Source organism: Scyliorhinus torazame, chromosome 19 (genome assembly GCF_047496885.1).
Source record: "Scyliorhinus torazame isolate Kashiwa2021f chromosome 19, sScyTor2.1, whole genome shotgun sequence".
NCBI classification, from domain to species: Eukaryota; Metazoa; Chordata; class Chondrichthyes; order Carcharhiniformes; family Scyliorhinidae; genus Scyliorhinus; species Scyliorhinus torazame.
The window spans coordinates 125,793,981-125,938,159 of record NC_092725.1 but is presented as its reverse complement, the minus strand read 5'-3'; the positions used below and the strand labels follow the sequence as shown (position 1 = coordinate 125,938,159).

General features: G+C 46.1%; 1 protein-coding gene across 1 annotated transcript; it reads right to left on the bottom strand.

Annotated features, from left to right (window-relative positions):
- Nucleotides 1–46,211: 46,211 nt before the first annotated feature.
- lemd3 (LEM domain containing 3) lies at nucleotides 46,212–116,435 on the bottom strand. The gene is made up of 13 exons (XM_072485176.1): nucleotides 115,097–116,435; nucleotides 87,737–87,768; nucleotides 86,234–86,300; nucleotides 80,351–80,427; nucleotides 77,334–77,413; nucleotides 77,074–77,219; nucleotides 59,283–59,384; nucleotides 59,078–59,180; nucleotides 58,797–58,975; nucleotides 51,517–51,598; nucleotides 48,881–48,986; nucleotides 48,639–48,717; nucleotides 46,212–47,938 (listed from the first exon to the last, which is right to left on the bottom strand). Exons 1-13 carry the CDS (start codon nucleotides 116,394–116,396, stop codon nucleotides 47,775–47,777), a joined length of 2,517 nt encoding a protein of 838 aa, XP_072341277.1. The 5' UTR covers nucleotides 116,397–116,435; the 3' UTR covers nucleotides 46,212–47,774.
- Nucleotides 116,436–144,179: the final 27,744 nt, after the last annotated feature.

Here is a 144,179-nt window from a genome sequence, read left to right as displayed (position 1 = left end):
AAAAGCTCATTTCCCTTCAAATGAAGCTGTATTTATGACTGTGGATCACCCTTTTGCAGGATGGCTTTTTTGAAGCAGGACTAGCAGCAACAATCACCAGCTCTCTTGAGCGCTAGTGTAATAGAAAATCACCCAACCATCTTCAGAGCCACCGTGAACAAGTCCCCCCACCAACGGACTGGAATTTTTCTCCCCTCTGTCAATGCAATTGCTCTATCCAATACTTAATAAAATAATTCCTCCTCCTCATCTCACACATCAGTCTATAAACCAAAATTTGTTTTCCTTGTTCAGCTACGCTAAAAATACTGACATGCAATAATTATAGAGTTTCAACAACACTTTGCTGTTAAAGATAAGCGTCTCCGTTGTAGCCATCTGGGATGGCCACTTCCAGTATATAAAATGGACACTTGCAGAGCATACAGGGAAAAATGGACAATGCAAAGTAACAAGCAGGCACAGAGCCTGAATGTGTATTTAAAAGACGGACTGCAGACAGAACCGAAACTCTGGGTCGATTTACATATTGATGGCCCATCTCCGAGGAACAATGGACTAATGCTCAGGTAGCCGGTACCATCCCAGACATTCCGGCGCCACTACCCCAGCAAGAAGAAACAAACAAAGCAAGGCCAACGGCCACTTAGGACACGCCCAGCCATCAAGGCACCCGCCCCTTTATTGGCTCAGACCGATGGCAGTGATCGAGAAGCTGCCCAATTAATTGGGACCAAGTTTAAGGCCCGCCTAAAAGCGTGCGAAGCCCCCCGAGTATAAGAAGGAAACCCCGCCATATGTTCAGCCTCTTGGAATTGGCTCTGAAGCGGAGAGACCCTTCCACCTGCACCACCAGAAGCAGGTAAGTTCAAGTTCAACGCTCGCTACCAGACGGACGACCTTAGCTGTATTCCTGTTACCTCTTCGAACCCAACAGCCTCAGATCCGAACAACGGCCATTGTTCCTCTGACCTAAGTGGGCACCCGAAGTTAAGTAGAGGTATTAGTGATAGACATAGTTTAGCCTGTAGTGTTATTGTGCATGAGTAAATCATACTGTGTGTAAGTAAAGTATCATTGACTTTGAACTAACTAACTGGTGTATTGGCTCTTTGATCGGTATTCGGTTTAACCTTGTGGCGGTATCAAGAGATACCTGGCGACTCTGAAAACATATTCATAATTAAGATTAAGAAAGGCGACCTTATTAACCGCCATATTTAGAGCCACAAAAGAGAGCAACACCATGACCATTTATTGTTTACCGCCAGTGCACTTTCCTCTTCATGCATTTCTGATGTGGAGAGGATTGGGCACAACACCAAACTTCCTGAGGATAGCCAATGCCTGGGCCTGACCATGAAAATGATCAGAAGCTTTTCTGGCACCATTGGAAGTTTACCCCAGTATGTCCCTTTTTGAAATAAAATCACATAATAATTAGACTAAATTTCTTGCCAGGGCTTAGTGGAATTGCACTCATAGAATCATAGAATCCCTACAATGCAGAAGGAGGCCATTCAGTCCATTGAGTCTGCGCTGACCCTTCGAAAGATTATCCTAGGCTCACTCTCCCACCCGATCCCTGTAACTCCACCTCATCTTTGGACACATTAAGGGTCAATTTATTATGGCCAATATGCCAAACCTGCACATCTTTGGACACTAAAACATTTAAAGTTATTAAAGTAATGTGTAGATTTTTAGAGATCCATAAATGTGCACCATCTCCAAGATGCACTGCAGCAACTCACCAAATCTCATTCCAAGCACCCAACCGTTACCACCTGGAAGGGCAAGGGCAGCAGATGTATGGGAATACCACTGAATGAAAGTTCCCCTCCAAGCTGCACACCATCTTGGCTGGGAAACATATCACCCTTTCTTCACTGTTGCTGTGTCAAAACCCTGGAACTTTCTCCCCAACAGCAGTGTGGGTGCACCTATGGCACATGGACTGCAGCAGCTCAAGAAGGTGGCTCACAGGGATGGCCCAGATCCAATGATAGAAAAAAAATAATAAATGAATGGGATGCACAGAAAGGTCAAAGCATGGGAATTGTAAAAAGAAATTAGGGGCAGGATTTCCCCTACAGATGTATGAATCCTGCCATCAGGCTGAAATGTGAATCAGAAGACTGCGTCATGTGAGAAATAGTCACTTGTTGTGGTTTTCCCGTTTTCCGGCCATTTTGGAAGATATTAATGTTACTTCCTAGGTACAATTGGTAGCAAAACATTTAAACTATTAAGAAGCTTAGTTCAGCCTGAGAAACCAGGGTTAAGAATTGGTTAAAACAGGGCAACACAGTGGCGCAGTGGTTAGCACTGCTGTCTCACGGCGCTGAGGTTCCAGGTTCGATCCCGGCTCTGGGTCACTGTCCATGTGGAGTTTGCACATTCTCCCCGTGTTTGCGTGTGTTTCACCCCCACAACCCAAAGATGCGCAGGGTAGGTGGATTGGCCATGCTAAATTGCCCCTTAATTGGAAAAAATGAATTGGGTACTCTAAATTTATAAATTTTTAAAAAAGAATTGGTTAAAACATTAGAAGACCATTATGCATCAAAGCCATTAATTATTGTGGTGAGGTTTCATTTTCAGCAAAGGAATCAATTAGAAGGGGAAAATATTCTGCAGTTCGTTGCAACCCTCAAGAGACTTGCAGAGTTTTGCAAATTTGGAGACTCATTAGACGACACAATTAGAGATCGTTTAGTGTGGGGTTTGAAAATGAGACTATTGAAAAAAGATCATTAATGGAAGTAAATCTAAGTCTGAAGACTGCATTAGATATTGCCATTTCAATGGAGCTCGCAGCTAAGGAGGCTTCTCAGCTCAAGACAAGTACAAGGATCCACATATTTGTTGCTGCCCAGAAGAAATCCACCCAGCAACACGTGTTTCATCCATCACTATGCAAACACAGACCATTCACAGGTTGATTGCTGGAGCAAGGACAGCCAATGTAAAAATTGTGGCAGAACTGGCCACACAGCAAGAGCTTGCTGAAGTAAAGTAACTTCTCCAGTGAAAAATGTTCCAAGGAAGACACAGAACTTAATCAAAGAGGGAAGCAAAATTAATTCAACTAAGAAAGTTCACAATGCGGAAGAAAAGAACAACAACCAGAATGAAACCAAAGCGATTCATTCTGACGAAGAATAGAAGTTGAACGTGCTCTCAGTCCAGGGTGATTCTCATTGTTTTTGGATAGGGCCTAAGCTGAATTGGCACCCTATAAAAATGGAGTTACCCTGGGGTGACTTGCCATCGACCATCGACGAACGGAAACGTAATCATCTGTTTTTGAAATCAGCAGATGTGATCTTGAAGACCTACATTGAAGAGACAGTGCCACTGAGAGGTTACATCACAGTCAAGATCGAGCTAAGTGGTCAAACCATAAAGTTACCACATCATATAGTGTGAGGAAACTTTCCAGCTCTCTTTGGCAGCTCTTGGCCGGAAAAGTTAAAACTGAATTGGAGCACTGTAAACAGCATAGTTGATTAAAATTTGGACTTACAGACTGTAATGAAAACACACGGCAGTGTTTTTGAAGATACACTGTGGTCCATGAAAGGTGTACAGGTGTCTTTGAAGATTAAAGAAAATAGCCAGCCGGAATATCTCAAGGTGAGAGCTGTAACCAATGCTATGCGTCCTAATGTCGAGGTAGAATTACTGAGACTTGTGGAAACAGGAGTCTTAGAACCCGTCACTACTAGTAGTGACTGGTCAACCCCTGTTGTACCTGTCATGAAGTAGGATGATACAATTCGGATCTGCAGAGATTTTAAGACAACAATCAATACCCGCTACCATTGATTGAAGATTTGTTTGCAGGACTAGCAGGAGCACAGAAGTTCAGCAAAAATTGACCTATCACAGGTGTACCGCAAATGAATGTAGCGGCTGAATCTCAACACCTGCTCACTATCATCATTCATAAAGACCTATTCCGCTACAAGAGATTGTCTTTTGGAATAAAACTGGCACCAGCCATATTTCAACGATCAATGGACCAGATCCTTAGCAGCAACCAAGGGGTACATGACATATTGATAACCTGCACGAATGAACTAGAACATTTACGACACTTAGAAGTCGCACTGAAATGTCTTCGGATGCATGGGCTTTGTGCCAGGTCCTAGATCTGGTCCTGTGTAATGAGACAGGATTGATTCATGATCTCACAGTTAGGGATCCTCTCGGAAGGAGCAATCACAATATGGTGGAATTTAAAATACAGATGGAGGGTGAGAAGGTAAAATCAAACACTAGTGTTTTGTGCTTAAACAAAGGAGATTACAATGGGATGAGAGAAGAACTAGCTAAGGTCGACTGGGAGCAAAGACTTTATGGTGAAACAGTTGAGGAACAGTGGAGAACCATCCAAGCGATTTTTCACAGTGCTCAGCAAAGGTTTATACCAACAAAAAGGAAGGACGGTAGAAAGAGGGAAAATCGACGGTGGATATCTAAGGAAATAAGGGAGAGTATCAAATTGAAGGAAAAAGCATACAAAGTGGCAAAGATTAGTGGGAGACTAGAGGACAGGGAAATCTTTAGGGGGCAACAGAAAGCTACTAAAAAAGCTATAAAGAAGAGTAAGATAGATTATGAGAGTAAACTTGCTCAGAATATAAAAACAGATAATAAAAGTTTCTACAAATATATAAAACAAAAAAGAGTGGCTACGGTAAATACTGGTCCTTTAGAGGATGAGAAGGGAGATTTAATAATGGGAGATGAGGAAATGGCTGAGGAACTGAACAGGTTTTTTGGGTCGGTCTTCACAGTGGAAGACACAAATAACATGCCAGTGACTGATAGAAATGAGGCTATGACAGGTGAGGACCTTGAGAGGATTGTTATCTCTGAGGAGGTAGTGATGGGCAAGCTAATGGGGCTAAAGGTAGACAAGTCTCCTGGCCCTGATGGAATGCATCCCAGAGTGCTAAAAGAGATGGCTAGGGAAATTGCAAATGCACTAGTGATAATTTACCAAAATTCACTGGACTCTGGGGTGGTCCCGGTGGATTGGAAATTAGCAAACGTGACACCACTGTTTAGAAAAGGAGGTAGGCAGAAAGCGGGTAACTATAGGCCAGTGAGCTTAACTTCGGTAGTAGGGAAGATGCTGGAATCTATCATCAAGGAAGAAATAGCGAGGCATCTGGATGGAAATTGTCCCATTGGGCAGACGCAGCATGGGTTCATAAAGGGCAGGTCGTGCCTAACTAACTTAGTCGAATTTTTTGAGGACATTACCAGTGCGGTAGATAACAGGGAGCCGATGGATGTGGTATATCTGGATTTCAAAAAAGCCTTTAATAAGGTGCCACATAATAGGTTGCTGCATAAGATAAAGATACATGGCATTAAGGGGAAAGTAGTAGCATGGATAGAGGATTGGTTAATTAATAGAAAGCAAAGAGTGGGGATTAATGGGTGTTTCTCTGGTTGGCAATCAGTAGCTAGTGGTGTCCCTCAGGGATCAGTATTGGGCCCATAATTGTTCACAATTTACAGAGATGATTTGGAGTTGGGGACCAAGGGCAATGTGTCCAAGTTTGCAGACGACACTAAGATGAGTGGTAAAGCAAAAAGTGCAGAGGATACTGGAAGTCTGCAGAGGGATTTGGATAGGCTAAGTGAATGGGCTAGGGTCTGGCAGATGGAATACAATGTTGATAAATGTGAGGTTATGCATTTTGGTAGGAATAACAGCAAAGGGGATTATTATTTAAATGATAAAATATTAAAACATGCTGCTGTGCAGAGAGACCTGGGTGTGCTAGTGCATGAGTCGCAAAAAGTTGGTTTACAGGTGCAACAGGTGATTAAGAAGGCGAATGGAATTTTGTCCTTCATTGCTAAAGGGATGGAGTTTAAGACTAGGGAGGTTATGCTGCAATTGTATAAGGTGTTAGTGAGGCCACACCTGGAGTATTGTGTTCAGTTTTGGTCTCCTTACTTGAGAAAGGACGTACTGGCACTGGAGGGTTATGGTGTTCGGGCCGGAAAGTGGAGCTGAATCCACAAAAGATCAGCCATGATCTCATTGAATGGTGGAGCAGGCTCGAGGGGCCAGATGGCCTACTCCTGCTCCTAGTTCTTATGTTCTTATGAAAGAGAAATGTGATTTCTTTCAGACATCCATACAATATCTAGGACAAGTAATTGACAGTAAGAGTTGACTCAAAGCACCTAAAAAGATGGAAACTATTATGGAGGCTCCACGACAAACGAATGTCACTCAACTTTGGCCATTCTTAGAGTTAATCAACTACTATGGAAAATTGCTCCAGAATCTGGTGGCTCTATTGGACCTGTTGCCAAAGCAGGCATGGCAGTGCACATCTGAATGCAAAAAAGCATTTCAATCAGCAAAAGAAGCACCGAAGAAGCCAGAGTTGTTGGTCCAAAGTTACCATTACAACTTGCCTGTAATGCATCGCAGTATGGTGTTTGACATATAATCTCCGGGGGAAGAAAGGCCAATAGCTTTCCAATATCGTCTGCTAACAAGTGCAGAGTCTAACTATGCTCAGTTGGGGAAGGAGGCACTGAGTATTATATTTGGCAAATGGAAGTTTCACCAATACCTGTATCGTCGTCACTTCACATTGCTGACGGGCCACAGGCCTTTAACAACTATTTTTGGGCCAAACAAAGATATCCCTTCATTGGCTGCAAGTTGTCTCCAACGATCATCGTTAATACTATCTGCACATTCCTATGAGATCAAATGCCACCAATCAGAAGTATTATCACACTTACCTTTACCAGCTGGTCAAATACAACCGAGTCATGATAATATGTTTTACAGTTCACAGATCGAGAATATTCCAAAGACATAGCAGAAATGATCCTGTGATCGGGAACATACTGGAAATGTATTAGAGAGGATAACAAGAAAACACCCTGAATTAAAAGTGTACATTTCCAGAAGACTTGAATTAACAGCACAGGGCGGATGTCTGTTGTGGGGGATGAGAGTAATATTTCCACCAAATTTATGATTAATAGTTTTGGAGCAGTTACACAAATTAAATTAATTAAAAATTAAAATCGCTTATCTTCTTTTTAGGAAGACTTGTCACATTCAGGCACTTAACTGGACAGCAATGGGCATTCCCTGGGACCAAGCGCCCTGGAATAAGACCCACTTGCTGAGAGCTGCTGGTCAATCAGAGACTAGCAGCTCTATTCGACAGCAGCGCCATCAGGATGATGATGGCTGTTGCTGGTACTACGCCCACACGAGGATTGCAGCTGGATCTCAGGCCACAGGTGAATGATGGTGGGAGGGGGGTTGTGGGGAAGGCAGGTTGGCAAAAGGGCAAAGGGTTGGCTCTCAGTGAGCACACCTTCGTAGTTGGGCACCTCAAGTGAGGGACCACCAATGCAAGAACATGTAACAATAATAATAATCTTTATTAGAGTCACTAATAGGCTTACATTAACGCTGCAATGAAGTTACTGTGAAAACACACCAGTCGTCACATTCCGGCGCCTGTTCGGGTACACTGAGTGAGAATTCAGCATGCCCAATTCAACTAACAGCACGTCTTTAGGGATTTGTGGAAGGAAACCGGAGCACCCGGAGGAACTCCATGCAGACACTGGGAGAACGTGGAGACAGTGACCTAAGCAGGGGATCGAACCCAGGTCCCTAGCACTGTGAAGCAACAGTGCTAACCACTGTGCTACAAACCGCATCTGGATTTGCTTGTCATGTTCCCCAATGGTGAGTCCCCCCCCCCCCTATCTCCATTGCATTAATATGAGCTGCAATGGGATGAGGCTTTAAATGGGCATTGATGACTCACTTCAATTGGCTTCAATTGGCGGTGGGGCAGATAGGCATTCCAAAGGCCTTCCCATCGCAAAGTTAACCAAGGTGCAGGCTAGAAGGTGGCAGGATCCACCACCCCCCTACCTGATTAAATGCTCGCCTGTCACTAAACCCATCATCGGAGAGGACATAAAATTCTGCCCCTGCTCTCCAGCCTGAAGCATGAAGAATGTACCATCAATTGTAGCCAACCATAAACCATTGCCTGCTGTCTTGATTTTTTTTTCACATGTTTGTTTCCAGGACCATGAAAGGTCGCACTCCAGTCATTGTTTGAACACTGAGAGGAATAATAGCTGCTGCCCTGTGGGAGAGAAGTGCTTACTACAGTGGATGCACAAAGCCATCATCAAAAACAAGGATTTTGCTTACATTTCAGCACAGTCGGCAACAATGTTCATGTCGACTGTCTGGCGAGCAGGACAGGACACTGAAGAGACAATGACTATTGAGACATTTGAGCACACAGCTGAAAAAGCGAGGTGGCAGGCAAGCAAAATGGTTCAATGATGTCAACAATGGTGGGCAATGAACTGCAGCCTGAAACATCCGCCGTCATTCAGGTTGAACCTGACCGAATACATTAATCACCGTCCTTATTATCTGATGAAACTTTTAGATGCGACGAGTATCTGAAATATGAATATCAATTGTTGGATTGAATAAATAAATGGTCAGTACAAGCAGCATTGGAGTCAAATAGCACTTTTAAAGAAAAATGGATGTTTTTCCCCAAAATCATTGGGTCAAACACATTCACAGAAATCACCAGCTGTATCTAGAAATTGAATCCTGTCTTGAATACAGACGCGGAGGGAGTGTGGCGTCCACTGTGTACTTTATCCTGAGTCAGGCATACAGTCAGCACTACCCATTCTATCCCTTGGCTGCACACTGGTAAGAGGGAGAGTCTGAATATCTGGCACCCCTCAGGCCACTTGAACTTCTTATCGGGAAGAGGATTCTGGCTACAGACTGTAATGAAACAGTTCTGTCTGAAAATGTGGCGCAGGAGAGGGTAGAGTGAGAGGGCAGCAGGTTTTTCTGATAAAGCATCAACTCAGGAGACCATGGGAAGAAGTTACTGACAATGCCAAAGTCAAGGCATTGCACTTTGGATGTTGTTGCAAGAAATGTAACCATCTAACTGGAGTTGTTAAAGTAAAAAGACTGCTCTCTCTTACTCTCTGCTCATAGCCGCACCACGTACAACCACGTCAAGTCTCCTCATTGGTTTCCATTTCACAAGCAGTAGTCACTGGAGAAAGGTCTTTTAGGAACACCATACAAAGAACAATACAGCACAGGAACAGGCCCTTCTGTCCTCCAAGCCTATACTGGTCATGATACCACCCTTGGCCAAAACCCTCAGCAGTTCCTTGTGCCGTATCCCTCTCTACCCATCCTATCCATGTGTTTGTTCAGATGCCTTTTGAACCATAATTGGGAAAAAGGAACTAAGGGCTGGAACCCTGGTGTAAACTGTAGGAAATAGGGCAAAACCCGTATGTTTTGGATGCAGAAGGCAATCAGATGATGCTTGTAAGGGTTGTGGCAATGATGGTGTATTGGAGAATGGTGGTGGAGTCTCTCTGAGTGCTCTGACAGGCAAGGGTGCTGGTGGTCATTCCAACTCCTTCTCCTTCTTTACTGTTGCATTCTGCAATTGGCAACAAATCTGGATACCTGCATCGGGGTGGAAAGTTCCTCTGGAATGGTCCAAACTGTGGAAACGTTGCTTGACTATGTCGATCATTTCCTCGGTTAGGTTTTGTGTCACATCTTGACTGTCATATAGGCTTACACTGCACGGTTCCTGACAGGGAAAATGAGTGGTGTGCAAGGAGGTTCGCCCTTGGCGCCCCAGTGGCAACCTGTAATGTGGCTGGAATAAAGGTGACACAAACTGTAACAGGATAACAGAGTCGGGATTGCTGACAGGATAGGGGATACAGCTCAGCTTGATGCGCAGCCTGTAGTCACAAAGCACCTGCATGTTGAGGGAATTTAATTCCTTTCAGTTGATAAAAATGCAGGTTGGTGATCGACAGTACACAAGGTACAAGCTCTGCTACCTGGCAATCATATGATGATGGTTCTCATTTGGGTTCGAGAAGGTGATGGATGTGCAGACTCATCAATGATGAACGCGGAGATGGTTATGTAGTTCCAGTCTGGACGCAGAGTTGGAAACAGTTGGGCCATTGGAACTCATATGTTCTTGCATGGACAGATGCTGCACTATGGCATTGCTTGCAAGCAGCGGAAGATGTTGACGTCTATTTTGTCAAAGATGACGGAACCGCTACAGATCAAGGTTCTCCAACAAATTCCTTCTCACATTGATTCTTCCAGCCCATTTGACCTAATGCCACCACCTCTTCAGATTCCCCTTAAGCATGTTTCTATCGGCCTGGGGTTCTTTTTGCCAAACATTAGCTCTCCGTGAAGGATTTGCCTCAGAACACAATGGTCTTCCATTCTAACTACATGTCCTACCCAGTGCAGTTGGTTTCTCTGGAACATTGCCTCAGAGGTTGTTGTCTGGGTTCTGTCTTAGGCTTTGAGGTTTGTGATCCGGTCTTGCCAGGAGATGCCGAGGATGGAGCAAAGAGTTTGTGGTATAAAATGTCAGACTCTCTTCCTGAGATTGATGTTTGTGTTTCAGTCTCTCCCAATCTTTATCCACAAGGCATATTTTAGGAAAATGAACGCGGCGATCTCGGGTTTCATATGGGCTGGGAAAGGTACTTCTTGACCATGGGTGCACAGAGGGAGGCTTGGCCCTCCCGAACTTTATTAATTACTACTGGGCAGCTAATATTTCAATGGTTAGGAAGTGGGTAGTGGGTGAAGGGTCGGTGTGGGAGCGGCATCTTGTAAGGGCACGAGTCTGGAGGCTCTGCCATTCTCGCCGGCTCGGTACTCCACAAGCCCAGTGGTAGTGGCAGCCCTGAGAGTGTGGGGGCAATGGAGCCAGCATATGAGACTGGAGTGGTCAGTGTGGTCACCGATCTGTGACAATCACTGGTTCGCTCCGGGAAGGGGGGGAGGGGGCTGGATGGGGGCTTTAGGAGAGCGTGCAGGGATTGAGAGATTTGGGGATCTCTTCATTGAGGAGGGTTTCCCGATCCTGGAGGAGCTAGAGGAGGAGTTTGAGTTGCCGGATGGGAACGGATTCCGGTACCTGCAGGTACACGACTTTCTCCGGAGGCAAGTTCCAAGCTTTCCTTGACTCCCTCTGAGAGGACTACAGGGTAAGGTGACGTCTAAAACAGGGATTGGGGAGGGTTGGGTCTCGGAAATATATAAAGAATTGATGGAGTGGGAAGGGGTCTCAATCGGGGAGGTGAAGAGGAAGTGGGAAGACGATTTGGGGGGGGGGGGGGGGGGAGTTGGAAGCTGGGCTATGGGAGAAGGCCCTGAAAAGAGTCAATGCATCCTCATCGTGTGCCAGGCTTAGCCTGATCCAGTTCGAGCTGGTCCACAGGGCTCATTTGACTGTGGCCCGGATGAGTAGGTTTTTTGAGGAAGTGGAGGACAGGTGTGGGAGGTGCGGGGGAAGTCCGGCGAATCATGTACATATGCTTTGGGCGTCCGAAGCTGACGGGATTTTGGCAGGGATTCGCAGATGTCATGTCAGAGGTCCCGGAAGGGAGGGTGACTCCGAGTCCAGAGGTGGCAATATTTGGAGTGTCGGAAGATCTGGGAGCCCAGGGGGGGAGAAAGGCTTACGTTTTGGCCTTTGCCTCCCTGGTGACCCAGAGACGGATTTTGCTGGGATGGAGGGACTCGGAGCCTCCAAAGTCGGGGGGTTTGGGTCAGTGACATGGCAGGGTTACTCAGGCTAGAGAAGATTAAGTTCGCCTTAAGCGGTTCAATACAGAGGTTCACTCAGAGGTAGCAGCCGTTCATCGACTTCTTTAAGGAAAACTGACCGTCAGCAGAAAGAAGGGCGGGGGGATGGTGGTGGTGGTGGTCGGGGACAGGGGGGGGCGGGGGGACCATTGAAGTGACGAATATGGGCAGCGAATCTAATATATGGGAAGCTAGGAGTTAGGGCGGGGAGAAGTTGGGTATGTTACTGGGCGGGTTTTGCGTGTGTCGGACTGCTCTGTTATTTAGAATGTTAATGTGTTAAAATGTTAAAATTATAAATGCCTCAATAAAATGTTTATTAAAAATAATGTCAGACGCATGGCAATAGGGGAGGGAAGTGAAAGGGTTAAAGGTCGGTTGTAATTTATACAAGCTAAGAGTCACACAAGCTGTTAAATTCTCAAAGACAAAAAAACAGTGAAGATAGACTGGGGCGGGATTCTCCGACCCCCCGCCGGGTCGGAGAATCGCTGGGGGCTGGCGTGAATCCCGCCCACGCTGGTTGCCGAATTCTCCGGCACCGGAGATTCGGCGGGGGCAGGAATCGCGCCATGCACGTTGGCGGGCCCCCCCCCCGGCGATTCTACGGCCCGAATGGGCCGAAGTCCCGCTGCTGGAATCCCTGTCCCGCCGGCGTGGATTAAACCACCTCTCTTACCGGCGGGACAAGGCGGCGCGGGCAGGCTCCAGGGTCCTGGGGGGGCGCGGGGCGATCTGGCCCCGGGGGCTGCCCCCACGATGGCCTGGCCCGCGATCGGGGCCCACCAATCCGCGGGCGGGCCTGTGCCCTGGGGGCACTCTTTTCCTTCCGCCTTCGCCACGGTCTCCACCATGGCGGAGACGGAAGAGACCCCTCCACTGCGCATGTGCGGGGATGCCGTGAGCGGCCGCTGATGCTCCCGCGCATGCACCGCCCGGGGATGTCATTTCCGCGCCAGCTGGCGGGGCACCAAAGGCCTTTCCCACCAGCTGGTGGGGCGGAAATCAGTCCGGCGCGGGCCTAGCCCCTCAATGTAAGGACTCGGCCCCTCAAGATGAGGAGGATTCCGCACCTTTGGGGCGGCGCGATGCCGGACTGATTTGCGCCGTTTTTGGCGCCGGTCGGCGGACATCGCGCTGATTACGGAGAATTCCGCCCCAGTTGTTTCAAACTGTCTACAGATACCATTAAAGGACCATTGCTGTATTAAATAGAGGGAGACTTGTCACATAATTCGCACACAAAAATTCAATCGATCAATATGCAGCTGCAGGTCATGTGTGTCCACTATAGGGCAGCAAGGTGGCGCAGTGGTTAGCATTGCTGCCTCACGGCGCCGAGGTCCCAGGTTCGATCCCGGCTCTGGGACACTGCCCGTGTGGAGTTTGCACATTCTCCCCGTGATTGCGTGGGTTTCGCCCCCACAACCCAAAGATGTGCAGGGTAGGTGGATTGGCCACGCTAAATTGCCCCTTAATTGGAAGAAAATAATTGGGCACTCTAAATTTAAAAAAAATAATAATGTGTGTCCACTCTACACAAGTTACAATGGGAAGGGAGTATGGTACATCACTGGTCAGGCATATTTTTATCTTAATTATATCTAGCAGCTATTAGATAAGTAGAGATAATACATGCTTGGTGATATTATAATTAAGTATACGTGGCCAGAATATGATATACATTATGTACTCCTAATTATTCGTTGTGAATGGACATAGATAATTTTGAAGCAAATGTACAGCTTTGATTGTTATATGCTAAATTATTGTAACCAAACCCAAAAGGTAAATTGTCTGTGTAATCCTTGGATCATGCCTGTAGTTGTAGTACTGGAACCATGGCTATAGCTAGTAATAAATAACTTGACAGAAATCTTTGGATCCTCGCTGTCTTCAGGGGATGTCCCGGAGGACTGGAGAATAGCCAATGTTGTTCCTCTGTTTAAGAAGGGTGGCAGGGATAATCCCGGGAACTACAGGCCGGTGAGCCTTACTTCAGTGGTAGGGAAATTACTGGAGAGAATTCTTCGAGACAGGATCTACTCCCATTTGGAAGCAAATGGACGTATTAGTGAGAGGCAGCACGGTTTTGTGAAGGGGAGGTCGTGTCTCACTAACTTGATAGAGTTTTTCGAGGAGGTCACTAAGATGATTGATGCAGGTAGGGCAGTAGATGTTGTCTATATGGACTTCAGTAAGGCCTTTGACAAGGTCCCTCATGGTAGACTGGTACAAAAGGTGAAGTCACACGGGATCAGGGGTGAACTGGCAAGGTGGATACAGAACTGGCTAGGCCATAGAAGGCAGAGGGTAGCAATGGAGGGATGCTTTTCTAATTGGAGGGCTGTGACCAGTGGTGTTCCACAGGGATCAGTGCTGGGACCTTTGCTCTTTGTAGTATATATAAATGATTTGGAGGAAAATGTAACTGGTCTGATTAGTAAGTTTGCAGACGACACAAAGGTTGGTGGAATTGCGGATAGCGATGAGGACTGTCTGAGGATACAGCAGGATTTAGATTGTCTGGAGACTTGGGCGGAGAGATGGCAGATGGAGTTTAACCTGGACAAATGTGAGGTAATGCATTTTGGAAGGGCTAATGCAGGTAGGGAATATACAGTGAATGGTAGAACCCTCAAGAGTATTGAAAGTCAAAGAGATCTAGGAGTACAGGTCCACAGATCACTGAAAGGGGCTACACAGGTGGAGAAGGTAGTCAAGAAGGCATACGGCATGCTTGCCTTCATTGGCCGGGGCATTGAGTATAAGAATTGGCAAGTCATGTTGCAGCTGTATAGAACCTTAGTTAGGCCACACTTGGAGTATAGTGTTCAATTCTGGTCGCCACACTACCAGAAGGATGTGGAGGCTTTAGAGAGGGTGCAGAAGAGATTTACCAGAATGTTGCCTGGTATGGAGGGCATAAGCTATGAGGAGCGATTGAATAAACTCGGTTTGTTCTCACTGGAACGAAGGAGGTTGAGGGGCGACCTGATAGAGGTATACAAAATTATGAGGGGCATAGACAGAGTGGATAGTCAGAGGCTTTTCCCCAGGGTAGAGGGGTCAATTACTAGGGGGCATAGGTTTAAGGTGAGAGGGGCAAAGTTTAGAGTAGATGTACGAGGCAAGTTTTTTACGCAGAGGGTAGTGGGTGCCTGGAACTCACTACCGGAGGAGGTAGTGGAGGCAGGGACGATAGGGACATTTAAGGGGCATCTTGACAAATATATGAATAGGATGGGAATAGAAGGATACGGACCCAGGAAGTGTAGAAGATTGTAGTTTAGTCGGGCAGTATGGTCGGCACGGGCTTGGAGGGCCGAAGGGCCTGTTCCTGTGCTGTACATTTCTTTGTTCTTTGTTTTGTTCTTTGTTTTAAAACTCCAAGAATCTCTGTCTGGTTTCTCGAGAGTGAGAGGTGTAGAGTTGAGGAACCACAAAGGCAAAAAAAACATAATGGGCGTTATGTACAGGCCCCCTAGCAGTGGTCAGGACCAGGGGCACAAAATGCACCACAAAATAAAAAGTGCATGTCAGAAAGGCAAGGTCACAGTGATCATGGGGGACTTCAATATGCAGGTGGACTGGGTAAATAATGTTGCCAGTTGACCCAAAGAAAGGGAATTCATTGAATGTTTACAGCAGGACTTTTTGGAACAGCTTGTGATGGAGCACAAGGGAACAGGCCATTCTGGACTTAGTGTTATGTAATGAGCCAGACTTGATAAAAGATCTTAAAGTAAGGGAACACTTAGGAGGCAGTGATCATAATATGGTAGAATTCAGTCTGCAATTTGAAAGAAAGAAGGTAGAATCAGATGTAACGGTGTTACATAGAATTTACAGTGCAGAAGGAGGCCATTCGGCCCATCGAGTCTGCACCGGCTCTTGGAAAGAGCACCCTACCCAAGGTCAACACCTCCACCCTATCCCCATAACCCAGTAACCCCATCCAACACTAAGGGCAATTTTGGACACTAAGGGTAATTTAGCACGGCCAATCCACCTAACCTGCACATCTTTGGACTGTGGGAGGAAACCGGAGCACCCGGAGGAAACCCACGCACACACGGGGAGGATGTGCAGACTCCGCACAGACAGTGACCCAAGCCGGGAATCGAACCTGGGACCCTGGAGCGTGAAGCAATTGTGCTAACCTCAATGCTACCGTGCTGCCCCTGCAGTTACAGTTAAATAATGGTAACTACAGGGGCATGAGGGAGGAACTGATTAAAATCGACTGGGAGCAGAGCCTAGTGGGAAAGACAGTAGAACAGCAATGGCAGGAGTTTCTGGGAGTAATTGAGGACACAGTACAGAGGTTCTTCCCAAAGAAAAGAAAGGTTATCAGAGGGAGGATTAGGCAGCCATGGCTGACAAAGGAAGTCAGGGAATGCATCAAAGCAGTAAAGAAAGCCTATAATGTGGCAAAGAGTAGTGGAAAGTCAGAAGATTGGGAAGGTTACAAAAACAAACAGAGGATAACAAAGAGAGAAATAAGGAAAGAGAGGATCAAATATGAAGGTAGCCTAGCCAGTATCATTATGAATGATAGTAAAATTTTCTTGAAATACATTAAAAACAAACGGGAGGCAAAAGTAGACATTGGGCCGCTCCAAAATGACGCTGGTAATCTAGTGATGGGAGACAAGGAAATAGCTGAGGAACTAAATAAGTTCTTTGCATCAGTCTTCACAGTAGAAGACATGAGTAATATCCCAACAATTCAGGAGAGTCAGGGGGCAGAGTTGAATATGGTAGCCATCACAAAGGAGAAAATGCTAGAGAAACTAAGAGGTCTAAAAATTGATAAATCTCCAGGCCCAGATGGGCTACATCCTAGATTTCTAAAGGAGATAGCTGAAGAAATAGCGGAGGCGTTAGTTATGATCTTTCAAAAGTGACTGGAGTCAGGGAAAGTCCCAGAGGATTGGAAAATCGCTGTTGTAACCCCCCTGTTCAAGAAGGGAACAAGGAAAATGATGGAAAATTATAGGCCAATTAGCCTAACCTCGGTTGTTGGCAAGATTCTAGAATCCATTGTTAAGGATGAGATTTCTAAATTCTTGGAAGTGCAGGGTCGGATTAGGACAAGTCAGCATGGATTTAGTAAGGGGAGGTCGTGCCTGACAAACCTGTTAGAGTTCTTTGAAGAGATAACAAATAGGTTAGACCAAGGAGAGCCAATGGATGTTATCTATCTTGACTTCCAAAAGGCCTTTGATAAGGTGCCTCACGGGAGACTGCTGAGTAAAATAAGGGCCCATGGTATTCGAGGCAAGGTACTAACATGGATTGACGACTGGCTGTCAGGCAGAAGGCAGAGAGTTGGGATAAAAGGTTCTTTTTCGGAATGGCAACCGGTGACGAGTGGTGTCCCGCAGGGTTCAGTGTTGGGGCCACAGCTGTTCTCTTTATATATTAATGATCTAGATGACGGGACTGGGGGCATTCTGGCTAAGTTTGCCGATGATACAAAGATAGGTGGAGGGGCAGGTAGTATTGAGGAGGTGGGGAGGCTGCAGAAAGATTTAGAGAGTTTAGGAGAGTGGTCCAAGAAATGGCTGATGAAATTCAACGTGGGCAAGTGCGAGGTCTTGCACTTTGGAAAAAAGAATAGAGGCATGGACTATTTTCTAAACGGTGACAAAATTCATAATGCTGAAGTGCAAAGGGACTTGGGAGTCCTAGTCCAGGATTCTCTAAAGGTAAACTTGCAGGTTGAGTCCGTAATTAAGAAAGCAAATGCAATGTTGTCATTTATCTCAAGAGGCTTGGAATATCATAGATTATCATAGAATTTACAGTGCAGAAGGAGGCCATTCGGCCCATCGAGTCTGCACCGGCTCTTGGAAAGAGCACCCTACCCAAGGTCAACACTGCCACCCTATCCCCATAACCCAGTAACCCCACCCAACACTAAGGGCAATTTTGGACACTAAGGGCAATTTATCATGGCCAATCCACCTAACCTGCACATCTTTGGACTGTGGGAGGAAACTGGAGCACCCGGAGGAAACCCACGCACACACGGGGAGGGTGTGCAGACTCCGCACAGACGGTGACCCAAGCCGGAATTGAACCTGGGACCCTGGAGCTGTGAAGCAATTGTGCTATCCACAAGGCTACCGTGCTGCCCCAATATAAAAGCAGGGATGTACTTCTGAAGCTTTATAAAGCATTAGTTAGGCCCCATTTAGAATACTGTGAGCAATTTTGGGCCCCACACCTCAGGAAGGACATACTGGCACTGGAGCGGGTCCAGCGGAGATTCACACGGATGATCCCAGGAATGGTAGGCCTAACATACGATGAACGTCTGTGGATCCTGGGATTATATTCATTGGAGCTTAGGAGGTTGAGGGGAGATCTAATAGAAACTTACAAGATAATGAATGGCTTAGATAGGGTGGATGTAGGGAAGTTGTTTCCATTAGCAGGGGAGACTAGGACCCGGGGGCACAGCCTTAGAATAAAAGGGAGTCACTTTAGAACAGAGATGAGGAGAAATTTCTTCAGCCAGAGAGTGGTGGGTCTGTGGAATTCATTGCCACAGAGGGCGGTGGAGAACGGGATGTTGAGTGTCTTTAAGACAGAAGTTGATAAATTCTTGATTTCTCGAGGAATTAAGGGCTATGGAGAGAGAGCGGGTAAATGGAGTTGAAATCAGCCATGATTGAATGGTGGAGTGGACTCGATGGGCTGAATGGCCTTACTTCCGCTCCTATGTCTTATGGTCTTATGGAGAGAGTGAAGTACACTATAGCCAAATAGCTGTATCCTCTCCTGAAGTAATGACAAGATCATTGTACATCTTGATCTTGATGAACAATCGAATGGCTTACTACTCTGGTACAAAGCATTCTGAGCACCTGGCTTGCCTCGCTAATCCTATCTGAAACATTGTTTGATGTAATAGTTCCAAGGTATTTTAAGCTATCAACATTCTTCAGTTTTGTATCATCAGTGGAGATGCTTGGTTGAACAAGATTGGAATTTGACAAGGGCTTTTATGAAACAAATCCAAACAATTTAGAAGCCTCCAAAAATCTGGCAAAAATGATCTGCAAATCTCTTGATTTGTGAGCCATAAAGACAGTTATCGGTGAAAAGGACTCCATGGGTAAATTTATCAGAAGTTTTCGTTTTTGTACTGAGATGACATAGGTTATTTCTTTGAAATGTTTGGTAGCATAGATAAAGAATAGGTTAAAGCAGACAGGTATGTGAATGCAGCCCTGCTTCACTTTGTTCAAGATCTCATGATTCGCTACTTAAAAAGACCTTGCCCGTCATTCGATTGAGGAACAGCAGTATCATATTGACATTTTTGGGGGCATCTGTGCAGTTCCAGGATTGTACAGAGGGTCTCCCTATTGACTGTGTCAGAAGCCTTTGCAAGGTCAATGACAATGAAGTAAAGGATGTTCTGCTCAAAGTCTCACAGTGAACATTATATCCACTGTGCCGTGACCTCCTTAAAAGTGTAATGAGTGTAAAAATTGATATATATTGTATTTTATATCTGTTGTAGTCATGTTTTTAAAAGCCTGGGTTAAGGTATATATTTGTGGCAGTAATATTATTAAAGAACCTAGGTTAGGGTATCCAGAGTGTGTGCCTGCTAAAGCTGTAATTAAGAAGTTGTACAAAAATGAGGTAACTGTGGTTTCTAACCATTCACTTGTTTACATATCGAGGGCTAATGGAACATTGTTATGACTGCTGGAGATTGGCAGCATGGTGGCGCAGTGGATAGCACTGCTGCCTCACGGCGCCGTGGTCCCAGGTTCGATCCCGGCTCTGGGTCACTGCCCGTGTGGAGTTTGCACATTCTCCCTGTGTTTGCATGGGTTTCGACCCCACAACCCAAAGATGTGCAGAGTAGGTGGATTGGCCACGCTAAATTGCCCCTTAATTTTATTTTAACTTATTTTCTTTTTTTTTTCTTTTTTAAAAATAAATTTAGAGTATCCAATTCATTTTTTTCCAATTAAGGGACCTCCTCGCCGTGAGGCAACAATGCTAACCACTACACCACCGTACTGCCCTAAATTGCCCCTTAATTGGAAAAAATGAATTGGGCACCCTAAATTTATTTTTAAAAAATGATTGCTGGAGATTTCCTGGAGAGTAGATAATTTATGATGATCTGTATATAGTCCTGGCTAAGCAGATCATATGACATCTTAGTGGGATACAGATAATGTCATTAACGGGAGGAACCAGGTCTGTCTGTAGTTTTCAGTTTGCCGTAGGATTTGAGTCTGACAAGACAGAAGGCTTTAAGGTTGAACAGCAGTTTTGCCAAGTGCTGTTAGGTTGAACAGAAGTGTATGGGTTCTGCTCGTGAAAGGGTCTCTGCCTCTCGAAAGTCTCTACACAGCTGAGCAAATAACCTGTTTGTTAATTTGATTTATAAGTAGCATTTAAACTGTATTTTGATGCTTAATTGGATTTAGTTGCAGATATAGATAGTAAGTTCAAGATTTTCCTTGTGTTTAAGAACTGTTTAACTGTTAATTGTGAAGCTATTTCTTTGACATTAACGTGGTTAATTCTGTGTTTAAGTTAAAGTTTGTTTCAACATAAAAGGTACCTATTGGTGAGGGTCATCAAGTATCCTTTCCTCACAGATTTACAAATTAAAAACATTGTTTGGGGTCTGGTCCAGTAGAGTCATAGAGTCATAGAGGTTTACAGCATGAAAACAGGCCTTTTGGTGCAACTTGTCCATGTTCACACGAACCTGCCTCCCATCCATTGACTCCATCTACACCTCCCGCTGCCTGGGGAAAGCGGGCAGTATAATCAAAGATCCCTCCCACCCGGCTTACTCACTCTTCCAACTTCTTCCATCGGGCAGGAGATACAGAAGTCTGAGAACACGCACAAACAGACTCAAAAACAGCTTCTTCCCCACTGTTACCAGACTCCTAAATGACCCTCTTATGGACTGACTTCATTAACACTACACCCTGTATGCTTCATCCGATGCCAGTGCTTATGTAGTTACATTGTATATGTTGTGTTGCCCTATTATGTATTTTCTTTTATTCCCTTTTCTTCTCATGTACTTAATGATCTGTTGAGCTGCTCGCAGAAAAATACTTTTCACTGTACCTCGGTACACGTGACAATAAACAAATCCAATCCAATCCAATCCAATGTCGCCCAGTTTTTACCACTAAGCAAATGCCTGCATTTGGCCCAGAACCCTCTATACCCAGCTTTCCCATATAACTGTCTAAATGCTTTTTAAAAGACAAAATTGTACCCGCCTCTACTGCTGTCTCTGGCAGCTCGTTCCAGGCACTCACCACCCTCTGTGTGAAAAAATTGCCCCTTTGGACCCTTTTGTATCACTCCACTCTCAACTTAAACCTATGCTCAATAGTTTTAGACTCCCCTACCTTTGGGAAAAGACGTTGACTATCTACCTTATCTATGCCCCTCATTATTTTATACACGTCTATAAGATCACCCCTAAGCCTCCTACACTCCAGGGAAAAAAGTCCCAGTCTATCCAGCCTCTCCTTACAAACTCAAGCCATCAAGCCCGGTAGCATCCTAGTACATCTTTCTGCACTCTTTCTAGTTTAATAATATCCTTTCTATAAGAGGGTGACCAGAACTGTTCACGGTATTCCAAGTGTGACATTACTGATGTCTTGTAAAACTTCAGCAAGGTGTCCCATCTCTTGTATTCGTTGTTCTGACCAATGAAACCAAACATGCTGAATGCCTTCTTCACCATCCTGTCCACCTGTGACTCCACTTTCAAGGAGCTATGAATCTGTACTCCTTAGATCTCTTTGATCTATAACTCTCCCCAACCTCCTACCATTAACTGAGTAGGTCCTGCCCCAATTTTGTTTTTTAAATTTAGAGTACCCAATAATTTTTTCCAATTAAGGGGCAATTTAGCGCGACCAATCCACCTACCCTACATATATTTGGGTTGTGGGGGGCGAAACCCACGCAAACCCAGGGAGAATGTGTAAACTCCACACGGACAGTGACCCAGAGTCGGAATCGAACCTGGGACCTCGGCGCCCTGAGGCAGCAGGACTAACCCACTGTGCCACCATGCCTCCCCAACCTCCTACCATTAACTGAGTAGGTCCTGCCCCAATTTGATCTACCAAAATGCATCACCTCACATTTATCTAAATTAAACTCCATCTGCCATTCATCGGCCCACTGGCCCAATTTATCAAGATCCTGCTGCAATCGTAGATAACCTTCTTCACTGTCTACTATGCTAACAAATATTGGGGTCTGGTCTGGGATCCTAACAAAAGCCACGCTGAGCTTGAGGTAGATACGTGGATCCACAATGATAAGTCTGTTGAGGACGATGTGAGTAGATCTTTCTTGCAAAGGTCAGAAATGAAATACGATACCTTTGAATTTGCACACTCTGCTTTGCTGCCTTGGTTTTTATAGAGAGCAACAATTGTGACATCGCGAATGTCATTTGGCATTTTTTTCTTCATTCCAAATGCTCCGCTCGTAATTGTTTACCTGGAGATCTACTTGATCTTGTCTCATCCGACCTTCTGTCTCAGGTCAGTTAAGAACTGTATTGGGCAGCGCCCTCCTGAGGCCTTTGGTTTAACGCTGCAGTGTTGGATGAAACTAGGCTGCGCACCCTCTTTATTTCCTGATTTGGGGAGAGGTTTGGACAGACAGTTGTTTTTTTTTGGGGGGTGGGGCTCTGCGAATTGGACAGCCTGTGGTGGTGGTGGTGGCGGGGGGTGGGGGGGGGGGGGTAGTTGGAGAGTCAGGACGGGAGTGAGGCAGCAGTCAGTGGAGGGGCCCGACAGGTGTGGGGGTGGTTTGGACAGTTGGGGGTGATCAGGCGGTAGAATTGGTGGGCGGGGTAGCGGGGACTGAGCAGTTGGGAGGGGGCCAAAGCTGTTAGGAGGGGGCCGACAGTTGGGAGGGGGTGTTGGTTAGTCAGGGGAGTGATGGGAAGTTTGTGGGGGCTGATCGAGTGGGGTCGGGTTGGTGCGGGGGATGGAGGGGATGGGGGGGGGGGGGGGGGGGGGAGTCCTCGGGTGGGGCCGGGGTGGGGAGTTTACAGTTCCCGGACAATCGACGTGCAATCCTTATCTGGGAATTTCAGCGGATTGTCACCTATTGTCACCGTGACTGTGACACCTACAGACAGTGCTGTCTATGCTGTGGTGCAAGACTTCAGTAGTGGCTGTAGCAGGCAATATAGCCCGGGGGCAGCCTCCATAGTCCAGTGAAAGCCCTCAAGTCTTTATTGCTGGACAAGGTTTACATGGGAAAGGTGCTCCCTGAGTACCGACTGTCATTGCGGTCTCCTGCACAATACACCTCCTTCTCCCTCTCCTGGCAGCTGCTGTGTGATGTCTTCCTTGCTGCTTCCACTCATCCAAAGACAGCCTTATGAGACCACCCAGACGATATCTGAGGCAGGCAATAACAGTACAACGCCAGCAAAACCCTTCTCTATTTACACAAATTGAACTTTCCAGGGTGATAAGAGACAGCAAAAGACTTCCAGAAGTTACCCAGCAGCTGGAAATTCAAAACCAGCAATGAACCTGTAGCACTGTGTCATCCCTTCAGCTCTCACTGGTGGGGGAATCTTTCACAGAGGTTAGTGCCACATGGTGTGAGCTCTGAAAGTGGTGGGTGAAGCACTGGGGCATTGATATATGGAAAGCAGACCCCGTGGAAGGGAAATTCGAATAAACCATTTCTTCTTTTAATTGTTCTTGACATCAGCAGAACCACCTTATCCAACTTGGCGAGAAATGCACACAGGCGTTTTGCCCATTATGCCGAGGCCTTCGGAGGTCGATCAGCGACCAGAAAATAACCACCGCGGGTGAAATTTCTTGGTCCACATTTCAAAGCTGCAGGCACATGATTTTGTGGAGAAAATAGGCATTCGTACATTTTCCATTGAAAAGTTCTCCCAACTTATAATAATTTGTATTGTCACAAGTAGGCTTACATTAACACTGCAATGAAGTTACTGTGAAAAGCCCCTAGTCGCCACATTCCGGCGTCTGTTCGGGTACATAGAAGGATAATGCAGAATATCCAATTCACCTAACAAGCGCGTCTTTCGGGACTTGTGGGAGTAAACCCGAGCGCGCGGAGGAAGCCCACACAGACACAGGGAGAACGTGCAGACTACGCATAGAGAGTGTGTGACGGGAATCGAACCTGGGACCCTGAAGCTGTGAAGCAACAGTGCTACCCACTGTGCCACTAAGGATCAGCAGCAGGCAGGCATGTTATTATCCATGTAAAAAAATACCTTTATTGACAAGCTTGTAAATAAAAAATTCAGCGGGACACGGGAAACAACATTTCTTGGTTGGGATATTTGTGAAGGACTAACTAAAAACATGTTCATTTTAATCTGCAAAGAAAGTTTACACTTCTGTGTTTATGAATAAATCAATCCTATGATTTTTTAATATACCATGGTGTGGCAGGGAGTGAGATGGGGCAGGAGTATTATTCCAGCATCAGCATTTGTAACACACAGTGTGCTTTACAGCTCCAGGGTCCCAGGTTCGATTCCGGCTTGGGTCACTGTCTGTGCGGAGTCTGCACATCCTCCCCGTGTGTGCGTGGGTTTGCTCCGGGTGCTCCGGTTTCTTCCCACAGTCCAAAGATGTGCAGGTTAGGTGGATTGGCCATGATAAACTGCCCTTAGTGTCCAAAATTGCTCTTAGTGTTGGGTGGGGTTACTGGGTTATGTGGATCGGGTGGAGGTGTTGACCTTGGGTAGGGTGCTCTTTCCAAGAGCCGGTGCAGTCTCGATGGGCCGAATGGCCTCCTTCTGCACTGTAAATTCTATGTTAATCTATTTTCAACTTGATACAATAGGGTGATGTCAGGAAATTGCATCGAAGATGTAGTGGGTAATTTAGGGGTTAACAGACTGCGAGGGTAAAACTGTAGCGCTGAGTCAGATGTATACGCCCACACCTGGCCTGAGTTACATTGTCCCATTCCAACTTAAAATTGTTAATAGGAACTAAACCGGATACCCCTGTTTAGCTGGGGTGATTCACCCAAGATCCATTGTCCTCCGGGACACTCTGATCTGACCAGCCATTAGCCCATTACAAAGTCTGATGGCCTCTTTTGTCTGTAAATTGGAGGTTAGTTGCATATTCATTGCATTGCCCTGTTCTTTTGTGTAAACAGAAGTGGTCATCAAAAGCCCAAAAAACGGTGATGAGTTCACTTCTGGGCAGAACCATTTTTGAGGGATAAAAGAACCCTGTTTGATCAGGTGGGGGCAGAAGGATTTGGAAAGCAACCAGGAGAGGTCATGAAAAGCTGCCACAGAACATAAGAACATAAGAACTAGGAACAGGAGTAGGCCATCTGGCCCCTCGAGCCTGCTCCGCCATTCAATGAGATCATGGCTGATCTTTGTGGACTCAGCTCCACTCTCCGGCCCGTACACCATATCCCCGAATCCCTTTATTCTTCAGAAAGGTATCTATCTTTTTCTTAAAAACGTTTAAAGAAGGAGCCTCAACTGCTTCACTGGGCAAGGAATTCCAGAGATTCACAACCCTTTGGGTGAAGAAGTTCCTCCTAAACTCGGTCCTAAATCTACTTCCCCTTATTTTGAGGCTATGCCCCCTAGTTCTGTTTTCCCCGACCAGTGGAAACAACCTGCCCGCATCTATCCTATCTATTCCCTTCATAATTTTATATGTTTCAATAAGATCCCCCCGCATCCTTCTGAACTCCAATGAGTACAGTCCCAGTCTACTCAACCTCTCGTCATAATTTAATCCCCTCAACTCTGGGATCAACCTAGTGAATCTCCTCTGCACTCCCTCCAGTGCCAATATGTCCTTTCTCAGGTAAGGAGACCAAAACTGAACACAATACTCCAGATGTGGCCTCACCAACACCTTATACAATTGCAGCATAACCTCCCTAGTCTTGAACTCCATCCCTCTAGCAATGAAAGACAAAACTCGCTTAGCCTTCTTAATCACCTGTTGCACCTGCACACCAACTTTTTGCGACTCGTGCACCAGCACACCCAGGTCCCTCTGCACAGCAGCATGTTTTAACATCTTACCGTTTAAATAATAATACATTCTGCTGTTATTCCTCTCAAAATGGATAGCCTCAGACTTGGCAACATTGAATTCCATCTGCCAGACCCTAGCCCATTCACCTAACCTATCCAAATCCTTCTGCAGACTTCCGGTATCCTCTGCACTTTTTGCTTTACCACTCATCTTAGTGTCGTCTGCAAACTTTGCCACATTGCACTTGGTCCCCAACTCCAAATCATCTATGTAAATTGTGAACAACTGCGGGCCCAACACTGATCCTTGAGGGACCCCACTAGTTACAGGTTGCCAACCAGAGAAGCACCCATTTATCCCCACTCTCTGCTTTCTGTTAGTTAACCAATCCTCTACCCATGCTACCACTTTACCCTCAATGCCATGCATCTTTAGTTTATGCAGCAACCTTTTGTGTGGCACCTTGTCAAAAGCTTTCTGGAAATCCAGATATACCACATCCATTGGCTCCCCGTTATCTACTGCACTGGTAACGTCCTCAAACAATTCTACCAAATTAGTCAGACACGACCTACCCTTTATGAACCCATGCTGTGTCTGCCCAATGGGACAATTTCCCTCCAGGTGCCCCGCTATTTCCTCCTTAATGATAGATTCCAGCATTTGCCCTACAACCAAAGTTAAGCTTACCGGCCTATAATTACCCGCTTTCTGCCGACCTCCTTTTTTAAACAGTGGTGTCACGTTTGCTACTTTCCAATCCTCTGGGACCACCCCAGAGTCTAGTGAATTTTGATAAATTATCACTAGTGCATTTACAATTTCCCTAGCCATCTCTTTTAACACTCTGGGATGCATCCCATCAGGGCCAGGAGACTTGTCTACCTTTAGCCCCATTAGCTTGCCCAATACTGCCTCCTTAGTGATTACAATCATCTCAAGGTCCTCACCTATCATATCCTTATTTCCATCAGTCACTGGCATGTTATTTGTGTCTTCCACTGTGAAGTCTGACCCAAAAAACCTGTTCAGCTCCTCAGCCATTTCCCCGTCTCCTATTATTAAATCTCCCTTCTCATCTTCCAAAGGACCAATATTTACCTTAGCCACTCTTTTTTGTCTTATATATTTGTAGAAGCTTTTACTATCTGCTTTTATGTTCTGAGCAAGTTTACTTTCATAGTCTACCTTACTCTTCTTTATAGCTTTTTTAGTAGCTTTCTGTTGTCCCCTAAAGACTTCCCAGTCCTCTAGTCTCCCACTAATTTTTGCCACTTTTTATGTTTTTTCCTTCAATTTGATACTCTCCCTCACCTCCTTAGATATCCACGGTCGATTTTTCCCCTTTCTACCGTCTTTCCTTTTTGGCGGTATGAACCTTTCCTGAACACAGTGAAAGATCGCTCGGAAGGTTCTCCACTGTTCCTCAACTGCTTCACCATGAAGTCTTTGCTCCCAGTCTACCTTAGCTAGTTCTTCTCTCATCCCATTGTAATCACCTTTGTTTAAGCACAAAACACTAGTGTTTGATTTTACCTTGTCATCCTCCAACTGTATTTTAAATTCCACCATATTGTGGTTGCTCCTTCCAAGAGGATCCTGAACTATGAGATCATTAATCAATCCTGCCTCATTACACAGGACCAGATTTAGGACCGCTTGTTCCCTTGTAGGTTCCATTACATACTGTTCCAGGAAATTATCCCGGACACCTAACCTATCCAAATCCTGTGGCAGGCGGCGGTCCGGGGCGCACGAGCGGCCGATTCGGGACACTACTTTGGCAGTCCAGGTCCGCGGGCTGAGTCCGCCATGGAGCACGGCACGGCTGCTGCAGGCTGCCGCCGTGCACATGCACGGCCTCTGAACCGGCAACTCTACGACGTCTCCCTGCTGGCAAAATGGGGAATCGGTGGCCTTTTGACGCCAGTTTTCCTGGCGTAAAAGACCACAGTTTTTACTATGGCGTCAGCACTTAGTCTTAAAATCGGAGAATTCAACCCAGGATTTTGACAAGGAATTTGAAGGAGCTGCACAGCAGGAATATGTTCTGTCTGTGCAAGTATAATTTTTGCCTGCCTGCATAAGTGGACTTGAGAGCTGTATGTTCATTTTATGTGCTGTTTAATGGGAAATTGTGTGTTAGGGTTAAGAGATATCTGTAAGCTGTTCTTGTTAGGTTTGTAATTTAAAAGTTTAAATGGTGTTTCAATAAAGTTTTGTTTGCAAAAATACCCAAGCCCTATTTCTCATACAATCACTCCTGGAGCAAATCTATCTTTCTGCAGTCTTAAAAATAAAAAAAGTTGTGTTTCTGGTCCAGTATCTTAGCCACTGTGGAATCTGGTCTGGCATCCGGAACAAATTCGAGAGGGTGCGTCAATCTGATATTGGATAGATTGCCTGTTTTATCTAATTCCCCAGGATTCTCTGCTCTTGCCGGTAGCTCATTCCGCCCGCTGGTTTCCCGGTGGCATGGGGTGGCTTCAATGGGAAATCACATTGACAAGCGGCAAGAGTAGAGATTCCCACCGCCAGTAAACAGCACGCCGCTGAGAAACACACAGCTGTGTGGCGAGAGAACCCAGCCCAAGCTTTTCCTTTCTGTTTAAGTCAATGCTGTCTGCCAGGCAAGAACAAAGCACAACAAAGAGGGGCGGGTTTAGCACAGTGGGCTAAACAGCTGGCTTGTCATGCAGAACAAGGCCAGCAGCGCGGGTTCAATTCCCGTACCAGCCTCCCCGAAGAGGCGCCGGAATGTGGCGACTAGGGGCTTTTCACAGTAACTTCATTTGAAGCCTACTTGTGACAATAAGCGATTTTCATTTCATTTTGTTTCACATCACTTGACTCACAATTCCCCACATGCCTCACAATGTTCACTTTCCAAGACCCCCTTTCCCCCACTTTTTCTGAAGCTCTTATTTAAGCTCTGTCCTAGTGTGCGCTTACCACCTCCCTCCTACTGTCTATGAAACTCCATTCTATCACTGCCATTTTGCCCCATCTCTCTGCCCCTCCGTCCACCTTTCCCTTCACATCGCTATCGCTATTCTTGTTCCATTCCCCAGTCTAGCTCCTATCTTCCCTTCTCTCCTTTCCTGTTCTCTTCCTGATTTGCTCCCCCCTTCTGTCCTCATCATCTTTTCCCTCCCTTCATCTCCCCATCCACTCAGCTTGAGACTCACCTTCCCCACACACTCCTCTCCCATTTCCCCTCCTGTATTACTCCGCAAATCCCTGTCCCATTTTCCTTCTGTTCCTCTTGTGCGCATCTGCTTTCTCCCCTATCCTCAATGGTTCCATGTTCCTCACCCTCTGATGCTACTATGGGCAACAGAGTGTTGGTCTCCCCAGTGACACGCACATCCCATGAAGGAAGTTAAAAAATTTCAACGTGGAAAATTAGAATTGGTCTTGAGATTGACGAGTATCGTAGTTTAACTGAAGTCTAATGCTTGATAATTAATTTATTTCCAAAATGTAGTAGCAAATTAGGCATTTCAATAAAAATAAATGATCTTCAATAGTAAATCAGATTATAAAGATTAAAGAGGCATGGTTATAATTTAGGATTTAAAAGACCTCAACACCATTCCTTTTTTTCCCGTAAATTTAGAATACCCAATTCATTTTTTTTCCAATTAAGGGGCAATTTAGCGTGGCCAGTCCGCCTACCCTGCACATCTTTGGGTTGTTGGGGTGAGACCCACACAAACACAGGGAGAATGTGAAAATGCCACACGGACAGTGACCCGGGGCCGGGATCGAACCCGGAATGTTTGAGACTACATTCCATACTGTATCTCAAGACAATCAAAATTGTACTTAAAAGACTAGAAACTTATAAAAGTTATGCGTGATGCCTAAAATGTTCAATGTATTTCAGCGAATAAAATGAATCCTGTTGTGCACAATTCTTTTCAGCTAGATTCTTTGGTAATAAATTGCAAATTAAAATGTCATAATTTGGGTTTTGATGATTTTTAACCTAATCTGTAAGGATTAAACACAGGCATTTTAATTTTACTTAACCCTTAAATAGGCAGCGCAAAGATTCTGGAGGACATTTTTGAGCGGTTTCCAGCAATCCATTGAAGACCTCAATTTTATATTCATAGTCTTGGATGTGTGAAGCTGATTTGCACTTAGGGAGCCTAATGCCTGTTTCAGGCATGCTTAAGGAATCCTGAACAACTGAAAACCATCCGAGTCAAGATGGAGTCTGGTGTACTTACAATCTAGATCGAGCACATAGATTATACTTCCAAGACCCGAGGCACAATGGTCATTTTAACAGGAGCAAAACGAGTGGCTGTAACTTGAATGTCTCCTCCAAATAGCTTGTCCTCATCTTGGGAAGACTTTTTGTTAATCTGTAACCAATGCTCTTTGCTATGCTTACTATAGAGAATCCCTGTTTATTCAACAGCCTTTATACTATCAAATATGTTACAAAGATTTAATCACTGTTTTTAGAATTTGATGTGAATGTGCTTTTTAGTTACATGGGAGGGAAAACTGAAGGCTATTGAAAACCTGGAAATAGAAATTGCCATATTTGAGTCACTTTTCATCTGATACTTCTCCTTTCAGATCCTGTTCAAAAATACCAGCGTTCAGAAGTGCTTTTTCAGTCTTCTAAACAAATAAGATTGATGTTAACGATGTGGTCCTGGTTTTGTTTATGTAACATCCAGTGACCTCATTTAAAGAGCATATCCAAACTTTATTTTTATGTGTCACTTTGAACCTTTCATCTCGGGGAAACAAAATGGAAAACCACTAAGATTATTACAAATGACCCTTGTGCTTAGAGACCAGTAAGCAGTAAAATTAATGTTTGCTGCAGAGAGCTGTTGAAATTTAGATTCAATAAAAGCTTATTGCTGCAGAACCAAAATTGTTAGATTCAATGTACTGTTGACATTCTTGTTTACTGAATTATCAGTGCATCATTAAAAAGGGCTTTAACCATTAAACAATAATGCAGCAGAAGAACATAAGAACTAGGAACCAGGAGTGGGCAATTCAGCCATTCAAATCTGCTCCGTCATTCAACATGATCATGGCTGGTCTCATCTCGGCCTCAACTCCATTTTCTTGCCCGTTCTCCATAACCCTTCAACCCATTACTAATTAAAAATCTGTCTAGCTCCCCCTTAAATTCACTCAATATCCTGGCATCTATCGCACTCCGGGGTAACGAATTCCAGATTCACGAGCATTTGGGAGAAGTATTTCTCCTCAACTCTGTTCTTATCCTAAAACTATGACCTCTCATTCTAGATTGCCCCACAAGAGAAAACATCCTCTCTACCTCTACTTTGTCAATCCCCTTTATCATCTTATCTATCTCATTTAGATCTCTTATTCTTCTGAACTCCACAGAGCATAGGCAGAAACTGCTTAAACTCGCTTCAAAAGACAAACCCCTCACGTCTGGACTCAAATCTAGTGAACCTCCTCTGAACTGCCTCCAATGCAGCGACATCCTCCTTCAAGTAAGGGGATCAAACTGTACACCAGCAGAGGTAAAGTGATGTGTTAAAACAAATACCCACCATTCTGATACTGCTTTTATTTGTCTGGGAGTTTCAAGAGGTGAATTAAATATTAGAAAGTTATTCCTTCAGGATGGGTGGACGTGTGGACAGGATTGGAATTTTGCATCAGGTCTGTAAACAAAAAAAAACCCCAAAATCTGAAACTTTATTTGAGGAAGATATTGCAGAAAAACAGCCACTGGAAGGACAAGAGAGGGGGTGGTCTGGGGTGAGCATGAGGTAGGTGACGGTCGGATTCTTAGAACATAGAACATTACAGCGCAGTACAGGCCCTTCGGCCCTCAATGTTGCGCCGACCTGTGAAACCACTCTAAAGCCCATCTACACTATTCCCTTATCGTCCATATGTCTATCCAATGACCATTTGAATACCCTTAGTGTTGGGGAGTCCACTACTGTTGCAGGCAGGGCATTCCACACCCTTACTACTCTCTGAGTAAAGAACCTACCTCTGACATCTGTCTTATATCTATCTCCCCTCAATTTAAAGCTATGTCCCCTCGTGCTAGACATCACCATGTGAGGAAAAAGGCTCTCACTGTCCACCCTATCCAATCCTCTGATCATCTTGTATGCCTCAATTAAGTCACCTCTTAACCCTTCTTCTCCCTAACGAAAACAGCCTCAAGTCCCTCAGCCTTTCCTCATAAGATCTTCCCTCCACACTAGGCAACATTCTGGTAAATCTCCTCTGCACCCTTTCCAATGCTTCCACATCCTTCCTATAATGCTGTGACCAGAATTGCACGCAATACTCCAAATGCGGCCGCACCAGAGTTTTGTACAGCTGCAACATGCCCTCATGGCTCCGAAACTCAATCCCTCTACCAATAAAAGCTAACACACCGTACGCCTTCTTAACAACCCTCTCAACCTGAGTGGCAACTTTAAGGGATCTATGTACATGGACACCGAGATCTCTCTGCTCATCCACACTGCCAAGAATCTTACCATTAGCCCAGTACTCTGTCTTCCTGTTATTCCTTCCAAAATGAATCACCTCACATTTTTCTGCATTAAACTCCATTTGCCACCTCTCAGCCCAGCGCTGCAGCTTATCTATGTCCCTCTGTAACTTGTAACATCCTTCCACACTGTACACAACTCCACCGACTTCAGTGTCATCTGCAAATGTACTCACCCATCCTTCTCCGCCCTCCTCCAGGTCATTTATAAAAATGACAAACAGCAGTGGCCCCAAAACAGATCCTTGTGGTACACCACTAGTAACTGGACTCCAGTCTGAACACGTCCCATCAACCACCACCCTTTGTCTTCTTCCAGCTAGCCAATTTCTGATCCAAACTGCTAAATCACCCTGAATCCCATGCTTCCGTATTTTCTGCAGTATCCTACCGTAGGGAACCTTATCAAACGCTTTACTGAAATCCATATACACCACATCAACTGCTTTACCCTCATCCACCTGTTTGGTCACCTTCTCAAAGAACTCAATAAGGTTTGTGAGGCACGACCTACCCTTCACGAAACCGTGTTGACTATGTCTAATCTTATTCCACTGGATTCCTGGGCTACTGGAGCAAGTGGAATTGGTGATGTTCAAGAAACCAGAATGGGAAGAATACAGAAATCTCAGTGAGCTGTCAGGCCGCAGGAGATTATAGGGATAGCGAAGGGCCGGAGCACGGAGGGTTTTGAAAATGAGTTTGTTCGTTTTAAAAGTGTTGCTGGACTGGGAATGGTAATTCAGTGAATACCGGGGTCGAGGGTGGAGAGGGGTCAGCGTGCTTTAGCACTTGGGCGGCAGAGTGTTGGTAAGTTCATGTCTATGGAGGGTAGAAAGTGAAAGGTCAGCCAGGCAAATGAGCGGACATTAGTCCAGTGTCAGAGGAACAGAACTTTTAGGGGCTAGGTGTTGTACCAATCAGGAAGGTGAGATCAAGAAGGGATTTGAGTATGAGGATTATAATTTTAAATTTGAGGTGTCTGGGAAAGAGGGGGTCAATGAGGTCAGCAAGAATAAAATGTGATGGGTGAGTATGTGGTAGAATACAGACTGGATGAGGTGAGATTCATAGAGGAGGGAGAAGTAAGCTTGGCCAGGGAGCATTGGAATAGTCAATCCTAGAGGTGACAGAGGGATGGATCACAGAATAGAATTTACAGTGCAGAAGGAGGCCATTCGGCCCATCGAATCATCATCGACCCTTACAAAGAGCACCCTGCTCAAGCCCACGTCTCTACCCTATCCCCGTAAACCAGTGACCGCTACTTAACATTATTGGACACTAAGGGTAATTTAGCATGGCCAATCCACCTAACCCACACATCTTCAGATGAGACAAATAGGTTTTAAATTACAGGCAGTGATGGTACACTGGCCAGCTGCCTTGGAAATCATAATAAGGCGGGGCGTCATTTAAATAAGAGCCAGTTAGGTGTCCTAATGCAGCTTGCTGGATTCAGGATGGTACAGTGTCAGGTGGCCTGGAGAGTGCTCACCTGGCTACAAGGTCCTGGCGAGATTGGGAATCATGGTGGGTGAGGAGTCTAGAATAGCAGCAGAATTGGTAGAAGGGTAAGGAGTTGGTGGTGAGGGCCAAAGAGGATGGCTGTGGTTTATCTAATGTTTCGGTGGTGGAAACTGTGTCTCAGTCAAGACAGGATGTCAGACAAGCAATCCGACAGCACAGAGGTTAGCGGAGGAATTACGAGAGGGGTGGCAAGCAGAGGTGGAACTGGGCATTGCCAGTATGTGCAGTGGGAGGCGATTCCAGGTCCAGAGGTGATGTTGCCAAGGGCAAGAATTCACTGATATTCATTCTTCCTCGTCACCCCCAGTGCAACGGGGTGATTTCTCTTGCAAGTAACGACACTCCCTCCAATGACATCAACTGGAAATTCATCAAATTTGGCCAGCTGAAATCCAAAGGTTTTAGGAATTAAATGTTCAAAGAACTTCACCCGCAATTTCTTTTATGAAAGTAGAATTGGATGGAGCTAGGCCACTAAGATGTTTGTTTTGTGGCTCTGTGGTTACCACATACTTGTGGTTGAGTTTTATTTATTCTCAGCCTAGACTAGTGATGCACTATCAATTACGACGAGACGAGAGTAGAATGTAATCGAGGCTTTATTACACAGAGATGTGTGGCTTCCTACAGCAGCTTACAAAATGGCTGCTGTTCGGAGAGCACACACATTTATACTCCGCCTCCTGGGCGGAGCCAGCAGGCAGGGATCTACCCCCGTACCTGTAGTACAGGGGCCTTACCGTAAAACACTTATATACAATATAATACAACTGTGGTGACTACCACAACTAGCTAAGTCATCCTGAAACAGCAAAGCACATTATTGGAAGAATAAAACAATTACTCACGGAAAGCTTTCTATGCTATCTCAGCTAATGATAACACAAGACTGATATGAAATCCTTGGCTAACGTGAAGACAAGAGGATATTCTTCACTGATCTGCAATCTGGTGCGTGAAAAAGAATGATGAAAGCAAGGAAAGAGAGCTCAAGACAAGCGGGATGCAGACACATTGAGAGTTTCAGGCTCTACGTTAGGCAGAAGGGAATAAGATTTGAGTTGGATGCATTGGGCCCCGGGTTGGGGTTTGAAGCTGGCATCAAAAGCACCACTTACTGAGTGGGTGATGTGGTGGGTTCAATCGCAGCTTGTCAAACGTGAATTTGGATTAGCAAACACTATGTACAATAAAATATTAGGTTAGCAAGAATAGTGACCTGTGGTGGAGTTTACTGAATATCAGTACAACAAAGAAGCTATTTTCCTGCATCATTATTGCGAGTGAACGTGCGCACGGGGATAATTATGGTTTGTGTGAGCTGTTGCTGCTAGAAACAGGAATAGTATCAAAGGTCAATTAATACACATCTGAGTTTTAGTTTCTGTCAAACAAAGGAAAGGTTAATACGTCAATGTTGAGTGAATATAACATCAGCATCATTTTGCTGACAACTGGGTTAGTGCACCAGCAATTCAGTCCATGACCTGGAACTCTGTTTGTCTTTTTTAAAGATTGTTGGAACGATTGAGAAAATTGATGCAAAGGTCCTTTGTTATGACAGGCCATCATTGGTAATTTCAATGTTTCTGCCGATGATGAATGAATTAGCCCAGTTTAGGGGAATACTTCTGGTTGACGGGTGCCTTAGAGGTTTGAGAGAAAGGGGAAGGTTCAATGATTGGTGAAAGGTCTTTTGAATGATAACTCTGGATCAGAGATTTTTAATTATAGATCTGTATTTGCATAGCTCAATTGGCTTGTAGTCTGTAACCAACACGTGGTCAGTAACAGTGACTCACCACATAAGAACTGGACAGCACGGTAGCACAGTGGTTAGCATGGGTGCTTCACCGTGCCAGGGTCCCAGGTTCGATTCCTGCTTGGGGCACGGTCTGTGCATTCTGAGTGGGTTTCCTCCGGGTGCTCCGAGTTTCCTCCCACAACTCCCGAAAGGCGTGCTTGTTAGTTGAATTGGACATTCTGAATTCTCCCTCAGTGTACCCGAGTGTGGTGACTAGGGGATTATCACAGTAACTTCAGTTGCAGTGTTAATGTAAGCCTACTTGCGACAATAATATAGGTTTTAATTATAAGTAAACCTCCATTTTCCCAGTTCAGTGTACATGGAAAGATAGAATGGAGAAAGCACCATTATTATTTTGATTTATTAATAGAAGATTTAAGTTTTACTGTAAATATATGTGTTCGCATTGGATACCTCATTTACATGTAAATTGTCTCTTGGTGTATTTCCTGAATCTAAGTTTATAGTATACATTTAACCCACCTATTTCAAATGAGGAGAATTACGTGGTGGCGTGTGGTACTCTGGCAAGTTGGCGTAGCATCACAGGTTCTGTTTTTTCTTAGTTCATTACTCAGTGATGGTATTAATCCGTGTAGTATTGATCCCAGTTAACTCACTACTTTAGCCAATCACAGCCAGGGCAGTAATTGGTCTCAGGATTGCAGTTTAGGGCAGCACGGTGGCGCACTGCTGTCTCACATAATTATCCCCGTGCGCCGAGGACCCGGGTTCGATCCCCGCCCCGGGTCACTGTCCGTGTGGAGTCTCACATTCTCCCATGACTGCATGGGTTTCACCCCCACAACCCGAAAAAATGTGCAGGGTAGGTGAATAGACCACGCAAAATTGCCCTTTAACCGGGGAAAAAAGAATTGTGAACTCCAAATTTATTGCAAAAATAATTTTTGAAGAATTGCAGGTTAGGGAGGACAAAAAGCAACCAGATTCCCTTTCAAATTACTATTGAGTGAACTGTTAAAAGATTCATGCAAGGTCAGCCTCAGTGGTAAAGACTTCCAGCAAACCAAGGGACAATTTACATGTAAATGAAGGGACTCTAGTTGTCATCAGTCACCCCCTAAGCTTGTGCATAACAAATGAATACTTAGGCCCGATACTAGTGGACTTTAGGGGATGAACCGAGAAAATTGGAGCTATTGTTCTTCCACCCGCCACCTGAAAAAATTAAACACCTTCTGTAGTTGTTTTTAGCCTGGAGGTGGACTCTTCCAAGGTTTCACAAGAGAAATGTGTACTGCTCTCCTACTTTAACTTGTTACAATTGTGTCGCTCTCCACACAACCTCTTCCATCATTCGCACACAATTTGTTTATGTCAGTCATTGATATATTGGTCACTGTATGCATGAACTATACATATTAGAATGTCTGCAATGTTCAGAGAGCCAACAGCAGATCGGGTAAAACCCAGATCATTCAAGCTATTGGATTTGAGACCAGTACATTTATTTTCAGTGGTACTATCAGCAGCCAAATAAGATCCATAATAATAGTAATTATCTTTATTATTTTCACAAGTAGGCTTACATTAACGCGGCAATGACGTTACTGTGAAAATCCCCAAGTCGCCACACTCTGGCTCCTGTTCGGATACACTGAGGGAGAATTCAGAATGTCCAATTCACCTAACAGCACGTGTTTCAGGACTTGTGGGAGGAAACCAGAGCACCCGGAGGAAACCCACAGACACAGGGAGAACGTACAGACTCCACACAGTGACCCAAGCTGGGAATCGAACCTGGGACCTTGGCGCTGTGAAGCAACAGTGCTAACCACTGTGCCGCCATGTGTCAGAAAGCAATGGCTATCATAATTCATGGCTCGGTGGTACAGGGCAGCACGATGGCGCAGTGCTCAACACTGCTGCCTACGGAGCTGAGGACCCGGGTTCGATCCCGGCCTGGGGTCACTGTCCATGTGTAATTTGCCCCGTGTCTGCGTGGGTTTCACCCCCCCTAACCTAAAGATGTGTGGATTGGCTATGCTAAATTGCCCCTTAATTGGAAAAAAATAATTGCGTATTCTCAATTTATTTTAAAAAAATGATTGATGTCACGGTGGTAGTGGTTGATGCCTCATAGCTCCATGGTCCCGGGTTCAATTCCGGCCTTGGGCAACTGTCTGGGTGGAGTTTGCACATTCTCCCTGTGTCTGCGTGGTTTTCCTCTGGGTGCTCCGGTTTCCTCCCGCTGTTCAAAGATGTGCAGGTGAAGTGGATTGGCCATGATAAATTGCCCCTTCGTGTCCAAAAGCTGGGTGTGGTTACAGGGATACAGTGACGGAGAGTGGGCCTAGGTAGGATGCTCTTTCGAAGGTTCAGTGTAGACTCAATGGGCCGATTGGCCTCCTTCTGCACTGTAGGAATTCTATGATAATGTAGAAGCAACTTGTGTGCTGCCTTTTTTTAGTAACTGGTAACGAGTTCAGAAAATATTAAGTCAGTGCACTCATTTTCGGGTCATTGATTGTTTGGTACAATTGCTAATGCCTATTATCAACATACCGTAGATGTTACAGCTTCCTTAATGGATCATTGAGGCAATGTGGCGCAGAATTTGTCTTTCATTTTATTACCAATGCAAAACGTAACTGCTCCGTTCTTAGTGAAATGAAAATCGCTTATTGTCACAATAGGTTTCAATGAAGTTACTGTGTGAAAAGCCCCCAGTCGCCACATTCCGGCGCCTGTTCAGGGAGGCTGGTACGGGAATTGAACCGTGCTGCTGGCCTGCTTGAAAAGCCAGCGATTTAGCCCAGTGTGCTAAACCAGCCAGTACTTATTCGGCACAAAGTAATCAGTTTCAGGGGTTATGTTTACTAACACAACACAATCAGTTAGCACACAGACCATCATGAATAGTTGCCCAAGGCAAACCACTCTTAGTACAGTTTCACTCCACTGGGGTAAACTTCAAAAAACAAACTGGATTTTAAGGTTAAAAAACTCACCGTCGGCACTCCCCCACTAAAATGTATATTGTAGAATGTAAGCGATGATTAGTGCCCCTTATTATGCGGAGAATGGGACATTTAGGCGATGATCGACACAATGGAAACATTATCAAGGTTTCAGATGGTGTTGAAATGAATCTAGGAAATCACTGGAACGCAGAAGCTGCATACACCATGGTACAGATTCCCAGGAACCAGACATTCTTCCACCCGAGAGGCACAATAGCGATCAGCTGAAAAGTGCCATTTTTATTAGCTTAATTTGCTGATGGAATTATGCTGCGTGACTTTGGTTGCATGCCATAGTTACTGCATAAGGAAGAAATGGAAGATATTTTGCAAATTTTATTGAACCTCTTTGGAGCTGTTGCAGTGCTATGTAAATCAGGGTGGTCAATACTCAATCCCTGCTCTGTGCTGAATTGAGTTGTCAGGACAGCAATGGGAGCACAAGTTTACCTCAGCATCCATCAGTAGGTGAAGACAATATAATTCCAATGTTGATCAGTGTCCAGAAACCTGCTGGAATGCATGCACATTTGGACTTTTCATAAGAACGTAAGATAAGAACATAAGAACTAGGAGCAGGAGTCGGCCATCTGGCCCCTCGAGCCTGCTCCGCCATTCAATACGATCATGGCTGATATTTTTGTGGACTCAGCTCCACTTACCCGCCCACTCACCATAACCCTTAATTCCTTTACCGTTCAAAAATCTATCTACCTTTGCCTTAAAAACATTTAACGAGGTAGCATCAACTGCTTCACTGGGCAGAAAATTCTGCAGATTTACAACCCTTTGGGTGAAGAGGTTTTTCCTCAACTCAGTCCTAAATCTGTTCCCCCTTATTTTGAGGCTATGCCCCTAGTTCTAGTTTCATCCACCAGATGAAACAACCGCCCTGCTTCTATCTTAACTATTACCTCCATAATTTTATTCTATCCATAAGATTCCCCCCTCATTTTTCTAAATTCCAATCAATATAGTCCCAGTCTATTCAGTCTCTCCTCATAAGCCAATCCACTCAACTCCGGAATCAACCGAGTGAATCTCCTCTGCATCCCCTCCAGTGCCAATACGTCCTTTCTCAAGTAAGGAGACCAAAACTGCACACAGTACTCCAGGTGTGGCCTCACCAGCACCCTATCCAGCTACAACAGAACTGCCCTGTTTTTAAACTCCATCCCTCTAGCAATGAAGGACAAAATTCCATTTGCCTTCTTAATTACCTGCTGCCCCTGCAAACCAACTTCTTGCAATTTATACACAAGGACACCCAGGTCCCTCTGCACAGAAGCATGCTGCAATTTTTTACCATTTAAATAATAGTCCATTTTGTTGTTATTCCTCCAAAATGGATAACCTCACATTTACCAACATTATTCTTCATCTGCCAGACCCTTGTCCACTTACATAAATTATCTAAATCCCTCTGCAGACTGTGTCCTCTGCACACTTTACCATTCATTTTTGTGTCATCAGGGGCTGTTTAGCACAGGGCTAAATCGCTGGCTTTGAAAGCAGACCAAGGCAGGCCAGCAGCACGGTTCAATTCCCGTAACAGCCTCCCCGAACAGGCGCCGGAATGTGGCGACTAGGGGCTTTTCACAGTAACTTCATTGAAGCCTACTTGTGACAATAAGCGATTTATTTCATTTTTCATCCGTGAACTTTGTCACGTTACACTTGGTCCCAGTCTATATAAAATGTAAACGATTGCGGTCCCAATACTGATCCCTGAGGCACACCACTAGCCACTGATCGCCAACTAGAAAAACACCCATTTATCCCCACTCTTTGCTTTCTGTTAGTTTGTAGCAGGGAAAATGGAGCCTCAGAGGTACACTTAGGGCAGCAAGGAAAAACCTGCCTGGAAAGGGTTAAACTGACAGTATCTAAGAACCTAATCCAATTAGCATAGTACAAGCCAGCAGGCCACAGGTAACACATCTTCCACAGGAAATAATAGGACAATGATCAGCCTGGCACCGGCCTGTCTAGGAAAGACATTGTACAGCAGCTACATGCAAATATCAGGGAAATGGAGCAGTTACCACCCCATCACGGACCGATTGTTTAGACATGGTCCTTTTGTATTACAAAGCAGGTGGGCAAAATGTACCACCGGAACGATTAGGAGCAATGTATATAAAACAGTGTATCCACATCATCTAATCGGGAATGACTGTAATCCCATCACATTGCCGGTACTGATAATCGGTTGCATTGTACTATTTGAATCACTCATATCATGTTGAATCACTATATCGAACCAAAAAAGTATAAAGAATTGCGTGGGGGCTTTGTTCAAGCAGAGCAACTTGGTAGTTAAGACGGCTGAGTTTTAGCTCTCCCGCATGCATGTGGCATTAAAAGATGTTTTGTTAAAGTCTGAAGAACTCCATTCATTTAACTCCGCTAACATAGTTAATCAATCCGCTATCCATGCTAATACATTACCCCCAACGCCATGCACCATTATCTTATGCAGCAGCCTTTTGTGAGGCACCTTGTTGAATGCCTTCTGGAAATCCAGATGCACCACATCCACAGGTTCCCCATTGTCCACCATGCTCATAATGTCCTCAGAATTCCAATAAATTAGTTAACCATGACTCACCTTTCACGAACCCATTCTGCATCTGCTCAATGGGACCATTTCTATCCAGATGTTTCGCTATTTCTTCCTTGATGATAGATTCACGCATTTCCCCCACTACAGAAGTTAAGCTAACTGGCATACAGTTACCCGCTTTTAGTCCACCTCCCTTTTTAAATAGTGGCGTCACATTTGCTGTTTTCCAATCTGCCAGAACCGAATTTTGGTAAATTACCATGAGCGCATTTGCTATTGCTCCCGCCATCATTAGTACCGTGGGATGCATTCTATCAGGACCCTTAGCCCCATTAGCTTGTCCAACACTACTGCCATAGCCTCCTTGCTGTCAAATATTGGCATGTTACTTGTGTCTTCCACTGTGAAGACTGCCAAATACCTGTTCAATGCCGCGGCCATTTCCTCATTTCCCATTATTAAATCTCCCTTCTCATCCTCTAAAGATGTGGAGATGCCAGCGTTGGACTGGGGTGAGCACAGTAAAAAGTCTTGCAACACCAGGTTAAAGTCCAACAGGTTTATTTTGAATCACTGGCTTTTGGAGCACTGCTCCTTCCCTCAGGTGACTGAAGAGGTGGGTTCCAATATATATATAGACAAAATCAAAGATGCAAGACGATACTTTGAATGCGAGTCTTTGCAGGTAATTAAGTCTTTACAGGTCCAGTCAGAGCAACTGGAGAGAGGGATAATCACAGGTTAAAGAGGTGTGAATTGTCTTAAACCAGGACAGTTGGTAGGATTTCGCAAGTCCAAGCCAGATGGTGGGGGGTGAATGTAATGCGACATGAATCCAAGGTCCCGGTTGAGGCCATACTCATGTGTGCGGAACTTGGCTATAGGTTTCTGCTCAGCGATTCTGCGTTGTCGCGCGTCCTGAAGGCCAACGTGGAGAACACTTACCCAAAGATCAGAGGCTGAATGCTCTTGACTGCTGAAGTGTTTCCCGACAGGAAGGGAACATTCCTGCCTGGTGATTGTCGCGCGATGTCCGTTCATCCGTTGTCGCAGCATCCTCCAAAGGACCAATGTTTACCTGAGCCACTCTTTTTTTAAAAATATATTTGTCGAAACCTTTGCTGTGTTTTTATATTCGCAAGGATTAGTTGGGCAGTGCTGAAATTTTGCTATGGTTGAATTTGAGTAATGTACCAATGTCCATCTATTATCCATGGGACTATACCCCACTAGCATAATGCATTTCAATGGGCATTTACTTGCATTTTTCTGTAAATTATCACGAAAACCATATGCCGTCAGATTATTCCACTTACATGAGTACTCCGCTGTTTTAAAAAAAAACACACCAGATATTGAATTAGATTATATTAGAAAATAATTACCAAATGAGTTAATCAGATCTTCATGTCTTTGTTAAATGCAGCTCTTTCTTGCCCCATAGTGGCACAGTTTGCAACTACAATGAGTAAAACTTTTCCTTTGTCTGAACCACTAAAATGTTCTTCAGTAAACCCAGAGAGCTTCAAAGTTTATAGAATAGGACATCTCAAAATCGAAATTTCAAACAGCTGATATTTATATAACTTTGAATACCATTTCCAAGGTAAAAATGTAATTTATTTAAAATTACTTCCATAAGCGTTTTTAAACTACTGATTCATAGGTTTTTTTGAGATATCGTTTGTAATAGACTGCTTAATTTGATTCAATACCGTAGGTTGCAATTACTTTGAAAGAGTTCAATCCAGGATTCCCTGTATGTTTTTGGCATTCCCACTGCACTGGTAAATTTGTTTCTTCTATTACTCAACTGCTCGATTAATAATTTGATCTCTCCAAATCCTTTGACAAGTTCTTGCAATGTGCAATTCTAAACAAAACATATGGCTCTCTAGACCAAAGCTATATTCAGGGCAATCCAGTTTCCTCTCAAATTGCTTTTGTTCTTTAGTTGACAGTTCAGTATGCGACTTATTGTCCATTAATTCTTTATTCACATTTCTGTGGCCTCTTACTCACCCTCCTTCACATCATCTATCTGCATCTTTATGATGCTGATCTATATTCATCAACTGTCTGCAGATCACACCCAATAGTTGCCACAACCTGTATGCCACATACTGTAGAAACTGCACCATACGATCTGCTCCATGACCTTTAAGGTAGTTTACATTGTTTCTCCAAATGCACACTTCCTGAAAATCTTTCACAAGTCCAGCCAAATTTAACTATTAACCTTTGTTGGCTACATCCTTAATCTATTGCTAATTTTGGCTTCTGTATCTCGGATTGCACAACTCCATTGTGAAAACAGCCCCCAAGAGAAATTTCCTTTTTCATGATTGCACAGTTCAACGTTGACAAAATCAAGTCCATCCAAGAATTGAATTCTGTTTTCATACCTTGAGGAAAGGGATCGCAAACATTTTTTTTTTTTTTTTTGCATGCCTGGGCAGCATATTAGGAATGCATGTGGTTTTTCCATCACCATCTCAACTCCCATTTTTCGGTTTGACCAATCCTTTCAACCTTTTCTCTTACCCTTTCAAAGTAGATATTCCCAAAGGCTCCACAATTATGGACCTTGTTCCTTCGCTTGCATGTGTCAATAAAATCCAATCCTTTGGAGACTATAGTCCATCATATGCAAGTCCCAAATATAAGTATCAGATTAATTCCTGGGAAAATTAAAAATATAAGGCTCCTTCTAATAGTTTAGTGAGTAGATGTACCACAAGTACCAAATAGTACAAAATGAAGTATGAAAGTAGGGGAGGCTTACTATAACTGTACAATGCATTGGTGAGACCACACCTAGAATCACAAGCTTATGGCTTTAGGTTTCACTCGAGAGCTTGGAGAACAATAATCCAGGCTGGAGTGCTGCACTGTCAGAAACAGCATCTTACAGGCGAGGCGTTAAATTGAGGTCCCATCTGCCTTCTCGGGTGGAAATAGAGGATCCTATAGCACAGGCGGAGTATCCATTCCCCAAAGCTCTTGGGGACGATTGTGTTTTGGCATTCATTTATTTCTGGGTTTTGGATCTACCGTAAATAGGGTAGGCCCAGGTCTACTTGCATTACAATAGCCTAAGCCAATGCTAGCTATAGTGTCCTAATACAAGGTTGTTTCTCAATTTATCAATTCTCACACATGCTTACTATGTCTGTACTATAATATTACATTGCTTCACTAACATACAAATCAACTGCTGTTCAAAACTTCCGTTTCTGGATGTACAGATAAAGGACATTCGACCGGCGCTGCAATATTTCAAATAGGAGTAGGGCACTTATATTCCCAATGCCCTAGTCAATATTTATCTCTATCACATAAAACATATTAAAATAGTTTTTTTGCGGGTTCTTGCTATGCACAAATTGGCTGCTGCATTTTCTACAACAGCAACTACACTTCAAAAGTGCTTCATTGACTTTGGATATCTTGAGACCATAAAAGGCACTATATAAATGCCTCTTGCAAAACTGCCAAAGTGGACTATTCTTCATTCACCAAAATGTTTTCTGTACCTACCATTAACTACCCCTCAAAATAACATGTAAGAATTTGCAGCATAATATCCAGAGACCATCCAGAACCAGTTTTTAGTGGCTTTGAGAGCCATCTGACAATTCAGCAGTCTTGCCAAGTCATTTCTCAAACACAAATTGTGGTTTGCAAGAGAAATCAAACACTTAGTCAGATGCTTGAAAATGCTTAACACACCTCATCACTCAAGTAACTAAAGAGAAACTTGCATTTTAAAATGTCAGTTATAAACTTAATTCAGCCTTTTATCATCAAACAATAGAACGCATTGCAACTGAATGGTGGGAGAAACATCACAGCAAGTAACAGCAACTCCTAAACCCATCATCTCCACCACATAGGACAGGACAGCAGGTGCATGGGAACACTATCGCCTGCATCAAGTTTCCCTTGATGTCATATGCCAATGTGACTTGGAAATATATTTGCCATTTCTATACCCTCACTGGGTGAAAACCCTGGAATTCCCTACATAACAGCACTGTGGGAGTGGCTACGTCCCAGGGACTGCAGTGGTTTAAGGCATTAAGGCAGTGGTTTCACCAGAACTTTAAAGATCAATCAGGGTTTGGCTAGCCTTGCCAATTCAGCCCATATCTGATGGCTATAGATCTCTAGCCAGACCACTGATATTCCCAACAGCTGAAACAGCCAGAGCGTACAAATCGAATTGCTTTTTGATCATTTTCAAAATATTGCCAAATGAAAGGATTTTACAGTTCTGCTGCATTCTTCCTACCTAATATTTACCCCACCATTGGTGGCAAAGCTTTCAACCACTACAGCCCTGTGTTCTAGAATTATTTTCTTATACAACTTTCCAACTCCAACTTCCCAGATTCCATTCGAAAAGTCTTCTCAGAACTGATCTCCTTAACTACTTCTTGCACGGAACATACCACTCCCATCACCAAATGTTTCGAAGGATGTGGTTCAGTTGGTGACACTTGTGCCTTTTGATTAAGGAGGTGGGTTCAGGCTCTGTAGCAGACTTCAGGATATAATCTAGGCTATCACTCCACAATCCTGACAATGTTTAATTGCCAGATAAAGTGGTAAACTGATACCATCTGCCCCCTTTGCCTGTTCAGGCGCTGTAAAGTATGTTGTGTTCAAAGAGATCTCTCAGTTGGCTGGGGAACATCCCTTCCCTATCCAGTGCCACATAGGATCTGGTCATTTATTAATTTGCTGTGTGGAAGGCGGTGCAGAAAATGGCTGTTGCATTTGAAAGTAATCTATTGATTGTAAAAAAAGCTCTTGGACATCCTGATGTAATGAAGCACAATCGAAATGCAACTATGCTCTCACCTAGAATATTTTATGACATGATGGATAATGATTTGAAAATATTTCACTTTACAAGTTCTTGAGATGCAAGATAGTAGAAACCTTACTAGCAGTAGGAGATGAAGCGAAGCTCATGAAGAACAGACACAAATACCAGCATTTTAAAAACCCCTAGTAAACCTTTAATTAGAGTGTTTTTACAAGACAAATGACAAATTACATTAAACATCTGAACTGTTTGAACTTCTGGATATTATACACCTTCCCATCTGTCTTGCAGGTAGGGATATTGTCAATCTTAACAGTTATAAGCAAAATAAGCTGCATAATGGTACATATTACAATATATAAATGTACAATGTTTACATGAAATGAAATACATCATAGAAGCTGGAAAATTCAAAGATGCATCTGCATCAAGCGGTGCCCCTTTTCTTAAAAAAAATGCCACATCCACTTATACATTCACTCTTACAACAGATCAACAATCAGGTGCACCACCAGTTGGCCCAAAAACATGAATAATATCAACACCACACGATGCACACAAGGTACAGCAAGATTCCTTGCTTTACTTTTAGTACAACTTTTTAACCAAAGTGCAACAAAAAGCTGTACAGAACAAACTGGCTAGTTTTCAAAGTGGAACGCTTTAAAACTGGGAATTAACCTACATCCCTATTCATTACAGTGCCTGTATCAAGCACACACAAGGTAAGGCACAGTAAGGTTCTGCTGCAGGCAGTGTGCATCCTATTTACTCGGAGTAAACATTTGCATTTGTGCAATTCCATGCTGAAACGCTCTTAACTGCAGATTGTGACAAATTTGAAATAAACAGTGAATAAAAGCAGGATTAAATTAATGCGCAAAACTATACTCATTCTGCAAAGGGTTCCATTACTGATTGCTTGTATTTACTTAAATGAAAGGTGGCTCGAGTGGCTAATCAAAATAAGTTTTTTGTTTTGCATTATTTGAGCAACCTGCACATCGTCATTCTGCAAATTATGACAGTTTACATAATACAGCTGCTTTTCTTCTTTCTGCAGGATAGTACTATTTTAATCCATTTTTAACTCGGACATTTTTAGCGCACAAATGAAGTTGGATCTCATTGTTAAGCAGACAGCTAACTATAAAACTGTCCTTATTGGTGTTCAAGTTCATCTTAAACAAAAATGTGCCTTATATATTTGTGTTCTTGTTCTCTGCTATTACCCTGCAGTGTTATCTATAGCTATCAGATGACTGTCCTGCACCAAACTACACTTGAATTTACATTCAGGCACTGCAATTCAATATTCCAAAAATGTTAATTGTTTTGAGCAGTTGAATCAGACCTGATGATATCCTCTCCTTTCGCTCAGTGGTCAAATACTGATTGGACCGTAGTGTACATGATTAATCTCTAATATACTTTAAAAATATTAATTTCCAGTAAACAAAACTCTTCATGCCCAGTCCATAGCCTAAGAATTAATAACTGTTGTATGAAAGCCATACCTTGTTTTACTTCTACACCACTACTTTCTACCCCAATACACCAATGCTACAGATAGCTCCTTTGGAAATTTTCTCCAGCTTCCTGGCATCTTGACATAAAAGATGCACTCCTTATAATACAAAAAGTGTACATATAAAAGCAATAAAAAGGAAGACAGAGCATTCAAGCAGGACTTTGCTTGCTGCAGTGTAACAGTACTGGCAGGGGTGGAACTCTCACGAGGCTCCTTGTGAGTTAGCTGTGTTGGTCAGAAGACGCAGATGTGACATTGAATTCATGTACCTATTTGATGGCTTTAAGGGAGTGTTGCAATGGACAGACTGAGGGAAACGATAATGGTACCGATCTAGTCTCAGATATTTTACAGTCACTAGTTTTCCTGAAAAACACCAAAACATTAATTAAAAGTCAACTCAGGCAAGCTCCATGGAAACAATTGTTTATATTCACTACAATGTATTAGAGAGCAAAGACATCTCATGATGAATTTTACATTGCACAATTATTGCAACCGATTAGAAAATAAACCTTTACTTGCTACTTTTGCCATTTTTAAAACAGCTACCACCCGCAAGTGCAATTATGTTTGCATAATTAAGAATTCTAAAAATGAAAAAGTATCAATCCCAACTGCCTCAGGAGACTTCAGTAAACAGGTAATATTTGTCCTACTAATGGTCCGTAACAGGTTTGGGCTATCAGTGTCTTTCAATGGCGAAGTATCGGGCTTCAACATGACACTTATGCACAACAGCATAAAAGTAAATTTACATCTTGTTTTGTGCAGCAGTGTAATGGATTCCAAAGCACAATGCAATGCCCTCGTGAATGTTACCACCAACCCCTTCTCCCCATTGCCTCCAAATACAATTCTAGCTGCGAGTAGGCTTAAAGGGTGAACCAGAGCAGGCCTGATTCGCCTGTTAATTTGCATTCCTTGTGAAAAGTTCCTGACAAATAGGATACTGAAATGAAAGACATATTTTGTTTTTACAATTTTCAACTTGGCAAGTTACTTTCAGGTTTCAAACTGCAGAATATGAAATTGCATATGCATGAGCAATTTTAAAGCAACTTACCATCAAACCATGAGCCATGAAGTGCTTTAAAAGCCTTGCCAGCATATTCTGGAGACAAACACTTCACGTACACACAACCCTACAACAGAAAGAATGGAGGAAATTACTGTACATGAATAAAACAAGGAAACCACATCAAAGACTAATAATTTTTCTTGTAATTTATTAAATCAGTTAGGCACACAGTAAGACAGAGATGATGACATCAGAATATCTGCCGATAAAAAGATAGTACTTCTAACCTCACGCGAATTCTTATCCACTGCGATATGAACAATTCCCTCATTGTCACTGCACTTTTCTAGGATTGCTTCCTGAATTGCGACATGCCAGTCATCCCCAATCTCCCTGCAAAATAAAAATTATAGATTTTTTAGTGAATGGAAAATCGCAAATTTCATGTATAATAAAAAGTAACCAAAAATATTTTTCAAGGAATTGGATAGCTTAGTAGAGCAGTCACTAGCCTTTCATCTCTGGATCTATGAACATCTGAATGAAGATTTTGCAGTATGAACAACCTTGTGTGTATCATATCTTACAGAAAGCTTTATATTGGATATTGAGGCCCTAAACGCATGGAAGTCTCTTCCTGCATCTCTCCACTTCAAATTAGTCCTTTAAGACACTCCTTAAAACCTGCTTTGGCCCAAGCCTTTTGTCATCTCACCCATCTCATGTGTCATATATGTTAAGGTGCTATACAAATACAAATTGTTGTTCTAAATGTCATTTACTAAAACTGAAGATGACAGGTTCGCACAATTCTCAAGATTTATTTCCAAATTGTTCTTCCTCATTTGTGCATTTCTATATTTGGACTCATTTTCTTGTTAGCACATAGGAGAAAATGAAACGAGCAGCAGGTCCATTAGGCCAGAACTATCATGTAACAATTAGGAGTAGGCCAGGTGGCCCACTGCACCTGCTCTGCCATTCAATGAGGTGATTCCTTCTCCTCCATGCTATCCCTGTACACACTGATTCCCTTAGTACTCAAAAGTACTTCAATCTGTCTTCAATCGAATCAATGACTGGTCCTCCATAGCTCTCTGGGGTAGAGAATTCTAAAACTTCATAACTGAGTGAAGAAATTTCTCCTCACAGTCATAGATATTTGACCCTTATTTTGACACCTGACCTCTAGCTGTAGACTCTCCAACCAGAGGGAATATCCACTCAGCACCTATGTTTTTAATTAAAAACATTTTTTTAAATTAAAAAAAAAAGAGTACCTAATTAATTTTTTCTAATTAAGGGGCAATTTAGCGTGGTGAATCCACTTAGCCTGCACATCTTTGGGTTATGGGGACGAAACCTACACAAACACGGGGGAAGAATGTGCAAACTCCATACAGACAGTGACCCAGAGCCAGCATCGAACCTGGGACCTTGGCGCCGTGAGAGCAGTGCTAACCACTGTGAGAAGAATTTTATTTTTCAATGAGATCACCTCATTCTTTTAAACTCTTCCAGTTGACCTTCATTAACACTGTCTTAAGGTAAGTACATCCTTCTTTAGGTAAGGAGGCCAGAACTGTGCATACTACTCCAGACATACTATATAATTGCAGTAAGGCTTCTTTACTCTTTTATTTCAATCCTCTTTAAAATAAATGTTCAAATACCATTTGCCTTGTCAATTGCTTACTGTTTCTTGTGAACTTTAAGATTTGTGTTTACAACGCAGGTCCCTCCGAACACAAACATTCAAAGCCTCTCACCGAAAAATATTCTGCTTTTCTATTTTTCTCAATGAAGTGGACAACTTCACACTTCTCCACATTATATTCTCTGTCTGTAACCCTCTTGCCCACTCACTTAAACTTTGCTTCATCTCTTTGTAGCCTCTGTGCTCTCCTCATGATTTACTTCCTACCTAGTTTTGCATCATTAGTAAATTAGGATACATTAGCCCAGATATGGGGACCAAGTTTGTTGATATAGATTCCAAATAGCTGACACCTAAGCACCGATCCTTATGCTACCCCACCAAATACAGCCAGCCAATACTAAAGTAACTTGTTTATACCTACTTGCGTGACTATCAACCGATCCACAATCCATGCTAATATATTGTGTTCAATTTTATGAGCCTTAATTGTGCATTAAAGTCTGCCACACCCCACTGAATGCTTTTTGAAATTCCAAATATATTGCTTGTACGAGTTCCATGTGTACCTAATTGGTACCATTCTCACATCAATCAGAATAGACCCAATAAAAGAACCCTATTTTGAGATTTGGCAGCAGGGTTTGAAAACACATGGCACTGGACATTACTGGGGCATCCTTTAACCAATCAAGAGACTACAAAACACTTTTGGAAACAGGCAATGAAAAAAAAAAACTTCACAAATGTAATCTTTCAAATTTAACTCGTACATTTAAACAAAATAGTTAAAGCAGAACTCCAATGAATCCTTAGCTGATTATGAATTTATACTAATCCCCTTCTTTAGTCTGGTGCGAATCAGTAGTGTTTAGAAAAGCAACTACCCATCCACTTTGTTACTCCAATGCAAAAATATTAATGCTCCATGTAACACATTAGAAAGTAGTAAATGAAAGAAATTGGATTGGGCACAAATTATCAACTCAGCAGCCGAAACCTTCCATTTTGATTTTGGAGTTTGCTATTATCTGAGTAACTTTGCTGTTCAAATAAAAATGACAGTTGAGCACTGAACTGAACTACCACTTGTTTCAAAAGTTGCAATGTCAAATTGTAGAACTATAGTTAAATTATTTGCTAAGCATTTTTTAAAAATTCACAACATAAAACTGGCCACAAATTTGCAGCTTTAACATACATTGATCAAGTCTGCAGCATTCATAGGCAACTCAATAGAATCATCATAACTCATTAGATACTTACATGACTGGGTCAAACATGTTGCGAATCTTTAAACAGGGTGTCAAACTGTTAGGTGGCGAATTTCTACCATCAAGGTGGAAGGCTACAGAAGAAAAAGGCATGTTATGAATATGCACTTTTATGATTCACATGCTTTAGAAATATAAAACATAAATCTAGGAAAAGTATAGAAATCTAGGCTAGGGGAACTGGCAACCACCCTAAGATAGTTACCATCCACACTGCCTTGGGAATAAATTGTTGGAAGGCAGTCTTTTGGTTTGAGTTTATCCTGGTGTTTTTCTCACAGAAATGGCAGTCAGCTTAGAAGACTGAGACGGCATCATATATACATACACATGTATATATAAGGAACCGGGATGTTCTTGGGTTGGAGTTACTATGCAGGAACAGCATGCAAGCGCTTTCCAGTAACTCGAAGTGCCTGACTGGGAAACTAAAGAGAGCCAAAGTGAATTCCTGAGAGCTGTGGCTCACCTTGGTTTAGCCTTAGAAGTGAAAGTACTCTCAGGATCCGGTAACGTATAGGAAAACTTGAGTGGAATTATAAACTGGACGGAAAGTGGTCCATTAAGATTTTTATGTTTAAATAACAAGGGTTCAACAGAATAGTGTTGAATTAGTTGCACTTGCTTTGTTTAAATTTTGCATAGTAAGTTTAAAAGAAAAATATGAATCCTTGTGGCATAGTTCTTAATAGCTCAAGATTGTACAATTTCTCAAAACACTGACAGAAAAGCAGACCCATCCAGCTGCACAAAGAATTCTGAAAGTTTTAGCACTTTCAAATTAGCAGGTTTAATTTAGAAGTTCATTTGTCAGGAAAAAAGTATTTTACCAAGAACATGCATTCTAATGACTGGCCTCAACTGATGTACAGGAATTTGAGTATTTCCGCTCCAATTATTGGACAGCATCAGATTCTTGCAAGTACCCATGTGCGTGAATCAGATGAATGCAGGATCAGAACTGCCTGCAATGTCCCTCCCATCCTCATAAAACCATAGAATCTCTACAATGCAGCAGGCCATTCCGCCCATCGAGATGAACTGACCCTCTGAACGAGCACCCTGCACCTCGGCACACTCCCCTACCCTACCCCGTAATCCCACCTAAACCCATGGATCGATTTTTATCACGGTCATTCCACCTCACAAAACTGGAGCACCCGGAGGAAATGCACGCAGACACGGAGAGAAAGTGCAAAGTCCACACAGTCACCCCAGGCTGTAATTGAACCCGGGTTCCTGGCACTGAGGCAGCAGTGATAACCACTGTGCCACCTTGCCACCCCTTGTCCAAAAGCCAACTGCCACTTGCCATCAAGGTTCACATATGACATGGCATCATTGCAACTACTATAATTAAACTCTATCAAAGTGATGATGATACTCAAGCAAACGTCATTTTGAGGAGAGATAATGAGAATAAAGACTGAATGACATACTTCGCAAGGACTTCATAATTTGAATTGTTGTACCCTCCACATACCAAAAAAAGAATCAAGACTAGCTTCATAGATTCTGGCAAAACATCTCGCTTAGTGCACACAAAACATTCTGCTATTTTATAGTAGGTCTGCCACCATATCCTTTAAAGGTCTAGGACTTAAGATCATTAGGTAGGAATTATGGCACAGAAACAGGCCATTCAGCCCAATCAGTCTATTCCACATTTATGCGCCACTCAAGCATTCTTCCATTTGTTTTGCTTTGGGATTGAGCAACTGTTTTGTTTATTTTAAATCTGAATCTAAACTGGAAGTGGTGAACTAGCAAATTCCTCTCTGTAAAACACCACAGCATATGAAGAAATGGCTAGGTGGGATTAAAGTGTGAAGGAGGCCATTTCTACAAAATAAAAAAAGGAATTCCACAAGGTGGTAATCATTCCTTTCCACAATGTAGCAAAGTAGCCTAAATTGAGAACAGCAATATTCCTAATTCACTACCATAAAACCAGCTTCCAGGACAGACCAGAAAAAGGCATTATCGTATAATCTAAATAGTATTGCAGAGTACATTTGTGAGTATTACATCATGTGGCAATCTTGTATCTACCATAATTGTAACTTGCTTGAAATAGCAAACATCAGTCAAATGACAGTGAACATGATCAAAGATTCTTCCCGAGAAGATGGTAACGGTGTAGATTGTATTCCATCATCCACTTAGCTATCCACTGACTTCTCACTAATTTGCCTCGAGTCTTTCAACGATACGAAGCAATAAGACCAAAATTGCTTCAAATCAGACACAAAACAACTTAAAAGTATCTACAAATTTTAAACACTCCACATAAAACCACCATATTGGTTCATGGGACTCATGCATCCCAGGCTTCATTTATTGCCAATCCCCAATGAGGTGTTGGTGAGACACATTTGGAACCACTACAGTCCATGTGGTGTAGCTATACCCATAGTGCAATTAGGGAGTGCGTATCAGGATTCTGACCCAACAACAACGCGGAACGACAATATAGTTCCAAGTCAGGATGGTGCATGGCTTGGAGGGGAATTTGGAGGTGGCGATGTTCTCATACATCATCTATCCCTGCCCTTCTAGGTCAGTGACGGTCAACCTCGGCTAGTGAGCTAGCCGCACCTCCATCTGTGGGCCGCAAGAATAAAATCAGACATGTTCACTAACCATAATTCCATGAATAAGATTAGGTACATTTAAAACATGCCGAATATTTCATAACGAGTTACAGAATATGCTCAGTCATTTATATATTAATAGAACTCTTCAACTGGTAAAAACAAAATAAATATTTACACTTTGGATGCAGAGAAAACACAAGGCTCACAGTCAATGTTGCGGGCAATCAGCAAGCACATCACTGCACTTCCCCTTGCTTTACGTTTGCATCACTTCAGTCATACCAGTAGGGGAAAAACTAGGCAGACGGAAATCAATGGAATGTGGCTATCTTGCATGTGGGCAATGATCACAAAATGTCTCATGGGCTGCACTCAGAACCCAGATGGGCCGCATGTGGCTACAGGCAGTCCACCACTGTTCTAAATAGTAGAGGATGTGGGTTTGCAAGGTGCGGTTGAAGCAACCTTTGTGGCTTGCTGCAGTGTATCTTGTAGATGGTATACGCTGCTGCCACTGTGCACTGTTGGTGGAGGGAATAAACGTTTAAATTGGTGGGTGGGTGTCAATCAAGCAAGCTGTTTTGCTGGATGGTGTCACATGTGAGTGTTGTAGCTGTACTCATCCAAGCAAGGGGAGCGTATTCCATCACACTTGCTGCAGAGCCCCTAGCCTTTGACCTGCTCGTGGTCACAGTATTTATATAGCTGATCCAGTAAAAATTCTCATCAATGGTAGACTCCAGGACGTTGATGATAGAGGATTCAGCAGTGGTAATGCCACTGAATGCCATGGGGAGATGATTAGATTATCTCGCGTTCAAAACGGTCATTTCCTGGTACTTGCACAGATGTTATTTGTAACTTTATTAGTGTCACAAGTAGGCTTACATTAACACAGCAATGAAGTTACTGTGAAAATCCCCTAGTCATCACACTACGGCGCCTGTTCGCATACACGGAGGGAGAATTTAGAATGTCAAATTCACCTAACAAGCACGGCTTTCAGGACTTGTGGGAGGAAATCGGAGCACCCTGAGGAATCCCATGCAGACACAGAGAGAACGTGTAAACTCCACACAGAGAGTGACCCAAGCCAGGCATCGAACCTGGGTCCCTGACGCTATGAAGCAAGCGTTAACCACTCTGCTACTGTGCTGTCCCCAGCCCAAGCCCGAATGTTGTCCAGATATTGCTGCATGCAGGCACAGACTGCTTCTGTATCTGAAAGTTTGTAATCAGCTGTGAACATCCCACTTCTGATATTAGATGGAGAAAAGATCATTGATTAAGCAGCTGAATAGGTTGGGCCAAAAGCACTGCCCTGAGGAACTCCTGCAGCAAGCTCTTGGAACTGTGATGCTTGATCTCCAACAACCACAACCACCTTCCTTTAAGCTGGGTATAATGATAGTCAGTGGAAGATTCCTCCCGCTTCCCACTGGCCTTGATTTTGCTAGATCCCCTTGATGCCATGTGAGTAAAATATTGCTTTGAGGTCAAGGGCAGTCGCACTCACTTCAGGAATTCAGCTCTTTCATTAATATTTAGGCCTAGGCTGTAATGAGGTCCAGAGCCATCTGACTCTAGAGGAACCCAAACTGAGCATTAGCAAGCAGATTACTGTAAAGTGCCACTTGACACTAACACCTTCCATCACTGGTTTACAATTGAGAGTAGACTGATTATATGGTAAATGGCCAGATTGGATTTGTCCCGTTTCTTTTTTATTTGACAGGACATACTTGGACATTTTTCAAATTGGCTGGGGAGCAGCAAGCTCTGGAGCACAAGTCTTCTGCTGCCAAAATGTTGTCAGGATCCATAGTCTTTGGGAGCATCCAGTGTATTTACATGTTTTTTAATATCACAGGGAGTGAATTGGCTGAAGGCAAGCATTTGTGATGCTGGGGGCCTTGGAAGGAGGCAGAAATGTGTCATCCACTTGGTACTTCTGGCTGAGGATGATTGCAAATGCTTCAGCCTCTTCTTTTTCACTGACTTACTGGACTCACCTAGTTTGTTGTTGTTTAAATTGTTGACATGATGTAGTGACACAATTCATGACATGATGTAGTAGGACTATAGAGCTTTTATTTATTGGATTGTGAAATTGCTCAGCAGTCTACATAGCCTGTTCACTCAATCTGCTGTTTTATTTTTAAAAAAGTGCCCAATTCTTTTTATTTCCAATTAAGGGGCAATTTAGCATGGCCAATCCACCAACCCCGCACATCTTTGGGTTGTGAGGGTGAAACCCACGCAGACAGGGGGCAGGGTGTGGAAACTCCACAGGGACAGTGGCCTGGGGCCACAAGATCTTTTGGTGGTCATTCTTACTGCAACAGGTAGATTGGCGAGGATGACATCAATCAGCTTCTTCCCTCTTGTTGGCTCTCACCACTTACCACAGCCAGTTTGGCAGATACATCCTTCAGGCCTCAGTCAGTACTGATACTGCCAAGCCACTCAGTGATGAACTTTGAAGTTCCTCACCCTCGAATGCATTGTGTCTCCTTGCTCCCTTCAGTGCCTCTTGTAAGTGGTGTTCAACATGGAGGATTACTGTTTCATCAGCCTAAAGGAGAGCAGTAGTGGTAATCAGCAGGTTTCCTTGCCCTCATTTAACCTGATGCGAGGAGAATCCATGGGGTCCAGAATAGTGGTGACTCTGGATATTGATTCAGGATTTACAGAAAGGCTTTTGCAAGTAGGCATGGTTTCGGTAGTTTCAACTGGGGTTTTACATAATTTCAACTACCACTACATGTATGACCAAAATTCCACAATCATAAAGGAGACATCAGAGCAACTCGATGTTCCCACTTTTTGACGTTTCAGTGAACTGTTTTAAAAAAAATATTGCCTATCTTAAAAGAAAAACAGACTTGCATTTATATAGGGCTTTTTAAGGGCCACCGGACAACTCAGTGATTACAGGCAATCAAGTTCTACAATAGATATAGATATTACACGCGGCACTGCTGCCTACGGTGCTGAGGACCCAGGTTCGATCCCAGCCCCGGGACACTGTCTATATGGAGTTTGCACATTCTCCCCGTGTCTACGTGGTTTTCACCTCCACAACCCAAAGATGTGCAGGATAGGTGAATTGGTCACGCTAGATTGCCCCTTAAATGGAAAAAACCCAAACTGCGTACTCTAAATTTATTTTTAGCACAAAACTTTTAACTTAGCCAATATTTCAGGCGTGGCTGGGAATCAAAACAATCTATTGAGCAACAGTCAGGTTATTAATAGGCTATTTTATTTTTCACACTATTCAACCATTAAACCGCAATTGATGTCAATATACTGCCCAAACTGGGAAGGCCTGTAGCCTGTTCTTATTCAGTCTATTTCATGGTTCGTAAACAGACAGATGAGTGGCAGACAAGTTTGTATGGAACAAGGGCAGCATGGTGGCGCAGTGGTTAGCATTGCTGCCTCACGGAACCAGGGCCCAGGTTCGGTCCCGGCTCTGGGTCACTGTCTGTGTGGAGTTTGCACATTTTCCCCGTGTTTGCGTGGGTTTCGCCCTCACAACCCAAAGATGTGCAGGGTAGGTGGATTGGCCATGCTAAATTGCCCCTTAATTGGAAAAAATAAATGAACTGGGTACTCTAAATTTTTTTTAATTTAAAGTTTGTAAGGAACAGGAAGGCGGCAGAAACATTGCAGTAAGTACAGCAAGTGTTGCGCCTTGGTCTATTTTATCTGCGGAGCCTGTAGATAGGCCACGAATATGCACGATTCTCCAAAATTTCTTTTTGCTTTATTTATATCAGATTTTGAACATTGTTGGGTGTTCTGCACCTGCATTTATCTGTACCAGTGTCAATACCCAATTCCTGGCATGCAACTAGTTTGGAAACAAAAATAAATCTGCAACAGTTAATTATAAGTACCATCTTATCTGATCTACGTCTGTGGGGAAACTGGATTTGGTGCAAATGTCTGAATAGTGCAATAAAGGGGCAGTACAGAGCAATTTTTAAACTGGGGTAGAACATAGTCTTTTAGGCTGGATGAAAATAAACTGGTGCAATGGTACAGCCCTGACGCTTTAGACAATATTCATTGATGCTGATCTGCAAACTCATGATATGTGGTTAATTTACACGAACAGGATCACCGGTTTATAAACCAAACGTGACTTATGGTGGTGTGTGGAGCATGAACAAATAATTTATCTCGACACTACTAATTGATTCCAGGTGATATATGGGAAATTTAAAAACAATCAATTTGGAAAGGCTTGTAAAGTACAACACAAAAATATGGGTTTGAGGTGCATATGCTTGATGGGCATGTGTGCCACACCAAATACTTTTTAGGTGGGCCATGCCTATGTAAGGTGAAAAATGTCCATACCTCAGCAGCAATGAATGGAGCACTGTATACTTCACATGGTTTCATACAAACTGCAATTCAGTTTTACAAAACAATAATTTGCAACTGTGCATGCATAATAAAATGCACACCATGTTTTTACGTATGTCAGTGCTGTGAGCAAAACCATGTGGTCAACTACAGACCATGCCAAGCAAACCAACTAAGAGAATGGCACTCAACAATTCACTGCAATTGTGGCGTGATAGCATTTACTTTTTAAAAAAAATCAAACCTAGAGAATTTTAAAACATGTCAAAATATGCACGGGATGCCAACGTCATACCTTTTCCTTGCCATACTTTGGACGGCACAACTGTAATTTTATCACATGTTGAAGATGGTTGAGTCCACCTCCAAACTAAGAAATCTCCTCCGCCTATTCTTTGGGTTTCTTTCCGAATACGGGACTCATTGGTTTCAACAAAAATCATAGCTCGTTCCCATGCTTTTTTCATTTTGTCCCTGCGAAATTCCAAATAAAAAATATGCTTAGTGAAAACACATTTTCACCTATTGTATTAGTTGAAGGCTCAATTTTTAGTCTATACTAATAACTTGTCTTACCTATTCTGGGGTGGTATGAGAGAATCACGTACATGGGGAATAGGCAAATAGGGCTGCAAATCCTTATTTTCTTGGCAGGCTTCATTATGGCTTCTCAGAACATCTAAACAATATAAATAAATCAACCCGTTTTAAATCAATGTGCTTTATTGGTGAATTTCTCCAGTCTTGACGTACAATCTAATTCCAAAAGAAGTGCTGGTACCTATGATCCTTTCCACCATGTCATACATCTGTCTGGTTTCTGCCTCTTCCTTCCGCCAACGGTACCTCATGTAATGAAGCACTCCCCACACAATTCCCACACCTACAAGTGTTATAAATAAATACCAATTAAAATCAAAGATTGTCTAATAAAATAGTACATCCCACATTCAATTTTAAGAAACAATATATATCGTATTGCCAAAGGATTTACTGGAATTCAGCAATTAAAAAATTGATGTGGAGATGCCGGCGTTGGACTGGGGTGAGCACAGATCTGGATCTGTAAAGATTTAATCACCTGCTAATGGTAGCATTCCAAGCATTGTTTGGCATCTTTGAATTTGTCTATATATGTGTTTCTGGAACAGACCTCTTCATTCACCTGAGGAAGGAGCAGTGCTCCGAAAGCTAGTGACATCGAAACAAACCTGTTGGACTTTAACCTGGTGTTGTAAAACTTTGTACTAAAAAATTGAAGTACACTATGAATTACATTTTTATTCTCTCATTTTATAGTGTCTTTAACGTAACAAAATGTCCCAATGACTTCATAGGAGCATTACAAACAAAGTACATAGAGCCATATAAGAAAATATTAGGGTAAATGACCAAAACATTTAAGAGGGGTCTTAAGGAGGAAAGTACAGTCAAGGGCTGGAAAAATAGAAGGGAATTCTTCGAGGCCTAGGCAACTGGTCACGGCCACTAAGGATGGAGCAAGTAAAATTGGGGATGCACAATTAAGACGACATAATTAGATTACCAAGATATCCGAGGGTTGTGCAACTGGAGGAAATTAACTGGAGATAGTCAAGGACCAGGCTTTGGAGATTTCAAAACAAGATGAGAATTTTAAAATGTTGCTAGGAGCTACTGCAGGTCAGTGAGCACAGGGGCAATAGGTCAACAGGACTTGCTGTGAGCCAAAACATGAGGTCATCCAAAACTCTGATCCCCAAGTTCAAGGATATAGAAGATGGGAGACCAGGAGTGCATTAGAAGAATTGAAACTAGATGTAACAAAGGCACAAATGAGTGTTTCAGCAATGTCACAGAGGTGGTTTTAGTGATAGCAGAAGTGAGAGCCATTTGTGAAAAATAGGACAATGACATGGTCGAGGGCCTGTTAATTGGAGAAAAGGGTATATTTGGCAACTTAAACAGGCTGCTACTGATCAACCTGCATGGCAATTTCTGGATTGTTGCACAATGTAGAGTACGAATGCCAGAATTGGCACCCAGTCTCCACAGAAAACAAAACCACGGACTTCCGGTGGCGGAAATGAGTGAGTGAGTCGCAGATTCGGGGGCTCTCACTCCGGCGGGATTTGAGGACCTGGTTCCCCGATTTTGCGGGACTGCGGAGCGCTGGAAAGGCGGCCAGTGAGGTGCTGACGAACGGGCAGAGCTGCATGGAACTGCGGGAGAGCAGAAAGCAGCGCAAACAGGAGAGGAAGGGACAAAGGCAAGGTGCAGGGGAAGCTGACCCGGGAGAAAAGATGGCGGACCTGGCGATTCAGCAGGCGCTGGAAAACACGCGGTAGGTGATAAAAAGCAGTTTTGAATCGTTGAAGCGGGATAACTTGGACTCACTTCAGAAGGCAGTGGATCAATTGAACCAGAGATTGGATGCCCAGGACGAAAAAGTTAAGGAGCTGGGAGAGGCGGTAGAGGAGCAGACGGACGCGCAGACGATTGCTGTGCTAGAAGTCGACGGGTTGAAGGAGAGACAGAGAAGGCTGCTGGACAGAGTAGAGGAGCTGGAAAATAGAGCCCGCAGACAAAATCTGAGGATCATCGGCCTCCCGTAGGGGGTGGAGGGAGCTGATGCCACAGCGTTCGTGGCGGACCTGTTGATGCAGCTGATAGGGGCTGAAGCCTGTCCGTGACCGCCGGAGCTGGAGGGGGCACACAGTACAGGCGAGATAGGTGCGTCCGGGGGGGGGGGGGGGGGGGGGGGGGGGCCCTCTGTCCGATGGTGATTAGGTTCCACAGGTTTGTGGAGAAGGAGCGGGTGCTACAGTGGGCAAAGAGCGCTAAGAGCAGCACATGGAATAACAGTGTCCTTCGCATTTACCAGGACCTAAGCCAGGAGGTGGCCAGGCGGCGAGCAGCCTTTAAACAAGTTAAGGAGGTGTTGTTCAAAAAGCACGTGAAGTTTGGTCCGCTCTTCCCGGCCCATCTTTGGGTTACGCATCAGGGCCAACACCACTACTTCTCCGAGCCCGAAGAAGCGATGGACTTTTTGGTGCTCAGAAAGGGACGTGGGTTGACACTTTTCTGTGTACACAGCTGGGACTGTATTGTACCTGGAGCAGCCTCGCGTTGCTGTTTGACGTTTACATCTTGTTTGATCTTTCCCATCTTAGTGAGATTGCTCCAGTAGGTCGGAGTGGAGGATGGTGTGGTGGGGAGATGAGGTTGGGGAAACAATGGGAGTGAGACAAGGGGGCGCCGGAGCGATGAGTCACCGGGCTAGCAGGTTGGCTAGTCAAGGAAGTCAGGTGGGGGGGGGGGGGGGGAGAGAATACAGCCAGTGAATGGCAGGGGTGGGGCTATCGGGGGATGTTGCTTGGGGGGGGGGGGGGGGGGCACATGGAATGTCAGGGGACTAAGTGGGTCAGTTAAAAGGGCACGTGTGTTCGCGCATTTGAGGGCTCTAAAGGCGGACGTAATTATGTTGCAGGAGACACATCTGAAAGTGTCTGACCAGACTAGGCTAAGGCGGGGCTGGATCAGCCAGGTCTTTCCCTCGGACTTGGATTCTAAGTCCAGGGGGGTAGCAAATATGATCAATAAGCGGGTTCAATTTGAGGCGGAGGGTGTAGTCGCAGACGGCAGGGGCAGATTCCTTATGGTAAGGTGCAAGCTGGATGGGAGAAGAGTGGTGCTGGTGAACATATATGTGCCGAACTGGGACAACGTTGACTTTATCAAAAGAGTGCTGGGAAGATCCCGGACCTAGACTCACGTAAGTTGATAATGGGCGGGGGGACTTTAATACGGTCCTTGACCCAGGGCTGGACTGGTCATGTCCCACAACGGGCAGACTCCCAGCAACGGCAAGGGAGCTGAAAGGGTTCATGGAGCAAATGGGGGCTGTGGACTGTAGCCACCTAAATTGGCCAACTCCCGATTTAAAGTGGCGAACGGCAAAGGCTGATGGGAAAGTCAGCCAACATAGACAGAAAACAGCAGCTGCAGGTTTGCTGTGTATTTACCTCTGCAAAGGCCAGACAACATCGATACCAGCGACCATCAGCATAACAAAGTAGCAGCCATCTGCATACTGATGAGCAATCCCCGGGAACAATAAGTAACATTTTGGACACACAAAGCAAAGCCAGCCTCCTCGGCGCCAGCAGGAGCCAACACAAAGGAGGTGAATGAGCACCTCAAGACCGCCCATCGATCAGGGAACCGCTCCAGTATTGGAGAAAATCGAACCAAGCGATTGGGACAAAGTCCAATCACTTGGGACCAGGTACAGGGTCTGCCCTGAAAGGCGGGAAGCCCCTGGGGACTACAAGAGTTGAGCCCCAAGTTCAAATCGCTCTCTCTTCACCTCTGCGTCCTGCCCGGGTCACCCAGCAACACAAACCAACATTGACAGTGACCGGTGCAGTGACTCCCGAACAAAGTAAGTCTTAATTCAACGTTCGCTACGAGATAGGCGCTCCTAGCTACCAATCCGTACCAACTTCGAATCCCGCAGACTCAGAACCCGAACGAAAGGCCATTTGTTCCCCTGACCTAGTGGGCCAGTCCGAAGTTAAGTATAGGCCTGTTAGTTGTAGAAGTAGCTTAGACGTAGAATTTGTGCATGAGTAGCGATTACGGTGTATAATAAATGTGCTTTGATTTGAATCTTACTAATCGATGTATTGGGTTGTTGATCATTACTCGGACTGTGGGAGGCGCTGAAGGCAGTAGTGAGAGGGGAGCTGATCTCAATTCGGGCTCAGAGTGTCGGGGCGGACAGAGCAGAAACGGACAGATTGGTTAGGGAAATTCACCGGATAGACGAGGAGCATGCGGGGTCCCCGGGGGAGGACCTACTCAGGGAGAGACGGAGATTGCAGGCGGAACTGGGGGGGTGCTATCCACGAGTAGGGCCTTGGAACAACTTAGGAAGGTGAGGGGAGTGGTGTATGAGCATGGGGAGAAGGCCAGCAGATTGCTAGCGCAGCAACTCAGGAAGAGGGAGGCGGTCAGGGAAATAGGTAGAGTGGTTGATGGGGAGGGGAGCAGAGTGGAGGACCCGGCAGGACTGAATAAGGTATTTCGGGACTTCTATAGTAAGCTGTACACTTCAGAACACCCGGAAGAGCCGGAGGAGATGAAAAGGTTCCTGGATGGACTAACCTTCCCAAAAGTAGGCAGGGGACTAGTGGACGGGCTGGGGGCCCCGATTAGAGTTGAGGAGGTACTGGGGGGCCTAAAGGCCATGCAGTCAGGGAAAGCCCCGGGAACGGATGGATACCCAATAGAGTTTTACAATAAGTTCTCGGAGATAGTGGGACCGGTCCTGACAAGGGTTTTTAATGAGGCAAGGGGCAGAGGGACCCTGCCACTGACGAGGTCGCAAGCCACCATCTTGCTGATACTAAAGCAGGACAAGGACCCGGAATCCTGCAGGTCATAACAGGCCAATCTCCCTGATCAATGTGGATGCCAAGCTCCTGGCGATTAGAATTGAGGACTGCGTACCGGAGGTGATTGGGGACGATCAGACAGGGTTTGTGAAAGGCTGGCAGCTGACAGCTCACTTGAGAAGATTGCTTAATGTGATCACGATGCCCCTGATGGGTAAGGACGTGGAGGTAGTGGTGGCAATGGACGCTGAGAAGGCCTTCGACCGGGTGGAGTGGGGCTATTTGTGGGAGGTGCTTGGACGGTTTGGGTTCAGGAGGGACTGGTTAATTGGGTCAGACTATTGTACCAGGCCCCAAAAGTTAGCGTTAGGACGAACAGGATGTCAGATTATTTCAGACTACACCGCGGGACCAGGCAGGGGTGCCCACTCTTCCCGTTGCTGTTCACGCTGGCCATAGAGCCGTTGGCAATGGCGTTGAGAGCTGCGAAGGGGTGGAAGGGAATGACTACGGGGGGGGGGGGGGGGGGGGGGGGGGGGGGAAGAGAGAGAAGGAGGAGCATAGGGTCTCTCTCTATGCGGACGACCTGCTCCTGTATGTGTCGGATCCACTGGCCGGGATGGACAATATACTGGAAATATTGAGGATGTTCGGCTAGTTTTCACGGTACTAATTAAATATGGCCAAGAGGGAGATGTTTGTGGTGCAGGCAAGGGGCCAGGAGAATAGGCTGAAGGAGCTGCCATTTAGGCTGGTGGAGGAAAGTTTCCGGTACTTGGGGATACAGGTGGCATGAGACTGGGGCAGGTTGCATAAGTTAAATCTGACTAGGGTGGTGGAACAAATGAAGAGGGAGTTTCGGAGATGGGATGCACTCCCGCTGTCACCGGCGGGGAGGGTGCAGACTGTAAAGATGACAATCCTCCCTAGATTTCTGTTCATCTTCCAGTGCCTCCCGATCTTTATCCCACGGTCCTTCTTCAAAAGGACTGGCAAAATCAGCATGAGCTTTGTCTGGGCGGGAAAATCCCCGCGGGTGAAGGCGATGCTTGAAAGGAGCCGCAGCGAGGGGGGACTGGCATTGCCGAGTCTGATCAACTACTACTGGGCGGCTAACATAGCCATGATAAGGAAGTGGATGGTGGGTACGGGGTCTATCTGGCAGCGAGTGGAGGCGGCTTCGTGCAGGGGCACCAGTTTGGCAGCCCTGGTCACGGCTCCCCTACCGCTGGCCAGGTACTCCACCAGCCTGGTAGTGGGAGCGGCCCTGCGGATATGGGGCCAGTGGTGGAGGCATGTTTGGGGGGGGGGGGGGGTGCGCGCGCGTCTGTTTCTGTTTGGACTCCAATATGTGATAACCATCGATTTGCCCCCGTGAACATGGATGGAGGGTTTCGAACATGATGGCGGGAGGGGATGGGGAGGGTGGGCGATATGCTCCTGGAGGGGAGCTTTGCGAGTTTGAAGGGCTTGGAGGAGAAGTTTGGGCAGGTATGGGGAAATTACTTTAGGTACTTACAGATGCAGGACTTTGTACACAGACAGGTCCCATCCTTCCCACGCCTCCCGCCAATAGTGGTAATTTGTGGTAATGGTAATTTGGTGCAGTGAGGTAACCAGAAAAGGTAAGTAGTTAATCTAATTCTGCTGTTTTTCAGTTAAAAGTGCAATGTAGATCAGTGTCTGATTGGCTGAAGCTGCCCCCACCCTAATTGCTGAGAGGCAGTTATCTGGCAGTCACCTGAGGCCTGTTTAGGGGCACAAAGGTACACATTGTATTCTTCTCTTTGAAGTTTTAGTGTGAGTCATCCTGAAGTCTGCAGAAAAGACAGACAGAAAGCTCACTCAGTAAGCGTTGCGCAGGTCAAAGAGACACAGCCTGAGTGAGTAAGACACATCCAGAGTGGGATTTTAAAACTTGGTAATTTGGTGCAGTGAGGTAATTCGGCGCAGAGTGGGAGAAGGTGCGTTTTCCCTACTGTTTTGTTCTCTCTTTCTTCGGGCCTAATTTCAGGAGCCGTTCGAAGGAGGAGGAGCAGTCTTTGTGTGAGTATAAAAACCTAACGGTAACGTCCTGTTTTCCACTTTTTTTTCTTCAGATGTGAATTCAGAGGGAAGCTGTGATCTGATTGGTTGATAGCAAATCTGCCCCAAATTTTAAAAAAACACAGCTAAACTCGTAAACTTAAATTAAACTAATTAATTAATTAGAGATGGCTGGTCAGGTGATGTGCTTGAGCTGCTTGATGTGGGAGCTGGCAGATCCCATTGCGAGCTGCAGCGACCACATCTGCAGTAAGTGTTGGCTGCTCGAAGAGCTCCGGCTCATAGTTAATGAGCTGGAGTCTGAGCTTCAAACACTGAGGCACATCCAGGAGGGGGAGACTTACCTGGACACTTTTTCAGGAGGCAGTCACACCTGTCAGAGTAAGTAGTTTAAATCCTGCCAGTGGCCAGGGACAGCAGGGTGTGACTGCAAGTCAGGCAGGTAAAGGGAACCAGCAGTCAGGAACTCAGGAGCCTCAGCCCTTGACCCTGTCCAACAGGTACGAGGCACTTGCTCCCTGTGTAGATGGCGAACAGGGCTGCAGGAAGGATGAGTCAGCTGACCAAGGCACCATGGTTCAGCAGGCCATTCAAGGGAAGGCAGTAAATAGGCAAGTTGTAGTTGCAGGGGATTCTATTATCAGGGGGATAGATAGTAGCCTTTGTGAGCAGGATAAAGAGTCCCACATGGTATGTTGCCTGCCCAGTGCTAGGGTGCGGGACATCTCTGACCGGCTTGGAAGGATACTGGAGAGGGAGGGGGGAGGATCCAGTTGTTGCGGTCCATGTCGGTACCAACAATATAGGCAAGTCTAGGAAAGAAGACCTGTTTAGAGATTATAAAGAGCTAGGATTCAAATTAAAAAACAGGTCCTCAAGGGTCATAATCTCCGGATTACTGCCCGAGCCACGTGCAAATTGGCATAGGGAGGCAAGAATAAGGGAAGTTAACACGTGGATGAAAGAGTGGTGTGGGAAACAGGTGTTCCTTTTCATGGGACACTGGCATCAGTTTTGGGACAGGGGGGACCTATACCATTGGGATGGTTTCGGAACACTGGTCCCAGCCTGAACCGAGCTGGGACCAGTGTTCTGGCGAAAAGAGTAAATAGGGTGGTCAATAGGACTTTAAACTAGAGATTGTGGGGGGGGGGGGGGGGGGGGGGGGGGGGGGGGGGGGGTCAGGGAATCAAGAGGTGAAGTAATCAGTGGGAAGCGTAGCTGCTTAGGCATACAAAAAGCACGAAAAGACAGAACTCAGGAGAGGTTACGATAGTCCCCATCCCACAAAATATGACACAGTGTATGGAAAGGCTCAGTAAACCAAGGTCCACCACACTAAGAAAACAAAAAGGGACGGTCAATAGAGAATTAAAGGTGCTATATTTAAATGCACGCAGTGTACGGAACAAGGTAGATGAGCGTGTGGCCCAGATTGTGACTGGCAGGTATGATGTGGTAAGCATCACAGAGACGTGGTTGCAGGGGGTTCAGGACTGGCATTTAAACATCCAGGGATTCACAACCTATCGAAAAGACAGAGAGGTGGGCAGAGGGGGCGGGGTTGCCTTGTTAATAAGTTTGCCGATGATACAAAGATAGGTGGGGGGGCAGGTAGTATTGAGGAGGTGGGGAGGCTGCAGAAAGATTTAGACAGTTTAGGAGAGTGGTCCAAGAAATGGCTGATAAAATTCAATGTGGGCAAGTTCGAGGTCTTGCACTTTGGAAAAAAGAATAGAGGCATAGACTATTTTCTAAACGGTGACAAAATTCATAATGTTGAAGTGCAAAGGGACTTGGGAGTCGTAGTCCAGGATTCTCTAAAGGTAAACTTGCAGGTTGAGTCCGTAATTAAGAAAGCAAATGCAATGTTGTCATTTATCTCAAGAAGCTTGAAATATAAAAGCAGGGATGTACTTCTGAAGCTTTATAAAGCACTAGTTAGGCCCCATTTAGAATACTGTGAGCAATTTTGGGCCCCACACCTCAGGAAGGACATACTGGCACTGGAGCGGGTCCAGCGGAGATTCACACGGATGATCCCAGGAATGGTAGGTCTAACATACGATGAACGTCTGAGGATCCTGGGATTATATTCATTGGAGTTTAGGAGGTTGAGGGGAGATCTAAAAGAACTTACAAGATAATGAATGGCTTAGATAGGGTGGATGTAGGGAAGTTGTTTCCATTAGCAGGGGAGACTAGGACCCGGGGGCACAGCCTTAGAATAAAAGGGAGTCACTTTAGAACAGAGATGAGGAGAAATTTCTTCAGCCATAGAGTGGTGGGTCTGTGGAATTCATTGCCACAGAGGGTGGTGGAGGCCGGGACGTTGAGTGTCTTTAAGACAGAAGTTGATAAATTCTTGATTTCTCGAGGAATTAAGGGCTATGGAGAGAGAGCGGGTAAATGGAGTTGAAATCAGCCATGATTGAATGGTGGAGTGGACTCGATGGGCCGAATGGCCTTACGTCCGCTCCAATGTCTTATGGTCTTAATAGGGATCCAGGACAGAATAGTCTCTAGAGGAGAAGGAGGAGAGGGTAGAGTCTCGGATATCTACAAGGTGCTCATGAAGGGGGAAGAGTCCCAGACGGAGGAACTGAAACTCAAATGGGAGGAGCTGCTCAGCGGGGAGATGGAGGACGGGCTGTGGGCGGAAGCTCTGAGTTGGGTAAACTCAACCGCAACATGTGCCAGGCTCGGCCTGATTCAATTTAAGGTCGTTCACCGGGCCCACATGACGGTAGCTCGGATGAGCAAACTATTTGCGGTAGAGGACAAGTGCGCTAGATGCGCGGGAGAACCAGCGAACCATGTTCACATGTTTTGGGCATGTCCTAAGCTTAGGGAGTACTGGGAGGGATTTGCGGGGGTCATGTCCCGGGTGCTGAAAACAAGGGTGGTGATGAGACCAGAGGTGGCAATTTTCAGGGTTTCGGAAGATGTTCTGGCCTTTGCTTCCCTAATAGCCTGGCGGCGGATACTGTTGGCATGGAGGGACTCAAAGCCCTCAAAGACCGAACTATGGCTTTCGGACATGTCAAGTTTTCTGTGCATGGAAAAAATTAAGTTCGCCTTGAGGGGATCTGTACTGGGGTTCGCCCGAAGGAGGCAACCATTCATCGACTTCTTCGCGGGAGAGTGAACGTCAGCAAGGGGGTGGGGGATTAGGGTAGAGTAGGAGGGATAAATAGGCGGGTAGTGTCTAGGGGAGAGGAGCGGGCATGTGCAGTATGGTTTGACTGAAGTAGTAGTTTTATATTGATGTTTGCACATTTCTGTTAGCTGTAACTGTTTACAATGCCAAAAAATACCTCAATAAAATTGTTTGTTTAAAAAAAAAAGAAAACAAAACCACCCTTGATGTAGCAAGAATGACAGACAACCAGTCAATTGGGTTGCAAAGATGATGAGTGGAAGGAAGAGGACTGAATACCTCTTTGTATGGGCCATCATACATAGAGGGCAAACCGCCTTTGAAATTTATATTTGTTCATGGGAAAGTGGTGGTGAATTGCCACCTCTGCAGTCCATTTGGCGTAGGTCCACCCACAGTGCCATCACGGAGGGCCTTCCAGGATTTTGACCCAGCGGGTGGTGGTGTACCTATTTTCTTGCCACACTTTTGGCTCTTTAAAGTGGTCGAGGTTTGGAGGGTGCTGTCAAAGGAGGCGTGGCAAGTTGCTGCAGTGCATCTTCTAGATGGTACACATTGATGCCGCTGTGTGCCAGTGTTGGAAGCAACAGATTATTATTTAAGGTGCTGGATGGGCTGCTGATCAAGTGGGTTGCTTTGTCCTTGATGGTCTCGAGCTCGGTTGCTGAAGCTGCATTCATCCAGACAAGTTGGGAATATTCCATCATACTCCCAACTGGAGTCTTGTATATGGTGGGCAAGCTTTTGAGGAATCAGGAGAATGACACAACACAAATTCCTAGCCTCTGAACTGCCCTCATAGCGACAGAATTTATATTGCTACTCCAGTTTTCTGGTAGACGATAACCCCCGGGATAGAATCTATAGAATCCCTACAAAGCAGAAGGAGACCATTCGGACCATCACGTCTGCACCGACCCTCCACAAGAGCACTCAACCTAGGCCTACTCCCCCACCTTACCCCCATAACCCCGTGCATCTATCATGACCAATCCACCAAACCTGCATATCTATGGACTGTTCTTTGGATGTTGATAGTGATTATACAATGACGAGAATACTATTGAACATCAAAGAGAGATGGTCAGATTCCAACTCTTAAGGGCAACGACTCCACTATCAGCCACAGAGGTGCTCCAAACCATTAACTCGTCTTTTCATAGATTTGTTTTTTTATTCGTTCATAGGTGGGCTTGGCTGGCTATGCCAGCAATCACTGCCCATCCCCAATTGCCCTCAAGAAGGTGGTGATAAGCTGCCTTCTTGAATCACTGCAATCCATGTGGTGTAGTTACACCCAGTGCTATTAGGGAGGGAGTTCTAGGATTTTGACCAAGTGACAGTGAAGGCACGGCGATATATTTCCAGGTCAGGATGGTGAGTGGTTTGGAAAGGAACTTCCAGGTAGTGGTGTTCCCAGGTATCTGCCGCTCTTGACCTTCTAGATGGTGGTGGGCGTGAGTTTGGAAGGTGCTGCCGAAGAAACCTTGGTTAGATCCTGCAGTGCACATTGTAGATGGTACACACTGCTGTTATTGTGTCAGTGGTTGAGGAATTAATATTTGTGGTTGGGGTGCCAATCAAGCAGGCTTTGGCCTGAATAGGACCAAGCTTCATAGATGTTAAAAGTTTATGTTTAAAAAAAAAAAAAAACACCTTTTGGTGGCCTGCGCACTTCCCCAGTTCCGGCTTCGTTTTTAAACTGCTGCTTAGGCTGCCTTGGAAGATTTTAAATACAAAATTCTTGCTAAACCTTTGAATCCCCCTCCAAAAAAAAGTTCAAGTTCGCTACAAGTCGAATGATGCTTAAAGTCCACCATTTCACTCACATCACTACAACGATCGCTCAGTAGTTTCTTTTTTTTTTTAAATAATATTTTATTGAAAATATTTGGTCAACCAACACAGTACATTGTGCATCCTTTACACAACATTGTAACAATACAGATAATAATGACCTTTTTAAATTTAAACAAAAACAACAACAAATAAATAAATATTAAATAACAAAAAATAAAAACTAGCCCTAATTGGCAACTGCCTTGTCTCAGGCCACCCCCCCCCCCCCCCCCCCCCCCCCCCAAAGTCCTGGGCCGCTGCTGCTGCCTTCTTTGTTCTCCCCTATCTATCTTTCCGCAAGATATTCGACGAACGGTTGCCACCGCCTAGTAAACCCTTGAGCCAACCCCCTTAGGACGAACTTAATCCGCTCTAACTTTATGAACCCCGCCATATCATTTATCCAGGTCTCCACCCCCGGGGGCTTGGCTTCTTTCCACATTAGCAATATTCTGCGCCGGGCTACTAGGGACGCAAAGGCCAAAACATCGGCCTCTTTCGCCTCCTGCACTCCCGGCTCGTGTGCAACCCCAAATATAGCCAACCCCCAGCTTGGTTCGACCCGGACTCCTACTACTTTCGAAAGCACCTTTGTCACCCCCATCCAAAACCCCTGTAGTGCCGGGCATGACCAAAACATATGGGTATGATTCGCTGGGCTTCTCGAGCACCTCGCACACCTATCCTCCACCCCAAAAAATTTACTGAGCCGTGTTCCAGTCATATGTGCCCTGTGTAATACCTTAAACTGAATCAGGCTTAGCCTGGCGCACGAGGACGACGAGTTTACCCTGTTTAGGGCATCTGCCCACATCCCCTCCTCAATCTCCTCCCCTAGCTCTTCTTCCCATTTCCCTTTTAGTTCGTCCATCATAGTCTCCCCTTCGTCTCTCATTTCCCTATATATATCCGACACCTTACCGTCCCCCACCCATTTCTTTGAGATGACTCTGTCCTGCACCTCTTGTGTCGGGAGCTGCGGGAATTCCCTCACCTGTTGCCTCGCAAAAGCCCTCAATTGCATGTACCTGAATGCATTCCCTTGGGGCAACCCATATTTCTCGGTCAGCGCTCCCAGACTCGCAAACTTCCCATCCACAAATAGATCTTTCAATTGCGTTATACCTGCTCTTTGCCACATTCCATATCCCCCATCCATTCCCCCCGGGGCAAACCTATGGTTGTTTCTTATCGGGGACCCCCCCAGTGCTCCGGTCTTTCCCCTATGTCGTCTCCACTGTCCCCAAATCTTCAGTGTAGCTACCACCACCGGACTCGTGGTATAGTTCCTTGGTGAGAACGGCAATGGGGCTGTCACCATAGCCTGCAGGCTGGTCCCCCTACAGGACGCCCTCTCTAATCTCTTCCACGCCGCTCCTTCCTCCTCTCCCATCCACTTACTCACCATTGAAATATTAGCGGCCCAATAATACTCACTTAGGCTCGGTAGTGCCAGCCCCCCCCTATCCCTACTACGCTGTAAGAATCCCTTCCTCACTCTCGGAGTCTTCCCGGCCCAAACAAAACCCATGATACTCTTTTCTATCCTTTTGAAAAAAGCCTTCGTGATCACCACCGGGAGACACTGAAACACAAAGAGGAATCTCGGGAGGACCACCATCTTAACCGCCTGCACCCTCCCTGCCATTGACAATGCTACCATATCCCATCTCTTGAAATCTTCCTCCATCTGTTCCACCAACCGCGTCAAATTTAGCCTGTGCAATGTGCCCCAATTCTTAGCTATCTGGATCCCCAGGTAACGAAAGTCTCTTGTTACCTTCCTCAACGGTAGGTCTTCTATTTCTCTACTCTGCTCCCCTGGATGCACCACAAACAGCTCACTCTTCCCCATGTTCAATTTATACCCTGAAAAATCCCCAAACTCCCCAAGTATCCGCATTATTTCTGGCATCCCCTCCGCTGGATCCGCCACATATAGTAGCAGATCATCCGCATATAAAGATACCCGGTGTTCTTCTCCTCCCCTAAGTATTCCCCTCCATCCCTTGGAACCTCTCAGCGCTATCGCCAGGGGCTCAATCGCCAGTGCAAACAATAATGGGGACAGAGGACATCCCTGCCTTGTCCCTCTATGGAGCCGAAAATATGCCGATCCCCGTCCATTCGTGACCACACTCGCCACTGGGGCCCTATACAACAGCTGCACCCATCTAACATACCCCTCTCCGAACCCAAATCTCCTCAACACCTCCCACAGATAATCCCACTCCACTCTATCAAATGCTTTCTCGGCATCCATCGCCACTACTATCTCCGTTTCACCCTCTGGTGGGGCCATCATCATTACCCCTAACAACCTCCGTATGTTCGTGTTCAGCTGTCTCCCCTTCACAAACCCAGTTTGGTCCTCATGAACCACCCCCGGGACACATTCCTCTATTCTCATTGCCATTACCTTGGCCAAGACCTTGGCATCTACATTGAGGAGGGAGATTGGTCTGTAGGACCCGCATTGTAGCGGATCCTTTTCCTTCTTTAAAAGAAGCGATATCGTTGCTTCTGACATAGTCGGGGGCAGTTGTCCCCTTTCCTTTGCCTCGTTAAAGGTCCTCGTCAGTAGCGGGGCGAGCAAGTCCAAATATTTTCTGTAAAATTCAACTGGGAATCCGTCCGGTCCCGGGGCCTTTCCCGTCTGCATGTTCCTAATTCCTTTCACCACTTCTTCTACCGTGATCTGTGCTCCCAATCCCATCCTTTCCTGCTCTTCCACCTTGGGAATTTCCAGCCGATCCAAAAACTCCATCATTCTCTCCCTCCCATCCGGGGGTTGAGCTTCATACAATTTTTTATAAAATGTCTTAAACACTTCATTCACTCTCTCCGCTCCCCGCTCCGTCTCTCCATCTTCGTCTCTCACCCCCCCTATTTCCCTCGCTGCTCCCCTTTTCCTCAATTGGTGTGCCAGCAATCTGCTCGCCTTCTCTCCATATTCATACTGTACACCCTGCGCCTTCCTCCATTGTGCCTCTGCAGTGCCTGTGGTCAGCAAGTCAAATTCCACATGCAGCCTTTGCCTTTCCCTATACAGTCCCTCCTCCGGTGCTTCCGCATACTGTCTGTCCACCCTCAAAAGTTCTTGCAACAACCGCTCCCGTTCCTTACTCTCCTGCTTCTCTTTATGTGTCCTTATAGATATCAGCTCCCCCCTAACCACCGCCTTCAACGCCTCCCAGACCACTCCCACCTGAACCTCCCCATTGTCATTGAGTTCCAAGTACTTTTCAATGCATCCCCTCACCCTTAAGCACACCCCCTCATCCGCCATTAGTCCCATGTCCATTCTCCAGGGTGGACGCCCTCTTGTTTCCTCCCCTATCTCCAAGTCTACCCAGTGTGGGGCATGATCCGAAATGGCTATAGCCGTATATTCCGTTCCCCTCACCCTCGGGATCAATGCCCTACCCAACATAAAAAAGTCTATGCGTGAATAGACTTTATGGACATAGGAGAAAAACGAGAACTCCTTACTCCTAGGTCTACTGAATCTCCACGGGTCCACCCCTCCCATCTGCTCCATAAAATCCTTAAGCACCTTGGCTGCTGCCGGCCTCCTACCAGTCCTGGACTTCGACCTATCCAGTCTTGGTTCCAACACCGTGTTAAAGTCTCCCCCCATTATCAGCTTTCCGGTCTCTAGGTCTGGGATGCGTCCTAGCATTCGCCTCATAAAATTGGCATCGTCCCAATTCGGGGCATACACGTTTACCAACACCACCATCTCTCCCTGTAATTTGCCACTCACCATCACGTATCTGCCCCCGTTATCCGCCACTATAGTCTTTGCCTCGAACATTACCCGCTTCCCCACTAATATAGCCACCCCCCTGTTTTTCGCATCCAGCCCCGAATGGAACACCTGCCCTACCCATCCTTTGCGCAACCTAACCTGATCTATCAGTTTCAGGTGCGTTTCCTGTAACATGACCACATCTGCTTTAAGTTTCTTAAGGTGTGCGAGTACTCGTGCCCTCTTTATCGGCCCGTTAAGCCCCCTCACATTCCACGTGATCAGCCGAGTTGGGGGGCTTCCCACCCCCCCCCCCTTGCCGGTTAGCCATCATCTTTTTCCAGCTTCTCGCCCAGTTCCCACGCAGCTGTATTTCTCCCAGACGGTGCCCCCCCCGCCCATCCTTTCCCGTACCCACTCCCCCCTTTCCCCAGCAGCAGCAACCCAGTAATTCCCCCCTCCCCCCCCCCCCCCCGCTAGCGTAATTACTCCCCCCATGTTGCTCCCAGAAGTCAGCAAACTCTGGCTGACCTCGGCTTCCCCCCGTGATCACGGCTCGCCCCGTGCGGCGCCCCCTCCTTCCTGCTTCTCTATTCCCGCCATAATTATCATAGCGCGGGAACCAAGCCCGCGCCTCTCCCTCGGCCCCGCCTCCCATGGCCAACGCCCCATCTCCTCTCCCTCCCCACCTCCCCCCATCACCACCTGTGGGAGAAAGAAAAGTTACCATACCGCAGGATTAATCATACAATCCCTCTTCGCCCCCCCCCCCCCCCCCCACTCGTCCCACCACTTTGTCCAAACGTTCATTTTCGTAGTCCAATCATTCCAATTTTTCTTCTACAATAAAAGTCCACGCTTCATCCGCCGTCTCAAAGTAGTGGTGCCTCCCTTGATATGTGACCCACAGTCTTGCCGGTTGCAGCATTCCAAACTTTATCTTTTTTTTGTGAAGTACCGCTTTGGCCCGATTAAAGCTCGCCCTCCTTCTCGCCACCTCCGCACTCCAATCTTGATAGACGCGGATCACCGCGTTCTCCCATTTACTACACCGAGTTTTCTTCGCCCATCTAAGGACCATTTCTCTATCCTTAAAACGGAGAAATCTCACCACTATGGCTCTGGGAGCTTCTCCTGCTCTCGATCCTCGCACCATAACTCGGTATGCTCCCTCCACCTCCAACGGACCCGTCGGGGCCTCCACTCCCATTAACGAGTGCAGCATCGTGCTCACATATGCCCCGACGTCCGCCCCCTCCACACCTTCAGGAAGGCCAAGAATCCTCAAGTTGTTCCTCCTTGCGTTATTTTCCAGTGCCTCCAACCTCTCCACAGATCGTTTCTGGTGTGCCTCCTGTATCTCCGACTTCACCACCAGGCCCTGTATTTCGTTTTCATTCTCTGCTGCTTTCGCCTTCACGACCCGAAGCTCCTGCTCCTGGGTCTTTTGTTCCTCTTTCAGCCCTTCAATCGCCTGTAATATCGGGGCCAACAACTCTTTCTTCATTTCCTTTTTTATCTCCTCCACGCAGCGTTTCAAAAACTCTTGTTGTTCAGGACCCCATATGAAACTGCCACCTTCCGACGCCATCTTGGTTTCTGCTTGCCTTCCTTGCCGTTGTTCCAAAGGATCCGCTGCAATCCGGCCACTTTCCTCTCCTTTTTCCATCCGTGTCCAGGGGGAACACCCTTCTGGTTTACCGCACGGTGTTTTCAGCCGTTAAAATTGCCGTTGGGGCTCCTATCAAGAGCCCAAAAGTCCGTTTCACAGGGAGCTGCCGAAACGTGCGACTCAGCTGGTCATCGCCGCACCCGGAAGTCCGCTCAGTAGTTTCTAAGCAGAATACACCTGTCAATACTCTGTTTTTATAATATTTCTGTAGATCAGCCACACTGAGAAATGTTTTGGTTACTGGAACCTTTAACAAGTCAGTAAGTGTATGAAGTAATCTTTTTGGAGGAATGAAGATGTAACAATTCAATAGAACATTCCTCTCCTTTCAACAGGACTGTCAATAAACCTGGTGTGGATAAACCTGGTGCACCCAGAGTAATTTGAACCGAGGGGTTTGAAGGAATGGGGAGAGGATGTAAGAAGGTGTCACAAGTATACCTCGAATAGGATGGTAATTTAATTTAAAAATACATTGGAGATGGCCATTCGGATTATTCTGTAATCCGTGGTACTATTCATTATAAAATGATGTCGGTCGTACAATCTTGGTGTCCTACATAATTGATATTGTATATATCTGCCTTAAGTATAACTTCTCCCTTCAATAGTTTACCAAATATGTTCATGTACATAGAGTTGAAGTCAACACAAGAAAAATATGATGAATTTCTAGCATGTATAAGATACTTTAGTGTTGGAAAAATTACTGCATTTGAGACTCACCCACAAGGAATATAAACATTCTGTGCAAGACAGTTAAAAATGCACGACGAAAGCGACATATGAAGGACATCTGTGGATGGGTGGATTCCAAGTACTGTACTTCACTCACTGCATTTACCTTTGCATTTGAGTCGCTGCCAAGCAATCTGTGCAATAAGACAAAACCTAGTTATTATGGCCCTGTTACGCTGAAGATTTGTTTTGCAATTGCATCTGTATTTCAGGCTCAGGATCCATCCTCAATGAACAAACTCACTCACTTTATACCAAAGTCATCTGTACTCTGTAAAATCCACTGTAGTGAACCATTAAATTTCTCTTCATGATTGGCATCATGGACCTGTATGATATTGATCAAAGACATTTTAGATTATAGATTTTAGAATTCAGAGATTAACCAGACCAACCACCACATCCAGGTAGTCTTTAACTAGGTATTTATGCGTATTAACAAGTTAGGCACAGAACTAAAGATAAAATCTGATTTCCCCTTGCGTAAAAAAAACTACAGAAAGTGGAACATGTTCAAACATAGCCAATGTCAACTGACCTCAAATGAAAAACTGCATAATATTCAGTTCAGAAAAACAATGAGTACTCAGGAAAATTTGTCTTTTGAGTGGAAAAAGCATTGGATTGATTGTAGAATAATGAACTACACATAGATTACAAGTTTGTTCAAGGACTTTGTCACATAGAACTAAATTATAATTCAAGAGTCGTCAGCAAAATCTAACGGCCAAATAATATTTGACAAGTGGTTGTAAAGAGTAGACCAAATTCAAGATTGCACATTGATTAACAAATGATTTTGTTTATCCATTTATCAAAAATATATCATCATAGAATCCCTACAGTGCAGGAGGCCATTCGGCCCATCAGGTCTGCATCAACTCTCCGAAAGACACCCTTCCTAGGCCGCCCCCCATCCCCATAACCCAGTAACCCCACCTAACCTTTTGGACACTGAGGGGTAATTTAGCGTGGCCAATCCACCTAACCTGCATCTCTTTGGATTGTGGGAAGAAACCGGAGCCCCAGGAGGAAACCCCCGCAGACACGGGGAGAATAGCCAATGTTGTTCCTCTGTTTAAGAAGGGTAGCAAGGATAATCCAGGGAACTACAGGCCGAGCCTTACTTCAGTGGTAGGGAAATTACTGGAGAGAATTCTTCGAGACAGGATCTACTCCCATTTGGAAGCAAATGGACGTATTAGTTTTGAGGCAGCATGGTTTTGTGAAGGGGAGGTCGTGTCTCACTAACTTGATAAGAGTTTTTCGAGGAGGTCACAAAGATGATTGATGCAGGTAGGGCAGTGGATGTTGTCCATATGGACTTCAGTAAGGCCTTTGACAAGGTCCCTCATGGTAGACTAGTACAAAAGGTGAAGTCACACGGGATCAGGGGCGAGTTGGCAAAGTGGATACAGAACTGGCTAGGTCATAGAAGGCAGAGAGTAGCAATGCAAGGATGCTTTTCTAATTGCGGGGCTGTGACCAGTGGTGTTCCGCAAGGATCAGTGCTGGGACCTTTGCTGTTTGTAGTATATATATATATATATATATATATAAATGATTTGGAGGAAAATGTAACTGGTCTGATTAGTAAGTTTGCAGACGACACAAAGGTTAGTGGAATTGCGGATAGCGATGAGGACTGTCAGAGGATACAGCAGGATTTAGATTGTTTGGAGACTTGGGCGGAGAGATGGCAGATGGAGTTTAATCCGGACAAATGTGAGGTAATGCATTTTGGAAGGTCTAATGCAGGTCGGGAATATACAGTGAATGGTAGAACCCTCAAGAGTATTGAAAGTCAGAGAGATCTAGGTGTGCAGGTCCACAGGTCACTGAAAGGGGCAACACAGGTGGAGAAGGTAGTCAAGAAGGCATACGGCATGCTTGCCTTCATTGGTCGGGGCATTGAGTATAAGAATTGGCAAGTCATGTTGCAGCTGTATAGAACCTTAGTTAGGCCACACTTGGAGTATAGTGTTCAATTCTGGTCACCACACTACCAGAAGGATATGGAGGCGTTAGACAGTGTGCAGAAGAGATTTACCAGAATGTTGCCTGGTATGGAGGGCATTAGCTATGAGGAGCGGTTAAATAAACTCGGTTTGTTCTCACTGGAACGACGGAGGTTGAGGGGCGACCTGATAGAGGTCTACAAAATTATGAGGGGCATAGACAGAGTGGATAGTCAGAGGCTTTTCCCCAGGGTAGAGGGGTCAATTACAAGGGGCATAGGTTTAAGGTGAGAGGGGCAAGGTTTAGAGTAGATGTACGAGGCACGTTTTTTTTTTTTTTTTTATACACAGAGGGTAGTGGGTGCCTGGAACTCGCTACCGGAGGAGGCGGTGGAAGCAGGGACGATAGTGACATTTAAGGGGCATCTTGACAAATACATGAATAGGATGGGAATAGAGGTATATGGACCCAAGAAGTGTGGAAGATTCTAGTTTAGTCGGGCAGCATGGTCGGCACGGGCTTGGGAGGGCCGAAGGGCCTGTTCCTGTGCTGTACATTTCTTTGTTCTTTGTACATCATAAAAATGTTAAAAAACCAATGGAATCTATTATTATTGTGGTGGCAGCTGATTTAGAACAGTCATTTCCATTCTAATTAGATCAGGACATCAATTCTAATGTTTATAATTTTCATAACCTGTGCAGTTATTCAGAACATTACATGAGCGGTCATTTTAATTTCTACAAGGTTATAATAGCTACATGCAATTGTTCTTGGAAACCATCATGGTTGTTATTCACATGAGGGCTCCTATTAGAATTTTTCAAAATTGTAGGTAGAATTGTGGGCACAACTATAATCACGTGGATGCAAAGTCATGCAATATCGATGCTTTCAACTGGCAAAAAATGATTACAATACTTTTGCCTCCCAACTTTTTAAAAATAAATTTAGAGTACCCAATTATTTTTTCCAATTAAGGGGCAATTTAGCATGGCCAATCCACCCAAGTTGCACATCTTTGAAACCCACGCAGACACGGGGAGAACGTGCAAACTCCACACGGATAGTGACCCAAGGCCTGGATTCGAACCTGGGTCCTCAGCGCCGTAGGCAGCAATGCTAACCACTGTGGCACCGTGCTGCCCTGCCTCCCAACTATTTTAAAGGTTACATTTTCTAGTATCTCAGCAGTTCATATAACTGTAGAAACACAAAGCATTCTATAGCTGAGAACTGGCTAATCAATTAATGTAATAAAACAAAAACAAACATGCAAGGATAAGATACGCCTGAAATAACTTACAGTCACATATTCAGCAGCATCTTGGACAGAAAGACTTCTGTTTTTATAATGGACATGATGTCCGCAATCATGGTCTCCTGGGATTAGAGAAAAATATCAGCAATATAAATCAGGTCAATATAGAGCCTTCTTAAAATTGCTGATGGAAAGTAAGCTTAAAACAAGTGGCAAAAAAAACAGCATGGTTCGCAATTGTAAGATGCAACACTGTTATGCTGACATAGCACTTTGAATACCAGTAGGCTGCCCTGACTTCAACTGTACAGACATCTTAAAAATGTCAACAGAAACATATGAACTACCCTTTCTTTTGATTGTTTAAGTACTGATTCAGAGTTTAGGCACTAATGACAGTTTCTTTTTAGACTAGTCCTTTGAAACTTTGTCTTGCTCTTCTGTTCATACCTATTAGCTTACACTGATTTCCTTGATTGTCAGAGTTTTCTGGTCACTTCATTAACAGCCATCGTTCACTCGGCTCCACTACTTCCCCACCCTAATTTATGGCTCCCCCTTTCAAAGAAAAAATTCTTTATAAATGCGTTTCTCATATTTCACACCAAATTGCAATCCAAAACAATCTTAAATATTCTTGAATACCAAAAACCCTACTGCATCATTTATGTGCTAAATTTGATACCCATTTTCAAATGGCACATGGCTGATTACCATCAGCAATGCTGATTGATTATATCTGGGATTGCAAAGGATTCATGTGCAAATACAAAACTGTTGAATATAGTTTTTCAGAGACAATGCCATGGACTATCCAATTCTAAAAATAGTTAAGTAATTGTTAATTTGCCAATGTCCAATACATCAGAACTGTTACCTCAATATGAGAACTTGAATGATTTAATGCATAAAAGTAGCTTCAGACTTTCAGCTAAAAGGCTTGGTTTCTGCTCTGTAAAAGGCACTTTGAGATGTTAAATGGTCGTAAAAAATCACTATAAGTGAAACTATCTTATACTAAAGCAGTTAATCTAACACAAGCAGGAATTCAGGGACTGAAATTGTCCTCTGTGCATCAGAACTGGGTTTTTGGGGATTGGGAAGCGAGGGCTTCTGTCATAAATCATGATCCTGGTTCCCTATTTAGTGATTCCTAAAAGCATTTTGACATTGAGTGTGGACAAGATTGACCACATAAATAACCTGTCCACATTAACTTCTTAGGGCCACATCTGGAAAAAAAACAGGATGTACAAAATGGCTGGACAGCTGGGCAACCGTACTCAGTCAAGAGTTGGCGTTTTCAAAGATGATGGACAAAATTAGCCAAAACATCTAAAGTAACTAGAAACGTTAACAGCAATCAGAAACATTAATAATAATAGCATAATAATAATCTTTAATAGTGCCACATGTAGGCTTACATTAACACTGCGATGAAGTTACTGTGAAAAACCCCTACGACGCCTGTTCAGGTACACTGAGGGAGAATTCAGAATGTCCAATTCACCTAACAAGCACGTCTTTCGGGACTTGTGGGAGGAAACCGGAGCACCCGGAGGAAACCCACGCAGACATGGGGAGAACGTGCAGACTGCGCAGACAGGTGATCCAAGCCGGGAATCGAACCCGGGTCCCTGGCGCTGTGAAGCAACATTGTTAACCACTGTGCTACCGTGACGCCCTGTCTGTGGAAAGAGACATTTATAAAAACAAATAATATAACAGGCTGCAGCTGAAATGCATCAGATCTGTTGGGAGTAAATACCTCAATTTGATAGAAAGCATGACATATTTGAAAGATGTTGAATAATTAACTGTGTTTAGAACATTGACAAGTGAGTCAAGAGTTTATATTTTGGATTATTTAAAATTGTACATCAGTGGAGGAAATTGCCTGCTACCATACAAGCTCAAAAGTTTTAGTTACCAAAAAAGTAATTTCTTTTTACATCAATGTGGAAACAGGAATGATAGGCAGTTTGCTGCAAACCCAGCTCCAAAACAAAATGGGCACAAGGCCTGTGACATGGAGCTGAATGCAGCATTTTTGAAGTTTACGATTATCACAGGAATGAACTAACTAGGCCCCTAACCAGGTAAGGAACTTACACGTACAAAATAATTAACAACAACATTAAGTATTAATGTAACGGTTTTGAGGAACTCGTTTTAGGAGATAACAAGATGCTGTTGCAGGTTATTTTTCCACAGGGACAGGTCGCATAGTTGAGCATATCCATTTCTCACCAGGCTGTTGCAAAATCACATTTCATGAAACTCGAATAAATGAATTTACTGGCATGAAAACACTCATGGAATTTTTAGAAACACTAAAGCTACATTTCAGTGACTTGAAATCAGTCAAAGATGGCTGAACATTTGCATCATTGTATCTCTCCATTCCAAGTGGAGGAGCCTGGCAGCAAAACCTCCAAGGCAATTAATTACCTTTGGGGAATGTGAAGGAACCACACCTCCTATTTCCAGTACCCTTGGACTCAACTGGGTGCAATCACTTCAGAAAAAGTGCTCTGGCCACACAGGGAATTCTCAGCCATAGGTCTAATCATGTTACAACTGGAATCCATTAGCCATGACCATTTTTGGGTCACAGGCAGTTGCCAAGAGGGTCATGTGATAAGCCAGCTAACTTTGCGTTCAAGCGCCTGCAGACCAGGACAAGCACGAGTTGGCACAGATGGCAACGTCCCTATTGCAATAACATAGCTCATTTTCCAACATATTCACATCATTACTAATGACAATTACCCTTTCTGCTCGACCTAGATATTGAATAACAATGACCATCAAGTTGGACCCTGCTACATTCCCAGCCATTAGCAAAAACTATTTATGTAGCACACACCAGTATTACTATTAAAGTAAAAGTGCAAACAATGAGTAAAAGTACATGCTGTAGTGGAAGATTTTTAATGTGAAAGCAGCATAGCAGGGCAATTCCATCATTTATCATGAATTGATAACTGCTGGTACTACCAGCCATGTGCTGCACAATATGACTGATTTTTCAATAAATTTCATGGCTAAGGGTGGGGGAGGAGAGAGGAGAAGAAATCAAGCGAGAAACAGAATAGAAGTGATCAATCTGTTGTTGCAAGTTTACAACTCAATGAACATGAAACTCGACACAGGCTGGTTGCCATTGTCTCATGAGGGTTGCATATTTGTTACAATTTCCAACAAATAATTAAGTTATTAAGCAGTTTGCAAGGAAATGCAAAGTGAACTACAGAAATAGATTTTGGTCAATTTTAGTAATAGAATTGAAATGTTAATAATTTTGGTTGGGTTCATCTATTTTATACATTTCTGAGATTATCTTTATTCTGTGGAAACAGGGCAAGGCTACAACACAAAACTGTAAGGACAATGTACAGAGCAGCTATACAATAATGGCAGAGGTCACAGTATCAGTGCTCAAGTGTCCCTGTTGGTTCACCTCCAGAATGGAGATAGGGGAAAGAGAAAGTGCGCGCAGGAGGAAATGCAGGAGATTGAGAACAAGTTTACGTCCATAATTTAATTGAAAATTGAACGTCGATTTTTCGGTACTGTGTTATTACTCCTATCTTGAATCACAATGCACGCTATCCAGGCAAACAAAAGAATGTTGTAATTTATTGTAATAAGTGAGGTGGTTTAAAAGATATTAGAAAGCTGTGTTAGGAAATCACATTCTAATTGTTCTGAATAAATGGAATCCCAGAAGTTAAATTTAATAACAAACACAGTACCTGGTCAACTGATAATGAAACAAACTACCACTCTTATAATAAACAGAACCTAGTATGTTAGTAACAGTCTGGTAGAATAGTCTTCAGATTAAAAATTTAATTATGCAGTAATTGCAATTAGATCCAAATGTGACAGTAATCTCTTGTTCATGGCTACTATTGATAACATCCTGCACACAAAAATTTACCATTAGCAAACTAAAAAGGAATTTAGCACGTACACTATAGAAAAAGTATAACTTTGCATCAAACTGGGCTTTTGAAGCAGGAAGTGATCAGCTGCTTATATGCGCTTGAATGTTCGTGTAATGAAAGCTAGTTAGTCAAATATAAACTAATATTAAACATTAAAAGCACCTCACATCAAAGTTAAGTCTACTACATGGTGCTGGAATAAATCTGGTTTTGAAATACATCTCACCAGTTATTCAGTTATTCGCATATTTAGTGTTTTTGCAAGTGTAAATTCTACTTGCTTAACTGCAACCAAAAATGTGCCAATGGCAACAATTTTTTTAAAAACATTATTCATACAGAATGTGGGCAAAGCCAGCATTTATTCTCTATCCCTAATTGTACTCGAGAAAGTGGTGGTGAGCCAACACCTTCAATACAATTGATTGGTTTGTTTGGCCACTTCAGAGGGCAGTTAGGCCATTTCTGAGGGCAGTTAAGGGTTAATCAAATTGCGATGAATCAGAGCCTCAGCCCGAGTAAGATGGCAAATGTCCTTTCCCAAGGGACCTTAGCAAAATCAGGTGGATTTTTAACGTCAATTGAATAGTTTCATGATCACTGTTACTAATGCAGCAATTTATTCCAGAATTTGAGTTTTTTGAAGGGTAACCAAGAAGGTAGATTAGGGGAGTGTGGTCAATGTTGCCTACATAGACTTTAGCAAGGCCTTTGACAAGGTACCGCATGGTAGATTGTTGCAAAAGGTTAAATCTCACGGAATCCAGGATGAGGTAGCTATTTGGATAGGTTGTGGAGGACTGTTTTTCAAACTGGAGGCCTGAGACCAGCGGTGTGCCTCAGGGATCGTTACTAGGGCCACTGTTATTTGTTATATATATTAATGATTTGGATGAGAATGCAGGAGGCATGGTTAGTAAGTTTGCAGATGACACGAAGATTGGTGGCAAAGTGGATAGTGAAGATTATATAAGATTGCAACAGGATCTTGACCATTTGGGCCAGTGGGCCGATGAATGGCAGATGGGAGTTCAATTTGGATAAATGCGAGGTGATACATTTTGGAAGATCAAATCAGGGCAGGACCTACTCAGTTAATGGTAGAAAGTTGGGGAGAGTTACTGAACAAAGAGATCTAGGGATACAGGTTCATAGCTCCTTAAAGATGGAGTCGCAGGTGGACAGGGTGGTGAAGATGGCATTCAGCGTGCTAGGTTTTATTGGTCAGAATATTGAATACAGGAGTTGGGACGTCTTGTTGAAATTGTGCAATACATTTGTTTAAGACCACACATGGAATACGGTGTTCAGTTCTGGTCACCTTATTATAGGAAGGATATTGTTAAACTAGAAAGAGTGCAGAAGAGATTTACAAGGATGCTACCAGTTGGTCTGAGTTAAAAGGAGAGGCTGGACAGGCTGGGACTTTTTTCCCTGGAGTGTAGGAGGCTTAGGGATGATCTTATAGAGGTCTATAAAATAATGAGGAGCATAGATAAGGTAGATAGTCGACACCTTTTCCTAAATGTAGAGGAGTCTAGAACTAGAGGGCATAGGTTTACGGTGAGAGATATAAAAGAAACCAGAGGGGAAATATTTTCACAGAGGGCGGTGAGCATCTGGAACGGGCTGCCAGAAGCAGTGGTAGAGGCGGGTATAATTTTTTCCTTTAAAAAGCAGTTAGACAGTTACATAGGCAGTGTGGGTGTAGAGGGATATAGGCTAAATGCGGGCAAGTGGGACTAGCTTAGTGATAGAAACTGGGCAGCATGAACAAGCTGGGCCGAAGGGCCTGTTTCCATGCTGTAAACACCTATGACGATTTACTCGAAATCGAATTCCATAGCTGATGTGCTGGAATTTGAAATCCAGATGATTAAGAGTCCAGTAGCACAACGGCTATTCCACAATAATGTACCCACATGTATGCATTGGAATCAAATGATATAAATGCTCAAAAGTGTTAGGATCTTACCTGCTATTTTTGCTAGATGATCATGCAGTCTATGAAGAATAATCAAAATTACTCTTTTTTCTTCAACCTAAATGAAGTACAATTCAAAAATTACCTGGCAGTTCTCGACTGCTTTCAACCACGCCATACAATTAAAAAGAGACAGCATTTTAGAGAAGTCAATTGTAAAGAATTCTAGAAACTTTGAAAAAGAGCACTCAAGTTCAAAGACATTTCTCCTTCTCACAGCATTAATAGGTGCATTTTCTCAACACTAACTTCAAGTAACCACAGTATTTAATTATACTTGCAGTAGAGTTTCAGGAAAACAAACATGTGCAAGTAGACCAAATGTGCAAACTGCACATTGTGTTTTTAAGCAATAGAGTAAAACCGTAAATTGTCCATAGAAAGAGATGCAATATGCATACAAAATGACACTATTTCCCAAATTACTATAGAATATTGTTACAAACCTCTGAACATCACCAATATCCCTAAATGGCCATATTTTTTTTTTTTTTTTATAAATGTTTTATTGAAAATTTTTTCCCAAACAACAATTTTTCCCCTCTTACAAAGCAAACGCAACAATAACAATACAGAAATTTTAAACAGTACACAAGTAACAAAACCCCTTTATCTTTGACCTAAACTAAACCCCCCCTCCCCCCCCCCCCCCCCGCCCTCCCCCTGGGTTGCTGCTGCTGGTCATCTGTCTTCCCTCTAACGTTCCCCTAGGTAGTCGAGAAATGGCTGCCACCGCCTGGTGAACCCTTGAGCCGATCCTCTCAGGGCAAACTTTATCTGCTCCAGTTTAATGAACCCCGCCATATCATTTACCCAGGCCTCCAGTCCGGGGGGTTTCGCCTCCTTCCACATGAGTAGGATCCTGCGCCGGGCTACTAGGGACGCAAAGGCCACAACGTCGGCCTCTTTCGCCATAAATGGCCATATTTTGATGACATAACGTGACAGAGTTTGTCATTAGATAAAATTGGTAAATTTGTAACAATACCCTAAAGTTGGCTGGGATGGGGAACCGATTAGAATGTTTAACTGCTCAAATACTCCTTGCATGATCCCCTTAATATTGCTCTCACCACTCAATATTAAGTTCATAATGTTCATTCAGAACAACTGCTCCGACAGCTATCTGCAGCTGGTATGGCTTCCAAAGTTAAAGCAGGTATAATAAGAGAATATGATGTAATCTTGTTATGTTTTGCTGAAGCAACAATATTAAAGCAAATCCACATTATTAACATGTATTTTACTGTGTTTAGAGCCACCTCATTTGCTGGGACCCTTTCCTGACAACAAACAGTATAATGATGATTGTCCCAGAGCAGATTAAAACTGATCAGCACGTAAATCAAATCCACATTAAATGCTTTATTTTTGCAAAGATTGTACAGGTGTGGAAAAGGGTGGTTTTCTGGAGACAATGGATTTTTGTTTTCACATACTCAATTTCGCAGTGGAAAAAAATATTTCAGTCAAATACCTATGAACAGATCTTACCTTATCATCTATTCCAAATGACTGAGATTTTACTGGAAAAAAAAATTAAAGGCAATGAGTATTTACAGAAAAGAAAGAAGAGTTATAAAGCATTTTCAAGAACGTGTTTTATGGTTCTTAAAAGTCCACATATGTACATGTATCAGCTTAAATAATAATAATCTTTATTAGTGTCACAAGTAAGCTTACATTAACACTGCAACGAGGTTACTGTGAAAATCCCCTAGTCACCACAATATGGCGCCTGTCCGGGTACACGGAGGGAAAATTCAGAATGTCCAATTCACCTGGCAAGCAAGTCTTTCGGAACATGTGGGAGAAAACCGGAGCACCCAGAGGAAACTCACACAGACATGGGAACGTGCAGACTCTGCACAGGCAGTGACCCAAGCCGGGAATCAAACCAGAGTCCCTGGCGCTGTGAATCAACAGTGCTAACCACTGTGCTGCTGTGCTACTCCAAACATTAGATGTCATATTGTCAGATCCCAAGTTAAGAATACTTAAATGGATTTGTCCTACCTCCCACAGAAAAAGAAAAATCTGATGATTGTTGGGCGAGTGCCTGATTGAGGTATTAATTATTGATATATTGCAGTGGTTTGCAATTTCGTTCGGATAGCAACCTCTCCCAGTTGGTCAAGCTAAGACACAAACTGAAATTGTACTGATTCTGTCAATTGACCATCAGTCCTGCTGTTGGGTTTCAAATCAAACTTTGTTGCATCCAATGTCAACTCAGTACATCGCTGATAGTAATCGACCATTTCCTGATAGGTAAAAGGCGGCTATTTAATGTAAATATTAAGCCCCAGTTTTAATACCCATTTTAAAATGAGGATTTCAGCACTCATAACCTCAGGTCATGATAAAACACACAGCTTCAACAGAGACACAAAAAGCCTGACACATGCATAAACTAATTGGAGATTAAAACAACATTTTCACTAAGCAATATGAAAAAGCTATTGTTCTGATGAACATATTTTCAAAGCCAGTTTGACATTAAGAAATGAGCTGTACCAGTAATCTGATCAAGGACGAAGCAGGCATCATAACATGAAGGCACCATTGTTCATAATGTGGATAAAGCAAAGTCAGCAGAAAACCTGTAGAAACTAGTCTTGATAATAGCACTGAATTGCATTCCATAACATACACAAATATTCAAACATGAAACATTCAGAACTTACGTTGCACATTAAGGATTGACAGTTAACCATCAAATCAAATGTATTTGATTCTAACCCAAACCAATTAAGGCGACAGGTGTAGATAGATGGTTCAAGACTGATAAGATTTCCTTTAAACATGATGGTCCGTACGGCCATCTTCATTCCGGGATCATCCTATACTTTGACCTAACTATTCGCTATCTCTAGTTTTCACTTTTCCACTCTAACTCTTGAAGTAAATGCAAGCTGTTTTGCCGTAAGCAAGAAACCATTTCTGTATTATTTTGAAAGTTAAATTGTGTACAAGTTACTTCTCTTTAAGTCCTTTTGTTAGCCGGACTTTATTGAGAACACATTTAAGTTTCTCCTAATTGTAACAAATAGAGGCAATAAAGATTCTTGTTTGCATCCAAGAAGTTTAACTCATATTTCGACTGAGATTTAGTGCCGTAAGACCTCACTAATTCCACATGGTAGATCTCATCAATCGGCAAACAGATTGTAAGGCCGTTTGGGTGCAAAACACGACAATCCAGTCCAGTTGGCAAGGGAGAATTATTTCCTTCCAGGTCTTGCCACCCCAAATAGCTATATGACAGTGCGAGTCAACGTTCATTTAAAAAAAAAAGCAATTCATACAGCACAACTTCTAAATTCCAACGAGTACAGTCCCAGTCTACTCAACCTCTCCACGTAATCCAATCCCTTCAGCTCTGGGATTAACCTAGTGAATCTCCTCTGCACACCCTCCAGTGCCAGTACGTCCTTTCTCAAGTAAGGAGACCAAAGCTGAACACAATACTCCAGGTGTGGCCTCACTAACACCTTATACAATTGCAGCAGAACCTCCCTAGTCTTAAACTCCATCCCTCTAGCAATGAAGGACAAAATCCCATTCGCCTTCTTAATCACCTGTTGCACATGTAAACCAACTTTTTGTGACTCATTACGGGCATTCAAATGGTCATTGGATAGACATATGGACGATAAGGGAATAGTGTAGATGGCCTTTAGAGTGGTTTCACAGGTTGGCGCAACATCGAGGGCTGAAGGGCCTGGTACTGCGCTGTAATGTTCTATGTTCTATGTTCTAAGGGAGCTGACTTGACACCACTATACTCAAGATGATGTCTACAATGGTCAAATTGTAACAGTGGTACATAAGGGGAACATCGCCAAACACAGTGGTCACAGAATCTGCATTTTTAAAAAAAACCTGATCACAATTCATGTGAAGATATTGAAAAGACAAATATACTTGCAACATTGATATTAGAGTTGGTGACCTAGCAATAAAAACACAAAACATCTTGATGTGGAGATGCCGGTGTTGGACTGGGGTGAGCACAGTACGAAGTCTTACAACACCAGGTTAAAGTCCAACAGGTTTGTTTCGATGTCACTAGCTTTCGGAGCGCTGCTCCTTCCTCAGGTGAATGCAGAGGTCTGTTCCAGAAACACATATATAGACAAATTCAAAGATGCCAAACAATGCTAGGAATGCAAGCATTAGCAGGTGATTAAATCTTTACAGATCCAGAGATGGGGTAACCCCAGGTTAAAGAGGTGTGAATTGTATCAAGCCAGGACAGTTGGTAGGATTTTGCAGGCCAGATGGTGGGGGATGAATGTAATGCGACATGAATCCCAGGTCCCGGTTGAGGCCGCACTCATGTGTGCGGAACTTGGCTATAAGTTCCTGCTCGGCGAACAGTCTTCAGAACAGTGACCATGACACCACACAACCCTGTCATGGCAATCTCTGCAAGACGTGCCAGATCATTTACATGGATACCACTATTACACGCGAGAACACCACCCACCAGGTACGTGGTACATACTCGTGCGACTCGGCCAACGTTGTCTACCTCATACGCTGCAGGAAAGGATGTCCCGAAGCGTGGTACATTGGCGAGACCATGCAGACGCTGCGACAACGAATGAACGGACATCGCGCAACAATCACCAGGCAGGAATGTTCCCTTCCAGTCGGGGAACACTTCAGCAGTCAAGGGCATTCAGCCTCTGATCTCCGGGTAAGCGTTCTCCAAGGCGGCCTTCAGGACCCGCGACAACGCAGAATCGCCGAGCAGAAACTTATAGCCAAGTTCCGCACACGAGTGCGGCCTCAACCGGGACCTGGGATTCATGTCGCATTACATTCATCCCCCACCATCTGGCCTGCAAAATCCTACCAACTGTCCTGGCTTGATACAATTCACACCTCTTTAACCTGGGGTTACCCCATCTCTGGATCTGTAAAGATTTAATCACCTGCTAATGCTCGCATTCCTAGCATTGTTTGGCATCTTTGAATTTGTCTATATATGTGTTTCTGGAACAGACCTCTGCATTCACCTGAGGAAGGAGCAGCGCTCCGAAAGCTAGTGACATCGAAACAAACCTGTTGGACTTTAACCTGGTGTTGTAAGACTTCGTACAAAACATCTTGATTTTGCTGAAAAATGAGAATGCGCATAAGCAGATGAAATTGACAATCTTGTGATGTGCTGTTGATTGACACTTATTGTGGAACTGCAGAAGTCAGAGAATGATAACGTGACCATTTCCACAAACAAAAGTATCCCTACTTTCTATATATCAATATAACAACCACAGTTCCATTCCTAAAGCCAGATGTAATTAAAGCAACGCACAATATTAGTTATCTACGTTTACAGAATGTGGTGAAAAACAATCATTTGTTGGCAGATCATGTTTAGCAATGAAAGGCAAATAATCCACTCGAAAACTAATCAAAGCCAATATGAAATACAGAATAAAACAGAAATTCAGATGACTGGATCAATGTTTTATATTGGTAACAAAGGATTGACCAGGGTGAAGTCATGGGATGTTAGAGGTTGAAATAAGCGGTCTTAGTGATGGCATGAATAAGCTGTTGGAAAATCATCTTGGGTCAATAAAGGTTGTGGTCTGGTTTAGTCTCAGGCAGTTGCCAGGAAGGGATGGAGTCAGAAGTTAGGGAATGGACCAAAAATAATGGATTCAGTCTTCCCAGTATTTAATTATAGGAAATATTGGCTCATCTAGTACTGGATGTTGGATAAGCAGTCTGATAATTTAGCAATAGTGGAGTAAGAGAGAAGGTGGTGAGATACAGCTAGGTGCCATTGCATTTATAGACCACTTTTCACAATCATTGGACATCTCAGAGCTTTACAATCAATTAAGTACTTTTGAAGTCAGAAATGCGGCAGCCAGTTTTGCACACCACAAATAGCACATGATAATGTCTAGATAATCTGTTTTTGTGATGCTGATTGAGGAATAAATATTAGCCAGGACAGCACATCACAAGATTGTCAATTTAAAAAAATAAAGATCCAACCAAGTAGATGGGACCTCGGTTTAACGTCTCTGCTGAACGACTGCACCTCAACAATACAGTAATCACTCGGTATCGGGACATTTAACTGGATCATACCACTCCTTTAAAATTAAGGCTACAAGTACAGCAGTAAACAAGCTGGAACGAGTATGTACGAACCCAAAAGGGGTAATTGATAAGGCTTCAAAAAGGTAGGCACTGACAACTAACAAGTTTACAATTTGAACAAATTGACTAAATAACTCAAATTGTCAAATGTTTTTAATATTTGCAACTATTAGTAACTATTATTCCAGTTGATAAATTCATGGAATGTTGGTTAACAGTCACATTTTGCAGTCTAATCTCTAATAGATAACAGAGCAAAAGAAAATCACCAGATCACAACAGGGAACAAGAAAAGGAAATTGAACACTGCAAAGGGCTTCCTCTCAGACCCTGGTTCTAAACCAAAGAGGAAGTGTTGTATTTAATGTCCTGGATTAGCATCAAAATTGAAACATTCACAGGCTCCAATGTAATCAAGAAATCAAGCTCTGTTAAGAAAGAACATTCATTTCCTTTCACTTCAGAACATTCAAAGCACTTCAAAAAGTAATTAATTGGCTGTGAAGTATTGTTGCTTTGCAAGGAAACTCAAGAGTCAATCCTACTCTGGCAACTTGCAAAACAGAATGGCCCCACAAACACAGAGATAATTAACCAATCAACATGGTTATGTTGGCCGAGGAAGGAACTTGGATAAAAAGCTGTTAACAGGGGATGGAACCCAGGAAATTAATTTAGCGAAATGTCCCATGGATCTGTGCTGAGATCCCTCCTACTTCTAATCTACATAAATGAATTAGATTAATCAGTGCAAACCCAGTTGTTCACAAATGAGAAGGACAACTTCAGGGAAGGGGAAAAGAGAATCTAATTTCATTAACAAGTATTGGGATGGTAAGTGATAGTGGCAATTTAGAATGGAGAAGGCCAAGTGGAGTTTTATTGGATGTTTTAAAATGCTTTACAATTTTAATGGAATGAATAGGGAAAGATTAGTTTTTCTGTTTGAGAAGTCCGTGAAGATTGTTTTTAAGTTGGCTACCGATCAAGAAGAGCAGAATTTAGCAGAAAGGTCTCTATACAAAAAATTTGAGAAAATGGAATGTTTTGAACAGGAAGTATTGGAGGCAGAGACAATCGCACCTTTTCAAAGTTGAATAAGTGAAACAAAGAAAGATACAAGAATTTGTTAGAGTAGGGACAATGGGATTTCCATGCTGTAAATTTTAAGGCGGCCTTAGATAAAATGTTCAAACTGGCAGATCCATTTATACCAGATGAAACGCAATGGAAGAATAATAGAATCAGAATCCCTACAATGCAGGGGGCTATTATTCAGTTCATCGAGTCTGCACCGAACCTTCGAAAGGCCACCCTACCTAGGGCCAATTCCTGTCCTATTCCCGCAACCCCACCCTAAGGGGCAATTTAGCATGGCCAATCCACCTAACCTGCTCATTATTGGACTGTGGGAAGAAACCGGAACACCCGGAGGAAACCCACACAGACATGGGGAGAGTGTGCAAACTCCACAGTCACCCAAAGCCAGAATCTAACCTGGGAGAGGAAGGTAATTCACAAACCTGAACTACAAAGGGATATAGGCTGGAAAAGATCATAGATCGCAGAGAAATAATCTTAATGTGTCAATCAGTTCAAGGTAATGTTGCTGAACAGTGCTCTAGTCAGGGGACTTGGCTACTGTCTTCAATTCTGGGCACAGTGGCACAAAAGAAAAAAAAGTCTTGAAGTAGAAGCACCATGACATTGATCCATAGTATCATAGAACTGAGTTATGAGGAAAGGTTAGGAAAATTCAGATTCTTTACTCTTGAAAGGAAACATAATGACTGAACTATATAACATACTAAGAAATCATATTTTTTCTTGAGGCACATCTTCCAAGTTACATTCATGAAAGATATGAAAAACAACTTTCTGCAAGAAGTAATGAATACCTGGAATGGAGATAAGTTCTTGAATCATTCAAGAGGCAGTTAGACGCTATGGCACCATTTCCCTACAAGGATGAAAAGTCTTGCAATCTTTCAAGGTCCAAAGAGCCAACATTGAACGCGCACAGATTTGCAACTTTCATTTTGACAACACTGCACAGCATAAAAATAGCAAGTTCTGTAATGGAGTTGCAGAGAGCGCTAATGTTGTAAATATGGTTTTGTTAAAAAAAAGGTATTTGATAGCGTAGCATGTAATAAAATTAAAGCCCATGGGATTAAAGGACAATTACAGTATGGATATGTAATTGGCCATGGGATAGAAAGCATGGTAGTTCTGTAGATTGGAGAGAAGCATACAGCATGGTGTTCTCCAAAGGTCTGGACCATTGAGGTTCCTGATACATTCAACCTGGATTTATGTATGCAGGATATAATTTAAAATCATAGATCATAAAATTTACAGTGTAGGAGGAGGCCATTCAGCCCATCGAGTCTGCACCGGCTCTTGGAAAGAGCACCCTACCCAAGGCAACACCTCCACCCTATCCCCATAACCCAGTAACCCCACCCAACATTGGACACTAAGGGCAATTTATCATGGCCCAATCCACCTAACCTGCACATCTTTGGACTGTGGGAGGAAACCGGAGCACCCGGAGGAAACCCACGCACACACGGGGAGGATGTGCAGACTCCGCACAGACAGTGACCCAAGCCGGAATCGAACCTGGGACCCTGGAGCTGTAAAGCAATTGTGCTGTCCACAATGCTACCGTGCTGCCCTAAATGTGACAAATAACACAAAACTCAATATTGGGGGGGGGGGGGGGGGGGGGGGGGGAGGGGGAGAGAAGAGAGAGAGAGAGAGAGAGAGAGAGAGGGAGGAGAAGCCATATAACCTAAAAGGTACAGTTTTAAAGGGAGGCAGGTTAAAAAACATTTGAGTGTGGCAGGTTTGGAAGGTTTTAAAAATAGACTTTGGGGTTCCTTTAGCTTTGTTGGTAGTGAAATAAGTCCAAAAGCAAGGAAATGATGTTAAACCTTTATAATACACTGGCACAGCCTGGACTATTCACAGAATTGTTAATGCAGGAGGCGGCCTTTGGGACCATTGCATCTGCTCTAGCTCTCTGAACAAGCAATTCATTTAGTGCCATTCTCCCTCCTTCTCCCCGTAACCCTGCATTCTTCCCCTTCAAATAACAATGTAATTTCCCTTTGAATTACTTAACTGAATCCGCTTCCAGCACACACTTATGCAGCGCAGTCCAGACCTCAGGTGAAATCACCACCAGTCAACTCTCCCTCTCAAAGGGAAAAACAGCCTCTGGTCATCTGCAACTATGGTGACTTTACTTACTTGCATTGCAGACCAGCATGTGGCACAATGGTTAGCACTGCTGCCTCACAGCACCAGGGATCCAGGTTCATATTCTGGCCTTGGGTGACTGTGGAGTTTGCACTTTCTTCCCGTGTCTGCGTGGGTTTCTTCTGGGTGCTCTGGTCCCTTCCCACAATCCAAAGATGTCCAGATTAAGTGGATTGGCCTTACTTACTTGCTCATTGTGTCCACAGGTTATGTGGGTTTACGGAGATTGGGTGAGTGAGCCCAGGTGGGGTGCTATTTTGGAGGGTTGGTGCATTTGATGGGCCGAATGGTCTCCTTTTGCACTGTAAGGATTCTGTAACCCACTCACCGTGGGACATTTTTCCTCAAATCACTTTTACAAATTGCTTCACATCTGTGCCTTCTCATTCTTGATCCCTACACGAGTCGACAGTTTCTCTCTATCTACTCTGTCCAGAACCCTCATGATTTTGAAAAGCTCTATCAAATCTCCTTTTGGCCTTCTTTGCTCCAAGGAGAAGTCCTAACTTCTCAAATCTATCTTCATACCTGAAACCATTCTCATGAATCTTTTTCTGCACTCTTCCCAATGCCTTCCTAGCACGTGGCACCCAGAACATCACACAACACTCCAGCTGAAGCAGAACTAATGTCTTATACAAGTTCAACATAACCTCCCTGGTCTTTTACTATAATCCCCTATTTATAATATTAAAGCATACGCTATGCTTTATTAACCTGTCTTGCCATCTTCAATAACTTACTCAGGTCCTTCTGCTCTTGTACTCCATTGGAGTTGTACCCTTTATTTTGTATTATCTCGCCATGTTCTTCCTACCAAAATGAACCACTTCACATTTCTGTGTATTAAACTTCCTCTGCCATCTGACTGCCCATTCCATCAATTTGTCCATGCCCTTTTGAAGTTCTATACTATCCTCCTCAGTTCACAATGCCTGCAAGTTTCATATCATAAACTATGTCCTTTACACCACGGCTAGGTCATTAATATATAACTAGGAAAAGTAAGGGACCCAACACTGACCCCATGGCAACTCCACTATAAATCTTTCTCCATCCTGAAAACATCCATTAAGCACTACTCAAGTGTTTTCTGTCAATCAGCTAATTACCATATTGCCACTTATTCCATGAGCTATAACTTTGCTCACAAGTCTGTTTCTGGAATTGTTTTCAATGCTGGACAGAACACTTTAAGAAGGCCTCAGAGAGGGTACAGAGGAGACTTACTAGGTACAAGGGATAAGGGACTTCTGTATGTGGAGATTGGAGTTGCGAGGGTTATTCTCCTTAGAATGGACAAGGTTAAGATGTGATAAGAGGTGTTCGACATTATCAACGTGTTGATTGTTTCTCCTCACTCAATTACTGTTTCCAGCAAAAGGGATAATACCCAGAGGATACAAGGACATAACCAGAGGCAACATGAGGAAACTGTTTTTTAAAAAAAACACAACAAGTTGTTGGGAGCAGGAATGCATTGTCTGAAAAGGTCAGTGGAAGCACATTCAATAAATAGCAATTTTCAAAAGGGAATTGGATACAACTTATACACTCATATGGCGCCATTATCATAATGGTTGGGTATTACCATAATGGAGGGTATTCCAGAGGTTGGGACTTAAGCAAATGAAGGCACAGTTACCAATAGTGCAGCTTTTAAAATTGGGGAAGTTCAACAGGTGAAAATTAGATGTGAGTGCAGATATTTCAGACGGTTGTGGGGCTGCAGTATATTAAAGAGATAGGGAGCAGGGAGGCCATGAATGAATTTGAAACCAAAGATGAGAATCTTAAAATCAAGACATTGAGAAAAGCATTGCAGGGAGAGTAGGGTAGTTGGATTGCTCTACCAAAGGGCCAGCACAGACACAATGGGCTGAAAGACCCTTTCTAAATTGAATCATGATTTTATTGCATTGACAAATATAGCTTCATAAAACAGGGAATGTGATGAGATTTCCTTCACAGCATCCTTAAAGAACTATAATCTGGATTTGTCCAATGCATTTAGCATGGCATGCTCAGAACAAAAAAAATGTTATTCAACAATATGCCAGTGAAATGTGCAACGTTAAACTGCAGCACTTTATGATCTGGTCACTGTGGTAGCAGCTTCTCTTCAGGGGAAAAAGGAAGTAGGTAAGAGACTGAGGAGTGAGCAATCTCTCTGGGTGGCTTTAAAGGGATCCTTTGTCTAGACTCCTTGGCGACAGGGAAGGAAGAACTCAGATTTTAAAAAAACCACACCTGTACTGGGCATGTGCAAACTGTAACAAATTTAGAATACTGAAGCCTAATATTAACCTTTTCCAGCAAAAGATGTGGGGAGCTGTGCATATTATGCAACACAGTGGAACATTCCCGAACAAACATATCATAGTCAAAATATATTTCATTCATTTCACCATAATACAAAAACTTTTGAGTTGAGAAAATATTTAAATTATAAAAACACTCTTCAGTAAATTAATGCACAAAAAACTCTGAAAAGACTTCCGGTTGCGTCGATGACCAGCTAAGCCGCACGTTTCGGCACCTCCCGTTTCAACGGACTTTTGGGCTCTTATCGGGAGCCCCAACGGAATTTTTTTACGGCCAAACCCAGTGTGAGGTGACAAAGGAAGAAGTCCCCCCGGGTGTGGATGGAAAGGAGTGACAGCAGTGTCCAGATTGCGGAGGATCCTCTGGAGCAGCGCCAGGGAAGAGAAGGGAGAAGCAAGATGGCGGCCGAGGGAGCCCAGATGGTATGGAGCCCGGAACAGCAGGAGTTCCTCCGACGATGTGTGGAGGAGCTCAAGAAAGAGGTGCTGGCGCCGATGTTACTGGCAATCGAGGGATTGAAGGAAACACAAAAGGTCCAGGCGATGGAACTCCGTGGAGTGAAGGCAAAGGCAGCCGAGAACGAAGACGAGATACAGGGCCTGGTGGTAAAAACGGAGACGCACGAGGCACTACATAAGAGGTGCATAGAAAGGCTGGAAGCCCTGGAGAACAGCTCGAGGAGGAAGAATCTAAGGATTTTAGGTCTCCCTGAAGGGACAGAGGGGGCTGATGCTGGGGCGTATGCGAGTACGATGCTCCATACTCTAATGGGAGCTGAGGCCCCAACGGGCCCCCTGGAAGTGGAGGGAGCGTACCGGGTCCTCGTGAGAAGACCAAAGGCAGGGGAAACACCACGAGCAATAGTGGTGAGGTTCCATCTCTACAGGGACAGGGAGATGGTCCTGAGTTGGGCTAAGAGGACACGGAGCAGCAAGTGGGAGAACGCGGTGATACGCGTATATCAAGATTGGAGTGCGGAGGTGGCGAGAAGGAGGGCGAGCTTCAATCGTGCCAAGGCGGTGCTCCAAAGGAAGAAAGTCAAATTTTGGATGCTGCAGCCGGCAAGATTGTGGGTCACACACCAGGGCAAACACCACTACTTCGAGACTTGAGAAATTGATGTCTGGAGAGAGGTAGCGAGGTGGTGGCACAGAAATGTAAAGTGGGGAGAGGGAGGGGCTAATACGCAAGAATGTTGGACGGGGAATCCCCACCCCACCCCCCGGGGGGGGGGGGGGGGGGGGGGGGGAGGAGAGACACGCCGGTGGAAAAGGGGACAGGGAAGGGGAATGAGGGAACTGCGCCATCAGGGGCGGGGCCGAGAGGGAAGCGCGGGTTTATTCCCGCGCTATGGAAATTGAGGTGGGAAAAAGAGCGCAGGAAGGAAAGGGGCCTCACACGCAGGGAGGTCAAAGGATAAACAGGGGAAGCCGAGGTCAGCCAGAGTTAGCTGACTCTCGGAAGCAATATGGGGGGAGCAATAAAGTTACAGGGGAATCTAGCGGGGGGGGGGGATTAACTGGGTTGCTGCTGCTGAGGGTAAGGGGGAGCTGATACGAGACGAGGTGGTCGGGACAGACGGGTGCGTAGGACCTGGGTGAGGAGCTGGCTTAAAAAAGGGGATGGCTAGTCGACGAGGGGGGGGGGGGGTAAATGGCCCCCCAACCCGGCTGATTACATGGAATGTGAGGGTTTAAATGGGCCGATTAAGAGGGCAAGGGTGTTTGCACACTTAAAGAGACTGAAGGCGGACGTGGTTATGCTCCAGGAGACGCACCTGAAATTGGCGGATCAGGTTAGACTGAGGAAAGGATGGGTGGGACAGGTATTCCACTCAGGGTTAGATGCGAAAAACAGAGGGGTGGCAATACTGGTGGGGAAACGGGTATCGTTCGAGGCTAAGACCACAGTGGTGGATAGTGGGGGCAGGTACGTGATGGTGAGTGGCAGATTGCAAGGTGAGGCAGTGGTGCTGGTGAATGTATATGCCCCGAACTGGGATGACGCGGGATTCATGAAGTGAATGCTGGGACCTGGAGGCGGGAAGCTTGGTAATGGGGGGGGGGATTTTAACACAGTGCTGGACCGGTCCAGATCCAGGACCGGGAGAAGGCCGGCAGCGGGCAAGGTGCTTAAGGGATTTATGGAGCAGATGGGAGGGGTAGATCCGTGGAGATTTGCTAGTCCGATGGGGAAAGAGTTTTCCTTCTTCTCCCACGTCCATAAAGTATACTCCCGGATAGACTTTTTTGTCTTGGGAAGGGCGCTGATCCCGAAAGTGGCAGGAACGGAGTACTCGGCTATTGCTGTTTCAGATCACGCCCCACATTGGGTGGATCTGGATCTAGGAGAGGAAAAGGAGCAGCGCCCACTTTGGAGATTAGACATGGGACTACTGGCGGACGAGGGGGTATGCGGAAGGGTGAGGGGATGCATCGAAAGATACCTGGAGGTCAATGATGGTGGGGAGGTCCAGGTGGGGGTAGTATGGGAAGCGCTGAAGGCGGTGGTTAGAGGAGAGCTGATTTCCATTAGAGCCCACAAGGGGAAACAAGAGGGTAAAGAAAGAGAGAGATTGGTTGGGGAAATTCTGAGGGTGGATAGGCAGTATGCGGAGGCCCCGGATGAAGGGCTATACAGGGAAAGACGAAGACTACAGACGGAGTTTGACCTGCTGACCACGGGAAAGGCGGAGACGCAGTGGAGGAAGGCACAGGGAATACAATATGAATATGGGGAAAAGGCGAGCCGGCTGCTGGCCCAACAACTTTGAAAGAGGGGGGCGGCGAGAGAGATCGGAGGAGTTAGGGACGAAACGGGAAAGATGGAGCAGAGAGCAGGGAAAGTGAACGAGGTGTTCAAGACATTTTATGAGAGGTTGTATAAGTCCCAACCCCCGGAGGGGAAGAGGGAATGATACACTTTTTGGACCAGCTGGAGTTCCCGAGGGTGGAGGAGCAGGAGGTGGCAGGTCTTGGGGCGCAGATTGGGGTGGAGGAGGTGATCAAAGGAATTGGGAATATGCAAGCAGGGAAGGCCCCGGGACCAGATGGGTTCCCGGTGGAATTTTACAGGAAGTATATGGACCTGCTGGCCACACTTCTGGCGAGAACCTTCAATGAGGCTAAGGAAGGGGGACACTACCCCCAACAATGTCGGAGGCGACGATATTGTTAATTCTGAAACGAGGCAAAGACCCGCTGCAGTGCGGGTCATACAGGCCCATCTCCCTCCTAAACGTAGACGCCAAACTGCTGGCCAAAGTGATGGCGACAAGGATAGAGGAGTGCGTCCCAGGGGTGGTACACGACGACCAGACAGGGTTTGTTAAAGGGAGACAATTGAACGCCAATATACGAAGGTTGCTGGGGGTGATGATGATGCCCCCACCGGAGGGGGAGGCAGAGATAGTGGTGGCGATGGATGCAGAGAAGGCATTCGATAGAGTGGAGTGGGACTATTTGTGGGAGGTGCTGAAGAGATTTGGGTTCGGGGAGGGGTTCATTAGATGGGTTAGACTCCTGTACGGGGCCCCGGTGGCAAACGTTGTTACAAATAGGCAAAGATCGGGGTACTTCCGATTACATAGGGGTACAAGACAGGGGTGCCCCCTGTCCCCGTTACTGTTCGCGTTGGCAATTGAGCCATAGCGCTGAGGGACTCTAAGAAGTGGAGGGGGGTGCTTAGAGGGGGAGAGGAACATCAAGTGTCACTATATGCAGACGATTTACTGCTATATGTGGCGGACCCAGTAGAGGGGATGCCAGAGGTAATGCAGATACTTAGGGAGTTTGGGATATAAATTAAATATGGGAAAGAGCGAACTTTTTGTGATGCACCCCAGGGAACAGGGCAGGGGGATAGATGCTTTGCGGCTGAGGAGAGTGACAGGGAATTTTCGATACCTGGGGATTCAGGTGGCCAGGAACTGGGGAACCCTACACAAACTTAACCTGACGCGACTGGTAGAGCAGATGGAGGAGGACTTTAAGAGGTGGGATATGGTGCCCCTGTCATTGGCGGGCAGAATACAGGCGGTCAAGATGGTGGTCCTCCTGAGGTTTCTTTTCGTGTTTCAGTGCCTCCCCATCCTGATTACTAAGGCCTTTTTTAAAAAAATAGATAGGAGCATTACGAGCTTTGTATGGGCGGGAAAGACCCCGAGGCTAAAGAGGGGGTTCCTGCAGCGCAGTAGGGACAGAGGGGGATTGGCACTGCCGAGTCTGAGTGACTACTATTGGGCCGCCAATGTGTCGATGGTCCGTAAGTGGATGAGTGAAGAGGAAGGTGCGGCGTGGAAAAGGCTGGAGATGGCGTCCTGTAAGGGAACAAGCTTGAAAGCGCTGTCGACGGCGCCGCTACCGTTCTCCCCGAAAAGGTACACCACAAACCCAGTGGTGGTGGCGACTTTGAAGATCTGGGGGCAGTGGAGACGACACAGGGGAGTGACGGGTGCCTCGGTGTGGTCCCCGATAAGGAATAACCACAGGTTTGTCCTGGGGAGGATAGATGGGGGATTTCAATGTTGGCAGCGAGCAGGAATTAGGAAGCTGAAGGACCTGTTTGTGGACGGGACGTTTGCGAGTTTGGAAGAAAAATATAAGTTGCCACCAGGGAATGCTTTCCGATACATGCAAGTGAGGGCATTTCCGCAACTCCCTACGCAAGGGATCAAGGATAGAGTGATTTCAGGGGTATGGGTTGGAGAAGGTAAAGTGTCGGAAATATACAGGGAGATGAGAGACGAGGGGGAGACGATGGTAGAGGAGCTGAAGGGAAAATGGGAAGAGGAGCTGGGGGAAGAGATTGAGGAGGGGCTGTGGGCAGATGCCCTAAGCAGGGTAAATTCCTCGTCCTCATGTGCCAGGCTTAGCCTGATTCAATTTAAGGTTCTACACAGGGCGCAAATGACGGGAGCAAGATTGAGCAGGTTTTTTGGGGTGGAGGATAGGTGTGGGAGGTGCTCGGGAAGCTCAGCGAACCACACCCACATGTTCTGGTCGTGTCCGGCACTGCATGAGTTCTGGGAGGGTGTGGCAAGAGTGGTCTCAAAGGTGGTGGGGGTCCGGGTCAAACCAAGCTGGGGGTTAGCTATATTTGGGGTTACAGAATAGCCGGGAGTGCAGGAGGCGAAAGAGGCCGACGTTCTGGCCTTTGCATCCCTCGTAGCCCGGCGTCAGATTCTACTTATGTGGAAAGAAGCGAAGCCCCCGGGCTTGGAGGCCTGGATAAACGACATGGCAGGGTTCATAAGACTGGAGCGAATAAAATATGCGTTAAGAGGATCGGCTCAGGGGTTCACCAGGCGGTGGCAACCGTTCCTTGACTATCTCGCGGAACGATAATGGAAAAACAGAAAGGACAGCAGCAGCAACCCAGGGGGGAGGGGTATTATCCTGTGTTTTTGTTTTTTGCCAGTTGTTGATATTTGATTTTTGTTTATCTCTTTTTTTCATTTGTTGGTAGTTTAAGATATTATTTAAATAACGTTTAATGCATATTCCTTTATTATGTTGTAAAAACGGAAAATCTCTGTTTGAAAAATGTCAATAAAATATATTTTTTTTAAAAACTCTGAAAACCCATGAAGTTCTTTTACTAACAAAGTTGACAACTTCAGGAATTATAGAAAGCAGGAAACCAGTGATTCCTTATGGAACAATTCTATACATCAAGAGCAAGTAGCAAACCTATACCCATTTCAACATAGTCACAAAACGAATTACATCAGTGATGAGTGACCGCTCAAAGTTCGACACATCAGTAGCTTAGTATTACGTGTGCAGACTTGTCTACAATGTATTGCAAAATGCGTCTCAAAACAAAATTGTTTTGTTGCAGTTGATCAAACTTTATTACATACGGACATACAGTTGGAAACAGGAATAAGCTACTCTGCCCTTTGACCCTTCTCCATCGTTCAGTAAGATTATGGCTGATCTGACTGTAACCCCTCCCCCCCATCTACCTCGGATAACCTTTCACCTCCTTGTTCATCAAGAATCTACCCACCTCTAACTTGAAAACATTCAAAGACTCTGCTTCCACTAGCTTTTGAAGAAGGGAGTTCCAAAGACTCTATCCTCAAGAAAAAAAAATTCTTGTTTTAAATGGGCAATCCCCGATACACCCACAAAAGGAAACATCCTCTCCATATCAACCCTATCAAGAATCCCCAGGATCTTATATATTTCGATCAAGTTGTCTCTTGGTATTAGTTTAATAAATCTTCAACGGCTTCCAATGCATCTACATCCTTTCATAAATATGGAAATCAACACTGTACACAATACTCCAGATGTGGTCTCGCCAGTTCCATGTGTTACATCCTGCCAACCAGAAAAGATTAATTTATGCCAACTCTTTGCTTCCTATTAACTAGCCAATCTTCTATCCATGATACCCCCCCCCCGCACCATAAGCCTTTATCTTCTGCAATGATCTTCCATGTTTTTAAATGCCTTCTGGAAATCTAAGTACAGTACATCCACCTTCCCTTTATCCATGCGTGTGACCCCTTCAAAAAAGTCCAATAAATCAATTAAATATGATTTCCCCTGCACTAAACCATGCTGACTCTGCCCGATTACCTTGGATGTTTCTAAGTGCCCTGCTATAACAGAGTCAGATTTATACAATGCAGAAGAGGCTCTTCAGCCCATTGAATCTGCACTGACAGAACTACACAAAATCTACACTCATCCGACTCTCCAGCACTTGGCCCATAGCCATGAATGTTATGACATTTCAAGTGCTCACCCATGAGGTTTCCCACCTCTACTACCTCCCCAAGCAGTGCATTCCAGACTCCCACCACCCTCTGGGTGAAAATTATTTTCCTCAAAATCTCTTGCCCCATACCTTTAAAATTATGACCCCTCATTATTGATCCTCAGTTAAAAGAACAGCTGCTGCCTAACCACCCTGTCCTTATCCCTCAATCAGGTCCCCCTCAGTCTTCTTTGCTCCAAAGGAAACAACCCGAGCCTAACAGCCTCTCTTCATAGCTCAAATGCTCCATTCAGGCAACATCCTGGTGAATCTCCTCTGCACCCTCACCAGTGCAATCATATCCTTCCTAGTGAAGGGACTAATACTGCACACAAACAGTAGCACAGAGGTAGCATTGTTGTTTCACAGCGCCAGGATCCCTGGTTCGATTGCGGCTTGGGTCACTGTCTGTGCGGAGTTTGCACGTTCTCCCCATGTCTGGATGGGTTTCCTCCGGGTGCTCCTGTTTCCTCCCACAAGACGTGCTATTAGGTAATTTGGACATTCTGAATTCTACCTCAGTGTACCCGAACATGTGCCGGTGTGGCGCCTAGGGGCTTTTCACGGTAACTTCATTGCAGTGTTAATGTAAGCCTACTTGTGACAATAAAGACTATTAATTACGCCAGCTGTGGCATAAAGTTGTGTACAGCTCCAACATTACCCCCGTGCTCTATATAATCGGTGCCACGACTGATAAAGGCAAGGGTCGCATATACCTTAACTACCATACTAACCTGTCCTGTCACCTTCTGGGATCGGTGAACAAGCACCCAATATCCTGCTGTTCCTCAGAGCTTCCTAGAATCCTGCCGTTCATGAAGTAATCCCTGGTTTTGTTAGTCCTTCCAACATGCATCACCTCGCATCTTTCAGGGTTAAATTCCATCTTTAATAATGGCTTCTAATAATTTCCCCGTGACAGATGTTGGCTAAATGACCTGTGGTTTCCAGTTTTCTTTCCCCTCCATGTTGGAATAAAGTAGTTATATTTGCTATTTTCCAATCCAATGGCACATTCTCTGAATCCTGGGAATTTTGGAAAATTAAGACCAATGCATTCACATACAGAGCCTTTAGTTTTGTCATTATTTTGTAGCCTCTAGCCTCAAGTCCCGAAAAACGAGCTGTTAGGTAATTTGGACATTGAATTTCCCTCGGTGTACCCGAACAGGCGCCAGAATGTGGTGACTAGGGGCTTTTCACAGTAACTTCATTGAAGTGTTAATGTAAGCCTACTTGTGACAATAAAGATTGCTTCTATTTCACACTATCCCTTCCTGTTGACCATTTCCCGTTTAGTACCTTTCTCTATCTTTACGGTTTGCCACATCTTCCCAAATCTGATTCCTTGTCCCCACTATTTAGCTTAAAATCTTCTTTCCTACCCTAGTTATGTGGTTTGCTAGAACATCATCCCCAGTACAATTCAGGTGTAGACGCTCCCAACAGTATAGTCTCCACTTTGCCCAGTACAGGTGCCAGTGCCCCATGAACTGGTACTCATTTCTCCAATCTTATTTGCCCTGTGCCAATTTGCTCAGGTAGTAACCCAGAGATTATCTTTGAGGTTCTGCTTTTCAATTTAGTGCCTCGCTCCTCATACTCTCTTTCCTAGTTCTGCCTATATTCTTGGTTCCACTGTGGACCACGGCAACTGGGATCTCCCTCTCCTACTGCAAGTTGTCTCCAGTCCCAAACCTTGGCACTGAGCAGACAGTACAATCTTCTGGACTCTTCCACTGCTTCAGAGAACAGTGTCAATCCCCCTCACTATGGTGTTCTTTCTACATTCTTTTTTACTCCCACCACTTGAGTGGCTTCTAGTACCAGTGCCATGGTCAGTTAACTCTTCCATCCTACAGACTCCACTCTCATCCAAACAAGGTGAGAACATCTCAAACCTATTGGACAAAAGTCAGAGGCTCCTGTTCTCTAGATTCCCTTCCCTACCCCACTCGCAGTCAAACCCTCCAGTCACTAACCAAATCAGAAGTGATGTGACAACTGCCTGGTACAAAGTACCCAGGTAACTTTTTTCCCGCCCATGTGTTGCACTGTCTTGCAGCTCTGCTCCATCGGAGCCCAAAGCTCATCGAGCCACAAACACTTATTGCAGCCAAGATGCAACAAAGCCTTGAGCGATCACTTTATCCTCTGTGGCAACCCACTTCAGCTACAGAAATACGTATAGCCAAGTCTACAATTCTAAAATCCAATAACAGAGAACGTACATTCATATAAAATTTTCAATTCCTCAGGATACTCCAAAAGACTTCAAAAGTTATTCATTGCCTGTGAAATGTGGTTAATGCTACTTTGTAAGCAATTGCAACATCCTAGACACAGCAATGAAATGAATTTCCACTGATGCTGTTGCTTGAGAGATGACAGAACTCCTTATTGCTCAGTAGTCAGCCTCACGGTAGGCTTCAGCGCAGGTTTAAAAACCCAAAATATTAGAATCACCAAGATAGCGGTTATTTTTTAAAATCACTTTGTATATTTTACATGCAAACACAGGGTATCACTTTACTGACTTATTCGGCAAACATCTGAAACAGTTCAACACTCCCTTAGTTCTACACTTAAGTGTCAGCCTAGATGTGTTTAAAACACAGGTGGAACCTGAAAGTATCGAGAAAAGCATGTCACACAAAATCAAGCTAAAATAAGGCTTGAAGCAAGAGTGAAGCCAACCATCAACGCCATTTCCTGATATCAATTTTTTTTTTCCTCGCGAGAACTACTGGCCCTTTAAGAAAAGTTACTAAATTGTATATACTTCATTGCACTGATGAAATCCATAGAAATTGAATTTCTGGTTATATACCCATTGAGTCTCTACCAAAGTGTTGTAAAACTCAAAGTAAAAGCACACAAGTTCAGAAGTTTAAAATATTTAATTGTACTCCATTCATTTGAATAGAGTACATTATGCCGTACAAAATTTCAGTGAAATGACAGATCTGATGATATAAATCATGAAAATCTAGATGCCAGAATGCATCTTCAAGAAATCACGTCAAACAATTAGCAGGAACAATCAACTCTCAGCAAGCTTTTCAATACATTTTACATAACATTCAAGGCCAGGCACACAATTTATGTTGAGTAGTTTCAAGGATATATAACTACACATACACAAATTCTCACCCACTCATCCAACGTGGTACTCAGAATAGTAGTATTCAGTTTAGCACTTTGTCAATTGAAGCTCTTATGGTGGGCTAGAGGTCACTTCACCATCACACAAGGAATTTCTATCAAATTCAACCTGCAGTCAATTGATATTATCTGCTCAAAACTTCTAATTACAAATAATAATTAGACTGATGTATTGCACTGACATGAAAATAATTCATTTCGGGAGTGGGGATATTGATAACCTAATAAATTCAAGAGGTTAGGTGGAGAGAGCAGTTAATAAAGCATACAGTATTCTGGGCTTTATCAATAGGGGCACAGAGTACAAGAGCAAGGAGCTTATGCTGAACTGATACAAGATACTAGTTAGACCTTAGCTGAAATATTCTGTACAGTTCTGGGCGTCACACAATAGGAAGGATGCAAATGCATTGGAGAGAATTTAGAAAAGATTTACAAGAATGGTTCCAGTGATGATAAACTTCAGTTGTGAGGATAGATGAGGTTGAGACTGATCTTCTTGGAGGGAAGTTGGCTATGGGGAAATTTGATAGAGATGTTCAAAGTCATGAGGAAGCTGGACAGATAGGGACTACTCCCGCTCATAAAAGGATCAAGAACAAGAGGGCATAGATTTAAAGTGATCTGCAAAAGTAGTAAATGTGATGAGAGAAAAAGCTTTTTCACATAAGTGATTTGGAGCTGGAATGCAGTGCCTGGGTGTGGTGGAGGCAGGTTCAATGGAGGCATTCAAGAGGGCATTAGATGATTATTTGAGTAGAAGTAACATGCAGGGACACAGGTAAAACACAGGGGAATAGCCCAAAGTCATATTGATCATTTGGAGAGCCAGTGCAGACACAATGGGCCAAATGGCTTTCTTCTGCACCAAAACAATTCTGTGATTCTGTATTCAGCTAATGTGCAATATCAGAAATTGGAGATTCAAGTATTACTTTTCCTTTACTTTATCTACTTATTGCTTACTAGCAGACTACTGTTGCAGTACTACACAGGCAATAGTATGTGTAAATTTAATCAAACCAATTACATCAAATTGGTACTTTCTCAATTAGTCAATTCAGTCTTCAGATTACATTCTATATTGACACATTAACATGAAATTTTATCTAAAACAAACCATGACAAAATACGTGTGCTGCAAAGAACACAGATCAAACTGGAATCCCCACATAAAGATCATCTTCTGCCGGAGTAGCTCATCATAATAAGCATTTACAAGGACAGGATCAATGTGAGGAAGGATCCACAGCACCACATGATACTGCCAGACACCTGGAGTGCTTGAGGCACTTCCCCAAACAGCCGTCCTTACCATTGCCCAATTAGATATGGGCCCTGCTCGTGAATGAAGAAAAGAAGTCTTGCATTTATTTACGGCCATTAATGAGTTCACTTTGCAAACAATGACTATATGTAAAAGTGCAGAAGTCAATTTGCACAAAGCAAATTTGACATACGGCAACAAGATAATGTCCAGATAATGTTTCATTTAAGCAATTTTGGTGGAGGGATAAATATTTGGCAGGACACGAGGGAAAACTCCAATATCATTTTTCAAATAACTGCAGAAATCAGATATGGCCTCAGTTTAACAACTTGTCTTTTAGGGTTCTAAACAGAGAACAATATTTCTGCTAACACACAGCAGCCTGGAAGGTATCATACAGCCACTGTGCCTGGTTAAACACCATGTGTGCACAGCCACGCAGAAGAATTGCAAAGATATCATACATTTTAAAAACTGGGCGCTTAGAATAAAAAAAGGATACAGGATACAGAGAGAGAAATTGCAGAGCATAGGGACTGAAGGCATGGCCACCAATGGTTGAGTGATGAAAATTAGAGATGCTCAAGAGATGAGAATTAGACAAATGGAGTTATCAGAGGGCTGATAAGGAGAAAGGAAGAGGCAAGGCCAAGGAAGGATCTGAGAATTTTAAAAATTGAAGCATCGCTTAACCCTGGGACAATGTAGGTCAGCAAACACAGGTGAATGAAAGTTGTTGTGAATTAGGACACAAACCATTTTTGGTAATTGGTAGTTTATGAAAAGGAGAACATGAAAGGTTGGTCAGGAGTCCATTGGAATAGTCAGGTCCGTAACAAAGGCACGGATGAGGGTTCCAGTATCTGACTCCGCAGAGGCAGGGTCAGCTCACGGCAATGTTACAGACATGGAAAAAGGCAGCCTTACTGATGGCATGGATGTGCAGTCAGATGCTCATCTTCAAGTTAATTAGGAGCAGAGTCTGGTTCAACCTCAGACAGTGAAATGGATGGAGTCAGTCTCTGGGAATGAGCACATGGCAGGGATCCAAAACAATGGCTCTGCTTTTCCCAACTTAGAGGAAATTCCTACTCATCCAGTACTGGGTGGCCAGCAAGCAGTCTGGCAATTTAAAAACAATGATGGGGTCAAGAGAAAGGCGGGTGTGAGGTGGAGCTGGGTGTCTAACTCACTCCAGTTTCTACTTTGTTTTGAAGCCATTTCTTCTGATGACAGAGACTGGATGAGATTAATAAAGTATCACCACTTCAGAGTTGCCTGAATCTTCCACTAAAATGGCAGGAGAAACACAAGACTGGCAGGGACAACTTGGAAGCACAAAGAGACAAGTCCGAAGTGGAAGCATAGGGAGAAAAGAGGAATAGAAAAATGATAGAGTTAACAGGAGATAACAAAATAATCCTCTTAGGATGCCAATTATATCAGTTCTAGGTTAAAGTCCAACAGGTTTGTTTCGATGTCACTAGCTTTCAGAGCGCTGCTCCTTCCTCAGGTGAATGAAGAGGTCTGAGGAAGGAGCAGCGCTCCGAAAGCTAGTGACATCGAAACAAACCTGTTGGACTTTAACCTGGTGTTGTAAGACTTCGTACTGTGCTCACCCCAGTCCAACGCCGGCATCTCCACATCATCAGTTCTAGGGATCAAGCACTACCTTTTGTTATTGTGTCACTAGGATTTCTACTTACATAAACACCTATATGGTAATGTTACTTTTTGTCTGGCGAGGGCAGGGGTGGAGGGGAGGGGAGAACGAGAGGGGAACACTGTCTTGTTCATTCAACATCAGGGGCATACAAGCCACTTCCCTTTGGCACCAGCAAGAACTTTCATATGTATTTTGCCTTTAATTTAGGAGAACATCCCAAGATGCTTCACAGGAGAGTAAATAGACAAAAAAAAAATGACAAATCCAAAGGAAGAGATATTAGATCAGGCTTGGTTATACCTGCAGGTTTTAGGGTGGATTCCAAAGGAGCAGAAGGGAGGGACTTTCAGAGCTTAAAGTCTAGACAGCAGAACATATTGCTGCCAATAATGGGGTGAAGGGAGTAAGAAAATGAAAAAACAAGAATTGGATGGTACAGTGTTGAACAGAAGCAAGGCCACCACTGAACCATAGAATTTACAGTGCAGGGGGAGGCCATTCATCTCATCGGGTCAGCACCAGCCCCTGTAAAGAGCACCCTACTTAAGCCTCATGCCTCCACCCTAGCCCCCTATATCCCCGTAACCCAACCCCTCCTAACCTTTTTGCCTAAGGGCCATTTAAAATGGCCAATCCACCTAACCTGCACATCTTAGGACTGAGGGAGGAAACTGGAGCATCCAGAGGAAACCCACGCTGACACGGGGAGAACGTGCAGACTCCACACAGTGACCCAAGCCGGGAATCGAACCTGGGAGCCTGGAGCTGTGAAGCAACTGTGCTAACCACCGTGCTGCCCAAGTACTGAGTTCGAATAAGATTCCAAAATCGAGATTTTAGTGAACCCGGAGTCAACATAAACCAGCAGAATGTACAAAATTGTTAGGGGCCTGAATTGAGTGGATGGGAAGGGCCTATTGATCTTGGCAGAGAGGTCAGTGACTCAGTGGCATAGAGTGAACGTGATTGACAGAAGGATGAGAGGGTAAGGGGGGGGGAAGAGAATGTTTTCACCCAGAGGGTGGTAGCGGTCTGAAACTCACAACCGAAAAGAGAGCTGGGTGCAGAAAAGCTCAACTCATTTAAAAGATACCTGGATGTGCGCCTGAAATCCCGTAACCTCCAGGGCTATGGACCAAATGTTGGAAATTGGGATTAGGTTGGGTGGCATTTCTTTCAACTGGCACAGACATGACGAGTCAAGTAGGCTCTTTCTGTGCAGTAAGCTTTCTATTATTCAATAAGAAATGGAGTGATTAGTGACCAAGACTTGGTATGGGATAGGATACAGACTGAGTTTTAGGAACAAAAGCTTATGGAGGGATAAAGGGATGCCAGTCAGGAAAGCATTGGAATCCGCGAGTCTAGAGGATGGAAGGGTGACATGGTTTGGAGGTGGACATAGGCAGTCTTTGTGATTTAGAAGAAATGGGTTGGAAGCTAGCACAGGGTCAAATCGGACGCCAAGGGTTCAAACAGTCTGGTTCAGCCAGAGGCAGCAACCAAGGAGGGAGATGGAATCAGTAGCTGGAAAACTAATTTGTGGCAAGGGCCAAAGATAAGCAACCTAACAGCAGGGAAACATTTTTAAAAATTCATTTATGGGATGTGGGTATCACCAGCTAGGCTAGCATTTGTTGCCCATTCCCAGTTGCCCTCGAGAAGGTGGTGGTGAGCTGCTTTCTTGAACTGCTGATGTCCGTGCCATTTAGGTACACCCACATTGCTGTTAGGGAGGGAGTTCCAGGATTTTGACCCAGCGACAGTGAAGGAATAGCAGGTTTCCAATAAGGATGGTGTGTGACTTCGAGGAAAACTTCAAGGTGTCGGTGTTCTCAGAATCTACAAAGCAGAAGGGGGCCATTTGGCCCATCGAGTTTACTCCAGCTCTTGGAAAGAGCACCCTACTTAAGCCCACGCCGCCACCCTATCCCCACCTAACCTTTTTGGACACCAAGAGCAATTTATCATGGCCAATCGACCTAACCTGCACGTTTGGGCTGTGGGAGGAACCCAGAGCAAACCCACGCAGACACGGGTTGAATGTGCAGACTCCGCACAGACAGTGACCCAAGCCAGGAATTGAACCTGGGACCCCGGAACTGTGAAGCAACTGTGCTACCGTTCTGATACATCTGCTGCCCAGGTCCTTCTAGATGGTAGTGGGTGTGGATTTTTGCGGTGCTGTCAAAGGAGCCTTTACATCCTGTAGATGGTACAAACTGCTGCCGCTATGCTTTGTGGTGGTGGGAATGGATATTTGTGAATAGGGCTGCCAATCACGTGGGCTGGTTTGTCCTGGATAGTGTCAAGCTTCTTGAGTGTTGTTGGAGCTGCAGGTAGATGGTGGTCATGCTTTGCGGAGTCAGGAGGTGAGTTACATGCCGCCGGATTCCAAGCTTCGGACCTGTTCTTGGAGCCACAGTATTTATAAAGTTCAGCTTCAGGTCAATGGTAACCCTAGGATGTTGATAGTGGGTGGAATCAGTGATGGTAATGCCAATGAATGTCATGGGGCAATGGTTATATTTTCTCTTGCTGGAGATGGTTATTGCTTGACACAAATGTTGCTTGCCACCCACGCCTAGATATTCTCCAGCCTTTGTTGCATTTGGACATGGACTGCTTCAATACCGGAGAGTCACAAATGGTGCTGTACATTGAAAAAAATCCCCACTTCTGACCTTATGATGGAAGGGAGGTCCTGGGAGGGAGATAAAGCAGCCAAAGGTGGTTTGGCCTCAGACACTACCCGGAGGAATTCCTGCAGTGATGCCCTGGGACAGAGAGGATTGATTCCAAACAACCACCATCCTTTGCGTGAGGTACAACTCCAATCAGAAGAGTTTCCTCCCCACTACACGGTTCCCATTGACACCAGTTTTGTGCCTCGGTGACAAGGGCAGTCACTCACCCCGGAGTTCAGCTCTTTCATCCATGTTTGAACCAAGGCTGTAATGAGTTCAGGAGCTGAGTGATCCTGGCAAACACAAGATTCCAACTCTGCCTCAACACAACAGCTGCTAAAGCCCTTTTGTTAGCTCTAGACTTGACTTTTCCAACACAATCCTGGCTACCCTCCCTAATTCTATCCTCCATAAACTTAAGGTAATTCAAATATCTCCTGGATCCTAATGCACAAGTCCTGTTCATCCATCTTCCCTTTGCCTGTTGACCTACACTGATTAAGCAACACTGCAATTTTAAAATTGACATCCTAGTTTTCAACTCTCCCCATGGTCAGGCATTCCGATCTCTGTCATCGCCTCTAGCCATATTCTGGCCTGCTAAACAATCTCAATTTTAATCATTCCATCAAGCTTTGCGCCTTGAGCTGCCAAGGCCCCATGCTCTGGAATTCCCTCTCCAAATCTCAGTTTCCTTTTACTTTCCTCCTTGGAGATGCTTCTTAAAACCTATTCTTTGATCAAGCTCTTGGTCTTAAGACTGTGGCTATATTCATATGCAAGCTGAACCCAAAAATTACAGGTATTGTCGTCAAATTGGAATCTCACTTTTAACTTCTCTGTTTTACTTTTAAATAAATGATTTGGCTGCATTTGTCCATTAATCTAGTTACAGACGTCAAGAACTGGCGTTACAAGTGTAAACCTACTTAATGAAGTGTTAATGACGGCCATCAACCGCTGGCACCAAAAAACACATGGAGTCTCATTTCTTCTGTTCTGAATTTATTGGGGAGATTTAATTTTTTTTAAATTATAATTTTTCCTTTCTTTCCCTTTCAACACCAGCGTTGATACTGAATTCGCAGTCTGTCCTATTTTTATTTCCCAGTCCTTAAATTCCATTGGCTATCCTATTCACTCAGGTCCCATGTGGCTTATACTTCCAATACATTTGGGGCAAAACTTTGATTAGCTCTGCTCGAGAATGTAGTTTTGCAATGCAATTTTATTCTTTTATACAAAATGTATGAATTAAATGGCATGTCAGATTGTATCTTGCAAAAAAAAAAAAAAAATTAACTGACATTTAATCTAACTACTCCAAACTATGGATGCAAAATTAAACATGGTTGAGCCTCAACGATATTGCTTTAATTAGGGTTACAAACTATGAAGTGCAATGACTAGAACTAGCTCATCACAATCAAGTGGTATCCACACCTACTGTCCTATTTATATACACCCAAAATGCAGACAAACAACTTTTCTGAATAGATTAAGAGATTAAATAGTCTGGCGGTCTGCAATTACCACATCGGGAACTCCGATCCTTTTGTTGCATCACTCACCGTTAAGAACTCTTCCTTCTGCTCCTCCTGAACCCCTCATCCTTATATATGTAAGTCCCAATATGAGGAAAAACAGACACGCAGCAGTCAAAAGAAACATGGATAGGTAGTGTGCACTGAATCCACCGGTCGCCGAACCCCCCTCCCTTTTAAACTGCTGTAGCAGCTCCTCCTCAGGCTCTCTGGAGCCTTTACGATTGTAAGTACTGTAAATGTGGTTACTGCCCGTGTGGTTTGAGTGATTGGCATTGATCAGAAGGGAGGACGAGGGGCCACTTCGACTGGTGATAAAATTGCTGTTGTGAATGGATGGACTTAGGGTGCCGACATGATTATTGTTTCTGGTGCTGCTCTGGTACAGATTCTCCCTCTCTGCTGCCAGGACTCCTGGGCCAATCTTTCTGGAGGAGGAATTACGGAACCGCAATAACATGGTGGGCTCCGCTGTGGCGTCGGTCTCCCTCTGATCCTCCTCCTCCAGTTGGTCTCTCCGTGTGTCTAGACAGTAAGGACCGCCGGCGACGTCGTGGACCCGCCTGGCGCCGCCTCTCCTGCCGGCGCCGCTCTCCTCCACCATCGCCCCCGGGTTATGACTGTTGACGGTGCCCGATGGGGCCAGCGGCTTTTTGGACTGGCTCCGCCTGGAGTTGGGCCTCCGGCCTCGCTCTTCCCGTTCGTCCTCGGAGTCGGAGTAGTTGCCGTCCCGGACGTAGGACACTCGACCGCCGCTAATGTTGCTGTTGCTCAGCGGCTCGGCTCCCGGAGACCGTCCCTCTTCCTCCGGCGCCTCTCGGGCGCCGCCGCCGCCCCCCGGGCTCGGCCTCCACCAGGGGGTGGAGTTGCTTCTCCCGGCCGGAGAAGCCCCGGCTCCGCTTCCACCGCCGCTGCTGTTATTGTTGCTGTTCACCATTCTGGGAGGCGTGCTCCTCCCTTTGCTGTGACTAGGCCGCGGGCGGGGGCACTCGCCCGAAAGCTTCTCCGTCCGGCTCGCCCTCTTGCCGGCCTGGCTTCGGATGGTGGCCTCGGCGTCCGACTCGTCCGAGCTGAAGCCCAGCAGCTTGCTGCTGGGGGGTGTGGCGGTGCTGGCCCCGCCGAGGCCCAGGGCCAGGCCCGGGCCTGTCCCTCCGCCGCCGCCGCTGCTGCCGCCGTTCCGGGTTTTGGGCCGCGCGCCGCGCTCCTCGCGCAGCTTCTTGAGCTTCTTCAGGTAGACGGGGCGCGTGCTCTCTGTCACGGGGCCCGGCACCAAGCCCAACTTTTTCAATTCCGCAAACAATTCCGCGTCCGTTAACTGCGCCGCCATCTTACCGCGCGAGGCGTGAGGCTGCCGGAACTGACGTCCGCGGCCGCCGGCCCCGCCCACTCCTCCCGCTGGCTCCGCCCACTCCTTCCGCTGGCTCCTCCCCCCAGTCAGACTGTCCACCGTGAGGGCGGGGCGGGGGGGGGGCATTAAAAGGGCAATGCCTGCCCCCTCCCCCACTCAATTCCAGGTACCCCGACTTGGACAGATTCAACTCTTCATTGTGTTGCCCCTCACCCCCACAATCTAATTCTCACTATGTTTGGCCACCAGCCCACGTTTGGCCGAATGGGACCGCCCCGGCTGCGCGGTGCTTAGCGTTGCTGCCTCACAGTGGCAGGGACCCGGGTTTGATTATGGCTTGGTGCCAGTCTGTGCGGAGTCTGCACGTTCTCCCCGTGACTGCATGGGTTTCCTCCGGGTGCACCGGTTTCCTCCCACAAGTCCCGAAAGACGTGCTTGTTAGGTGATTTGGACATTCTGAATTCTCCCTCTGTGCACCCGTACCAGGTTCCGGAGTGTGGCGACGAGGGAATTTTCACAGTAACTTCATTGCAGTGTTAATGTAAGCCTGCTTGTGACACTAATAAATATTATTATTATTATTCAACTGCTGCTTGTGGGAAAGACTTCCAAACCTCTACCAAACGTTGTGTGAAGAAATGCTTCCTAACATTTCTCCTGAATGGTCTAGCCCTAATGATTAGACTATGTCCCCTGGTTTTAAAATCTCCAACCAGTAGAAATACTTTATCTTTTGTTAAGGCAATCACTTCCCAAATCTATCGCACCCTAACCCACCCACTCACTGCTGACCCTCCAGCTCATTGCCTTAGCTGCTTCCCAACCTACCCGTCAGCACTCGGGCGGCACGGCAGCACAGTAGTTAGCACTGTTGCTTCACAGCGCCATGGTCCCAGGTTCGATTCCCAGCTTGGGTCACTGTCTGGGTGAAGTCTGCACGTTCTCCCTGTGACTGCGTGAGCTTCCTGCGGGTGCTCCGGTTTCTTCCCACAAGTCCCGAAAGACGTGCTGTAAGTAATTTGGACATTCTGAATTCTCCCTCTGTTTACCTGAACAGGTACCGGAATGTGGCGACTAGGGGCTTTTCACAGTAACTTTGTTGCAGTGTTAATGTAAGCCTACTTGAGACAATAAAGATTATTACCCTCTCATGATAATGCTCTGTGTTCACAGCCTCATCAATTCCATGCCCCCCCCCCCCCAACCTTCTTGGAAAACCCAATACTGTACATTGTATAATCTTCTAAAAATCTGAGGGGATTCCAGTATTTTAGGATTCAAGTTCAGGTTTGATGCAAAATTTAAATCATAGGATAGAATCCTAACAGTGCAGGAGGAGGAGCACCCTGCCTAGGCCCACCCCTCCGCCCTATCCCCGTAACCCCACCTAACTTTTGTACCCTAACGGACAATTTAGCATGGTCAATCCACCTAACCTACACATGTTTGGATTGTGAGAGGAAACCGGAGCACCGGGAGGAAACCCACACAGACACAGGGAGAAAGTGCAACCTTCACACAGTCACCCAAGGCCAGAATTGAACCCGGGTCCCTGGCACTGTGTGGCAGCAGTGCTAACCACTGTGCCGCCATGCTGCCCTGTACTCTTAAGAATTTAAAAAAAAACATTTTCCTTTATTGCAGAGGCTCTCCAATTTTTCCATTGATTCAAGCTCCACTGTTTTCTCACTGGCTGGCTTGGACAGACTTGGGTGTTGGCTTTGAGAACACTTTGTTTGCTGTATTGTTGCATCTATTTCAGCTCAAAATCTTTCAATCTAATTTTTGTTTTATTTTCTCAATATTAATAGTAAATTAATTTAAATTAAAAATATTCCACTCCAAATGCATTGGTATCATTATGCCACCAATTGTGCTAATTAATTCGCCCAATTCCCTTGAAATATTTTCTATCCAATATAATCTAGTAATCAATAGCTGGGAAATGGTTTATTTTTATTCATTCTTGCACCGCGTTGCTGACAAGGCGAACACTTATTGCCCCAATTGCCCTTTGGGAGATGGTGCTGATTTGGTTTCTTGAACTACTGCAGTCCGAGTGATGTAGGTACTCTCACACTTCTGTTTGATAGGAAGCTCTAGGATTTTGATCAGGTACGGAGAAGGAACGGCGGTTATATTTTCAAGCCAGCATGTTGTGTGAACTTGCAGGGTGGTGGTGTTCCCATGATCCTGCTGTCCTTGTTCTTCTTGATGGCACAGGTCACGCGATTAAAATGTGCTGTCAAAGGAGCCTTGGTGAGTTGCTGCAGTGCATGTTTTAGAACAATTATGGACAATCGAGGCTAGTGAGTGGGCCGCATAAGTGGCCCTCCTTCTTCTCAGTGGGCCGTAAGATTGAAATCGGGCTTGTTCACTAACCATGGCCCTATAAATAAGATTAAATACATTTAATGAAGGACCGATATTTCATGACGAGTTATGGAAAATGCTTAATCATTTCAATTTTAATACTTCACCCCCACACCCCAAAGATGTGCAGGGTGGCCGGATTGGCCAAGCTAAATTGCCCTTCAATTGGAGAACATCAAAAAAAATACTTCAATGGTAAAAGCAAAATAATATTTACACTTTTGACCTAGGACCCCTGGGTCATTGACCCTCACAGACAATGTTGTGAGCAATCAGCACACACCTCACTTCATGTGCCCTTGCTTCACATGTGTATCACTTCAGTCATACCAATCGGGAAAAAACTATGTGGACAGAAATCAACAGAACCAAGCAACCCCGCAAGCGGGCAACAGTCAACAAAATGTGCATAGGCCACATTTGGAACCCCGATGGGCTACATGTAGCTCCTGGGCAATGTAGGTTGCCCTCCATTGTCTGAGAAAGATAATAGACATTGCAGCCACAGTGCATCAGCGACGGAGGAAATGGACATTTAAAGTGATGGATGTGGTGCCACATCATTGGCTACTTAAAGATTACTATGTGGTCTATAGTGAGTAAGAAAGCTGTAGACTGCAGGGAGATGTCAAGGATCTTCTGGTGCGCAGAAAAGTGGCAAATGGAATTTAATCTAGAAAAGTGAGAGGTAAGAGAATGCACATTAAGTGGTAGGATGCTGAGAAGAACAGAGAAACAAAGAGGCCTTGGAGTGCATCCCTGGAGGTTGCAGGACAAGTGAAAAGGATGGTCAAGAAGAAATTTGGGATATTTACATTTATTTGCTGGGGTATAGAATATAGGGGTAGGGAGATTATACTACACTGGATTAAATGCAAGTTAGGCCACAGCAAAAATACGACATACAGTCTTGATCACCTCATCAGAGGAAGGATGTGATCACACTGGAGCAGGTGTAGAGGAGATTTACAAGGATGTTGCCAGAAACCGAACAGGAACCTTAATCCCGGACAAATTTGGGCAGCACAGTAGCACAAGTAGTTAGCACTGTGGCATCACAGCGCCAGGGTCCCAGGTTCGATTCCCCGTTGGGTCACTGTCTGTGCGGAGTCTGCACGTTCTCCCCGTGTCTGCGTGGGTTTCCTCCGGGTGCTCCGGTTTCCTCCCACAGTCGAAAGCTATGCAGGTTAGGTGGATTGGCCATGCTAAATTGCCCTTAGTGTCCAAAAAGGTTAGGGGGGGTTATTGGGTTACGGGGATAGGGTGGAAGTGAGGACTTAAGTGGGTTGGTGCAGACTCGATGGGCCAGATGGCCTCCTTCTGCACTGTATGTTCTATGTTAGCTATGGGGAAAAAATGGATAAGCTAGGGTTGGGGCTGAGGGTGGTTTTAACTTGGGTGTATAAAATTATGAGGTGCCTCGATAAAGTGGAGAGGGAGGACCTATTTCCTTTAGCAGAGAGCCCAATAACCAGGGATCATTGGTTTAAAGTAGTTGACAAAAGAATTACAGGGAGTTGCGGAGACATGTTTTACACCAAGAGTTTAATAAGGACAAGGGGAGTACATACACACTGAGTAAAATAAAGAACTATGTTTATTTACAATAACGATATGTACACCACCTGGTCCCTTCTCTCTGCCAATGCATTACTGGTCGACATTTTGTACAGTGGTTAATAGAGTTTCCCCACCCCTCAGCAGGGGAGCTTGTACCCCGCGAGGAAGATAATCATCCCCACCTTGTAAGTTTGTGCGGGTTATTACACAGAGGATTGCAGGAGTTTAGAACAGAGTGCTTCAAAGGATGGTTGAGGCAGAACCCCTAAGTGCATATATAAGTACTTATAAATGCAGTGAAAGTGCCATACCCTACAGATCAAGAGCTGGAAGATGGGGTTAGACTGGACAACTCTTTTTCAGCTAACATAGACACGATCAACCAAATGACATCTTTCAATGCTGGACATCTTCTATGTACTGGATGACTTTTTTTTTGTGTATGGAGCTGCACACATCCAAGTAAGTAAGGAGTATTCCATTACTTTGGAATTCTTTACCTCAGAGGGTTGTGGATGCTCCGTCATTGAGCAAAGTTGTAAGAGTAAATTTAAAATATTTATAAATGAAAGAACAGTTATGAGGGCCTAAACTTTGCCTTGGCTGATATCAGTTAACTTTTTACAATTTGGAAATAAAACCTGGGACCCGAACATTGGAACATCTTAGTGCTCAATTAGGCAATGTCTTTGCAAAGACACTAAGCCTTCAAGTGAACTTTAAGATACTCATTATAATTTGAGTTCACTTCAGTCCTCTTTTCCTCATGCAGAACAAAAAAAACTACATTGGTAAGTAAAGTAATTCCTTATGAATCAAAATGCAACGATATGTGCAAAGCGGTTTTGGATAGATTAGCCGAGGCAAAGGAAAACCATTTTCTTTCTGCAGGATAATGCTGAGAGTTCCACTGCGCCTCAAATCATTTCATAGATGAATATTACCAGTTGCACCACGCACATTTCATAAGAGTTCGAAGCCATCAAACAGGTTTATTTCGTGGATGGAGATGTTTGTGGAAGTGGCACTATAAATAAGTTACTGAACCATTTTAATACAGCAATCTGGAACCACTTTGCCAGGGATAAACAGAAAAGCTAGCCAGACTGGATCCTTTGAAACCTTCTGGCAGAAGATGGTTAATGAAATGCTTCTCAGAAGGAAATAATGGTTTTATTCTGCAGCATGTAGTCATTGCCGGCACGATCTGAGCACAAGCCCACAGAATTTAAATCAATTCACCATGTTTCATGACAAGACAAAAATGAAGTAAAGCTTTTTAACATGTATGTCCAAAAGAGGCATCCCGGTGGCCCGGTGGTTTGCACTACTGCCTCACGGCAGGTCTCAGGTTCGATCCCGGCTCTGGGTCACTGTCCGTGTGGAGTTTGCACATTCTCCCCGTGTTTGCGTGGGTTTCATCTTCACAACCCAAAGATGTGCAGGGTAGGTGGATTGGCCACGCTAAATTGCCCCTTAAGTGGAAAAAATGAATTGGGTACTCTAACAAAAACCATGTATGCCCAAGATTGCTCTTTGAGCTAACTGTAATTTCATTTTAGTTAATTCTTGACAGCCCATCCCGATGAAATTTATAGGAAACTGTGCTGTCAAAAGCCAGCCCAACAAGGTATTGAGCTAGCATTCAAGTAGATCTCAACTGATTGACAATTTATATGACTGGTAATCAAGAAGTGCTCAGTTGGATTATTGTCATACAATTTACAATTAAAATATTAGCATGTCAAAACACACTTCCTTCAAACCATTACTGTGACAGCCACTTAGGGAAGCCTTTGAACAAATAGGTATGAAAATGTAACTTTAATTTAGAGCGTGTATCTTTAGCACTAAGCTATACTAAATGGCACATTAAGTGATTTTTAAAAAATGAAGGCATGGACAAAAATGTAATATTTTTAACAGTATTTTTACATTGCCGAATATTCTTCATAGAATCATAGAAACCTACAGTACATTACATGCCCTTTGTGCTGTGCTTGCTCTTTGAAAAGTCAGGCATGCTTAGTCCCATGTTTCGTCAAGTGTTTTGTCTACAACTCTGTAAGTTCCTCATCTTCAAGTACCTGACCAACTCCCTTTTAAAGTTATTTATGGAATCAGCTTCCTCCACACTTTGAGTTAGAGCATTCCAGATGCAGTCAACTCTGAGTGAAATGCTTTCTTCCATCTTTCCTTTAGATCTTTTGCCAGTGATTTTGAATCTATGACCTCTAGTTATCGAACCACTTGCCAGAGGGAATAACTTTCCTGAAAACATCTCATCATCTTGAAAACATCTATTCGGTCACATCTTTAACTTTCTCTGTTCCAAGGAGGGCAGTCCTAATTTTTCTGCACTCGCCCCATAATTGAAGTATCTCATCCTCGGTAAATTCCCCACTGCACCCTTTCAGAGGCCATTCCATCTTTTCTAAAATGTGGTACCCAGAATTGCCTACAGTCCTGCAATTGAGGCCTAGCCAGTGATTATAAAGCTTTCATATTCTATTGCTTTACGTATACACCCCAGTAACACACATGTTTCTTAACCATCTTATCAATTTGTCATCTCATCTTTAACAATTTGTGTATATGGGTATCAAGGTCTCCTCTACTCATTAATGTATTTCAAAACCTTGTCATTTACAATATGCTGTTTTTCCAAAGTAGTCTTCACAAAGTGCATCACTCACACTTTTCTGCATTAAACTCCATCTGCCAAGCGTCTGCCCATTTCACCATTCTGTTTATATTACCCCAAAGCCTAGAACTATCCTCATCATGACTTTGCCAAGTACCACCTGCAAAATGTATATCATTGCTCCCTGAATCCGAGTCAAAATTGTTTATAAAGATTGAAAAGTGTAACCCCAAAACGTACCCGAGAGGAGCACTACTGCAAACCATTTCTTAATCTGAAAAACATGCAACTTTTGCTTCTTGTCATTGAGCCAGGTATGTGTCCAAAGCAGCATTTTCCCCTTAATTCCATAGACTTCCATCTTCTTAAAAAACTTCCTGGAGGCACTTGTCAAATGTCTTACAAAAGTCTACAGAGGAAAATGGCGTGAGAGAGCGAGAGTTCGGGGCCATAAATCCATAGACTATAAGACGTGGGAGCAGAAGTATGGCATCAAGGGGAGCATGGTGGCACAGTGGTTAGCACTGCTGCTGCACAGCGCCAGGGATCTGGGTTCAATTCCAGCCTTGGGTCACTGTCTGTGGGAAGTTTGCATATTCTCCCCGTGTCTGCGTGGGTTTCCTCTGGGTGCTCCGGTTTCCTTCCAGAGTCCAAGGATGTGCAGTTTAGGTGGATTGACCATGCTAAATTGCCCCTCTGCCCATAGCTTAGGACGGGTACCGGGATAGGGCAGGGATTGGGTCTGTGCAGGGTGGTGTTTCAAATGGTTGGTGCAGACCCAATGGGCCAAATGGCATCTTCTGCACTGTAGGAATTCTATGATTCTAAGTAGACCACTTGGCCCATCGAGTCTGCTCCGCCATTCAATGAGATCAAGGCTGATCTGATATAATTCTCTACCACACTTTCCCATCTTACCCCCATAATCCTTGATTCCCTTGCTGATTAAAAATTTGTCTCTCTCAGCCTGGAATATATTTAACAACCCAGCCTCGACAACTCTCTGTGTTAAAGAATTCCACAGATTCACTACCCTCTGTGAGAAAAAATTCCTCCCCATCTCTATCTTAAATGGGCGACCCCTTCCTCTGAGATTATGCCCTCTGGTCCTAGACTCTCACAGAAGAGGAAACATGCTCTCAGCATCTACTTTGTTAAGCCCCCTGAGAATCCTATATGCCTCAGTAAGGTCACCTCTCATTCTTCTAAACTCCATGAGTACAGGCCCAATCTACTCAACCTCTCATAAGGAAATCCCATCATACCTGGGATCAACCGAGTGAACCTTCTCTGTACTGCCTCCAGTGCAAGTATAGATTTCCTTGGATAAGGGGACCAAACTGTTCGGAGTATTCCAGGTGTGTCCTAACTAGTGCCTTGTATAGTTTTAGCCGGACTTACCTATTTCTATACTCCATTCCCTTTGAAATAAAGGCCAACATTCCATTTGCCCTCCCAATGACCTGCCGAACTTGCATTCTAGCTTTTTGTGATTTATGCACAAGGACTCCTAAATCCTTCTGTGCTGCAGTTCTCTGAAGTCATTCTATATTTAAATAATGTTCAGTTCCTTTATTCTTCCAAACAAAGTGCATAACTTCACACTTCCTGCATTATGGGTGGGATTCTCCGGTCCCCCAGTCGCGGGTTGCTCGGCAACGCGTTGTTCACTGGCAGCGGGATTCTATACTCCAGCTGCTTGCCAATGGGATTTCCCATTGAAGCCACCCCATGCCAACGGGAAACCAAGGGTGGGAGTGCGCTGCCAGCAGGAACAAGGGGCGGGATTCTCCGACCCCCCGCCAGGTCGGAGAATCGACGGGGGCTGGCGTGAATACCGCCCCTACCGATTGCCAAATTGTCCGGCACCGGATATTCAGGGGGCGGGAATGGCGCTGCGCCGGTCGGCCAACCCCCCCCCCCACTGGCGATTCTCCGGCCCACGATGGGCCGAAGTCCCGCTGCTGGAATGCCTGTCCCGCCGGCGAGGATCAAACCACCTCTCTTCCCGGCAGGACTAGGCAGCGCGGGCGGGCTCCGAGGTCCTGGGGGGGGCGCGGGGCGATCTGGCCCCGGGGGGTGCCCCCACAGTGGCCTGGTCCGCGATCGGGGCCCACCAATCCTCGGGCGGGCCTGTGCCGTGGGACCACTCTTTTCAGTCCGCTTCGGCCACAGTTTTCACCATGGCCGACGCGGAAGATACACCCCCCCTGCGCATGCGCTGGGATGACGTCAGCAGCCGCTGATGCTCCCGCACATGTGCGGACTTCCGCTGCCCGGAGAAGTCCTTTCAGCCCCGGCTGGCGTGCCGCCGAAAGCCTTTCCCGCCGGCTGGTGGCGCGCCAACCACTCCGGCGCGGGGCTAGCCCCTCAAGGTGAGGGCTTGGCCCCTAAATGTGCGGAGAAATCCGCACCTTTGGGGGGGCCCGATGCCGGAGTGGTTCACGCCACTCCATCCCGCCGGGACCCGCCGCCCCGCCGGGTAGGGGAGAATCCTACCCAGGGAATCATAATGGCCAGAGAATTCCGACCTATATCCCATTTTTCTACACTCGCTTAACCTGTCTATATTCCTCTAAAATAAATTAAAGTAAAGTAATTTTTATTGTCACAAGTAGGCTCACATTAACACCGCAATGACGTTACTGTGAAAAGCCCCTAGTCGCCACATTCTGGCACCTGTTCGGGTCCACAGACGGGAGAGTTCAGAATGTCCAATTCACCTAACAAACACATCTTTCTGGACTTGTGGGAGTAAGCTGGAGCACCCGGAGGAAACCCACACAGACACGGGGAGAACGTGCAGACTCCGCACAGACAGTAACCCAAGCCGGGAATTGAAACTGGGACCCTGGCGCTGTGAAATAACAGTGCTACCCACTGTGCAGCCCTCTAGACTCTTTGTGTCATCCTCACTACTTGCCTTCCCACCTATTTTTGTGTCATCCGCAAACTTGGCAATAGAGCATTCACTTCCCTCGTCCAAGTCAATAATATATATTGTGAAGAATTGTGGCCCCAGCATGGATGCCTGTGGCACTGAACTAGTTACTGGTTGTCATCCCGGAAATGCTCCTCTTCTCTCGACTCTCTGTCTTCTATAAGTTAGCCAACCCTCTATCCATGCTAATATACTACCCCCAACACCATGGGCCCTTTTGTTATTCCCTGTCCATGTGGAGTTTGCAATGTGACTCACTTACATTTCTGGAGTTTGCACATTCTCCCCGTGTCTGCGTAGGTTTCCTCCGGGTGCTCTGGTTTCCTTCCACAATCCAAAGATGTGCAGGTTAGGTGGATTGGCCATGCTAAATTTCCCCTTTGTGTCCAAAGATGAGTAGGTCAGGTGGGGATATGGGGTCACGTGGATAGGGCAGGGGAGTGGGCCTAGGTCGGGTATTCTTTCAGAGGATCAGTGCAGATTCAATGGGCAGAATGGCCTCCTTGTGCAATGTAGGAATTCTATGGTTCTAAATAAATAACACACAGGACCTGTCACTTTCTTTTAGGAAACTTTCTGCTTAGAACTTACGGGGTCTGACACAGGCAGGCTTCTGGTCATTTCTTTTCTGCACAACAGCTTGATCTGTGGGAGAGCTTTACAACTGGGCATGGCTATGATCTAGGCCCGAGACTGCTGCTACTCCACATTGTTTAGCAAATTATCGATTTCACCCTGCTACTATGCTAATCTGCATCTCACAAATGCTCGGTGCAGTTAATTCCTATCTGTTTATTTTTCATCCAATTATTTTCATTTCATTCCAACTTCCGAACAGAAGTTTTTGCACTGAGTGCTGAATTTGGTGCATTTGAGTGCGATAGTGAGAGTTTGGTGACCGAGGGAGTTAGGTGAGGAGGGAGTAAGGTGCTCCTTTCATTTTGTTTCCGACATTTCCGCAAAGAGTGTGAAGAGAGCCAGGAGTTTACAGAAAGTGTAGCTGACTGGGAGCAGGGTCGGAGGGCGGAGATCTAGTTAGTCCACAGGGCAGCTATATTCTGTCAGGTAAGAGGGGATGGAGGCTAGGCCAGTTACATGCTCCTCCTGTAGGATGTGGGTGGTGAGGGATACCACCGGTGTCCCCACTGACTATACCTGCGGGAAGTGCACCCAACTTCAGCTCCTCAAAGACCGTGTTAGGGAACTGGAGCTGAAGCTGGATGAACTTCGGATCATCCGGGAGGCAGAGGGGGTGATTGAGAAGAGTTACAAGGAGGTAACCACACCCAAGGTACAGGACAAGAATAGCTGGGTTACAGTCAGGGGGAAAAAAACAAACAGGCAGAAAGTGCAGGGATCCCTCGTGGCCGTTCCCCTTCAAAACAAGTATACCGTTTTGGATGCTGTTGGGGGGGATGACCTACCGGGGGAAGGCCCTAGCGGGCCAGGTCTCTGGCACTGAGTCTGGCTCTGGGGCTCAGAAGGGAAGGGGGGAGAATAGAAAAGCAATAGTTGTAGGAGATTCAATGGTTAGGGGAATAGATAGGAGATTCTGTGGTCGCGAGCGAGACTCCCGGAAGGTATGTTGCCTCCCGGGTGCCAGGGCCAGGGATGTCTCGGATCGTGACTTCAGGATCCTTAAGGGGGAGGGTGAGCAGCCAGAAGTCGTGGTGCACATTGGTACCAACGACATAGGTAGGAAAAGGGGTGTGGAGGTAATAAACAAGTTTAGGGAGTTAGGCTGGAAGTTAAAAGCCAGGACAGACAGAGTTGTCATCTCTGGTTTGTTGCCATTGCCACGTGATAGCGAGGCTAGGAATAAGGAGAGAGTGCAGCTGAACACGTGGCTGCAGGAATGGTGTAGGAGGGAGGGCTTCAGGTATTTGGATAATTGGAGCGCCTTCTGGGGAAGGTGGGACCTGTACAAGCAGGACGGGTTGCATCTGAACCAGAGGGGCACCAATATCCTGGGAGGGAGGTTTTCTAGTACACTTCGGGAGGGTTTAAACTAATTTGGCAGGGGAATGGGAACCGGATTTGTAGTCCAGCAACTAAGGTAGCCGATATTCAGGACGCCAAAGCGTGTAGTGAGGCAGTGGGGAAGGGAACACTGACAAAAGAGAGTACTTGCAGGCACGGAGATGGGTTGAAGTGTGTATACTTCAATGCAAGAAGCATCAGGAATAAGGTGGGTGAACTTAAGGCATGGATCGGTACTTGGGACTACGATGTGGTGGCCATCATGGAAACTTGGATAGAAGAGGGGCAGAAATGGTTGTTGGAGGTCCCTGGTTATAGATGTTTCAATAAGATTAGGGAGGGTGGTAAAAGAGGTGGGGGGTGACATTATTAATTAGAGATAGTATAACAGCTGCAGAAAGGCAGTTCGAGGAGTATCACCCTATTGAGGTAGTATGGGTTGAAGTCAGGAATAGGAAAGGAGCAGTCACCTTGTTAGGAGTTTTCTATAGGCCCCCCAATAGTAGCAGAGATGTGGAGGAACAGATTGGGAAACAGATTTTGGAAAGGTGCAGAAGTCATAGGGTAGTAGTTATGGGCGACTTTAACTTCCCAAATATTGAGTGGAAACTCTTTAGATCAAATAGTTTGGATGGGGTGGTGTTTGTGCAGTGTGTCCAGGAAGCTTTTCTAACACAGTATGTAGATTTTCCGACCAGAGGAGGGGCAATATTGGATTTAGTACTGGGTAATGAGCCAGGGCAAGTGATAGATTTGTTAGTGGGGGAGCATTTTGGAGATAGTGACCACAATTCTGTGACTTTCACTTTAGTAATGGAGAGGGATAGGTACGTGCAACAGGGCAAGGTTTACAATTGGGGGAAGGGTAAATACGATGTTGTCAGACAAGAATTGAAGTGCATAAGTTGGGAACATAGGCTGGCAGGGAAGGACACAAGTGAAATGTGGAACTTGTTCAAGGAACAGGTGCTACGTGTCCTTGATATGTATGTCCCTGTCAGGCAGGGAAGAGATGGTCGAGTGAGGGAACCATGGTTGACAAGAGAGGTTGAATGTCTTGTTAAGAGGAAAAAGGTGACTTATGTAAGGCTGAGGAAACAAGGTTCAGACAGGGCATTGGAGGGATACAAGATAGCCAGGAGGGAACTGAAGAAAGGGATTAGGAGAGCTAAGAGAGGGCATGAACAATCTTTGGCGGGTAGGATCAAGGAAAACCCCAAGGCCTTTTACACATATGTGAGAAATATGAGAATGACTAGAGCGAGGGTAGGTCCGATCAAGGACAGTAGCGGGAGATTGTGTATTGAGTCTGAAGAGATAGGAGAGGTCTTGAACGAGTACTTTTCTTCTGTATTTACAAATGAGAGGGGCAATATTGTTGAAGAGGACAGTGTGAAACAGATTGGTAAGCTCGAGGAAATACTTGTTAGGAAGGAAGATGTGTTGGGCATTTTGAAAAACTTGAGGATAGACAAGTCCCCCGGGCCTGACGGGATATATCCAAAGATTCTATGGCAAGCAAGAGATGAAATTGCAGAGCCGTTGGCAATGATCTTTTCGTCCTCACTGTCAACAGGGGTGGTACCAGGGGATTGGAGAGTGGCGAATGTCGTGCCCCTGTTCAAAAAAGGGACTAGGGATAACCCTGGGAATTACAGGCCAGTTAGTCTTACTTCGGTGGTAGGCAAAGTAATGGAAAGGGTACTGAAGGATAGGATTTCTGAGCATCTGGAAAGACACTGCTTGATTAGGGATAGTCAGCACGGATTTGTGAGGGGTAGGTCTTGTCTTACAAATCTTATTGAATTCTTTGAGGAGGTGACCAAGCATGTGGATGAAGGTAAAGCAGTGGATGTAGTGTACATGGATTTTAGTAAGGCATTTGATAAAGTTCCCCATGGTAGGCTTATGCAGAAAGTAAGGAGGCATGGGATAGTGGGAAATTTGGCCAGTTGGATAACGAACTGGCTAACCGATAGAAGTCAAAGAGTGGTGGTGGATGGCAAATATTCAGCCTGGATCCCAGTTACCAGTGGCGTACCGCAGGGATCAGTTCTGGGTCCTCTGCTGTTTGTGATTTTCATTAATGACTTGGATGAGGGAGTTGAAGGGTGGGTCAGTAAATTTGCAGACAATACGAAGATTGGTGGAGTTGTGGATAGTAAGGAGGGCTGTTGTCGGCTGCAAAGAGACATAGATAGGATGCAGAGCTGGGCTGAGAAGTGGCAGATGGAGTTTAACCCTGAAAAGTGTGAGGTTGTCCATTTTGGAAGGACAAATATGAATGCGGAATACAGGGTTAACGGTAGAGTTCTTGGCAATGTGGAGGAGCAGAGAGATCTTGGGGTCTATGTTCATACATCTTTGAAAGTTGCCACTCAAGTGGATAGAGCTGTGAAGAAGGCCTATGGTGTGCTCGCGTTCATTAACAGAGGGATTGAATTTAAGAGCCGTGAGGTGATGATGCAGCTGTACAAAACTTTGGTAAGGCCACATTTGGAGTACTGTGTACAGTTCTGGTCGCCTCATTTTAGGAAGGATGTGGAAGCTTTGGAAAAGGTGCAAAGAAGATTTACCAGGATGTTGCCTGGAATGGAGAGTAGGTCTTACGAGGAAAGGTTGAGGGTGCTAGGCCTTTTCTCATTAGAACGGAGAAGGATGAGGGGCGACTTGATAGAGGTTTATAAGATGATCAGGGGAATAGATAGAGTAGACAGTCAGAGACTTTTTCCCCGGGTGGAACAAACCATTACAAGGGGACATAAATTTAAGGTGAAAGGTGGAAGATATAGGAGGGATATCAGAGGTAGGTTCTTTACCCAGAGAGTAGTGGGGACATGGAATGCACTGCCTGTGGAAGTAGTTGAGTCGGAAACATTAGGGACCTTCAAGCAGCTATTGGATAGGTACATGGATTACAGTAAAATGATAGTGTAGATTTATTTGTTCTCAAGGGCAGCACGGTAGCATTGTGGATAGCACAATTGCTTCACAGCTCCAGGGTCCCAGGTTCGATTCCGGCTTGGGTCACTGTCTGTGCGGAGTCTGCACGTCCTCCCCGTGTCTGCGTGGGTTTCCTCCGGGTGCTCCGGTTTCCTCCCACAGTCCAAAGATGTGCGGGTTAGGTGAATTGGCCATGATAAATTGCCCTTAATGTCCAAATTGCCCTTGGTGTTGGGTGGAAGTGTTGACTTTGGGTAGGGTGCTCTTTCCAAGAGCCGGTGCAGACTCAAAGGGCCGAATGGCCTCCTTCTGCACTGTAAATTCAATGATAATCTATGATTAATCTAGGACAAAGGTTCGGCACAACATCATGGGCCGAAGGGCCTGTTCTGTGCTGTATTTTTCTTTGTTCTATGTTCTAAGGAACCTGTCCTCTGCAGGCGAAAGGAACATGGCCAGGCACTATGTCTTTTTTGAATTAAACATAAGTGTGGGAAACAATAGTTCCCTGGTGCATCTTCCATGGCAATGTCTTGACCAATCAAGTCGACTGGCCAACCACGCAGCATCCTTTTCTAATACAATATAAATTGTTGCTCCCTTTGAAATTTCGCATTCCTGCATCTGCCCTAATCAGAGAAAGACCAAAAGCCACAACAGCCTGATGCTTTATTGAACTATATTTTAAACCAAACTATGTTATTGTTATTGGTCTTTGTCAATTGGTCGCTGTTAGCTGGATGATCTCCGACAATAACGTACTGCACTTCCCTACTTCATTTCCCAGGAACAGATCCAAAACCGTTTCCTTCCTTGCTGGACTGGAGACATATTGTTTGAGAAAGTTCTCCTGTACAAATATTGATAATTCATCTCCATGGAGGCAGAGACTATTTTCTAAATGGTGAAATGCCTAGGAAATCAGAAGCACAAAGGAAGTTGGGAGTCCTTTTCATGATTCTCTTAAGGTTAACGGGCAGGTTCAGTCGGCAAATGCAAATGTTAGCATTCATATTGAAAGGGCTAGAATACAAGGGATGTAATTCTGAGGCTATATAAGGTCCTGGTCAGACCCCATTTGGAGTATTGTGAGCAGTTTTGGGCCCCATATCTAAGGAAGGATGTGCTGGTCTTGGAAAGGGTCCTGATGAGATTCACAAGAATGATCCCTGGAATGAAGAGCTTGTTGGAACGGTTGAGGACTCTGGGTCTGTATTCGTTGGAGTTTAGAAGGATGAGGGCGGATCTTATTGAAACCTGTAGGATACTGCGAGGCCTGGATAGAGTGGACGTGGAGAGGTTGTTTCCACTTGTAGGAACTTGTAGGAATGCAGAGGGCACAACCTCAGACTAAAGGGACGATCCTTTAAAACAGAAATGAGGAGGAATTTCTTCAGCCAGAGGGTGATGAATCTGTGGAACTCTTTGTCGCAGAAGGCTGTGGAGGCCAAATCACTAAATGTCTTTAAGACAGAGATAGATAGGTTCTTGATTAATAAGGGGATCAGAGGTTATGGGGAGAAAGCAGGGGAATGGGGATGAGAAAAATATCAGCCATGATTGAATGGCGGAGCAGACCCGATGGGCCGAGTGGCCAAATTCTGGTCCTATGTCTGATGGTCTTCCTTACCCTAAACACTATGGTTTTCACCATCTATATTATGGTAAAGTCTCTTAATATTATGTGCCTCTGAAATATGCCGACAAGTTTGCTCATCTATCTTCTCAGTTTGAAGTTATGTGAAAAAAACATCCTGAACAATGTAAAATCTTTCCCTGTTCTCCAACTCAAACAAAATAGATACGGTCCTAGAGTCATCTTATAATCTTTTCTGCTTAGAAACGTAACATTGTCCAATAATCAATACTTCCCCACCCCTTTTGTTCCTTCTTTATTCGTCCTGAAATATTATTCATATCCAGGAATATTAAGAACCTATTCCTGACCTTATTTGAGCCAAGTCTCTGTTAATGCAACCACATCATGATCATAACCCCATGTAGCAATTTGTGCCTGCCACTCACCACCCTTATTGGTTACATTCCAAACATTGACACATATGCAATTCAACACCTCTTTCATCACTTTTGATATTTTTCCTAATTTGATTCTTGCAATATTTGGGATATTTCTCATTTTATTACTGCTTATATCTCTTTGGCTTCTGATCTAATTTCTGCTTATTTCCATTTCCTTTTCAGCACAATGATTTTTACATGCTGATCTCTCCCTTTTATTTTTCTATTTGGCTGCCAGTCAGAATATGCAATGCTGCTGAATGCTGAGGTGCTGGTTTAGCACAGGGCTAAATCGCTGGCTTTGAAAGCAGACCAGCGCAGGCCAGCAGCACAGTTTAATTCCCATACCAGCCTCCCCGAACAGGCGGCGGAATGTGGCGACTAGGGGCTTTTCACAGTAACTTCATTTGAAGCCTACTTGTGACAATAAGTGGTTTTCATTTCATAAATGCTACACCAGAGAAAATACAAAGGACAAATTCCCTGCTTTTACTTTCTCGAAACTGATGTCCTTAATTCAAAGGTAAATTCATTGATTTATATTTTTGTGGGTCTCTGAAATTATTAATCCATCTAATGTTGGGACATGTACAATATTGAGTATCGTGTCTTCTGCAATAATTCCCTGGGCAACATTATCATAGATTATCATAGAATTTACAGTGCAGAAGGAGGCCATTCGGCCCATCGAGTCTGCACCGGCTCTTGGAAAGAGCACCCTACCCAAGGTTAACACCTCCACCCTATCCCCATAACCCAGTAACCCCACCCAACACTAAAGGCAATTTTGGACACTAAGGGCAATTTATCATGGCCAATCCACCTAACCTGCACATCTGTAGACTGTGGGAGGAAACCGGAGCACCCGAAGGAAACCCACGCACACACGGGGAGGATGTGCAGACTCCGCACAGTCAGTGGCCCAAGCCGGAATCGAACCTGGGACCCTGGAGCTGTGAAGCAATTGTGCTACCCACAATGCTACCGTGCTGCCCCTAGATCACCTACACTTTTTTTTTGTCTTTTATTGAGGTGGTAGGACATAGGGACTGGTTAACAAAACAGTACTCCTGAATTTTATTTTGTAAGTCGTACAAAAATATTCATTGCATAGCTTGCACCAAAACCTTTAACAACAGTGTTGAGGACTGACACTCAGAAATGAAATGAAATGAAAATCACTTATTGTCACAAGTAGGTTTCAAATGAAATTACTGTGAAAAGGCCCTTGTCGCCACATTCCGGCACCTGTTCAGGGAGACTGGTATGGGAATTGAACCATGCTGCTGGCCTGCCTGCAAAGCCAGCAATTTAGCCCTGTGCTAAACAGCCCCGATGCTCACACAATGGATAACTTTGCACTAGAGAATAATAAACGATAGCTGTAACAAATAATCTTCAGCTGCAAGATTTAACACCAAAGGGTAAATGCATTTAGGATATTAAGCCGGTGTTTGGAAGATTATAAAGCTAACAGGAAGTATTCCAGGCACAAGGGTATCAATTTTCAAACTTTGGAGTTATGGAATTTAGAAATTGTAACATTAGCAGTGAGTGGATAGTTTTTTTTTGTGGAACAGAGACGGAGAGAGGCACTCCCAAATCTGTTGTTTTATCGCAGGATTTTGCCAAAGGGAAACTATTTCAGCAACAGGAAGTCCTGATCTACATCACCAAGACCATGGGCGAAATTCTCCGTTATCGGCGGAAAGTCCGCCGATCGGCGCAAAAAACGGCGCAAATCCCACTTGCGTCACGTCATAAAAATGGGACGATAGTCTCCGGCCCGAAATGGACTAGCAGCGACGTAACGGGATCCGCGCTTGCGCAGTGGTTCACGCCGTGCAGCGTCATACGCGCTGCACGGCGTGACGGCTCATAAGGCCGCGCAGCTCCCCCCCACCCGACCAGAACACCCGACCGCAACACCCGACTGGATGGCTGGCCGTCGCTCAGCCCCGAGGTTCGAGTCACGCGATGTGGAGGCGCTCCTGGACGCGGTGGAGCAGAGGAGGGACGCCCTGTATCCCGGGCACGGCCGCAGAGTTGCCCCACGCCACAGGCGTCTGTGGAGGGAAGTGGCAGAGGCCGTCACTGCTGTGGCCCTGACACCACGGACAGGCACCCAGTGCCACAAGAAGGTGAACGACATCGTCAGAGCAGGGAGGGTGAGAATCCCCCATATCCCCCCTCCCCATATCCCCCCCTCCCCATATCCCCCCTCCCCCATATCCCCCCTCCCCCATATCCCCCTCCCCCATATCCCCCCTCCCCCATATCCCCCCTCCCCATATCCCCCCCTCCCCCACATCCTCCCTCCCCCATATCCCCCCTCCCCATATCCCCCCTCCCCCATATCCCCCCTCCCCCATATCCCCCCTCCCCCATATCCCCCATATCCCCCCTCCCCCATATCCCCCCTCCCCCATATCCCCCCTCCCCCATATCCCCCCTCCCCCATATCCCCCCTCCCCATATCCCCCCTCCCCCATATCCCCCCTCCCCCATATCCCCCCCTCCCCCATATCCCCCCTCCCCCATATCCCCCCTCCCCCATATCCCACGGGAGACGAGAGACCCGGACCCTCCAGCATGCGACGCCCGCAGGATGCCCCTCGAAGACCACGGGAGACGGAGATACCCGGACCCTCCAGCATGCGACGCCCGCAGGATGCCCCTCGGAGACCACGGGAGACGGAGAGACCCGGACCCTCCAGCATGCGACGCCCGCAGGATGCCCCTCGCACACCACGGGAGACGGAGAGACCTGGAGCAACAGGGAGACGACACCCCCGTCACGTGCGGGAGCGACCACCCAGCGATGAGGGGGGCAGCCACAGGCCCCCGTCACATCCGAGCCAGGACACCACTACCCAGGACACCACTATCCAGGACACCCCTACCCGGGACACCACTACCCGGGACAGCACTACCCGGGACAGCACTACCCAGGACACCCCTACCCGGGACAGCACTACCCGGGACAGCACTACCCGGGACAGCACTACCCAGGACACCCCTACCCGGGAAGACGAAATACCGGACAGTGACTTAGAGTGGATGGGTGGAGACGAACCCCCACCCCAAAGTGCCATGGAGTCAGAGTGGGACGAAGAGCACGACACAACGCCACTGCTGTCACCAACACCCTCCACCATCGCAGAAACACTCACCACGGTTGGGCACTTTAGTGATGAGGCGTCTGGTACACTCACTGGTGCGCACAACACAGCCGTCCCGGTACAGCAGGTGGAGGTAGGAGCAGCAGAGGGACCGGGCGGTCGGAGGGCAGCCCAGGCCAAGCGAACATCTGCCGCCCAGATGGATCCCGGGTTCCTGCAGTTACCACACCCACACATAGATCCAATGCAACCACCGACACGGAGACGAGCGAATAGGGTGACGGGTGGCTTGCGGCGGCTGCGGTCGCAGGTGGAGGAGTCCACCCGCGTCCAGGAGCTGGGAGTGGTCCCGGTCATGCGTGCCACCCAGGCTGACACCGCACGGGTGGCGTCCGCGGTGGAGGCAATGGGTGCGACGGTGTCAGATATGGGGAACGGTTTGCGAGGCCTGGGGCCTTCCGTGCAGGCGGCGTCTGTGGCCCAGGAAATGGCTGCCCTCTCACAGGAGGCCATGAGCCAGTGCCAGCGCCAGATGGCAGAGGCGCTCAAAGCCATAGCCCAGTCTCAGCAGGCCATGGCCCAGTCTCAGCAGGCCATAGCCCAGTCTCTGCAGGCCATGGCCCAGTCTCTGCAGGCCATGGCCCAGTCTCTGCAGGCCATGGCCCAGTCTCAGCAGGCCATCGCTGAGGGCATCGGCGCCAGTGGCCATGTGCGAGCCGGCGTCGCACTGTCACAGACAGGGTTTGACAACCCCCTGGGCTCCATGGCTGCAAACCTGCAGACCCCTGTCGATACCAGCACGGGCCTCCAGGACTGGCAGCGCCAGATGTCGGGGGCGCGTCGGATAGCCAGTCCGTTCGCATCCCCCACCCATGTAGAGCCTGGGGGCCATCGGGCACCCCGAGGGAGGAGGAGGTGGTGTGGTCCGTCCCGGCTCCCTCTGTAGGGGAGGTCCCGGTACACCGCGACACCTCGGACTCCCCCCCTTCCGTCCCAGGTGCATCGGGTGGGCAACGGGCAGGACAGGCTGGCAGCTCGCCATCCCAGTCGCCCGGGCCGCAGCCTGGCCCATCTAGGCCAGGACGCCCCAGGAAACGGCCGCCAAAGGGATCCAGTGTCAGAGGGCAGGAAGCACAGGAGTCCACCTCCAGTTCTGCTGTACCGTCTGGGGAACCACATAGACGTAGTCAAAGGGCCCGTAAGGCCAAACAATTAGACACTGAGTAAGTTGGCACGGGTGCAGGGCACAGATGAGTTTTCGGGGCTAGGGCACGTGCATGAACTCCTTTGGTTATTAAAGTCAATGTTACACCTACCGAAGCTGCCTTTGTGCTCTGTCCAAAGTGTGCGGGCGTGTCATGTACGTTGAGCGCAAGTGTGTGTGTGACGGGTGGTCTTACCTCAGTCCCAGGTGAGTCTGCCCCCTTCCCCCTGGGCCGCCATCAACATCCCCCGGGCAGAGGACGGGACCGTGCGCTGCAGTGTCACAGCCGCATGCAGGGATGGTCCGGGTGGATGGTGGTACTGTGGCCATGGGTCAGACATAGTCCAACGATGTAGAGCCAGGAGCTCATCGCAGGGCGGGTTGTCATCATCCTCCATGGCCTGCGATAGACACGCGTCCACCCGCAACTGGGTGAGCCCGGCCCGTTGTGCCGCCGGTGGATCGGCAATTGGGGGGGGGGGGGGTGTGCATGCGGGTGGGGTGTGTGGGGTTGGGGAGGGGGGTGAGGGTGCTGGGTGGGTGGATGGGTGGGGGGTGTGGGTGGTCGGCTGTTGCCATGGTGTGCGGTCTGTGGCCATACTACACGATTCCCACGCCCATCTAGTCAGTGAAGCGGGCGGCTATCAGTCTGTCCCGTGCCCGCTGGGCCAGCTGGTAACGGTGGACAGCCACCCGCCTGTGTCTACCCCGTCTGCCCTGACCATTGCCCCCATCCCCCTCATCTGGGGAGGACTGGGCCTCTTCCTGCTGCTCCTCCACTCCGCCCTCCTCTGCCTGCGGCACATCGCCCCTCTGCTGGGCTATGTTGTGCAGGACGCAGCACACCACAATGATGCGGCCGACCCTATCTGACCGATACTGGAGGGCGCCCCCAGAGAGGTCCAGGCACCTGAAACGCATCTTCAGCACGCCAAAGCACCTCTCGATCACTCCCCTTGTCGCTACATGGGCATCATTGTAGCGGTTCTCCGCCTCATTGCGTGGCCTCCGTATAGGCGTCATCAGCCACGATCGCAATGGGTAGCCCCTGTCGCCCAGCAACCAGCCCCTCAGCCGGGGATGGCGTCCCTCGTACATGCCGGGGATGGATGACCGCGACAACACAAATGAGTCGTGTACACTGCCTGGGTGACGGGCGCAGACGTGCAGGATCATCATGCGGTGGTCGCAGACCACCTGTACGTTCATCGAATAGGTCCCCTTCCTATTAGTGAACACGGCCCTGTTATCTGCAGGTGGCCGCACGGCAACATGCATCCCATCGATCGCGCCCTGGACCATGGGGAACCCGGCAACGGCAGAGAAGCCCACGGCCCGGGCATCTTGGCTGGCCCGGTCCACGGGGAAGCGGATGTAGCGGTGCGCCATGGCATAAAGGGCATCTGTCACTGCCCGGATGCACCGATGCACCGATGTCTGCGATATGCCGGACAGGTCCCCACTCGGTGCCTGGAATGACCCCGTTGCATAAAAGTTCAGGGCCACCGTAACCTTGACGGACACGGGGAGAGGGTGTCCCCCGCCAGTGCCACGCGGTGACAGGTGTGCCAGCGGGTGGCAGATGTGTGCCACGGTTTCCCGGCTCATCCGGAGTCTCCTCCTGCATTCCCGGTCCGTGAGGTCCTGGTATGACTGCCGGGGCCGGTACTCACGGGGCGCCCTCGGGTGCCTCCGTTGCCGTGGGGCCGCGACGTCCTCCTCCCCCTCCTCGTCCTGTCGGTCAGGTGTCCCTCCAGCCTGGGCGGCTGCCGCCTGCCCCTCTGCGGCAGCCTACGCCGCCTCTCTGGCACGCTCCTCCTCCTCCTCCTCCTCCTCCTCATCCAGGGCAACATAGACATGAGCGGCTGCCACCACGGCGGCCAACATCGCTGGATGGTCTGAAAACATGTCGGCCTGGTGGGGGGGAGGGGAACGACGACATGTCATCATTGCCCATATCCCCTCCTCCCCCCAGCCAGGTGGCATGGACCGCATGGGTCCAACTGTTGGAGGCTGGCACCTGGCCAGGTGGACCAACTCATTTGCCCTCCCATCACCCTCCTCGGCACGGACCCCCTCCCCAACCCCCAACCTCCACCCCGGCACGGACCCCCCCCCCAACCTCCACCCCGGCACGGACCCCATCCCCAACCTCCACCCCAGCACGGTCCCCCCCCAACCACCAACCTCCACCCCAGCACGGACCCCCCCCCCCAACCTCCACCCCGGCACAGACCCCCTCCCCAACCTCCACCCCAGCACGGACCCCCCCCAACCCCCAACCTCCACCCCGGCACGGACCCCCCCCCCCAACCCCCAACCTCCACCCCGGCACGGACCCCCCCCCCAACCTCCACCCCAGCACGGACCCCCTCCCCAACCTCCACCCCAGCACGGACCCCCCCCAACCACCAACCTCCACCCCAGCACGGACCCCCCCCCTAACCTCCACCCCGGCATGGACCCCCTCCCCAACCTCCACCCCAGCACGGACCCCCCCCCCAACCCCCAACCTCCACCCCGGCACTGACCCCCCCCCAACCTCCACCCCAGCACGGACCCCCTCCCCAACCTCCACCCCGGCACGGACCCCCTCCCCAACCCCCAACCTCCACCCCGGCACAGACCCCCCCCCAACCCCCAACCTCCACCCCAGCACGGACCCCCCCCCAACCCCCAACCTCCACCCCGGCACGGACCCCCCCCCAACCTCCACCCCAGCACGGACCCCCTCCCCAACCTCCACCCCAGCACGGACCCCCCCCAACCCCCAACCTCCACCCCGGCACGGACCCCCCCCAACCTCCACCCCAGCACGGACCCCCTCCCCAACCCCCAACCTCCACCCCAGCACGGACCCCCTCCCCAACCTCCATCCCGGCACGGACCCCCTCCCCAACCCCCAACCTCCACCCCGGCACGGACCCCCCCCAACCCCCAACCTCCACCCCAGCACGGACCCCCCCCCCAACCCCCAACCTCCTCCCCGGCACGGACCCCCCCCCAACCTCCACCCCAGCACGGACCCCCTCCCCAACCTCCACCCCAGCACGGACCACCCCCAACCCCCAACCTCCACCCCGGCACGGACCCCCCCCAACCTCCACCCCAGCACGGACCCCCTCCCCAACCTCCACCCCAGCACGGACCCCCCCCCCAACCCCCAACCTCCACCCCGGCACGGACCCCCCCCAACCTCCACCCCAGCACGGACACCCTCCCCAACCTCCACCCCAGCACGGACCCCCCCCCAACCCCCAACCTCCACCCCAGCACGGACCCCCCCCCCAACCCCCAACCTCCACCCCGGCACGGACCCCCCCCAACCTCCACCCCAGCACGGACCCCCTCCCCAACCTCCACCCCAGCACGGACACCCCCAACCCCCAACCTCCACCCCGGCACGGACCCCCCCCAACCTCCACCCCAGCACGGACCCCCTCCCCAACCCCCAACCTCCACCCCAGCACGGACCCCCTCCCCAACCTCCACCCCGGCACGGACCCCCTCCCCAACCCCCAACCTCCACCCCGGCACGGACCCCCCCCAACCCCCAACCTCCACCCCAGCACGGACCCCCCCCCCAACCCCCAACCTCCTCCCCGGCACGGACCCCCCCCCAACCTCCACCCCAGCACGGACCCCCTCCCCAACCTCCACCCCAGCACGGACCACCCCCAACCCCCAACCTCCACCCCGGCACGGACCCCCCCCCCAACCTCCACCCCAGCACGGACCCCCTCCCCAACCTCCACCCCAGCACGGACCCCCCCCCCAACCCCCAACCTCCACCCCGGCACGGACCCCCCCCAACCTCCACCCCAGCACGGACACCCTCCCCAACCTCCACCCCAGCACGGACCCCCCCCCAACCCCCAACCTCCACCCCGGCACGGACCCCCCCCAACCCCCAACCTCCACCCCAGCACGGACCCCCTCCCGGCACTCCCCCGGAGCCCAGCCTACTCTACCCCCCCCCCCCCCCCCCCGCCGCACACACACACACACAAGCCGAGACACACCTCTCCTCACGCAATCAGTCTGCGGCCACGCCATTTCCTGCCCAGAGCCAACCCCCCAGGCCGTCACTCACCTCCTCGCTGGTCGGCGTGAGCCTGGAGCACCGGGTCACGCCGATGAAAAGGAGGTTTGATTCACGTCGACGTGAACGGTCATCACGTCGACGGGACTTCGGCCCATCCGGAAGGGAGAATATCGGCAGGCCGAAAATCGGCTGCCTTGCGCAGACCCGTGACATTCTCCGCGGCAGCGGCGCCATTAACGCCCCGCCGACTTTTCTCCCTTCGGAGACTTCGGCGGGGGCGGGGGCGGGATTCACGGCGGCCAACGGCCATTCTCCGACCCGGCGGGGGGTCGGAGAATGACGCCCCATAACAGTGACGATACGACTAAAGGGGTAATTTGCAAGTTCACATTCCTGGCCAGAAACTTTGCCTACTGGAAACATGCATCAGGCTCTGAGGAGGTCACCAGGACTCATTGGATTTTCTTTCCTCGATCTCTGTTCGGATTATTCCTTGTTCCACTGTTGTTGTTTCTTTCTTCCCGCACCTAGTGGTTCTCAAAGCAGATTTTCCCCATGCAATGTTACTTTTCCTGGAAGAGGCCGCTAGTCTATCGGCAGAGGCTTATACCTTGAGGGTCGCCGCTCTGAACCAAGCATGAGTGACCATGAATCTCTCTCATTCTTAACACCTACCATTGGCATTGTGTTGGAAGGATACTCACACAACCTGTTGGCCATGTTATGAATGCACCTTCCTTAGCCATTGTGGTAAACCACTGTTGTACTTATATTAGAGGTTGTACGGTAGAACCTGCACTACAGGTTCGCCTATGGCCCCTGCCTGCTGGCTCCGCCCAGGAGGCGGGGTATAAATATGCGTGTTCTCCAGCTCGCAGCCATTTCGCCAGCTGCTGTGGGAGGCCACACATCCAATAGCAATAAAGCCTCAGTTTGGATTCAACTTTCGTCTTTAAGTCAAATTGATCGTGCCTCAATTTATTGGTATCAGTTTCGAAGGATGGACCTCCGTATTAAACCAGATTGCCTGCAACTGGATCCACACTCAAGCGACGCCAGAAAGGACTTCCAGCACTGGCTAGCTTGCTTTGAAGCGGATATCAACGCGGCGCCGACCCCTGTCCAGAGGCTCAGAAGATCCAGATCTTATATCCAGGCTCAGCTCCAAAGTCTTCCCGCTGATCCAGGATGCGCCAAACTACACAGAAGCCATGGCTCAACTCAAGGACAATTACGAGCCGAAGACAAACACGCTCTTCGCCAGGCACGCGCTCTCAACTCGTTCTCAACTACTGGGTGAGTCCATAGAAGACATCTGGAGGGCCCTAATCCCACTACTCCGGGACTGTGACTGCCAGGATGTTACAGCTAAGGAACACTCAGACCTCCTTATGAGGGACGCCTTTGTGACGGGAATTGGGTCAGACATCATACGTCAGCGTCTCTTGGAAGGGACCTCGCAGAGACTAAAACGCTAGCGCTCTGCATGACGGTCACCCTGCACAACGTCCAGCCGCGCGGCCCACCCCTCCTACGCTTCATGAACCTCACAGGCAGCCGCCCCAGCAGGGGCACTGCCCACCCAATACGCCTGCGCTACATGCCAGCCAGCAGACCCCGGGGGGGCCCCAATGCTACTTTTGCGGCCAACAAAAGCACCCCCGCCAATGCTGCCCATCCCGCGCTGCCCTTTGTAAAGCCTGCGGGAAGAAGGGCCACTTCGCCGCGGTGTGCCAGGCTCGCTCAGTGGCTGCGATCGCCCCCCCCCCCAGTCACGGACAATGTGCGCCACCATCTTCTCCTCCCCCCTAGACCATGTGCGATCAGTGGGCGCCGCCATCTACACCTCCGCGCAACACGTGCGTTTCATGGGCGTCGCCATCTTGCTCCACCCCCACAACGTGCATTCCATGGGCGCCGCCATTTTGTAACCCCTAAGATCTCCGGGCGCCGCCATCTTGTCTACCCCTCAGCACATGAACACCACCAGCGTTCCAAGATCGGAACTCAACGGCTGCCCCATTACCCGATGACCAACCAATGCCACGCGACCGGTCTTGCCCGCAAAACCTGACCAACGCATCCACCAGTGTGAAAGTCGACGGCCATGTGACCTCTTGCCTGCTGGACTCGAGGAGCACCGAGAGCTTTATACACCCGGATACAGTAAGGCGCTGCTCCCTCACGATACACCCCGCCAATCAAACAATCTCCCTGGCCTCTGGATCCCATTGTGCAGCGATCCGGGGGTACTGTATGGTGACACTCACAGTCCAAGGCGTAGAATTCCACGGCTTCCGCCTCTATGTTCTCCCTAACCTCTGCGCTGCACTGATCCTCAGCCTGGATTTCCAGTGCAACCTCCAGAGCCTAACCCTTAAATTCGGTGGACCCTTACCACCCCTTACTGTGTGCGGTCTCGCAACCCTGAAGGTCGACCCACCTTCCCTCTTTGCTAATCTGACTCTAGATTGCAAACCCGTCTCACCAGGCGCAGAGGGTATAGCACCCAGCATAAGACCTTCATCAGGTCCGAAGCCCAGCGGTTTCTTCAGGATGGCATCATCGAGGCCAGCAACAGCCCCTGGAGAGCTCAAGTGGTAGTGGTTAAATCTGGGGAGAAACACAGGATGGTCGTGGACTACAGCCAGACCATCAACAGGTACACGCAGCTCGACGCGTACCACTCCTACGCATATCTGACATGGTTAACCAGATTGCACAGTACCGGGTCTTCTCAACTGTTGACCTGAAATCCGCCTACCACCAGCTCCCCATCCATAAATCGGACCGTCCGTACAACGCCTTCGAGGCAGACGGTGGTCTATATCACTTCATTAGGGTCTCCTTCGGCGTCACTAACGGGGTCTCGGTCTTCCAAAGGGAGATGGATCGAATGGTCGACCAGTATGGTTTGCGGGCCACGTTTCC

Excerpts from the sequence above, each read along its gene's own strand:
- lemd3 (XM_072485176.1), bottom strand. The coding sequence starts at position 116,396 with ATGGCGGCGCAGTTAACGGACGCGGAATTGTTTGCGGAATTGAAAAAG. Across the intron at positions 59,181-59,282 it reads CATGGTGGAAAGGATCATAG|ATGTTCTGAGAAGCCATAAT; the intron begins GTACCAGCACTT and ends TATATTGTTTAG. Across the intron at positions 47,939-48,638 it reads TCATGGCTCATGGTTTGATG|GAAAACTAGTGACTGTAAAA; the intron begins GTAAGTTGCTTT and ends GGTGTTTTTCAG.